The sequence below is a fragment of the Mobula hypostoma genome, chromosome 23, assembly GCF_963921235.1.
Source record: "Mobula hypostoma chromosome 23, sMobHyp1.1, whole genome shotgun sequence".
In the NCBI taxonomy this organism is placed as follows: Eukaryota; Metazoa; Chordata; class Chondrichthyes; order Myliobatiformes; family Myliobatidae; genus Mobula; species Mobula hypostoma.
This window is the reverse complement of record NC_086119.1, coordinates 43,815,283-43,938,170: the sequence shown is the minus strand read 5'-3', so window position 1 is coordinate 43,938,170 and position 122,888 is coordinate 43,815,283. Positions and strand designations below refer to the sequence as shown.

Here is a 122,888-nt window from a genome sequence, read left to right as displayed (position 1 = left end):
TGTGAGGCTGCTTAACAAGCTGTGAGCCCATGTATTACAGGAAAGATTCTAACATGGATAAAGTAATGGCTGTTGGCAAGAGGCAAAGAGTGGGAACAAAGGAAGCCTTTTCTGCTGGCCGCTGATGACTAGTGGTGTTCCATAGGGGTCTGTGTAGGGACCAGTTCTTTTTACATTATATGTTGATGATTTGGATGATGGAATTGATGGCTTTGTCGCAAGGTTTGCAGACGATATGAAGACAGGTGGAGAGGCAGGTAGTTTTGAGGAAGTAGAGAAGCTACAGAACGACTTAGACAGATCAGGTAAAGTAATGGCAGTGTCGGGAACTGTATGGTCATGCACTTTGATAGAGGAAATGAAAGGTTTGACTGTTTGCTAAATGGAGAGAAAATACCAAAAACTGAGGCACAAGGGGACTCGGGAGTCTTTGTGCAGGATTCCCTAAATGTTAATTTGCAGGTTGAATCAGTGGTGAGGAAGGCAAATGCAAAGTTAGCATTCATTTCAAGAAGACTAGAATATAAAGGCAAAGATGTAATGTTGTAAAGCACTGGTGAGGGCTCACTTGGAGAACGGTGAGCAGTTTTGGGCCCCTTATCTTTGAAAGGATGTGTTGAAACTGGAGAGCGTTCAAAATGATTCCAGGATTGAATGGCTTGTCATAGGAGGAGCGTTTGATGGCTCTGGGCCTGTATTCAGTAAAATTCAGAAGAATGAGGGGCGACCCCATTGAAACCTGTCGAATGATGACAGGCCTTGAGAGAATGGATTGGAGAGGTTGTTTCCTATGGTGGAATAGTCCAAGACCAGAGGACACAGCCTCAGAATAGAGGAGCACCCTTTCAGAATGGAGATGAGAAGAAATTTCTTTAGCCAGATCATGGTAAATCTGTGGAGTTCTTTTCCATAGGCAGCTGTGGAGGCCAAATCTTTATGTACATTTAAAGCAGAGCTTGAAAGACTTTTGATTGGTCAGGGCATGAAGCGATACAGGGAAAAAGCAGGAGATTGGGGCTGAGAGGAAAATTGGATCAGCCACGATGACTCGATGACAGAGCAGACTCAATGGTCAAATGGTATAATTCTGCTCCTATATCTATGGTCTTATGTGTGGCCCATATAAAACAAAGATATTGCTAATACTCTGATCTGAACTTTGGTAGATGACTACTTTAACTTAAGGCTGAACAAGTAATGTTTAAAAATATATTCAGTTTCCAGTGTTGTATCTTAAGATTTTTATATCTTGCCTTCCTTAATTGTCTTTGCTGTAATTAAAATAGTAATAGGTATTCCTTCAAAATCCCTAATGGCACCATTCTCTTAAGATTCGCGAGTGGAACTTGTGGAGACTTCAAACTCAGTATAGGGAAATTATATCGGTACTCAAACGTGACTGGGCAGTTTGTGCTCTGAGCTGTTTCAAACAAAAAAAAATCAACTTTCGCCAGAAGAAAATAATATCAATTGTTTTATTTAAAAACTAGTAAAGATACAGTCAGCTTTATCCAGTATGAGGATTTATGGATCTAATGTTATAAACTGGAAAGAAAGTACTTAATTCCACAAACTCTTAATTATTATATTTTACAAAAGGGACTTAAAACATTTCAAAAACTATGAACAGTAACATTTTATAATTCAGATTAGAGGTTGCAAATCTTTCTAATGTTCTGTGGTGCCAGGAAATACCAGCTATGAGTTAGCATTGAGTCATATATGTACATTCAAGCCTAAATGAAGTCAGTAGATTTAAGATCCAATGACTGATTAAGAAGGTGCACAGGAATCAAGCAAATTGCACTTATTTCTATTACATTAAACTATTCTTTTGAAAATCAACATGGTTATTTTTTAGTGCATTCAAAAGTTCTCCAGTGTATCATCAGCTGTAAAAACCTATCAACACGTGGAATAATTCGAAGACTCACTTCAATTTCTCATAGAAGTAAATGTACTTTTGATTTTTTTAAAAATACCCAGCTTCCTGGACCATAGTCTTAAAAAATGATACAGAAATCAACTGCATATGACATGCCAACTACAGACTACCACTCAGGTGAAAAGCAAGTATCTGCTGTTTGTCTTGTTCCCAACATGCAGTAACAAATTGATGACAATCTAGTGATTTAAAAATAGATGAATGGCTGACCAACCCCACAGTTGACTTCCTCTGGTTCAAGTTCTCATGATATGGAGCACAGACATCAGTGGAAAGATTTCAATGTTTTGGGGTTTCTCCGAACTGGGAATGCTAATGCATCACCTGCCACTACAACAGTGGCCTAAAACCATCTTAGTCTGGAAAACCTGCCACATTCATTTCACCTAAGCAAGGCACTCATGATTATGAAAGTGCATAATGGAGATCCTGTGGGCTCTGTCATGCAAATGGGTCTTTACGTTTATAAAGGAGGTCAGCCAGGGGTGTTAAAGCAGTTGAGTCGAGAGCTAACAAGGGCATTGGTATAGTTCATCAGAAGCTGAGCAGAGGCAGAAACACCTCCCAGAGACATTATGGTGGTGGAAACAAGCAGTCTTTGTGTTAATGTAAATACATGCTTCTGCTCAACACGGGGTCAGATATGATACCAAGGTTGTTAAAGATGGTTCAGCCTTAGGCTTTAATAGAGCAAGGTATTAAATCAATTGCTAAGAAATGGAATTGTGATGGGACAGGTCAATGGGTTTGATATCTCCAAAAATTATCCAGAGGGCATTTTGGATATTGGACAAGTAGTCTAGTGACTACTAGTGACAAGTTGTAATTTCACATTTGGAAGCGGACACTGCATTTTTGGATTACAGAGTAATTCAGCACAGGAGTATGCCTTTCAGGCATCACATCCATGCTGACTATTGCATCCATCCACATTCATCTTTATCTACATCAGATTATCCCTTAGCCTTTCTGTATCTGGGGAATAAAAAGCAATTGCTGTCCAGTCTTATAACTGAAATACTCCAGGGGTGAATCTCCCCTGCATTCTCTCCAGCACCTTCACATCCTACCTGTACTGTGGTGACCAGAACTGAAGATAGGAATCCAGGTTTGGCCATTAAATGTGTTGGCATGTGGAATCAGGGTTTGATTCCACGACAGTGGGATTATGTAGATGTGAAACAGGAAGGGGCTAAGTATAGGCCCTTTGGATGCATCAGAAATGACAGTGAGGGTGTGGGAAGAGAAACCATTGCCAATGACGACCAGAAATCCATTTTACAGCTAAACTTCACAAACATATTTCTTGCTAACTCAGAAGATCTGAGACTAAATTTAAAAGAAAGGTATCATGAGCTTAATGCTGTCTCTCATACAATAAGACATCTTATAAAATTAGGCAGCATCAGTCATAACATTAAAGCAGTTGCCATGAGATTGGAATGGTGGTGGTTCATATTTGATTGACGCACCTTGCTCCATGTGGTAATAAATTCAAACACGACAGAGCGTGATAGGTGCTGTGTCATTACTTTTGTCAACGCAGCAAAGGTCAAAAATTGGATAAATCTTTCCTTGAAAGACTGTATCAAATACATAGAGCAAACTCAGCTCGTCTGGATTGTCCACGTTATAGAATGAAAGTCGCCCTCCCTCATAATCAAGAAACACACCGATCTTCTGAGGCCTCACTAAGATTGAAAGCTGGATTTTGGGGTTCTGGTATGCCTCATAAATCTTCCCTTCCTTCACTCCAATCATCCAGACACCATTCTCTGGAGTCTTGTTCAACTTCCCTTTGCGTCCTGTGGTACCTTTGATAACGCCAAGGCGCCATCTCATCTTGTCATTGACAATCACTTGCCAGTAGTGCTTGCCTGAGGAAAAACCTTTGTTGGCAAGAATGCAGGTGTTGTAGTCGAATCGTTCCTGCACCAACGACAAACGCTTGAGGTATGTTCCACATTCTACCCTGGTACTACCATTGGTTATGATCAACAGCGGGTGCGCGGTGCTAGAATCTAATTTTAGTTCCTCTGGTTCTGAAAGAAACCAAACAAACAATTGCATTGAGTATTCAGGAAGCTGTAGGGAGGAAAGCTTACTGTATGAGTCACCAGAAAGATCCGAGGTTTGATCGAATTAAGAGCCGAGCCGAATTGGAAAGGTTGAGTACTGGCCGTATCGAGGCGGTGGAACCCAAGTTTGTGGGTGAGGAACGACCTGAAGTCTGGACGATTTAAACCCTGGGCCAGATTGAAATGGTCGAGGTGTCAGTGCTGCTCCACGGAATTCGTACGTCTCTGCGCTGTACTGAGGCTGTGGCCTGCAACTAGTGGACTTCTGAATCGGCTGCAGTGATGCCGTGATATTGTGAACTTCTGTTCTGAATGCTGTGTGCTTGCTTTTAATCAGCAGGCCAGGCAGCATCTATGGAAAAGATTCAACAGGCAATGTTTCAGAACTTCACCAGTCGACTGTTTACTCTTTTCCTGATGAGTTCCTCCAGCATTTTGTGTCTGTTGCTTTGGACTTACAACTTCTGCAGATATTCTCTTGTTTGTGATTGCTTTTATTGTTTGCATGTTTTGTTTTTTTTTCTCTCGCTCCCTCTGCACACTGAGTGTTTGGACGGTCTTCTTTTGTTTTGAATGGGTTCTATTGGGATTCATTGTTTTGTGGCTGTCTGTGAGGAGACAAATCTCAAGGTTGTGTAAAGTATACATACTTTAATAATAAAATGTACATTGAACTTTGAATAATAAATTCTGAGTTAAAGTTCTAAAGGATTACTTTGATGACAAATATTTCTCCGCCTGTTGGGGCTATTGCAAATCATAGCACTGAGGTGCTGCAACAAGCCTGTTTTGTCTTTCTCTTTGGTTCATTTCGGTGATACGGCTGATGTTAGCAAGGCTATTATTTTCATTCCTATTGTTACATGAGAAAGTAGTGTTAGCCCCAGCAGAATGAAGAGACAGCAAGATACATCTCAGTTTGAGTGGTGTGTGACTTAAAGGGGAACCTGCTAAGTGGTGATGGACCTATATACTGAATAGCTCGGGTTTGGGCTCATGAAAGAAACCTTGCTGAGGGGTTGCAATGACTCCTGTGCACCTTACACACTTCAGGCACAGTATGCTAAAGTTACAGGTAAAGATGGAGTTATGATCAAATCAATAGCTTTGGCTTGGATGATGTAGAGGTTCCTGGATGCAAGAAGAAACAGTTAATACTCAGGTTAATGTGCTCAGCCATTGAAAAATAAATTCCAAGTCAGTACCCCTTACAAACACAAAGTGCACCTTTACGTAAAGTGGACCAACGGAAGTCTTTCGCCAGTACTCCTGGACAGACTGGTGTCAATGCCCCCAGCAATACTAATTCAGTTCATGATCTAAGCTGGGAATAAATTTTAACCTAAATACTTTCTACATAAATCTTGTTGCCAACACCATCTTTCATCGGGATCCAATTTGCTGACAAGGCCAATTTTCAAACCCACCTGGTAAAATCCGCTTCTGCAGTCTTTTCCAAACTGTAAGTTTGATGTCATCATGCCTAAAGCCAGGCTTGAAGGAGATGGTACTGAAGGTTTTGTCTGACTCTGGCTGTGGTGTCTGTTGGCATCTAGAAAGAGAGTACATATATAAAATACCCGAATCATGGAAACCACAGTCACTAAACTGACCATAGCTAATTGATGCAGTGTATCTACTGTCAATGGGCTTTGATGCCTCTACGATTAAAGGGGAAATACTTTCTGGCTTGCAACCCTAAACAGAATAGAGGGATCTTGTCAGCTTTCTGAAAATCTCTCCTTTTCTTCTCAGTGCTTTCCAAAATGCTTCTGGAATTACTCGGTCATAGTAGTGGGCTCGAAGCTTATATAAATCAAAATCTACCGTTACATTGTGAAATTAAGTGGCATTATTTATAAGAACACAAGATAAAATTTCTTATTTTAGACTGTGTTCTAGATATTTCAAACTTTCACTCCTTAAATATTTTAGCAAAAAGATTCTTAGAGTTCCACTGGTCTTTCTATTTGTTGAGCCACAGGTAGGACTGCCCAGCTGATCAAAATCAACCACTTACTATTTAATTGCTGCCTGTTTATCGCTGGATGTTGTGAAAACGTTCACACTTCCTATGCGGAGCAGAACTTGATGGGTTAAATGGCCTAATTCTGTCCCTATATCTTATGATATACAAAAATGTGAAGCTACTTGCATACAATTTTTGGGAAGGTTTAGGCACTATGATTTAAACTGGATTCCTGAGCTATCAAACTAGCAAACTTGTCAATAAAGTGACAAGTGTGTTTGGGTGGTCTTTGCACAATTCACAATGGGCCTGCTCAAAACAAGAAAAAAACTCCAATCCCTCACTTAGATGAATCTATTGACAGTGAAAATGGGAAAAAAATACACTATTGGTAGAACTGAAGGTGAGGTAATGGATGAAATGCACATTTTTGGAGAAAATTGTGCTGTTGCATCAGCATCCTTTGTGTTGTTTTACTTCACTTTGGAAAGGCAGAGCTATTTGATTCTGATAGCCAGTTCTGATGAAGGGTCTCGGTCTGAAACGCCATCTGTACTCTTTTCCATAGATACTGCCTGGCCTGCTGAGTTCCTCCAGCATTTTGTATGTGTTGCTTGGTAGGATCTCAGATGGAGACGAGAAGGTGTACAGGAGCGAGATGTACCACTAGTTGGCTGGTGTCACAGCAGCAACCTTGCGCTCATCAACAGTAAGACCAAAGAGCTGTTTGTGGATTTCAGAAAGGGTAAAACAAGAGCATATGAACCAATCTTCACAGAGGGATCCAAAGTGGAGAGAGTGAACAATTTCAAGTTCCTGGTGTCATGATTTCTGAGGATCTAACCTGGCCCCAACATATCGATACAGCTATAAAGAAGGCAAGACAGTGGCTATTTTTCATTGAGTTTGGGGAGATTTGGTTTGTCATCTAAAACACTCGAAAACTTCTACAGATGTACAGTGGAGAGCATTCTGACAGGCTGCATCACCGTCTCGTATTGAGGTGGGGGGGAGGGGCTACTGTACAGAATTGAAAGGAGCTACAGAAAGTTGTAAAATTAGTCAGCTCCATCTTGAGTACTAGCCATAATATCCAAGACATCTTCAAGGAGCGGTCCCTCAATGAGGCAGCGTCCATTATTAAGCACCCCTATCAACCAGGACACGCTGTCTTCTCATTGTTACCATCAGGAAGGAGGTACAGAAGCCTGAAGGCACACACTCGGCGATTCAGGAACAGCTTCTTCCCCTCTGCCAAACAATTCCTAGACGGACATTGAACCTGTGAACACTACCTCACTTAAAAAAATTATTTCTGTTTTTGCACTATTTTTAGTTTAACTATTTAATATATATACACTTACTGTAATTGATTTACTTTTTTTCCTATATTTATCATGTATTGCATTGTACTGCTGCCGCTAAGTTAACAGATTTCACGACATATGACGGTGATACTAAACCTGATTCTGATTCTGAACTTCACTGCCAACTCAATGTCCAAATTTACCATTGTATCTTTTCTTCTGATAATGTCAAAATGACTCAGTCATTTTGTGTGGAAGTGGAAACAATCGATGGAGTCATGAGCAATGTCACTACTCTGGGAATAGTAACTGCTATTTCCTGTGTAAATATCACAATCATCTATTTGCTAATGCAGTACAATTATTTGTGTGAAATACTATTGTTCCTGGCATTGTTGAAGTCTATTACTAACACCCATTGTGCAATGGGAATTGACATTTCTAAACACTGAGGCTGTGATAAGAATCATTTGCAGTTTGACAAATTGGAATCATATTTAATAGAAAGGGACTTGTCTAATCAATGCAGAACTCAACACCAACATGCACCACCTTTTGTTTAAACTCAAATAAATTCTTGCAATCTTTAAACCTGCTTTGATGCTCTTCCCTATCTAGAGGTCACCTCTCTTAAACTGGTACCTGATCTCAGTAGTTTCCCTTATCAATATTTACTGAGCTCCATAAAGTACCCACTTCAATCTTAACTATCAAAGATGTTGATAAGTTAGTGCACTGGGATGAAGCAAGTTTAACCCAGTCAAGAAAATAAGAAAGCACCACTATTAAAGGAGTTATACACTGAAAATAAGGAAATATATTTTATTTGATGCCTGTTTCATCAATAGAATTTGAAATTCTTCAGAATTGATTACTGTACTCGGAATCAGAGCGGAAGATGTGTTTGGTGGTGGAGGACCAGGGTGATAAGTAGGCTCAATGAGTTAAATGGACAGTACCTAGTCTATGTATCTTTTAAAGTAAGGAATTACATACAAAAAGTTTTGATAACCAAGTGATTAGTAACTTCATGATTTAAGGAACCATTAGCTTCAGTAGTCAATTGTAGGTCTCAATACTGCAGGTTTGATGGTCACTCTGGATAACTGTACGCAGGATCAACACAAAGGGGGCAATGAGGCAGTACACAAAGCAGTCCTCACCCTCTCGAAACATTTGCATCTGATACTTAATGTGATTGAAGTCTCACATTAGCATTCTAGTCACCCACTCAGAGCAGAGATGGGTGAGTGATGTACTTAAATAAAGGACTTTCTTGCCCCAGTGATCTCCTTTCCTGATCTCCTTGACCCTAACCCACCTCCCTCCACAGTTTCCTCTTCAACCTAAATACTCCTTTTCCTCCCAGTTTTCCAGTTAGTGAAGCTGTTGATACTACAGGGCCAAAGAGCTGCTGGTATCCCAACTTCCAGACTTGGTCTCCAGCAAAGAACAAATGCAGCCATCCTTTGATAGTGCCCTTAAACCAATGCAGTGCCATAGCTCCTTTGTTAGTCGTTCCAGAGGGGTTGTTACAAACAACTCCCATTCTGCCCTCACCCAGTAGCCACACTTTCCTCCAGGGATCACTGTTGAATAGAAGGATGAATCTTTACTCATTTTTATTTTTGCATGTCCTGAATTCTGATCACTCTGGGATAGGAATCACTCCTGGTCTGTAAAGTTTAGTGCTTCCCTAGTTTCAGACTCCTGCTTCTGAACTTTTCAGGAGATTTGGCAGACTGGAGGAAATCCATACATGCCCACTGCAGGACAGCATTATTAACCTTGTTCCATCAGCACTGAATAAAGCAACAGAGAAATTGGAAATTGTACTTACCTTGAGGCAATCGAATTGTAGTCCTGCAGAATGTTGAGAAAATAAGATGAAAAGATTTTAAGAAATAAATTAGAAAGGGTAACATTAACCATTAACTTCCAATGATATTTGATATTATCACATTTCCGCATTCCCTGGACTTACCAAGAAAGCAGAGGAGTGACCTGCTATCAGTGATTGTCAATATTGTTGACCAGCAGGTTCCAGCTGACCCAGCAGGTTCCAGCTGACCCCTATCTTACACAACTATGTACTTGATTCCATTTTTCAGGGGAAGAGGCCCTGGGCTTAACTCCAGATTCCCTATAGTGATGGGTGTGCAATAGTAAAGCTACTTCTGTGTAAGATTAAATGTGTTCCATCTTTCCACAATTGGATGTCAATTCTTCAATGTTCAGAGCCTGTCTTCTCATGTTACATAGATGAAAACTTATCTAAGCATACTGCTCTTAAGAAGGTAGAAGGAGATTGATTCTTGTCAATTCTGAATTAATAGGTCATTTTTATAAATTTTTGCTTCAAGGCAAAAAATCCCTGAGGTGTAAGTATTAACACATATTACATTTGGCTAAATCTGCCAAGATCACATCAACTGTGCAGTGACCCTTGACCCTCTGATATCCTGTGAAGGTCTTCTTTCTACTTGATTCATCAGTACTATATATGTTGCAGTTATTTGACAAATGGCATGATTTGTTGGTTATTGATTACCATGTTCTTATATTGCCTTTCATTTTATTGAGGTGCAATCAATATTTCAGTGCTATAATAATAACCCAGATTGTCTCCTATTCCAATAAAGCTGATGCTATTGTGGAATTGACAAACTGACAAAAGTGCACTCTAAAATTATAATCTGCATAATGTTGAACTCTTCATCAAATTTTTGAGTTGCTGGAATCTTTGCTGAATCATCAAAATTAAATTCATTTAATAAAATATGGCTCTTCAGCAGTCAGAAAGCAGAAAGTGAGCCCACTAAGATCAGCAATAACAGGTACTTCAATTTAATAAGATATTTGTTGTTCATTACAAATGGTCAGCACGAATTTTGAAAAATGTGAGAAATAGTAAAACTACAACAACGATTAGCAGTCAGAAAGTGAATTAGAATTGACAGATTATCTAGCTGCATCCCCAATACATTATAGTTTCTACATTTAACACCTTTCCATTTTCTTAAAAGATCAGCTTTAATTTTTCACATGGATATTGAAACATCAAAAGGTACAGTGAAATGCATAAATTGCATCAATAACCAACACACTTTGAATATTTGCTGGGGGCAACCTGCGACTGTTACCAGGCTTGCAGAGCCCAGAACTTACTAACCCTAATGTGTAAGTTCCTTTCCACGCCTTGTTTGGTGCATCAGGGGGCAACCTTGCTGTTTCTTTAGTGTTTGTCTGTTTTTACGAGGCTGAGTTGCTAGCTTGACGGTCAACCCAGCACGGATGGAAAACGTGCAAGGAGCCGGCCGGATCTGAACTTGGGACCTTTTGTTCCAAGGTCCAGGTACCGATACCACTACACCACCAGCACTACCCTAACTTGTATGTCTTTTGAATGAGGGAGGAAACTTTAGCACCTGGAGGAATCCCATGCAGTCATGGGGAGAAGGTACCAACTCCTTGCCAACAGTGGTAGAAATTGAACACCAATCGCTGATCGCTGGTGCTGAAATAGCATTATGCCAACCACAATGTTACCGTCTAGACATATATTAACATTCTTTCCTATTTCTTCTGACGATTATCCATATGATTCAATCTGGGGCAGCACAGTAGCATAGTGGTTAACACAATGCTTTACAGTGCCAGTGACCTGGGTTCAATTCCCGCAGCTGCCTATAAGGAGTTTGTACGTTTCCCCTCTGTGACCGCGTGGGTTACCTCTGGGTGCTCCAGTTTCCTCCCACATTCCAAAGGTGTACCAGTTAGTAGGTTGATTGGGCATTGTAAATTGTCCCGTGATTAGGCTAGGGTTAAATTGGGGGATTGCTGGGCAGCACGGCTCAGAGGCCTATTTCGCGCTGTATCTCAATAAATAAATAAATTATAAATCAAGCTTGAATGCACAAAGGTAATTCTACTTACCCGTATGAAATCTAAGTGATTTTCATTGCCCAATTTTTTCAATGAAACCTCAACTTCCTTCAACTGCTTTAGTATTTTGGACGTCTCTTCCAATTGTTCATCAATTGTCTCAACGGCTGTGGTGCACTTTAGCTGAATGGACTGAATGAAGCTGGCCTCTTCCTCATCAACAAAACTTCTAAGTTCCTGGAACTCTTTCTGAATCACCAATTTGCAGACATCAGATTCATTCTAGTGGAGCACACACAAAAAGCGGGATAAAACTCTCTTGAGGAAAAATTGAATAAATACTTCAGAGAAAGCATAGAGCAAGAAGATTAGCAAGCAGAGCAGCAGGCTTAAAGGGAATAAACTGAACAACAATTAATAAATTATGGTTTCCCTGAAAGGAATGCTCCCTGCCGTTAGCGTGGAAAGCTGGTAAAGTAGGCGATGCAAGTTACATTAGTTTTGTCAAAGGAAGTTGCATTTTCCATGTGAATAATCAATCTGGATAGGGTCAAGGAGCACAATACACCTTCGTTAGAGCATGGAAAAAAATTGTCTGTTTCTCTGGGCAGTCCCCAGAACAAAGACCTTGTCCTGTCCTGCAAAAAGTGACTGGAGTTCACCTGCTGTTTGTAAAGTGATCAACACCATCATCACCAAAAGTTGTCTATGAGATATAATACAGATTTTACAAATGCACGATTAATAGTGAAAATGTTAAATCTACTAGTGGAATCTCACATCTTCCAAAGTGAGTTACAAAACTGGTTAATAGCAAAATTGCTCCCTGGTGGGAAGAACTCCTAGGGGTCTTAAAACAGGGGGGAAAAATTATTTCTTCATATTTCCCATCTCCACGACTTCAACCATGAGATTCCATATTGCAGCAAAGAGTTCAGGCTTCTATGACCCATGGTAGCATTTACAATATCGACCTACTAACTCAGATGATTCGAGAAAACTCTCCTAATATCTTACGTGTTTTGTAAGTGGCACAACATTTTTTTATATAAAAGATATAAAGATATAAAAGCAAAATGGAAGAAAATGTAATGCATTACATATTCTGTATTGTGTCATTCCTTCAATAAAAATAATTTTTTTTTAGAATGGCAGAACATTTTAAAATAGTATAAACAGATTAAGTATTTGTTCTGTTATTCTGCTTTATTACATTTATATATGTGTAGTTATGGTAGATTTATCATGAATAGTATTGTCACGGATTCAGCAGTACAGCAGATTCAGCCGTGAATATGCACGTGTCAGCTAATTATTTCATTGTGATAGTATTTAACTCCATTCATTCCGTCATAGTATTTGTCAAGACTTGGACACAGCAACACTTCATTGCCTGCTTGCATTCGGCCTTGTCTGAGAAATTGGACTGTTGAGTCAACTAACTCTGAACACTAGTGGTATTCATTTTGTTCTTAGTTGATCTTTTCAATCATAGTGTAGGCTTCGCTTTCCTTTTGAGAGTTTTAGTTAACAGCCCTGTTTGGCCTAGCATTTATTGTTTTCTTTTCCCTTTAACACTGTTTGCATTAAAGTCTGTGAACTATCGATCTGCTTCAGTGTCCCTCACTCCACACCTGGGCCATATCCGCAGGGGTGACAAGTAAAGTCTTAAACCTGTTATTTTTTGGAAAGAACAGAAAAACAAAGGCAAATTATGCAACACCCGAGTAAGTTGGTGAACAATGTGGCGCACATCTTTCCTTCGCAGAATACACGATGCTACAGTGATCACAGAAAGACTGTGTCTACCTATGGACACTCTTCCATCTAATAAAGATAAATAGAGCCATATAGCACAGATAGAGCACAGGAAGAGTCCCAACTGTCCACACCTATCTACACCAATTCCATTTCTCAGCACTCAACTCATTGTCTATGGCATGTAATTTTAAATGCTCATCCAAATACACTGTAAGTGTTGCAAATTACATGCACCTGTATTCAAAAAGTAGTAATTTTTGTCACTGATAGTTGGCAAAAAGTAAGCAGTAAGACAATTCTGAACTGTTTTGCTCACTTTGATTTCAAGCATTCAGGCTTGGAGATGCCAGAAGTAGCTGGTAGTAAAGATGAAACAATTCTTCAACAAGTTGGAACTATGAAGAATTTGAAGATATCGACAATCATCTTGAATATTACAATGAAAATGAAAATTTGGAGGATGTAATTGTATAAAGACAGTCCACTTTCTGCACTAGGTGCCTGCACTGATTTTGTTCATTTATAGTCAATCAAAAGAACACGGCAGGTACACTTGATGAATTCCTGCATCAATAACTATTAGGAACTACAGTTTTATAGTTTTAGTAGCATTGTTAGTGTTCTAATTTGTTCTATGTTTCATTTAAATGCATAACTTATTACTCAGTTAAATAGTCGTTAGATTTTTTATATGTTTTTAACTATTTCCATGAAACTTTGGCTAATTGGTGCAGTCGCTTAATTGGGCCAAAATATCCTAGTCCCAAAGTGTCCTAATTAACCAGAATCCACTGTATCTCCACAATCTACATCTCTCATAACATTGTATGCCAGCCATACATACATGTGAACTACTGTGACAACTGTTGCCACCAAGAGAGTTTTAGAAGAACGCCTTTCAGAACATGCTGTGTGGTAGGGATCGACACTGCCAAGAAAACTGATGATAAAGTTCTCTTATAAAGAATTGTTGGATTTTATATCAAAGAAGAACAATAAAAAATTATCTTTTCAAAAAGAAAGCATGCAGGAAACATCATAAACCACCCCAGGAGTTATTAGACTCACCATAATACGGGCTCTGTTGTGTTTTAATTTGTTTATGTGTCTCTCCATGTTGTTCTTTTGCATCTGAGCTTCTGTTATAAGCAAAGCAAGTTGTTCCTGTGAAGAAAAACAACACCAAAAGGCTAAGGTTTCTTCTCAAGACATAAATCTTACCCAAATCAGTTTTCCTACCTTCCTTCATCATACTTACTCATAAGTTAATATTTTCCATTTCGACAGCACAAAGGTACATTTTATTATCAAATATGTATGCAGAATACAACTCTGAGATTTGCCTTCTCCAGATAGCCATAAAATACAGTAACCATAGAAGTAAATGAAAGAAAGACATCAAAAACTCGCAAACGCCAAACCCCCGCCAACCCCTCCCTCACACAAAAACTAACATATTCCCCCACATGGAAAACAACAAGAACATCAAACCCCAAACCCCAGCTGCCAATTGGCAACAAGAAAGAATGAGCAAGAAAGAGGCCAATATGAACTACAGTCCAATCCATAAATCTCAGACTTTCAATAACAACTCCGAGAGCATTGGGGGGGGGGGGTGGCTCAAATTAGCGGCATCTCCAAGGGAAGCTGATGGTTGTGGGAAGAGAAAACGGGAGCAGTGCATTGATGAGGTCTGTGTGGCTCCAAATGGTAGGTTCGGGGAGCAAAGCAAGACAGATCCATAACTGGCTCAATGGTATGAAGCCAAGATTAATGGTTGATGGAAGGTGTGTGACTGGAAAGGGATGGATAGTGGAGTTCCACAGGGTTATTACTCGGTTTCTTTCTTTTTGCAATAAAGATTAATAATTCACGGTAACACTAAACTGTTTATGCACGTAATTGAGGAGGAAAGCTTTCAACTGTAGGAAGGTATGGGCAGAAATGTGGAAAGTGGAACGTAATCCAGAAAACGTAAGACATTGCATTTGGAAGGTGCAGCAAGAGTAAGTACGCATAGTGCAAGGTAGGATATAAAGTGGAGCAGAAGGGAAATGGGCTTTTGACTCACAAGATGGTTAAAAAGGCATATGGGATGCTTTCCTTTCCTTACCTGAGACATAGAATATAAAGCAAATATGTTATACTGTAACTCTATACCAGATGAGTTGTCCCACAGTTTGAATACTACCCTGATCATCTGTTTACAGGAAATGCGATTGTATTTGAGAAAAGTACAGAGAAGACCTTTAAGGATGATTCTGGGATGGGAAAACTACCTACGAGGAAAGATTGGTTAACTTTGGGATATTTACTTTGGAATGGAGGAGGCTTCATCTGAGGTGAATTCATTTATGAGGGGTTAAACAGAGGGCTTATTTTCTTTAGCAGAGGGATCAAAAACCAGGAGGTAGAGATTTAAAATAATTGGTAGAAGACAAAGAGAAGAAATGATGAAAAAAAGTTTTTCACCTTGAGAGTGCTGAGGGTCTGAAACCCACTACTGAAAAATGAAAAGGCAGAATCACTTATCACATTTTAAAAAGTACTTTGATGTGCACTGCCAGGATATGAACAGTGTTCAGAGGAGGGGTTAAGCTAGTTGGCTCTTCATCAGGGTGAACAGTTGCTTTCATTTGTTGTAACTTTTCTATGATTCCATTCAGAAATGCTTTATTAACAAAACTAGTGGGATCACATGACATGATTAGTCTATGTCTAAAGACACATCAGGATCCAGAACACTGCAACTCATTGCACACACACAGAATACTGGAGGAACTCAGCAGGCCAGGCAGCATCTATGGAAAAGAGTAAACAGTCGATGTTTACTCTGAGGGCCTGAGACCCTTCTTCGGGACCGGGGGGGGGGGGGAGAAGATCCATGAATTAAAAGGTGGGGGGAGGAGAAATAGGCTATCTGAATGGTGATGGGTGAGGCCAGGTGGGTGGGAAAGGTCAAGGGCTGGAGAAGAAAGAATCTGATAGGTGAGGAGAGTGGACAATAGGAGAAAGGGAAGGAGGAGGGGACTCAGGAAGTAATAGGCAGGTGAGAAGCAGTAAAAGATCAGAGTGGGGAATAAAGGGAGGGGAAACCTTGTGCCAAGATGAGGTCACACTCAGAGTGGAGGAACAACGCCTTATATTCTATCTCCAATCTGATGGTATGAATATCGATTTCTCCTTCTGGTGAACCAAATTCCTCAGCCCCGCTCCCCCATTCCCCACTCTAGTTCCTCCAGCATTGTGTGTGTGTTGCTTTGGGTTTCCAGCACCTGCAGATTTTCTTGTGACTGCAACTCATTGCTTTATGCCTTGTTCACAGTATCTCATGTGCCAATCGTGTATTTTGCTTGACATTAGAAATGGTCTTATGCAGCTCAAGTGGCAACAGTGTTTTGCAAAACTGGGTAATCCTTCTAGACCACAGTTTTGCACATCTGTTTGGTCACACTGTCATCGGATGGGGACAAACAAATAAAGGAGACTGCTTCTCCATTCACAAAGGTCTTTACATCAGTGCAGTTCCTCTACATTCACACCCCAGAACCACTGATAACTAAAAATTGATCAATCTCTTTCTTGACTGTAGTGAGTGATCGAGCTTTGACAGCCCCCGTGGATAGAAAATTCCAAAGGTTCACATCTCTGGGTGAAGAAATTTCTTCTCATTTCCATCTCACATGCTTATTCTGAGGCCGTAATTTGACCAATGATTCAGAACATCAAAGTTGCCCGAACAGTCATGGGTGAATGCTTTTCATCTACTGAGCCCATCGGATTGACACTCCAAGTACTATTTTTAATTCTTTTCATGTAAATTTATAACAAATCTGATTTTTGTCAGTTGAGTAGAATCTGTTAGTACTGTTATACTCCAGACTTCGGAATCCCATTGTGGCCCTTCATTAGTCAAGGCTAAGCATTTATTTTTCTATTTATCGAGATTCAGCCTGGAATAGGCCCTTCTGGCCCTTTGATCTGCGCCGCCCAGCAATTCCTCAACTTCATCCTAGCCTAACCATGGGACAATTTACAACGACCAATTAACCTACCTACCAGTACGTCTTTACTCAGTGGAAGGAAACCGGGGTACCTGGAGGACTCCCACATGGTCACAGTGGGAACGTATGTACTCACTACAGGCAGTGGAAGGAATTGAGCCTGAGTCGCGGGCACTGTAAAGTGTTGTGCGAACCACTATGCAGTGGCACCTTCTCAATTCACATCTTGGTTGACCATGGATGTGCCCTAGCTGTCTCTATGATACGCAAGCCAGGCCAGTACGATATGGAGAGCAAACTGTTACCAAACAGCTGATGAATCCAAAGGAATGGCAGAGTTGGCATCAGCAGCGTCACAGGAGTTTCCAGTCAGCGTTGAACTCAATGTAGGACTGCCATAGGGACTCCAGCTCTGGATTTTTCCTCGGGGTTTACTCCGGAAGCCTTCCCCCTGAGTGGGTAGAGCTGCAAGGCAGCGGAGGTTTGAGATCAGAGTTTTCCTTCTCCTACGTGAGCTGCCAACCATGCAGGACGAGCCCCATCTGCCCAAAACAACAGGTTCTTAGGTGCCAGTAAACGGCCTTTGCCCCTTCTCCTGTCAGTAGAAGCAGTTCAACCAGGCTGAGCAGCTAAGCCACACGTGGCCAAGAGCTGGACTTGTTTGTTTGTGGCAGTGTGAGACTGGGAACATTTAAAAGGTAGTGGGAGCTTATCCCCACTACCACCCCTCAGCTAAAACAACCTTAAGGAACCTGGAATCCCATTAACAACTCAGAGATCTATCACCTTGATAGAAAAGATCCCTCTTCTACAGATCTGCGGGTATTTGGATACAGGAGGATATTTGGATTTGCACCAGAATTAGCATTGTCCCTTCGATCTATCCTTTCCCTTATCTAACCTTTCTTCTCAAATATTATTCTGTTTCCTTTTAACTGATGGTGCAGCTTGTCTCAGAAGCAGTTCATGTTCAAATCGTTGTGTGGAAAAATTAACTTTTACTTTCATGCTTTGCACTTTAACTGATAGTCCTGCAGGAAACCTGTGCATTGATTTAAATACCGCTAACCGTTTCAGGCCCACTGAAATCCAAAGGCTGCTGGCTGTACAAAAATGACTTAAATGAGATGGAGACAACAGAGAGACTGCAGATGCTAGAAGTCTCGAGCAACGCACACAAATGCTGAGGACCTCCCAGCAGATCAGGCAGCATCTATGGAGGGAAATGGGCAGTCAGCATTTCAGGTGAAGAGCCTTCATCAGGACTGGAGTGAATTAGGGACTAATTGATTGACATACGACATACGTTATATGACATGAATTTACTGAAATAGTAAATGTTAATATTAACATGTTAACACAATTCAGTACAAGCAATGTCTAATGTTAAGTAAAGCTTTTAAGTGCTTTCATGTTGTGCCTTTGTTCAAACGAATGGTCATCTGCTGAACGCTAGCAGAAGGAATATTGCTGATACCAAGGGAGAAGTCACAATTAATGTGCGATATGATATCAGTTTTACATTACCGCTTCATTGAACTGAAACTATCCACATCAGGGTGTGTGCTTCTGATGGAAATGATGCTAGAAAACTCACCAATTTTAGAAAGGGTTAGGGTTTAGCACACTGATATCGCACTCCACACTCAGTCACACTGCAAATCCCCTTCCCCACCCCATCCACCAGTGGAGGAAAGACAAAAGGAAAACTTTGACCTGCAGTCTGGATTCATACATCAGTATTGACTTGCAGAGTAGAAATTGATAAGTTAGCAAGGCAGCAAGAATGCCTGTTTTTTTTTGTAAATTCCAGAGAAAGAATAATCCACAACCAGATAAACATCTCTGGCAGTAATGCTAGGGATCGAATTTAGGCTGTGTGTGAAGTACAATTAACCTCTATTGAGTTTAAATAAATTGAAGTAAAACGAGTATAAAAATTTGCAAGTTTGCTTGTTTTACAAATTCATAGAAATGCCAAGCCAAATTTAACACTTAATTCGCATTAACCTGTGACAGTGTAAAACTCTATTAATGACTATAGTACAGAGAAGCTGGGTGAGGAACAAAGAACCCCTCCAATCACATTACTAGACATTCAGCAGACACAGACAGAATCAGTGCTCTACACTGCCATGTATTTAATATTTGAGTAATCTTGTTTTATATATATAGTTTGATTAAACATTCTTGTTCATTTAAATAATTAATTACAGGTTATATGTAAAAATTTATGAATTGCATATGTCATCACGCTACCACGTGATATGAACATGCCTCGCTTAAAGTAAACACAAAGTTAGACTTACCTTTTGGACTCCTGTGTCTTCCTTTGAAGTAGTTTAATGTTTTGAAGTTACAAAACATAATATACATACTATTATTTACTACACTGATTATATAGCTAATCTGTGCTATTAAAATAATTTTGCTTTTCAACAGCAGATTTAAAAACATCTACAACTCCTTTCTTCTTTTGTTTTAGAACTGTAAGATCGTAGCCTAGGGCCTCTAATCCACATACTTATTCTGTCTTATTGTGGTTACGCAATCATAAATTACTTCCTGTATTGTTCCAGTTATTTTGTCCCTTCTACATATAATGTGTAATTTGATAATTTGATTCATCTCCACTGGTCACAATTAATAAATGTCAGTCATTTTCCTTAAGGTCAACAAGTCAAACTGTATCACTATAGCTCCTCTGGTCATCCATGCGACTGGATTCTACTAAAGGCAACTGCATAGACTCCCGAAGTTGATCTTTCAAGGCAAATTCTTCTTGACATCTAACAATCTTATTCCTAATCAAACAGTAATATGACATAATATGACATAACATAGAAGAAAGCCATTTGTTTAATCTGCCTCTGCTTGGTCTTGTAATATGATTTGTTTTTGTAATTCTTTTGGGCAGCTCATATTACAAAATAAAATGTATTTCTTTGATACATGCTTATTAATTCAAATGCCTTCATTGTATACCAACTGTATCAAAACCCTTCATGATTTCAAACGTTGCTATTAACTCTTCCTGCAACCTTATTTGTTCCAAGCAAATGAGTTCATTGGCCCTGATATAAAGTCTTGATTCTGTATGTATTTATAGTTCTCAGAAACAGACACATTATTGCATCTGATGTCTATCTAATGGTTTGTAAAATTTCCATGCTTTTGTATTCAAACATTAATGTATTAAAGTAAAATAATCAACTGTTATTTTAACAACTTTGCTAATATCTCCAGCTAATGTCAAAGACTTGTGTACAATCATCCCAATGTCTGTCATTTCAATATAGTCTTTAAAATTGTATCAGTTATTTCATTTTGTCTCATTCCATTCTTTCATTGAAAATGCATGAGCTTTTTATTGGAGGAGATGGTACATAATTGCAGTTTATTGTGGGTCACATCTCTATTTAATCATTATTTGCTGGTTATTAAAAATAATAAATTTAATCAGAAATGTGATACCTTACTTCATTGCAGAGTCACCTCATTTTATAGACAAGTTAATATTATTGCAGTCGTGTCTAGCCCAACAGACAGTTGAACTTAATTGCAGTGTTATCTAGTCCTATACCCGAACAAAATTAATTGATTAAGTTATGTAACTTTATTGTAGTGTTACTTAATCTTGTACACAATCTAATTTGATTGCAGTGGTCTGGGTGAGTGATCATGTACTGTCCTAGACCCACTACCACAGTCACATATCCTTCTGACCATATACTCACCTAGACCCACTACCACAGTCACATATCCTTCAGACCATATACTCACCCAGACCCGCTACCACAGCCACATATCCTTCAGACCATATACTCACCTAGACCCACTACCACAGTCACATATCCTTCAGACCATATACTCACCCAGACCCACTACCACAGCCACATATCCTTCAGACCATATACTCACCCAGACCCACTACCAGTCACATATCCTTCAGACCATATACTCACCCAGACCCACTACCACAGTCACATATCCTTCAGACCATATACTCACCCAGACCCACTACCAGTCATATATCCTTCTGACCATATACTCACCTAGACCCACTACCAGTCACATATCCTTCAGACCATATACTCACCCAGACCCACTACCACAGTCACATATCCTTCAGACCATATACTCACCCAGACCCGCTACTAGTCACATATCCTTCTGACATGTACTCACCCAGACCCACTACCACATATCCTTCTTTTCCACCTAGCCTCTTTCCCCTCCCCCTTCCTTCTCAAGTCCTGAAGAAGGGTCTTAGCTTGAAACTTCAACTATCTATTCATTTCTATTGCTGCTGCCTGGCCTGCTGAGTTCCTCCAGCATTTCCTGCGTGTGTTGCTTTGGATTTCCAGCATCTGCTGACTTGCTTGTGCTATCAGTCTGATTTATTATCCCTCTCAACCCCATTCTCCTACCTCCTCCCTGTAACCTTTGACACCCTTAGTAATCAAGAATCTATCAACCTCTACTTTATATATCCCTAATTACTTGACCCCCACAGCCATTTGTGGCAATGAATTCACCGTCGTCTAGCTGAAGAAATTCCTCCTCATCTCTGTTCTAAAGGGACCCCCTGAATCTGAAGCTGTGCCTAGGCTCCCCCACTATAAGAAAAATCTTCTCCACGTCCACTCTATGCAGGCCTTTCAATATTTGTTAGATTTCAATTATTCTTCTAAATGCTGGCGAGTACAGGCCCAGAGTCCATCAAACGATCCTCATACGTTTCTTCTTTCACTCTTGGGATCACTCTCATGAACCTCCTCTAGACCCTCTCCAATGCCAGCACACAGTTTACTAGATAAGGAGCCCAAAACTGCTCCAAGTGTGGTCTGACCAATGCCTTTTTAAGCCTCAGCATTACATCCTGACTTTTATATTCCAGTCCTCTCAAAAAGACAATGCATTTGCCTTTCCCACTACTGACCCAACCTGCGATATTTTTAAATACTCAGTTCTCACGTTGATCATAACCCAACGCTCCGTCCACACTGCTGAGTGCTGTGAGGAAAAGTAGGAACTGTTTCGGCAGCTCAGTGCTGTAGATGTACTCACTTCAAAGGGCTTTGGAGCCTGTTGCACCCCCCCCCCCAGCCTTACCCCCACAAACGGCAACAAAGGGGCTCTGCTTAATCTGCTGGTAGTCACAGTCAACATACAGAAAAGTAAAGCATTGATTATTACCTTCATCCTCCCATACACACTGGAGAGGGGGGTTAATTTATGTTGCTTGTGTTGTCCTATGATTCCGCAGAGCCCACATATTATCTGCTGGTCATTTTCGCAGTAGAGGCTCAGGGGGTTATGGTGATCCCTGCAGTTTTCCTGATTACCGCTGGATCCACTTATTACTGTCAAGGTGTCAATAACACGTGCCAGTGAGACGTTTGGGGAAGAGCTGCTGCAGTCCACTGTCTTCCGACACACGGGGCAAGTAAAGTAGTTGTCCAGGTTTGAGGAAAGAGAGAGGACACAGTTCTTGCAGTAGCTATGACCGCACTGGAGCATCAAGGGCTGCTTGAAGACCTCCAGACAAATAGGGCACAACAGCTGGTCCTCCAAGCACTGGAAATTCTGCTTTGCTGCCATGTTTTAAACTACAAACGTATCTCCCTCAGTTGTCCCAAGCTCTGCCTCTTATCATTGTTTTGAGTACTTTCAGCAAGGTGGAGGAAGGTATCGCTGAGTACGGAAATCATATGATCTTGTTTTTTTTTAAAAGTGGGTGACGACATTTTATTTACCATAGATTATTTTAGAATTAGCTCAGTATTTGGCATTTCACTATGTACCTTTGAGATGTCAAATTTTCATCAAACTTTTTACATTTCCCTTCAGAAAGTAGGTTTTATATTCCCTTTATATTTATATTGGTCGTTATATTTTCCTTCTGTTGTCTCAAAGTTCAAAGTAAATTTATTATCAAAGCATGTATCTGTCAGCATGAGGAGCAAGGAAAGATGGCACCAGTGGATTTTGCAGACCCAGGCAACTTCCTCCAGTTCGTCCATGATACAGCTTATTTTTCTTCTCTTATGTCTTCCTTTTCTTTTCGAGGAGGTTGTGGTTCTGTCAGAGTCTGTCTTCTTCGCAAGCGGTGGATTTTCAGACAACTGTGCAGCCTAGTACTTCGCTATCTCGAGGAACGGTCTGGAAGACGCGCCCTCGGGGCTGGGAGGTCAGAGGTCAGGGAGCAGCCCCATGGACGGCCCGGTTCCTTGCCATTTTCGCCGACTGAAGTGTCATGGGAGACTGCAACATCGAAACTGGAACAGCGAGGCAGCAGGCAGTGTGTTTGCTAATTGCTGGCTGCTGTTGGAGGAAGGCCGCAGCACTCGAGCGATCCCTCTCGCTTTCTCTTTTTTTTGATGGAAAGTGCGAGAGAACCTGTCAGTCCTTGTGACAGAGGGCTTGGAGAAGCGAGGTGGAAGTTTGTAACATCAGAATAGCGAGGTGCTGGTCTCCGCTCTAGTTGTTGCAGGAGTGACCTCTCTCTGCCTGTCTGAAGTATCAAAGTGCTGGGTTATAGACTGTAGTTTTGATGGACTCCAGATCGAGGTCTCCATGGGGGGGCTTTTGCTATTGCTTGCATAGTGGGGGGCGGGTGAAGGGTTTAGTACTTCTGCTGGCATGAGTGGAGGGGGATGTGGAGGTAGATACTTTCACTACTGCTTGTGTGAAGGGAGGGGGAAGGAGGACTTCTGGGTCCCTGTGTTTCCTGGATGGCTGTGAAGAGTATGAATTTCAGGTTGTATACTGTATACATTCTCGGATATTAAAGGAACCTTAAAAGAACCTATGATTCATTTTCTCATGGGAATTCACAGTAGACACAAAGAAGTACAATAGAATCAATTAAAAACTAACACAAAGATGGACAAACAACCAATGTGCAAAAGAAGACAAAATGTGCGAATACAAAAAAAGTGTAATAATAAATAAGTGATAAATAATATTGAGAACGAGTTGTAGAGTCCTTGAAAGTGAGTCAATAGGTTGTGGCATTCGTTCAGTGCTGAGCTGAGTGAAGTTGTCCACACTGGTTCAGGGGCCTGATAGTTGAAGGGGTAATAACTGTTCCTGAACCTGGTGGTGTGGGACATAAGGCCTCTATACCTCCTTCCCAACGGCAGCAGTGAGATAGCCAGGGTCCTTGATGATGATGCTGCTGCTTCCTTGTGGCAGCATTTCTTGTAGATATGCTCGTTGGCTTCTCTCGAGTATAATTACAGTGGCAACTCTCTGGTATTTCACTTGTGAATTTTGGGTCTGCATTAGATATAACTTCGACCAGCGAAACTGCTATAAAGGGACAAAGCACTATCTGTAAACTTTATTTACCCATACCACCAACATTGACTTAAATTTTACTGTTACAGTCATTTGACCCTGCTAAGACCTGCTGTTCCATGCCAAGCCCATTCTAGAAGCCTAAACTGGCACTTCAGTGGTGAAAGCACAGAACTTCTTAGGTTATGTATCCAAGGCAAGATATAGAAGAACCCAGGGCACTATTTGAAGAAAAGCATGTGAGTTCATCTTTCCACCACGTCTCTCTGCCCAAACCTATCTCTCATCCAATATCAAACGAGAAATTCTGAGGGTGCTGGAAATCCAAGCAATACCCACATAATGCTGGAGGAACTCAGCAGGCCAGGCAGCATCTATGGAAAAGAGTACAGTTGATGTTTCAGACCGAGACCCTTCAGCACGACTCCATCACCCCCCCATCAACTTTTTAAATCTACTCCTCATCTTTTTCTCTCCAGTCCTGCTGAAGGATCTCGGCAGAATTTCTTTTCCATAGACGCTGCCTGGCTTGCTGAGTTCCTCCAGCATTTTGTGGGTGTTGCTGTCATCCAATATCTAAAGGTTAACTGCCTGGTAATTCTGAATCATCCTAAATAGGTGAGCCGGAAATATTTCATTGGTCCTTCATTTAAAACTACACTTGTGTTGTTTGAGATACCTTTCCCAGGCTGAGTTGGGACATTCCCAGCCACCAGTCCCAATGGCCTAGTGGATGTGCTGCGGCGGGAGGGAGGAGCTGGAGCCCAGCATTTGATGGGGGTTGGGTGACAGCAACAAAAAAAGTAGGATTTGTGTAAAAGTTCGGAGGAGGAATTATTGAAGGGAAGGAAAGTAAAAGCTGGTGTTGGGGATGGAGTACTGGAAAAGACCAGCCCTTGCAAGCAGGAACAGAGTGAGGGATCGACACCTTAAGAGGTTGGGATGGATGGAGCAGGAGGAGAGAGATCAGCATCCTGATGGGATCATGGAGAGAAATTTGCACAACGTTGGGTTGGGGAGGGATACGTGGCACGAAATGGCAAAAGGTGGTGGGAGGGATAGTGAAATCAAGGCAGGGAGATAAGCACAGCCTTAAAGAGGCTGGGGAGGAAGAGATACATTTAGAGGAGAGATGGCACTTGCTGTGTGGAATCAGGGGAGACGCCATGTGAAGCCACGTTGTCCCAGGATTACCCAACAAGTAGTCCCCCTGGATTTATTCCATCTGGATTAGAGGGTGAGTACTATAAAGAGAGACTGGACAAATTTGGATTGTTTTCTCTGGAGCGGCGGAGCCTGAAGGGAGACCTGATAGAAGTTTATAAGTATATGAGAGGTATAGATAGAGCCCACAGCATATATCTTCTTCCCAGAGTCAAAATGTCCAATACTAGGGGGCATGCATTTACTGTAGGTGAGAGGGGGTAAGGTCTTTTATATAGAGAATACAGTGTGCCTGGAATGTGGTGGTGCTGGTGGCAAATTATGATTGAGGTGTTTAAAAGAATCTTAGACAGGTACAAAAATGTGCAGAGAATGGAGTGATGTGGACCTTGTGTAGGCAGAAGAAGATAGTTTAGTTAAACATTTAATTATTGGTTTAATTAGTTTGGCACAACAACATGGGCATATCAACTATCATGCTTATGTACCTGGGCATATCAACTATCATGCTTATGTACCTGGGCATATTTTAGAAATGACTCAAAATTACCCAGTAACAATTGTCATTGTAATTCACTGCACAAAAAAAGATCACTCTTCAATTGTATTTTGCTGAAAAAAAACATAAGCCATTTAATTTACATTGATTAATTTATGTTTGTAGCTCAGGTCCTGCAGTAAGGAGCAAAGTATAGCCGTTTGCCATTAACGTTAAGTAAAGGAGCCAACTAAGACAGCTGCAGCAATAACTTCCCCTGTTTGTGTGAGACCTTGGCCTCGATACCTGCTTGTGCAATTGGATCCTCGATTTCTTCACTTGCTGACCCCAGTCAGTTTGGATTGGCAACACCTCACGATCTCCATTAGCACTGTTGCACAACAAGACTGTGTGCTTAACCCCCTGCTCTACTCTACACTTATGTCTGGGTGGCCAAGCACAGCACCAACGCCATATTCAAGTTTGCTAACAACGCCAATGTTGTTGGCTGGATCAAAGGTGGTGACGAATCAGCATACAGGAGGGAGATTGAAAATCTGGCAACTCATTGTCAGCAAGATCAAGGAGCTGATTGTTAACTTCAGAAGGAGGAAACCAGGGGTCCATGAGCCAGTCCTCATCGGAGGATCAGGGTTGAAGAGAATCAGCAACTCTAAATTCCTTTCAAAGGATCTGTCCTGGGTCCAGAATGTAAGTGCAATTACAAAGAAAGCACAGCAGCACCTCTACTTTCTTAAAAGTTTCTGAAGATTTGCATGACATTTAAAGCTTTGACAAACTTCTATAGATGTGTGGTGGAGAGTATATTGACTGGCTGCATCACAACCTGGTATGGAAATACCAATGGCCTTGAACAGGAAATCCTACAAAAAGTAGTGGATACAGCCCAGTCCATCCCCAACATTGAGCACATCTGGGTCGCAGGAAAGCACTTTCCTTTACCAAGGATCCCCAGCATCCAGGCCATGCTCTTTTCTTGTTACTGCCATCAGAAAGAAGGCATAGGAGCCTCAGGACTCACACCACCAAGTTTTGAAGCAGTTTTTATCCCCCAACCATCAGGCACTTGAACCAGAAGGGATAACTTCATACAACTTCCACTTGCCCCATCACTAAACTGTTCCCACAACCTATGGACACTTTCAAGGACATTTCACCTCATGTTCTCGATATTTATTGCTTATTTTTGTTTTTGTATTAACACAGTTTGCTGTCTTTTGCATATTGGTTGCTTATCCGTCCTGTTGGGTGTGATCTTTCATTGATTCTATTGTGTCTCTTGGATTTACTGTGTATGCCTGCAAGAAAATGAATCTCAGGGTTGTATATGGTGACATATGTGTATTTTGAATGGGCTGCCGGTGGTGGTGGTGGTGGATACGATAGGGTTTTTTGAGAGACTCCTGGATAGGTTACATGGAGCTTAGAAAAATAGAGGGCTATGGGTAATCCGCGGTAATTTCTAAGGTAAGGACATGTTCGGCACAGTTTTATGGGCCGAAGGGCCTGTATTGTGCTGTAGGTTTTCTATGTTTCTATGTTTTTGAAGCATCGCTCCTTGAAGATGTCCTGGATGCTACAGAGGCTCGTGCCCATGATGGAGCTGACTGAGTTCACAACTCTCTGCAATTTATTTCGATCCTCTGCCGTCGACAACCCACCCTCCCCCCGCCCATACCAGATAGTGATGTAGCCAGTTAGAATACTCTCTGCAGTATATCTGCAGAAATTTGTGTCTTTGGTGCCATACCAAATCACCTCCAACTCCTAAAGAAATATAGCAGCTATCATGGCTTCTTTGTAATTGCATCAATATGCTGGATCCAGGTTAGACACCCAGGAACTTGAAATTGCTCACTCTTTTCATCAGAACATGCCTAAGTATGACACAGGTTTGCTGCATCCAGCCAAGTGCAGCTGTGAGGTATCGATATTGTACATCACCAACAAATACCCCCACTTCTGACTTGTTGGTGGAGTCGAAGTTATACGGCATGGTAACAGGCTCTTCAGCCCAACTTGACCATGGTGACCATGTTGCCTCACTGAGCTGGACCTATTTTCCCATGTTTGGCACATATCCTTCTAACTCTTGTGTATCCACGTAGCTGTCCAAATGTCCTTGAAATGTAGTAACCGTCACTGACCTCATCACATTCTCTGCCAGCTTGTTCCATACCTAGACTGCCCTTTGTGTGAAAATGTTGTTCTTCAGGTCCTTTTCAAATCTTTCACCTTCACCTAGTTTTAGAGTCCTTTACCCTGGGGAAGAGACTGTGGCTATGCCCTTCACTATTTTAAAACTCCGATAAGGTTACCACTTTGCCTTCTACCTTTCAGAGAAAAAAAAAGTCCTAGCCTATCCAGCCTCACCTTATCACTCAAACTCGCCAGTCCTGGTAACAGCTTTGTAAATCTTTTTTTGTACCCTCTCTAGTTTAGTGACTTGGGGGGTGGGGGGAGAAGGGTGGTTGACAGTGTTTCTTTAAACGGGTTCCAGGGTTTTCTGTTTTGTGGCTGTCTGTGGGGAAGACGAATCTCAGGATTGAATACTGCATACATACTTGAATAATAAATGTGTTTTGAATAATTTGATTTCTTCCTACAGCAGGGCAACCAGAACTGTATGCAATATTCCAAATTGGTCTTACCAACGCCTTGTAGACCAGTAACATGATGTTGGAACTCCCACCCTTATTTAAAACTTAAACAAAGGAGCCTTTAATCAAGTATAAAGTTCTTACCCACTACACTCCTGAAAGCGGCATATAATTTCTATTCTAAATTAGAAGTGTGCAATCACAAAAAAAATTTCTACTATTTGTATTAATATAGTACCTGTGACATGGTATTAAATATCCCAATATATCCAGAAATAGAAGCAGGAGGCCATTTGGCCCTTTGTGCCTCTTCTGCCATTCAGTAAGATCATAGCTGATCAGAATTTTTTCCCTACACTAACCTCAGAATCTTTTATTCTCTTAAAATTCAAAAATATTCAATTTCTACAGAATGCATGTTCTGTACTTTTATTTTCTTTGTAACGTACGAACTATGTGAAAACATATTGTACCTTTGTTATTGTCTGATCAATTTCCTTGTGTTCTTTATCCAGTGTTTTCTTTCCTTTTATTTTTCCAGCAGATTTTGGCACCACAGAAACAATCAATCCCATCGATGCCAGCGGCTGCCATGTCTAACGGCTCAGACTTGTCTGATCCAATGACCAAGTGTTAAGAGGATTGAATTCCACCACATACTTAAACCCGTGACACGTACCGACATTCATGTTGCCGTTGTACAAGAACACACTTGGATTATTGTGTAATTTTGGTTACCCTGTTATAGGAGAATACATCATTAAACTAGAAAGAGTGTGGAGATTTACAAGTTTGCTGCCTGGACTTTAAGGGACTGGGTTATAGCAAGAGGTTGGGTAGGCAGGACTTTATCCCTGGAAGGTAGGAGATTAAAGGGTGACATTATAGAGGGGTATAAAATCATGAGGGGCATTGTGAGGTTGAATGCTCACGATCTTTTTCCTTGGAAAAAGGAACTAAACATGACTGGGTAGGTTGGCACGGTAACAGCGACCTGGGTTCAATTCCCACCACTGTCTGTAAGGAGTTTGTATGTTCTCCCTGTTTCCTCTGGGTGCTCCAGTTTCCTCCCACAGTTCAAAGGTGAACTGTTTGGTCATTGTAAAATGTCCCTTGATTAGGTGGGGAGCTGAGCGGAGCAGCTCGAAGGGCTGGAAGGACCTATTCCACGCTGTCTCTCAATAAATAAATAAAAATATTGGTCTAGTGAGAGGAGGAAGATTAAAGTGAGGGGAAGAGGTGGTGACAAGAGCTCAATGCAGGGAAAGGAATAGGTTACAAGGAAACAGGATTGTGGACCTCAGAGGGATAATTCTGGATGGAAGGGAGATAAGGGGAGGGGCAGGGGTGGAAAGAGTTTGAGGGACGGGAAGGGAAGTTGGATTGGGGAATGTCAGTGGAGAATGATGGAGGAAAGATCAGGTAAGGAGATACAAAAGAACACACAATCAGAACTTCTCATCTAACACCTTAGAATTCCTCAGATGAGCTGCTGCCTGATCTGATGAGCATTTCTGGCATTTTGTGTCTTTAGTTCAGAATTCCAGAATCTGTTTTCTGCTGAAACTGCATTGCTTCATGGACATCCAGTGGAAGGCAGAGTGAGAAACAATTCCAATTGAATTTTGAGATGGAATGAATGCACATCAGCTCTGGCAGGGTTCGCAGGCCATTACTTCCTACAAAGTGAAACCTAGTGTTATTAATGGCTGTGATGCTTCACTCCCAGATGAGCTCAACACCTTTTACGCAGGCTTTGAAAGGGACAGTAAAACTATACCTGTATGAATCTCTGCAGCATCTGGTGACCTATGATCTCTGTCTCAGAGGCTGACAATGAGAACATCTTTCATGAGGATGAATCTTCTATACCTGTTCGGGTCTAGATCTATCTTGGGTCCCTGACATTGATGCAATTACAAAGAAGGCATGAAGAAGAAGAAGAAGAAAGCCCTTAACTCTGAGCGGAGTCATTGGGACGCCGTCGTGACAGCGTTTTTTTAAAGCATTCTTTCTTGTTTTTATGAGGCCAAGTTGCTAGCTCAACGCTCAACCCAGCACAGATAGAAAGCGCGCAAGGGAGCTGCCTGGATTTGAACTCTGGAGTCTTCGCTCTGAAGTCCGGTGCTGATGCCACTACGCTACCAGCCGGCCAAAGAAGGCATGACCAGCATCTATATTTCATGAGGAGTTTGAGAAGACTTGTTATGTCGCCAAAGACTCCCACAAATTTCTACAGATATACCATGGAGAATATTCTAATTGATTGCATCACCATCTAGTACGGAGGGGCCACTGCACAGGATCAGAAAAAGCTGCAGAAAATTGTAAACTCAGCCAGCTCCATCATGGGCACTAGCCTCCCCAGCACTGAAGACACCTTCTAAAGGTGATGCCTCAAAAAGGTGGCATCCATCATTAAGGACCCCATCACCCAGGAAATGCCCTTTTCTCATTACTACCATCAGGGTTCAGGAGCCTGAAGGCACACACTCAACATATCAGGAGCAGCTCTCTTTCTCTCCACCAGTAGATTTCTGAATAAACAATGAACCCATGAACACTATGTTTTTCCATCTCTTTTTGTACTAATTTAACTTAATTTTTCTCACTGTATATATTGCAACTTAGTTATTATTTATTGCAATGTACTGTTGCTGCAAAACAACAAATTTCACGACAAACGCCAGTGATACTACACCTGGTCACACCTGTGCCAGATTGATTCCTGGGATGGCGGGACTTTCATATGAAGAAAGCCTGGATGAATTGGGCTTGTACTCGTCAGAATTTATAAGATTGAGGGGGGATCTGATTGAAACGTATAAAATCCTAAAGGGATTGGACAGGCTAGATGCAGGAAGATTGTTCCCGATGTTGGGGAAGTCCACAATGAGGGGTCACAGTTTGAGGATAAAGGGGAAGCCTTTTAGGACCGAGATTAGGAAAAACTTCTTCACACAGAGAGTGGTGAATCTGTGGAATTCTCTGCCACAGGAAACTGTTGAGACCAGTTCATTGGCTATATTTAAGAGGGAGTTAGATATGGCCCTTGTGGCTACGGGGGTCAGGGGGTATGGAGGGAAGGCTGGGGCGGGGTTCTGAGTTGGATGATCAGCCATGATCATAATAAATGGCGGTGCAGGCTCGAAGGGCCGAATGGCCTACTCCTGCACCTATTTTCTATGTTTCTATGATTCTGAACTCAAGCGTCAATCACAATGCCCAGATACAGGCAATATGTTTTAGAAACAGTAGGAGGGAACGAAGTACTGTACAGTATTTCTATTTCCGTAGTATCCAAAGCACCTGCAGGGAAGGCGGCGGGCCCATCATTACGGACCCCCATCACCCAGGGTATGCCCTCTTCTCATTGCTACCATCAGGCGGGAGGTACAGAAGCCTGAAGGCCCACACTCAGTGATTCAGGAACAGCTTCTTCCCCTCCGCCATCACATTCCTGACCCATAAACACTGCCTCACTACTATTTTAAATTTATTTTATGTACATATACTTACAGTTATTCATTCATTTATTTTTCTATATTTTATCATACTTTGCATTGAACTACGTTGCTAAGTTAACAAATTCACGACATATTCCCGGTGATATTAAACCAGCTTCTGAAAAGAACGGACACCAACGCGGCGACTGCCGGCGACAGGAATGACCCCGCTCAGGCTGGTGACGTCACCTCTGTTACCATGGAGCGGGAGGGGCGGGAAGCAGGGCCGTAAACCGACCCGTCGTAAAGTGACCCCCAGGCTGTGTCGTGCGGCGGGACCACGTGGATTGGATCCATGGCGCTGTATGGGAAGGCGGCCGCTGTCTTGCAGCAGGCCGGGGAGCAGCGTGGCTCTGTCAAATCCCTGGTGTATAACAGTGGGTATGAGGTAAGATGAGCCACGGTGTATAGTATCGGGGGTGAGGGAGGCAGCTGCCTGACAGCGGGCATGAGGGAAGGGGAGGCTGGTGTCTCACAGTGGGCATCAGGTGAGAGAGGGTGTAAGTCTCACAGGGGCATGAGGTGAGGGAGGGTACAGGTGTCTCAGTGAGCATGAGGTGAGGGAGGATGTAGGTCTCACAGTGGGCATGAGGTGAGGGAGGGTACAGGTGTCTCTGGGCATGAGGTGAGGGAGGGTGTAGATGTCACAGTGGGCATGAGGTGAGGGAGGGTGTAGGTGTCTCACAGTGGGCATGAGGTGAGGAAGGGTACAGGTGTCTCTGGGCATGAGGTGAGGGAGGGTGTAGGTGTCACAGTGGGCATGAGATGAGGGAGGGACACTTGTGTATAATGGTGGACATGTTGAAGGGGGATTGGGCATTGGGGAGTGTGTCGGGGGGGGGAGGTATTTGGCCAGTCGGTGAGGTAGCCTGCCAGGGCCAATTGTAATGTAGATGTGGATAATTAGTTTGTTTAGTTAAGGAATAAATGATGGGCAGAGCACCAAGTTCTGTTTGGTTATGCAATTAATTACTACCTTACTAGTAACTAAATACTAGTTACTAATTAATTGCCAGTTTAATTTAGTACAACATCACGAGCTGAAGGACCTGTTCTTACTTTCTACTGTTGTATGTGAAATAAAAACTGAAAATAGTGGGAATACTCAACAGGCAGCATCTGTGGAAAGTTCCCGCTTGATCCTATGCTTCACCTTCCTCTCCAATCAGATTCCACCATCCACAGCCCTTTGTCACCTCCCAGTTTCTGTCACTATCCCCACTTTCCCCTCCTCCAGTCGCCAATCAACCCTCCTCCACCTGGATCCACATTGCTTTTGCTCCATCTCTTTCCATCACACTTTATCCCCGCTGTCTCCACTCTACCTTTTCGGTCCGCATGAAGCAGATTGACCTACAATATTAACTGTCTGTTTCTTTCCATAGATAATGCCTGACCCATTGAGTTCCTCCAGTGTTTTGTGTTCTTCCCGACTCTGACACCTGCAGTTTCTTATGTCTCCATTTTGTGAAATAAGAAACAATTTATATTTCCACAGGTGCTGCTTCACTTGCTGAATATTTCCCATTTTTATACACAAGCGCGCACACGTGATTCTGGTTAATCGGGTAGCTGCTTATTTGAGACAACTCTTATAGAAAAAAACTTTATTTGGGACACTTTGCTGCTTGCCTGGGACAAGAGACTGTTGCCAAACAGTTTCTAACTAGCGAATGTTGAGTGCACTTGTGTGGACACTACACCGAGCTTAGAGCGAACAGGGTTTAAATAGCGTTAGTTGCATATATTTATGTTTTTTTTAAAACACTGACTTTTGTCACTGATTGTTGGTGAGAATTAAGCAGTATGACAATTCAGAACTGTTTTGCTCACCATGGTATCAACCATTCAGATGCCAGAAACAGCCGGAATGAAAATGAAATGATTGCACTACTTCTGCAAGTTAGGAACTATGAAAAGTTTGAAGATTTGGCAATCATCTTGATTATTACAATGAAAATTACAATTTGCAGGATGCAGTTATATGAAGGCGAACCTGAGTGTGTGTGCTGATTGACTGTAAATTAACACAATCAAAAGAGCACTGCAGCGTACATGGAATTCCTCTGATAACTATTAGTAACAAATAGTTTTATAGCTGTACTGTAATTTGTTCAGAATATCATTTAAATACTTGTTACTCAGTTATTCAGCACTTTTATGTTATGTAAAACTACAATCTTAATCATATTTTTGTGACATCTTATAGAACATTTTTGTTACTTTGAATTATCCCAAAAGACTACAGAAGAATTGCTCTGGAAGTTTAGAAAACACAGCATTGTCTGGATATTTAAAAGACTGGAGGCAGTAATGTAGTAATAACCAGAGGTTTATATTGTGATCCTGGCTGAGTAATAAATATAGATTGGGACATTTGGACTATTTGGAAGTGGTGTTATTTGCTGAAGGACAGATGTGCCCTTGGTTTAAAATATCTCCCAAAAGATGCTACCTTAGGCAGCAAAGATTGCTTAAATATTGCACGAATCTGCAATGAAACTCAACTCGTAGTCTTCTTCACCATTGGCATGTTTACTCCTGAGCTATAAGAGAAACTGCATGCTTAGTAATAAAGCAGGTTAAAGAGTCAGGAAGAATGTGTCAAGATAACATACACGACAATGGTTATTGTTAGATTGGAAGTTCTTGTTGAGGATCCATTTCAAGTTGGTATTCTCTCAGTATAAGAGAACCATAACTTGATGGGTGGACAGTTTACAGGAAGTGTATTGTCCTTGAGAGGTGTATGAGCTTCAGATAGTAATGTGAAAGATTAATTGTCAGGCTTTTATTTGCTTCATATGGAAGGGAACTAGCGAAAGCATCTCGAAAGAGCATATGGTGATGTAGATAGAAATGGTGAACATCCTCCTGCCATCTGGAAAAAGGCACTGAAGCATTCGGGCTCTGACGACCAGGCTATGTAACAGTTTCTTCCCCCAAGCCATCAGACTCCTCAATACCCAGAGCCTGGACTGACACCAACCTACTATACCCTCTACTTTGCTTATTGTCTTGTTTATTATCTATTATTATTTATTGTAGTACCTGCACTGTTTTGTGCACTTTATGCAGTCCCGGATAGGTCTGTAGTTGAGTGTAGTTCTTGTGTTTTTTTCTTATGTAGTTCAGTGTAGTTTTTGTATTGTTTCATGTAGCACCATGGTCATGGAAAACGTTCTCATTTTTACTATGTTCTATACCAGCAGTTATGGTTGAAATGACAATAAAAAGTGACTTGACTTGACTTGATATCCTGTGAAAACTCCTTTAAAAAGATGGCTTAGAGTGCTTGATAGAGGTTTGTAAACAAGACTAGGGTCATTAACCTGCCTTGAAATCTTTCAAGTCTTTCCCTCCATAGTCTTGGATACATGGGATGATTGTAACCTTAGGATCACCTTCCCAGCTATACTGTCAGGTGTCTAATTTCTTGGTTTATCCCAAGAACTTATTTCTTAAGTTTAATCCTTATCCAAGAACTATAATAATTGAATTCCTAGTTTTGAGCTCTGAAGATATGTTTACCATTCTCACAAAGCACAAAATGTGTTTCCGTGTAGCTGGTGTCCATGCCCACAGCGATACTGGGCTGGATGCAGCGCCTCGTAAAGAGGCTGAGTAAGCAAACCTGACAAGATAAAGTATGAATAAGTGGGAATGTTTGTACAGAAAGTGCCACATTAATGGTTTTTGCCTTTCAGAATATTAAACAGCTGTATGCGCTGGTGTGTGAAACACTGAGATACACCCCTGTGCTGGAGGAGATCATTAGCATGACAGACCTGTTGAAGAAGGAGAAAAAACTGCAGATCAATATTGCTAAGGTATGACTATTTATGTGAGTAGTAGATCAGAATTTTGACGATATCTTCTCCATGGATCTTCTATTATTTTACAGATTGTTCTACAGAGGGTTCTTGGGATTTCTCCTTTCCTATCCCATCTTCCTCTATTCCCACTCTGACCTTTTGCCTCTTCTCACCTGCCTATTACTCCCCCCCCCCCCAACCGGGTCCTCTCCTCTATCCCTTTCTCCTTTGGTCCATTCAGATTCATCTCCTATCAGATTCCATCTTCTCCAGTCCTTGACCTTTCCCACCCACCTGGCTCCACCTACCACCTTCCAGTTAGCCTCTTCCCCTCAACCCACCTTTTTATTTTGGCACTCCCCCTCCCCCCCACCCTTCCTTCTCAGCCCCGAAGGAGGGTCTTGGTCCGAAACACCGACTTCCGTAGATGCGGCCTGACCTGCAGAGTTCCTCCTGCACTTTGTGTATGTTCTTCGGATCCAAGTTCATAGCTCCCTGCAAGTGGCCACGCAACTATATAGACTGATAAAGAAGGTGTATAACGTGCTAGCCTTCATTGGTTTGGATATTGTAAGGAAGTCACATTTTGCATCTGTGGTTAGGATGCACTTGGAGTATCGTGTGCAATTCTGGTCACCCCCTTACAGGATGTTTGTAAGGGTTTTGGAGGGTATGAGCTATAAAGAGATGTTGGACAACCATGGGTTATTTTCTCTGGAGTGGCAAGTGTACAGGCAATGGAACAGGGAAGTAATAGGATGGGAGTGAATAGAATGGGAATGGAACGGAGAGAGAGCAGGGAATCAGAAGGGCAGTGAGCCCATGAGTTCAAGGAGGGGCAAGTGATTCTCCTGATGACTTAAGTGGCTGTAGGATATTGTGTGCAGCTTGCATATTCGCTAGTATCTGACAGATTTATGATGTAGGTTTAGAATCAAACTCCAGTGTTCTTAAGGGAACGTGATTAGTTGTTAATACTAGATGGATGTCACAGGGGGCAAGAGAACTTGAACTGTATTAGTGCTTGCATCAGTAGCCAAAAGGAAAGGAATTGGAAGAGGGGGTTTGTCAGATTGGATATTGATGTTCATGAGATTTGATTCTAAAACTAAAATATGCAAGTGTTTGGAATCTAGAGACTGTTCATGTGAAATCTGCACAATTAGCTACCTCAGAACAATCACTTTGACTTTTTTAAACATTAGGTGCTTGTGTATGATCTCCTCTTTGGGAAGGGTCTGAAGTGTGGCGGGAGCTGGAAGGTATTGATTATGAAACATCGTTCGCAGCTAAAATCAGCACTGGCCAGATTAAAGGTAAAAAGAAAAGTTTACCGCGATGAGGACCTCATTGAATCAAAACCTTCTGATGCAAAAGGTATGGGTCCTTCTGACACAGTGGAGTGCACTTATTCTTTGTTACTGTATTTCCAGATTATTCATAGAATCTTTACCTATCAATTTTATAAAGTGTATTCTTTAACTAGAAACATTAGCTACATGTACTCAGCTGCAGTTTAACTGACTAACAGATTAGATGTGTTGATTGAAGGAAAGTTGATTGCATTGAACTGCTGCTGCTAAGTTGACAAATTTCACATCACATGCCGGTGATAATAAACCTGATTCTGATTTTGAATTGTTAGCCATGATATTGAGAAAAGTTCTTTAAATGGTGCCATGAAATTGCTAATGTTAACAACAATAGGCAGGCAGTGTTTATGTCAAAGAAAATGCTTCACATTCCCTGTGATAATTTTATTCCCAGTGCCAAAAAAAATTAGCTCAAATCCTTAACTTACTGACTCTTAATTAGCTGGTCTGATTGAAATGCTCCAAAACACCAAAGCAGAGGTAAGAGCTCCTAAGATCTGTAATTCTTGAGTTAAGGCCTCTTACAGCTTTGGCTAGTTTTCATTGTGAAAACATTGGCCCCTTACCATTACTTTCTCTGAGCCTAACCTGTTCAATTCCCCTCCTTGCTGCAACCTTTATATAGTATTTTTCATCTAGCAAACATTTTCAGGGCACCATACAAGAGGTTCAAAAATTTGCTGAGCTGATAAGGTTCTGCTGAGACAAAAAATCGAAGGTTGGTGAAGGTAGTGGGCCTGAAGGGAAGGTCAGAGAAGGAAAGGAAGGTGGGGGGGGGGACATTGCAGAAGTTAGATGCTTGCCAGCTGAAGGCATGGCTGCCAGTGGCTGGGTTGGGTTTGGAAGACCTGAGATGCCTGAATAGAGGGCAGGAGGAAATTGGAGGTAAACAACGTAACTAAAAGGGTGTTTGCCGCAAGGCCTGTGAGAATGGGGTAAGGCCACGGTGTCGGTTAAGTTGGAGAAAGCAGAGCTGAGGTGATGTTCACTGAGAATAAAGTGAGCGTGCTGGAATAGTTGCGTCGGGAGATTATAGCAGCAGATGTATCGAGGCAGAGTGGACTTAAGCTAAAGAGTGAAATTTTGGAAGTGAAGTCCAAAGAACAACTTGGGTTCAAAATGAGATGAAGATCTTGAAGTCTGATTCAGTTTCATATGGTTTCCAGCAAGTCAGAAGCATCCTACCAACCAGAAGTAAATTTGTACAGAGCAGTGTAATTAGAGCTAGAACTTTTGGCTAATTATTTCTAGCTCTGTTACTCTATCTTACATATCTGTGTGTGTAGCTGGGAGGCTAACTCAGCAAAGTTTAGGAATCAGAATATCTATGTGGATGTTGGTAGCATTGTTAGTTCTGTGGTCATCACACTCTGAACATACGCCATTATATTTAATCACATGTGTTACCTATGTTAGCATCTAAAGCAGCCTTCCCAATCTTTTTTATGTTGTGGACTAATACCATTAAGCAAGGGATCCAAGGAGCCCAGGTTGCGAACCCCTGATTGAGTTCAAGGACAAATCAGATTGCCAGTGGTTATGGTTTTGCTTCCTTGAGATGGCTGGATAAATCACATTTAATCTGTGGTTTTACCAGCAGTTTGTAGAAACGCCTGTACCTACTTCCTTCCTCGTCACGTCTCCGCTGCATGGTTTTTGTTAGCATTGGCTGCTGTGATATCCCTAGCCTTGCCTCTCTTCCCAGATTGTCAACTGCCTCGTTACGTCCGAGTGAATTTGCTGAAAACCAACGTGGAGGATGTAATTGACTACTTCAAACGCGAGGATTATGCTTATCTCGGGCAGGCAACTGAGTAGGTTTGATCTTTTTCTTCAATAGCCAGCACAAATTAATTTCAGAAGTGGTTATACAAGACCAGTCTGGTCCATTGTCCCTAAGCCTCTGGGCTGTCGAAGGGAAGGTAGAGAAATTAGCATTGCTATTCACACTTACCAACCGGATGCTGTCGTTTAATCACTGTTCTCTTTGGTTGATTGATGCTCTCACTTAAGTTGATGTGGTAAGTGTGGTTTACTGATAGCCCTGATTTTTGTCATATACAATATAGAAACATAGAAAATAGGTGCAGGAGTAGGCCATTCGGCCCTTCGAGCCTGCACCGCCATTTATTATGATCATGGCTGATCATCCAACTCAGAACCCAGCCTTCCCTCCATACCCCGTGACCCCTGTAGCCACAAGGGCCATATCTAACTTCCTTTTAAACATAGCTAATGAACTGGCCTCAACAGTTTGCTGTGGCAGAGAATTCCACAGATTCACCACTCTCTGTGTGAAGAAGTTTTTCCTAACCTCGGTCCTAAAAGGCTTCCCCTCTATCCTCAAACTGTGACCCCTCGTTCTAGACCTCCCCAACATCGGGAACAATCTTCCCGCATCTAGCCTGTCCAATCCCTTTAGGATCTTATACGTTTCAATCAGATCCCCCCTCAATCTTCTAAATTCCAACGAGTACAAGCCCAGTTCATCCAGTCTTTCTTCATATGAAAGACCTGCCATCCCAGGAATCAATCTGGTGAACCTTCTTTTACTCCCTCTATGGCAAGGATGTCTTTCCTCAGATTAGGGGACCAAAACTGCACACAATACTCCAGGTGTGGTCTCACCAAGGCCTTGTACAACTGCAGTAGTACCTCCCTGCTCCTGTACTCGAATCCTCTCGCTATAAATGCCAGCATACCGTTCGCCTTTTTCACCGCCTGCTGTACCTGCATGCCCACTTTCAATGACTGGTGTATAATGACACCCAGGTCTCGTTGCACCTCCCCTTTTCCTAATCGGCCACCATTCAGATAATAATCTGTTTTCCTATTTTTGCCACCAAAGTGGATAACTTCACATTTATCCACATTAAATTGCATCTGCCATGAGTTTGCCCACTCACCCAACCTATCCAAGTCACCCTGCATCCTCTTAGCATCCTCCTCACTGCTAACACTGCCACCCAGCTTCGTGTCATCCGCAAACTTGGAGATGCTGCATTTAATTCCCTCATCCAAGTCATTAATATATATTGTAAACAACTGGGGTCCCAGCACTGAGCCTTGCGGTACCCCACTAGTCACCGCCTGCCATTCTGAAAAGGTCCCGTTTATTCCCACTCTTTGCTTCCTGTCTGCTAACCAATTCTCCACCCACACCAATACCTTACCCCCAATACCATGTGCTTTAAGTTTGCACACTAATCTCCTGTGTGGGACCTTGTCAAAAGCCTTTTGAAAATCCAAATATACCACATCCACTGGTTCTCCCCTATCCACTCTACTAGTTACATCCTCAAAAAATTCTATGAGATTCGTCAGACATGATTTTCCTTTCACAAATCCATGCTGACTTTGTCCGATCATTTCACCGCTTTCCAAATGTGCTGTTATCACATCCTTGATAACTGACTCCAGCAGTTTCCCCACCACCGACGTTAGGCTAACCGGCCTATAATTCCCCGGTTTCTCTCTCCCTCCTTTTTTAAAAAGTGGGGTTACATTAGCCACCCTCCAATCCTCAGGAACTAGTCCAGAATCTAACGAGTTTTGAAAAATTATCACTAATGCATCCACTATTTCTTGGGCCACTTCCTTAAGCACTCTGGGATGCAGACCATCTGGCCCTGGGGATTTATCTGCCTTCAATCCCTTCAATTTACCTAACACCACTTCCCTACTAACATGTATTTCGCTCAGTTCCTCCATCTCACTGGACCCTCTGTCCCTTACTATTTCTGGAAGATTATTTATGTCCTCCTTAGTGAAGACAGAACCAAAGTAATTATTCAATTGGTCTGCCATGTCCTTGCTCCCCATAATCAATTCACCTGTTTCTGTTTGCAGGGGACCTACATTTGTCTTTATCAGTCTTTTCCTTTTTACATATCTATAAAAGCTTTTACAGTCCGTTTTTATGTTCTCTGCCAGTTTTCTCTCATAATCTTTTTTCCCCTTCCTAATTAAGCCCTTTGTCCTCCTCTGCTGAACTCTGAATTTCTCCCAGTCCTCAGGTGAGCCACTTTCTCTGGCTAATTTGTATGCTACTTCTTTGGAATTGATACTATCCCTAATTTCTCTTGTCAGCCATGGGTGCACTACCTTCCTTGATTTATTCTTTTGCCAAACTGGGATGAACAATTGTTGTAGTTCATCCATGCAACCTTTAAATGCCTGCCATTGCATATCCACCGTCAATCCTTGAAGTGTCATTTGCCAGTCTATCTTAGCTAATTCATGTCTCATACCTTCAAAGTTACCCCTCTTTAAGTTCAGAACCTTTGTTTCTGAATTAACTACGTCACTCTCCATGTTAATGAAGAATTCCACCATATTATGGTCACTCTTACCCAAGGGGCCTCTCACGACAAGATCGCTAATTAACCCTTCCTCATTGCTCAAAACCCAGTCCAGAATAGCCTGCTCTCTAGTCGGTTCCTCGACATGTTGGTTCAAAAAACCATCCCGCATACATTCCAAGAAATCCTCTTCCTCAGCACCTTTACCAATTTGGTTCACCCAGTCTACATGTAGATTGAACATGTACATGTACATGTACATGTGATATAAAACATAATTGAAAAATGATGTAGACAGTCAGGCAGCATCTGTGGAAAGATTCTCAGGTCCAAAACGCTTTCGCTGAATTGGAAAAGCAAGAAAGCAAATGACTGTTCAGTTGCACCAAAGGTGGATGGGTGGGACAAAGGAATATCTGTGATGAGGTGCGACCAAATGGGATAATGTGGCAGCTGGAAACCAATTCTGCTTTACGCGTGTTGCTAACAGCAGAGCTGTAGTACATGTCTAAGCGGCCTGGCCGTACTAACAAAGAGAAGCTGGAAAATTTCCTAAAGAGTGCAGAATATCCAGGCAGAAGATAAGTTGTTGTTCCTCAGTCTTGTATTGGACGTTGTCATAGAGTAATTTGCCTATCTGACTTAGTTCTATTTGCCTGCATTTGGCCCATATCCCTCCACACCTTTCCTATCCATGTGCCCTGTAAATTCCTTTGAACATTGCAGTTGTTACCATCTCTACCACTGGCAGGCCATTCCATGTCCCACCTCCCTCTGGGGAAGAATTGCCCCTCGCGTCTCTAAAATTTCCTCCCTCACCTTAAATCTATGTCCTCTAGTTTCAGACTCCAAAACTATACAGCAAACCAGAGAAAGGTGGGTCAGAGTAGATGTTGAATGACGAATTAAAGTAAGTCCAGATCATTCCTGTGGACTGAACTCAGTGGCTCAGCAAAGGTGGTCAGCTAGTCTGCAATTGGTTTCACGGATGTAGAGGGGACCGCATTTCAAGCATTGAATGCCATCCGCCAAATTAGGAAAGAAACGTGACTTCATCTGGAAAGATGGCTTGGTCCCTGGATCACAGTTTTACAATTTAAGTGTATAGATGTGAAGTGCTGAAAGCCACGTCTCCCTGTGATTAGAATCGTTGGGTTTGGATGCTTGTGTGCCTCAATGATCAGTGGAGAGCTATGTTGGCTGGAGATGGTGCTTTATGCTTTGGCTTTTGTTAGGGTTGTCTGTGCCAAAAGGATCAAAGGGTAGAGGACCACCTGTCTTCCAGGTTCGGGGGTTCAGCTCAGGGCTAACAACCCTGACTGTAATACAAAATAGTTAGAGAAACGGCAGTGAAAAGTCCTTTACGTCTGAGTGTGACGGTATTCCTGAGTCTCCACCTGGTACTTGCACGACTAACAGGGAAAACCGAGAGAAAGCTACCGACATGATGAGGGAACCCCTGGAAATCGCCAGAGATGGCGGATCTTCAGTGTGCCCAAACCGCCAGCAGTGTAACAGGCAGAAAGAGAGAAAGGAGGGCCATTTATTGAGAAGTTGGCTTCCCTGTGGCTTTCTCCAGTGTGTTACATAGTTGCATGTGTTGGTACATCAGTACAAGTTACATTTATGACTACACCCATTAACACAATTTGTTAAGATTATTCTGTGTGTCTCATCTGTTGCTTTAGATTGGACTTTCCACCAAGTCAATTTAGAATAATTTGTAAACTGAAGGGACTTCCTAATGCCCAGTTGGGAAGTTATCTGGTCAAAATGTCAGAGTTTATTTGGACAGGATCCAGGTTTTATTCATTAACTTTTTCTTTTCTGAATAATCAAATCTGTAACTTTGCCAGTTGGTAAATTGGCTTATTAGTGTTGCATGTACTGAGGCAGAGTGATAAACCTATCTTTGCATGCTGTTTTATACAGATCAGTTCATTATGATAGCACATAGAGTGAATACAAGGTGGCAGTGCAGCTAGATAATAATGTGTAAGGTCGTAACGAGGGAGTTTGTCAGGTTAAGACTCCATTTTATTGTACCAGGGAACCATTCAATTGTCTTACAGCAGGGAATGGAAGCTGTCCTTGTACACGTTGGTACGTGCTTGTAGACTTTTGTATATTGTTGCCAAATTAATGGATCTTCATTCACCCGGTTCTTGTCCAGTGACCTCACATTTGAGCTCTTTTTCCCACAGTGCAGCAGATCTGAAAAATCTCACTCATAGACAATTCATCTCTGACCCTCATCTCCCTGAATTACTCGTTTTCCACCCGAAGACTGATCTTCACGAACACTTTTTGTACACAGCTGGACATATCATTCTGCAAGATAAGGTAAGCCAACTTACATTTTATCCTCTTGCTCGTGGTATCCTGAAACACATGGAGATGTGTATTTATTACTTAATTAGACCCTTTCCAATTTGACTGAAAGGGCCAAATAAATCTTTTTAATGGCATGTAGCAAGATGACAAAATCTACAGTTCTGCTTGAATCGTTTTGGGGATGAAGTGGTATTTATCAATGTTCTTTTGGGAGATTAATTGAAAGGCCATTTTCTGGCACATTGTTCTTAGTTTGAAAGGTGTGAATTTGACAAATTAACAGGTTTATTCTTTCTATATATGTTTCACTAATATGTTTGACACTGACAGGTGTTTATTTAGAGAATTGAACTATTCCTCTGTTAGACGGAGGGACTATTTCTCCCATGTCTGGGGTGCATTCTACTTTAGATTCTGTGGGTCATTTTGTATGTAAAGAACTTGGGGTTTGGATGACGTCAGAGAGTGGATGGTGTCAGACAGTGAAGAGTGTTTGGTGGTTTGAAGGGGAAAAAAAAGCTTCACAACTTGACTTAGATGGAAACTCCACAGAGGTTTCCTGCGTATTCAGTTCTCAGTGGGTATTGGTTCTTCATAGCCTGGTATGTGGTGTAGAAGGTTGCTGAATATTTCCAATTTTTTCTCTTTAGATTTCCAGGATATGTAGTGTATTAGTTTTGTTTTATTTCTAGATTAGTCAAAAATAAGTGAATTGTCCAGGCATTGCTTATGCTGCTAAAGCTAGGATCCTGTGAAGGGCTGTTCTAAATCAACAGCCAATTTATGCCATGGCTCTGTGTACTCCCACATTCTATCCTTCTCCAGCTCTCAACAAATCGCTTGCTGTGGTGTGGGTCTTGCATGCTGACTGAATTACTCATTGCAGCCAGATCACTTGCCTTTGTACCCCTTTTTATCTGCAGGCCAGTTGTCTCCCGGCCCATCTCTTGAACCCTCCAGTGGGTTCTCATGTAATCGATGCTTGTGCAGCTCCTGGTAACAAGACCAGCCATCTTGCCGCTATTCTTTGCAACAAAGGGTAAGTCTGGGCTTTAACTGCAGTATACTTTTAAAAAAACACGATCTAAGGACCCTGTGAAACTCAAACAAAATGTCAAACTTTACAAATGCAACCACCAAGTTTCTGTTGGGGCTGAAGTTGTTCTTGCACAATGGTCAAGAAACTAGCTGGCGGCTTTGCCATACGTTTTCTGTAATTGTCACTTTACTGTCTTTTTCAAGTTATTAGGGTAGATGGTGGGAAACAAATGTCAGGCAATGTGAGAGTTTTGTTGAGATAAACTTTATCTGATAGAGGAATTGTAGCTATTATTGGGGTCAAAGATGGTTTTAAATGTTTTGGGGCAATTATAGGTGACATGGGATTTTTTAAAATTTAGTTGAGGGACCTGACTCTCGTTGGTCACATTGTCTTTGGTTGACTGAAACTGAGTGGTTTGCTTGGACCTTGGAGATGTCAACCTGGAGCAGACGCAGTAAGGCTGATTACATTTCCTTTCCTAGATGGCTTGCTGCTCCTGCAAAAGGCCAATTAAAAGTTCACCTGATTAGTAAACTTAGCCATCAGGAGCATTTAAGAATTTATTAAAGGAGTACCAAGAAATGGATAAGGAGAAAGGAAAGATTAGAGGAACATGAGACCAGCTTGTAACCATTTCCATGAAATGCATAAGGAGGCAACTATTAGCAAAAGTTATTGTAGGTTCCTTACGGACTGAGACAGAAGAAACTTACGTTGGGTAGAAGGAAGTAGCACCCAGATTACATATGCTTGGTGGCTCTCTTCATGGAAGATAACTTAGAAAATTTAGCATGGAAATAATAGACCAATACATCCAGCGTGAACAACAAACAAAGAAAAAAATGAGTTTTTTAAAAAAAATATTAGAGAAATTAATGGGATTGAAAGCTGATTAAATCTTCAGGATTTGATGTTCTTCATCCAAAAATTTGAAGAGATTGTTATGGAGACTGCAAATGCAGAGTTTAACATCTTCCAAATGTCCACAGATTCAAGAATAGTTTGCACAGATTGGACAGTACCACCATTTAAGGAAGGTGAAAGAGAGAAAATGGAGAATTTCAGGTCAGTTAGCATGACATCAGTGTCAGAAAAAAAATCTGGAAGAGCCAAGTCATGTAGAGTCCTGAGTTTTTCTCAAAGGGAAGATGTGTTTGACACTTTTTTTGAGTTTGTAACTACTAGATAGATAGATACTTTGTTGATCCCAAAGTGTCACAGTAGCATTACAAGTGCACAGATATATATATTAGAAAAGAAGTAGAATGAATAAAAAATAACTTACTACAGTCTCACAGGAGAAATTCATCACTTCCCAGCTATAGGTTGACTCATTATAGAGCCTGATAGCCGAGGGTAAGAATGACCTCATAAAGGAGAATCGGGAAATGTGGTACACTTGCACCTTCAGAAAGCTTTCATTGAGGTGCCAGTTGTGAAATTGTTAAAATTAGAGTACCTGGGCTGGTTAATATTGAAACACAATGACAATGGACAGGTCCAGTAAATAGTTCAATGTTTATTTAATATTTCATTTAATATCAGAGAATGTCAGGATCAGATTTATCATCACCAGCATGTATGGTGAAATTTGTTAACTTAGCAACAGTACAATGCAATACATAATATAGAAGAAGAAAAATAATAATGAATTGTAATGTAGGTATATTGAATAGATTAAAAATTGTGCAAAAACAAATAATACATATTTTAAAAAGTGAGATAGTGTTCACAGGTTTAATGTCCATTTTGGAATCGGATGGCAGAGGGGAAGAAGCTGTTCCTGAATCGCTGAGTGTGTGCCTTCAGGCTTCTGTACCTCCTACCTGATGGTAATATGGTGAGGAACAGTGGTAACACCTGGACAAGCCAGCGAGCACTGTGAGGGTCATGTTTTTTGACTTCTCCAGTGCGTTCAATACCATCTACCCTGCTCTGCTGGGGGAGAAGCTGACAGCAATGCAGCTGGATGCTTTCCTGGTGTCATGGATTCTTGATTACCTGACTGGCAGACCATAGTATATGTGCTTGCAACAGTGTGTGACTGACAGAGTGATCAGCAGCACTGGGGCTCCACAGAGGACTGTCTTGTCTCCCTTTCTCTTCACCATTTACACCTCGGACTTCAACTACTGTACAGAGTCTTGTCATCTTCAGAAGTTTTCTGGTGACTCTGCCATAGTTGGATGCATCAGCAAGAGAGATGAGGCTGAGTACAGGGCTACGGTAGGAAACTTTGTCACATGGTGTGAGCGGAATTATCTGCAGCTTAATGTGAAAAAGACTAAGGAGCTGGTGGGAGAGCTAAGGTACCGGTGACCCCTGTTTCCATCCAGGGGGTCAGTGTGGACATGGTGGAGGATTACACATACCTGGGGATACAAATTGACAATAAACTGGACTGGTCAAAGAACACTGAGGCTGACTACAAGAAGGGTCAGAGCCGTTTCTATTTCCTGAGGAGACTGAGGTCCTTTAACATGTGGTGGACAATGCTGAGGATGTTCTACGAGTCTGCGGTGGCCAGTGCTATCATGTTTGCTGTTGTGTGCAGGGGCAGCAGGCTGAGGGTAGCAGACACCAACAGAATCAACAAACTCATTTGTAAGGCCAGTGATGTTGTGGGGATGGAACTGGACTCTCTGACGGTGGTGTCTGAAAAGAGGATGCTGTCCAAGTTGCATGCCATCTTGGTCAATGTCTCCCATCCACTACATAATGTACTGGGTGGGCACAGGAGTACACTCATTCCACCGAGATGCAACACAGAGCGTCATAGGAAGTCATTCCTGCCTGTGGCCATCAAACTTTACAACTCCTCCCTTGGACGGTCAGACACCCTGAGCCAATAGGCTGGTCCTGGACTTATTTCATAATTTACAGGCATAATTTACATATTACTATTAAACTATTTATGGTTTTATTACTATTTATTATTTATGGTGCAACTGTAACGAAAACCAATTTCCCCCGGGATCAATAAAGTATGACTATGACTATAAAAAGGCATGCCCTTAGTGCTGGAGGTTCTTAATAATGGACGCTGCCTTTCTGAGACACTGCTCCTTGAAGATGTCCTGTACTTTGTAGGCTAGTACCCAAGATGGAGCTGACTAAATTTACAACTTTCTGCAACTTCTTTTGGTCCTGTGCAGTAGCCCCCCCCCTCCCACCACCCATACCAAACAGTGATGCAGCCTGTTAGAATGCTCTTCATGGTACATCTATAGAAATTTTTGAATGTTTTTGCTGACATACCAAATTGCTCCAAACTCCCAATGAAGTATAGTCACTGTCTTGCCTTCTTTATAGTTGCATCAACATGTTGGGACCAGGTTAGATCCTCAGAGATCTTGACACCCAGGAACTTGAAACTGCTCACTCTCTCTATGATCCCTCTGAGGATTGGTATGTGTTCCGTTGTCTTACCCTTCCTGAAGTCCACAATCAGCTCTTTCGTTTCACTGATGTTGAGTGTAAGGTTGTTGCTGCGACACCACTCCACTAGGTGGCGTATCATGCTCCTGTACGCCCTCTTGTCTCCATCTGAGATTCTCCCAACAACGGCTGTATCATCAACAAATTTATAGATGGCATAGCTCCACAGTCATGGATATAGAGAGAGTGGGATTAAAGAGAATCGCAAGGCATTCTATACATACATCAAGGACAAGTCGATAACTAGGGAGAGGGTAAGGCCGCTTAAAGGGGGGAAACATTTGCTTGAATGTGGAGGATGCAGGTGAGGTCATAAATGAGTACTTTCCATGAGTATTTTTCGAGAAGAGTTATGGGGGGCTGGACAAACGGGTTATTTTCTCGAGCAGTGGAGGCTGAGGAGAGATCTGATAGAGGTTTATAAGATTATGAGAGACATAGATATAGAGTAGACAGGGAGTACCTTTTTCCCAGGGTTGAAATGTCTAATACAAGGTGGCGTACATTTAAGGTGAGAGGAGGTAGGTTCAAAGGAGACGTGAGGGGCAAGTTTTCTTTACACAGCAGTGAGCACTTGGAGTGCTCTACCTTGGGTGGTGTCAGCTACATTAGGGATTTTTAACAGATGTTCAGCTAGGTACATGAATGTGAAGGATATGGACATTTGTAGACAGAGGGGTTAGTTTGGTTGGATATTTCATTATTTAATTGGTTTGACACGGCATTGTGAGCTTAAGGGCCTGTTCCTGTGCTGTACTATGTTCTATCTGTAATTTTGTATATCTGTATGAAATCCCCCCTCATTATTCTCTAACACTCCGGGGAATAAACTCCTAATCCATTCACCCTTTCCCTGTATATGCCTCAGGTCCTTCAGTACTGGCAAAATCCATGTAAAATTTCTCTTCACTCTTTGAATCTTCATAATATTTTTCTTGCGGGTAGATGATCAGAACTACACACAATACTCAGAATTGAGCCTTATCACATCTTGTACAACTTCAACTTAACACCCCAACTCCTGTACTTCCTGTACTCAATATGTTGATTTATGAAGGCCAATATGCAAAAAGCTCTCTTTATGATCATGGGTATATACACCTGTAATACCACTTTCAAGGAATTATGTATCTGTATTCCCAGATTCCTCCATTCAGCTACACTGCAAGTCCTGCACTGTAAATCCTACCCTCATTTGTCCTTGCAAAGTGCAACCCTTGTCTGCATTAAATTCCATCTGCTATTCTTCAATCCATATTTTCAGCTGTTCCAATTCCTGCTGTAAGCTTTGATAGTCTTCCTTGCTGTCCACTATGTCCCCAATCTTGGTGTGATCTGCAAATTTGTTGATCCAGTTTACTACATCATTAATATCGTTGATAAAGATGACAAGTAGTATTGGACCCTGCAACGCACCAGTAGTCACAGGCCTCTGATCAGAGATAACCATCTACTACCATTCTCTAGCTTGTCCCATGAAGCCAATATCAAATCCAGTTTACTGCGTACCTCATCCTGAATGCCAAGCGACTGAACCTTCATGACCAAAGTAACACGTGGGGTCCTGTCAAAGACCTTGCTAAGGTCCACGGAGGCAACATCCACCTGCTGTTTCTTCATCAACTTTCCTGGTAACTTCCTCAAAAAATAACCTCTGAAATTGGTTAGACACGGCCTACCACACGCAAAGCCATGTTGACTATCCCTAATTAGGACCTGTCTATTCAAATACTTCTATATCCAGTCCCTTAGAATACTATCCAATAACTTACCACTAATGACATCAGGCTTACCTGCCTGTAATTTCCTGGCTGATTCTTAGAACTTTTCTTAAACATTGGAGCAACATTAGCTATCTTTCAATTGACTGGCACCTTACCTATGGCAAAGGGCAGTTTCTGCAGTAGCCTCCCACATGGTCTGAGGGGACACCTTGTCGGGCCCTGAGGATTTATCTACCCTATTTTGCCTCGAGACCAAGCACCTTCTCCTCGGTAATCCATATACTGAATGACTTCACTGCTGTTTTGCCTTAGTTCTACAGACTCTATGTCCATCTTCCGAGTAAATACTGAGTGGATCTACTCTTTCCCTTTAGCTCCTGATATACGTATAAAATGCTTTGGGGTTCTCCTTGGTCCTACTTACAAATGACATTTCCTGGTCCTTCTTTATTTTTGCTTAAATTCATTCTTTTTTAAGGAAACTCTTTGCATTTGATCTGGACACCAAGCGCTTGGCTACGATGGGCACCCTACTGTTGAGGGCTGGAGTTACATGCCATGAAATGGCCAACCAGGACTTCCTGCTTGTGGATTCCAGCAACTCCAAGTACCGGGATGTAAAGTATATTTTACTGGATCCTTCATGCAGTGGCTCTGGTGAGCAGTCTTTCTTTGACTACAGGTAGCTTTGAGACACAAAGGTTTATGGAGATTTGTATGTACAGTAAGTAAAACTGAAGGCAGGAAGAAAAGGTAAAATGTTGCTGTTTGTTTTTTTTATTTGAAGCTTTATTCAAGTACTAAACAATTTCCAGTTTTACTTACTGTACAAAGGGGTTTTACTTACTGTACAAAGGGAGATTTGGGCACAAATTTTTGAAGGGGTAAAGAGAACAGCTGTGCTATAGCTGAATGGGTGTCTCCTAATAAAATACACTCAAATAAGAAGTGCTAGTAGCCATGTCAGCTCCAGTCTGTAAAATCCCTTACACCACCTCTGTTTCCCGTGGTTTGAGTTGCTGTCAAGAGTATATGGGAATATGGGCTCAGCTAATTCTTCCCTGTTGGGTTGGTTCCTTCAGCAATTAAAAAGGAAGTATTGACATCTGAAATTGTTGCGGGAACTGAGCTCCACTGGGTGACATTCAAACCTTTTGACTGCGTTATTTGACGCACCTCGCCGGATGTTCTTTTTCCAAACCAGGAATTGTAAACCGCTTAAACCAGTTCACAGATGATGAGGATTCGTCGTCCGCACAGCGCCTGCAAGCGTTGGCGGCTTTCCAGTACAGAGCACTCAGTCACGCATTGAGCTTTCCAAGTGTGGAGAGAGTCATTTACTCAACTTGTTCAGTCCATCGTGAGGAGAATGAAGACGTTATGGAGAAGATACTGCAGCGTTATGCAAACTGTTTCAGGTAATAACTTCATGAGGAGTCTGTCCGTAATCTTTACCCCTGTCTCAGATGGTCTAATTTGACCCATTTTCTGAAGTGAACGGAAGTTAAATGAATTTTCAGACATGGTCTAATCAGCCTGAAGTAATATTGTGCATCTTGGATAGCTGTGGCTGGGGAAGGAGGTTGAGGAATTCACTCAAACTTTACCCCATTGATGACGTCAGTAGGTTCACTCCCAGTTATGCTTTCCTTATTGCTGTGTTGGCTCAGCAGTTAGTGCTACTCTCTCACAGCTCCAAGGAGCTTGGTTTGATCCAGCCTTGTGTTCTTTGCCTGGAATAGCAGTTTTGAGGTTGGAAGCCTTCAAGTGCATCGACCAAGTGGTCGTCCTTTGTGTGAATGTAGGAATATTGTCCGGCCGTGCAAATAGAGAAGTGACCACAAGCAAGTGTGAATGGGTCCAAACTAGAACCTGCAAAACACACACTGAACAGAAGTCAAGATTGAGAACGCTGGTATTTTTTCCCTCCAGTCTTCAGGAGTAACAAGGTAAGTCCATAAGATATAGGAGCTGAATTCGGCCATTTGGCCCATCAGCTCTGCTCCACCATTCCATCATGGTTGACTTATTATCCCTCTCAACTCTATTCTCCTATCTTCCCTCTGTCACCCTGACTAACCAAGAACCTAAACCAATAAACTTGTTACTCAAGTCCTTAAAAACTCTGCTGAAATCACATTGGCTACTCCAGGAGCTATGAATTGACTCCTCTAGACTGGAAGATTAGGTACACACCCTCACAAAGACCTATTTGTTGGCAGGTTCATTGGCTACTGTCAGTTGCCCCAAGAGTATGTTGGTTTGCTACAGAAATTGAAAGAATCTGGTTTGCACAGAGATTACTAGGAAATAATTGTGTTAATAAGATTGATAGGAATTTTGTAAACTGGGATAGATGGGATGCCTTAATCCCCCTTCGCCCCTCCGCTGACAGAAGTAGGAAAGTTCAGAACCAAACACAAATTCCTTGAGTCCAGGATGAATTCAACGGCGAGTTCTGTTTTCTGCAAGGACAGATGGACGTCACTCAAGTAACTTTTGACTCGATGTATTAATCCAGCACATTTGTCATCTTTTTCATTGGATTGTCTCAGTATTTCTTAGCTGCATCTACTCTTCCAGTCTAGAGGAATCAATTCATGATTAGCCGTGTTACTCCTGAAGTGGAACGGGGGAAAAAAATCATTGGTATTTTCAATACTGACTTCCGTTGGGACCCCTGTTCTAGTTTGGACCCTGTCATACTTACTTGTGGTCACTTCTATACTTGCATGGTCTAGATTCACATACAAAGGGTGACCACTTGGTTGAAGCACTTGAAGGCTCCAACTCGTACTGTTATTTCCTCACTAGGAGAATAATTTGGGGTCTAACAGTGTCATTCTGAGTGCAGTCTAATGGGAACGTGCACTGCTTTTGTTAAATTGGGACATTTGAGCTAAGAGCGTCTGTTTCTGTTCCATGCAGACTAGTTAATTTGATGCCTTCGTGGCCATGTCGTGGTCTGGATACATTCCCAGAAGGTCCCAGATGTCTTCGGGCCACGCCGGGCGACACCCTGACAAATGGCTTCTTTGTTGCTATGTTGGAAAAGCACAATGGGCAAAATGAGAAGGAACAAAACAGAGAGAGGTAATACAAATGTAATTACATAATGAGCATATCCTTGGAACCAAACTCTAATAACCATCTTAATGAGGTAAATCCTTGGAACTGATGTCAGAAAAATGAATGCATGGTTCTTTAGTAGCACAAAATTAAATGTATTCATTTCTCCAAAGCAAGTGAATGGATTATCTTTATTCAGAAATATTATTTTTATTGTGTCCTTTATTGTACATTGATTTTGTGTGTATGTGCACACGTGGCTGTTCACTTTGTTGCTTCATATGAAGGTCAAAACAAATTTATAAATCCCTTTGTATATTAAATTATACAGTTATAAACTTCATTGTTATTGGTGCTGCCACAAGGCGCACTGGAAAGCCTAGGCTAGAGATACTGTGCCTTTTTTAATACTGTGATGCAGCAGTAGCTGCAGGGATCCTACCAGTTAAAATTCTGACTTCAGCTCTTGATGTTTTGCCAGTTTTCTTTAAGACATTTAGTGGGACTTATTGGTAAAATTAAAATACGCAATATTAGTTAAAGACAGAATAGTGATTAATAGATACAGAAACTGCCGGAAATACAGGGGCCAGGTAGCTTCTATGTTGAGAGAGAAACAGTTCACAATTCTGGTTAATGACTTTAGGATGAAAGGTCTCAACCTGAAACAAGAACTGTTTCTCCCTCTGTGACCTTTGAGTCCACCAACTTGATTTTATTTTCTGGCATTTACAATGAATGTTCTTCATCGGGTGATTGTAAAACAGTCTTTCCCTAAGTGTCAATGTGACCGTTTCTTCTTTACTTGCAGTAACAACTTTGAAGGTGGCACAATAGAGACCTGTTGAGAAACCTGAGAGCGGGAACAGATTAGTAGATTGGGTAGATGAAACAAATAATTTCTGCCAGTAATGTTAGGTGATGTATATTGGGATGCATAATAACAGTAAAGAGCTTGAATCTCAAAAGGAGAAGAGGTTTTAGAGATGGGAATTTTTAGAAACTCAATTGAATTGAAGGTTTGAGTAGCCAATGGCTGGTTTATTTGAATCAGTGGGCTCAGAAGTAATGTTATTTACTTTGCCATGGTGTATAGTGCCACTGCAGTAAGCACAACACTATTTCTGCTGGGCATCGGAGTTGGAATTCAATCCTAGCATCCTGTAAGGAGTCTCTACCTTTGCCGTTGAATGTGTGGGTTTTCCCTGGGTGCTGTGGTTTCCTCCCACAATCCAGAGACGTACTGGATAGGTTACTTGGACATTGTAAACGGTCTTGCGATGAAGTTGGGGTTGTCCGGGTGGTGTTATTTAAAGGGCTGTAAGGACTTATTCTGTACTGTATCTCTAAATAAATCTTATCTTTCTAGCTTTGCTGAGGAGTGTGTACCACTTGCAGCATCTAGCCTTACTTCTGTGAAGGTGCTGGAAGGAAATCCTGCAGCTTGCTCACCAACAGCTCGACGCAAAAAAAAGAAATTGAAGAAAGTCAAATCAATTGTATGAGGACAAGGTAGACTGAAGATGGTGCAGCCCAGGACAATAAAACAGAATACTGCAAGAATTCAATGAGTCAAGAATCATCTGTGGAGGAATAAGGTGCAAGCCAACAATTTGGGTCAAGACCTAAATCAGCACTGGGGTGGGGGGGAATGGGGAAGGAATAAAGATTGCCAGCATATAGCAGTATGAAGTGGATTTGGACAGAGCATGATCAGTGATTATGTGAATGTAGATAGGGGATGGATGAACAAACAATATTAAATGGAAAGAAGAGTGTGTAAGTGAGGGAGGAGACACCAGGAGATGTGGGTTATCCCCTCTGTCAGTGTTTTCTGCCCTCAATCTGTTCAAGACCTGCCTGTAAAGGTAACGCTTGAGCCTGTAACTGGAACACGTGCAATAAAGGATACTGTTTTTTGTTTTGTATATGGTCAAATAAATTGATGTATTTCACATGATTTTAATATGAAATGTGGGTGATTGAGCGAAAAAGGAGGTACCTCTTGTCTATTCTAATACTAGCTTACATACAGTAGTTTTTCATTGGTACCTGTTATGTTCATCCAGCCTATTGCTGTAAATGTACCTTTATTACCTTGATTTTACTTAAAACTATTACGGGGTGAATTTTGTCTCACTGCTTCTGGAATGCCATGTGTTTTACAAAACAGCTGAACTATGGCCTAATCTTTTTGAGAAAAACTACTGGGCAATTGAGTTATCAGTTTAGAGAAAATAAAGACCATTGAGTAAGGTAAGTGTAAATAAGACATTTGAATTACTTTATTAGAACTATAAAAATGGCATATTGTCTTTGTGACAGGTTCAATTCAAGGCTCCCCAACAGAGCTAAGACTGCAATAGGTGAAATAATTCATGTTTATTTTTGTAATATGCCATAAGTGGCAAAGTGTGAGTGTAACCAGTGTAAGAATGAAGTGCTTCAGCAAAAGTCTTCATAATCACAGCTTTTTATTTAAAACTATCTCAATTTAATGACATAAGCAAAAAAATCAGATCTCTGCACACTTGCAGTCAGCTCTACACCTGCACATTCACTCACTAGTTCTATCAAGCTGAAGTTGCAATGATAGAAATCTACAATATTTTTAAAGCACACTAACATTTCCACATCCACTCATTCTATGAGTTACTCATCAACATTCATCACTTGCATGTATTTTACCATTCAAAGTCACCAGAGACCACACACAACATTAGGATTAAAGCATTTCTTGCTGCATATTCAGTCTTCATCTACATAGGTAGTTACTTCAAGTGCCCTTTTGGGTCAAAACTTTATATTTAAACATGAGATTTGCCTTGTTATTACATAAATGACAAGCCCAGGCATTTGATAAGTTATCAAATGACATGGTGTCAAACTGAAGTGTAAATAATTTGTTGTAATGAATTAAATGACACACCATTCCCCAACCACCCAAGTGTGTTTGGACAGATGTGGGATACAAATTATCTGGTTAACTTTCAAATAATTTACAAGTTGTTTTGTAAAATAAAACTAATTCTGATACCACTTGTTTCAACTGGCCATTAAATCACAAAACATACAGGTATGGTTTCCTTCCTCTCCAAAAAAGACACTTAGCTGTCAAAGTGCTCCATTGAGTGGCCTGGTAGAGGCAAACATAATTCAATGTTTGAAGAACAAGGAAATCAAGATATATTCCAGTAATTTGTATGTTTTAAGTTTAGCATAATTTAAGACAACTGTGGGCACAAATTTAGTGAAGCATATTTATTGGACGAAACTCCAATTAATAAATGACCCTTCTGGAATAAGAGGTCTTTAAGCAACTGGTGTCACAACAGATGCTTATAACTATGGTGATGTGGAATGGGGGTTTCTATACATTAAGACCGTCCTAAGGAATATTTATTAAAAAGTAATTTGGCATCATAGACTGTGCAATTTACATGCTGCTACCCACAAGCTTCTTACACAATCACAAGTGGACAAATCGTGTGTAAATGCTCTTCACTCTTTCTTCTCCCCCCCAACCCCCCCCCATAAGAAAAACAGCATTTGAGTCTGGGCTACCCCCAAGACCCCAGCTGTCGACATGTTTTCCAAATGGAGAGTAGCACTAGGGGAAAGCAGGAAGTTCCAGGTTTATCTGCTTGTTAAGAGGAATATGGGGGAAAAAAAGAACACATTAAAAACAATAGGTTTCCAATATTTGATGGACTACCTCCTTTTAATCAATTTTGGTTAGATTGTTTTGCATATGTTTTCAGGAGACCCCCACCCCATATTGCATACCTGCATTCAGCTGTGCAAATATAAATTTCACTGCAGCCTTTCAGGAATATTGCATGCTAACAGCAGGACAAAAATCACATCACCATTACAGCATCATAATGCTGCAGTAATTCTCCATTTCTGATCCACTATATAAAATCATTCACTTTGGAAAGAAAGGTCATTGGTATCCCGTGGGTGTCCTAAAGACAACATGGATGCGACTTCTTGATTCTCTATAGGAGATTCTTGGGTACAAAGTAGTGCCAAGCCATTTTGAATTGTGATTTTCAAGTGCAAGCACAGTATTTTTGTTTCATTGTTAAAGCACTAAACCTTAATATCAGTGCTTTTTGTTGCTACTGGAATTGAAGTCAGTCCAACAAATAGCACTCCATCAAAAATCCAGAAAAACAAGATTGTAAACTTGATTCTAACTTATTTTTGGGCCCTTCCAGGCTATTTGATCTGCATTAATTTCAATGACAAAAAAAGGCGTTTGAATTCTGTTAACTGAACAGTTGCATTGATTTATCAATTCACTTAAAGAGAAGCCCACAAGACAGTTTGCTGCAAGCCTCATACCCCAGGAATACTGACCATTTGTAAAGGCATTTAACTGAATTATGTGATCTTGACCATTCAAAACTACTTCTGCATTGCAGAATTCCCAAATCATAAAAGCCTTTTAATATTCGCAAATGAACAGGTCCAAATCTGTGAATGACACTGCAAGGGGTGTTTCTGAGCACTCAGCTATGTGAACTAAAACAAAAGATTAAAATCCCTGATTTAAGTAATCTGGAAAATGCAAAGTCAGAAGTGAGATGGTGGTGACCATCTTAAATTAACCAAATTACTCCCTGTGATACTCAAAAGTTAAAATGCGTTGCCAAGCATCATTGATGAATCTTGCTGTGGCAAAGGATTAGTGGCTCAATATTTTGTTCAAAGACCAGTCGGTGCAAAAGCATCAAGTTAAAAGGGTGAAATGGGAATGCATGAAGTTTCATAAATCAAAACTCTCCAGTGAACTTCATTTACTAGTCCCATGTGATCCATGTCATTTTTGGAAATTATATGCTGCCAAGTGCCAAAGTTGTCAGTAGTATCTTTCACTTAATATTTATTCAGCAGCAATAAAATGTATTTACACATTTCTGATTTTAGATGTTAATTTGAAAAACATCTTTCTAACAGCAGGAAAGGGGGAAAGAAATCCCAAATACCATGTTTTTAGGAGTATATGATGCCCCCAGAAAACTGAGGTATCAGTGTTTTTAAACTCTTGAATTCACAGTTCTTAAAGTAAAAATAAACTGGATGTATGAAGAGAGAGGCTTCTGAAGTTATATTTAACACTGCACTATGTGTAACAAGATGAAGTATCATGTCACAATAAAATAATGCCTAGAAATTGACCTTAATTTCTTCTTTCTCCTTGGCTTTCTTTCCCAAAGACTGCCTGGAGATGATGCTGTCTTGCCCAGTGTCACTAGTATGTTGCATCACATGTTCCAGATATTGGTCAGCAGTTAGTTTAAAGTGACCACAGCTGAGTGCAATCTATTCACCTGTACCGAACATGCACATTAGAAAGGGCAAGTGAAAATAATTAGGGATCAACTTGGATCACTTTTCTTCCCTGGGCCTTATTCACAACTACCCCCGTCTCAGAGCAGTTAAAAAGGGAATGCCAGGCAATGGACTGGAGATGTGATTTTCACAGCTGAACACTGAACCAACAATGCATGAGTACAGAATGATTTTGTAAACAATGTCCTAACAACTTCCTTTAACTTGCTACTAAATGCACTAACTGAGGAGTTTTAAACTGAAAATATTTAGTGATCTGTGCTAAATAACTTCCAATATGGTACTATATATGGAAGGGAGTGGAGTCAACAAATACATTGACCTCATGATGGAGTACATTTCTAATGAGAAAATCTGAGCAGAAAGTGCAAAGCAATGGAGCAAGTTGCATCTCAAAAACAAGTTTATAAAAAATATATTACTATTTTGTTTTGTAAAGGAGCAGTTTGACTTTGTTTAAAATAGACGTTCATTTCAGAGTGCACCACTGGAGATTTCATTATCATAGACCTTTCATTGTACCAGTAACTGAACAAAATCAGTAACTTGATAAACTCAGCATTTGTTGCATTTCCACCACCAGACTTTTGACAATTAAAAGAAAACAACCAAAAAAAATGTTTTTTTCAATATTAAAAGGTTCTTCATCTTCCATTTCAAACACAAGCCTGATCAAATTGCTACTTGGCAATTTGGCCTCACACCTAAAAGAGCTGTGTTTACTCAATTTCCAGTAGATATCAATGAATAGTGATCAGAAACAGAATGTATGGCTAATTTACCTTCTATACTTAAGCATTCATACAACCAACCCAACTGTGTTCGGCTAACTCAGCAGAGTCACATCTTTTGTTCATCCTATTCCAAAGAGTAAAACTAATTGATCTTTCTCATTTTCGTTTTAACTACCATGCAGTAAAGGCTTAATTTGCTACAGCCTGGCAATATGATCAGATAGTATCCTTGTTTCAGATCAGTCATTCTGGCAAAATTAAACCTGGAAATAGATCTGCTATGAACTTCACAGTTGATTCTCGAATCCTATCAGTATTAAGCAAACTCTTATTAGCTGTCAAGAAAATGTAAAAGTAAGTTTTTAAAATGACATCCAAATTTTATATTGTTTTGGCCCAAATACAGGCATGGGTACATCAGCCTATGTGCAACTTCTAGCAAGAAAAAATACAGTATCCCAACTGCTTTTCCACACACCATTGGTTTGCTTCCAAAACTTACTCACACCAACTTCATAGTTCATATTTAAAAAACAATTTGTACATACAATTGCTTATCAGAAGTATCATACTATTTAACCAGTGTAGCATTAAGTCTCAATGAACCAAGCTTGAAGGAACGTAGAAGGCAGTTTTTGCTTAAATATAAAAATAAAATTTACTTTCTTTTTTTTTAAACAATTTTATCTAAATTTAGAAGTTGCCAATCACCCGCACACATTCATACTCAGACGTAACAAAATGGCAGCCATTATACTGAATGAGGAGGATTCCTTTAATCTGTCTGATCACTTGGACCAGCAGAGTTATCTTAAAACCACACCAATGAAACTATTACAAACATTCTCCGAAAATGAATTTACAAATCGTTAGATTGTAGTGTATTCTAATGGAGTAATATATGCAATCACTGATTGGGTGCTGTAAGAGGGGTCATATCAACTTCATTCCTTCTACAACCACCACCTCCTAAACCCTTTCATCATTTATCCTCCATCTACTGTTGCCCTTGATTTCATAAATTATTTGCACTTCCAGAAAATAAGACAGCCTTCGCTATAGGAAGGTGACTTATTCCATCCATGATGTGGGCTAACATTTGTCTCAAAAAACTGCCCAAAACAAGGCCTTCCTGGATGCTTGCCTGTGGAACCATGAAGAATACTACCTGAAATATGAGAAATACCAGAAGTGGGGGTTGGAGGTGGAGTGGGAGAAAGCAGGTCAGACAAACACTTTCTTAGGAAAATTAACAGAGGGTGCTATAGAATCCAATTCCCTCACCACATGGAAACAGCAACTTCTCAGTTCAAAGTTACAAGTTTACATCAAATGAACACTCTGTTGCATATTCCCTAGTTACCCCTTCCTCTGCCTTGAACCAAATGCTAAAAACTTTTCAGCTCACATATGGACATCGATCTGCAGAGAGGATGCGACAGATCTCATAGTGGTAACCAGTACCACTCTGTCTCAATTTTCTTCCTTCAGTTTGGTCAAATATCCTCAAAAAACAGGATCCATTTATGGAATACAGGGCATGGAGAAGTAGCATCTTTTGAAAGCCAGTCCATCCTGAAATTTTATCACCAAAACTTGGGAGCCTCAAAGGTCTCTATTACTTTAAGTGGCAAGTTGTCCAACACAAAAATTCCTAATAAGCCATGTTCATCTGTAATAAGATTTATTAAAAACATTGTTTTCAAAAAAGATCCCAAAAAAAAGATTTAATAACCTAGCTTAAACTGGGCCTACAACCTGCAGAACAATCTCTAGAGTGGACTTCAAAGCTCCATTCATACCAGACAACGTGGCAAAAGCAAACAATGTTTCTTTCACTTTTTCTACACGTATTCCACCAGTCAAGGAAAACACTATCGAACATAACTATAAACCCAGCTTGGTTATTTTCTTCTAATGCAATAGTAAAGATTACTCAAAAAGTTTGGTGAATCACTTTTTTAAAAAAGCATTGAAAATTTAATTTGTTTTTAATTAAAATTAAAATAGGCACATTTCAGAGCTGCACCCAAAATAAGATGCAAATATTGAGTCGAGGTTAAAATATACACAGTATACATGTATAATTCTCAACAATGCCAGCCAAAGTTTTGGTATAAGCTGAAGTAATTTGTACTTTTTCTTTAAGCATTATAGCACCATACTTTTGAAATCTGCTTTAAGAATCCTACATTGTACATGGGAACCACCTCCCAAACTAGCATGACTGCCATTTCTCCAGAAAACACTGCTTAATGTGTCACTCAGTTATAGTAGCAAAACACTATCACAGATTAGCAAGAGTCAGATTAACATATATCCAATGAACCAGCCAGATCCGGCATTACTAACATGCCGCCACACATACATTGACATTTTTCCTCCAAACTCGATTCACTGAGCAAAAACATGAGATATACAAGCAAACACTGATAACAATTACTGTATGTAAAAAAAAATTTGACCATTTTGGGAAGGGGGGGGTTGCGGAGGAGGAAGGATGAAAGTAGTACAGAAGGGAATGCAATTTGGTTTGTTTCCCCTTACATAACCAAATCACAGATTTAAGAATTCATTCGCAGGAAGGAAAATAGAGGTAGGTAGCATAGCAAAAGATACTGAGAAGAAACTCAAACAGGCATAACATTTCTTATCCTAAAAGAAAAATGGTGGCTTTAGCAAGGTTTAGAATTCTTTGTCAGAAATATATTAAAGCAATCAAGGAAAAGAGGGGAAAAAAGAATGAAGAGAAAGAAGTTAACATCAGCCTCCAGTTCAGTTTGATTTGGGCACTAAGACACCACAGAAAACTGCGCTGTTACTGGGAATTGTGCCCTTAAATGTTCGTTTCCCCCAAAAGAAAGAAGAGTGCAGCAATATGTACAATAAAAAGGGTCAATCAAGAAAGGTTTTCAAATTGCATCTTACAGCAACCTTTAAAAGTAGAAAGTTTCAAGTAGTAAAGCTATGTCTGTTGCTTACTGTGTCACCAATTACTGCTGTACCCTGAACCAAACTCAGATCACCATTCCGTAACGGCAGGTTTTGAAGAAAGCATACAAACTTAAGACGAGGACTTTGCTGTTGTCTAATGAGCTTCTCACATTGTTGCACAGAAGCCTTTTTTTCAGCAGCCTTAAGCCTTTTATTCTGACAGTTCAAGCCCAGAAAAGAAAAGACCTAAATTTAAACAGAATTTTTCTCAAGTATATATTCCCATCTTTTGAGGTCAGTTGCCTGCACATCCATGACTGGCAATGTTTAGGGTACAAAAGTAAAAAAGTGGTAATTGTTTCAGAATAGTCAACATGTTCCTTTGCACTATTCACATTCCCAAGTGTCTATCTCTTCCGTATATGTTGTCGCCTAGCCTGTAATCTCTGTCTCCCTCCAGTAGATCGAGATCCAGCTCCTATAGAAAAGGACACTGTTCCTGCTGGGAAAGACAGAATTGAAGTTGAACTGTTAATAACATGAAAATTCTCTCTCCTTACACATTTACCTACAAAATAACTGTGTCTACGGTAAAAATTAGTACATGGGAATTGGTTTAAGTACAGACTTCAAACATTCCTAGATACTACCTGGTCCCGCTGGCAAGAACATTTTTATTCATTATACAAGATGGCTTAACACAATGCAATTAGGAAACTCAAACAAGAGCATAGAGCTAGAGGTAATTCAGCAACAAATGATTAAACCAAGCACATTTTTTTGGCCACAAGCCCCTATGTAAGCATATCTGACAAATTGATCATTTCCATTTTACTTTAGCTGGCAAATGGATTAGAATTTTTGACCCACAGGGAAAATTAAAATAGAATAATGCATTGAGATTTTAAATTCCACGCAACTAAGCATGGATATGTGCCACACAATCTACACAAGCTCTTCTGAGAAAACCACAAGCAAAGACAGATCCTCTCATCTAAATGTTGTAGAGGTTTTCAGAATGATCACTTATAACATGTAATTTCTTTTCTGAAAACAAATCTGGCACAAGGTTTTCTGAATGGCAAGAATAAGCTCCTAGTTTTTTTTATGACAGCAACATTTTACCTATGAATTGCCACAGCATATCAAATTCAGATAACAGTCACTGCCATGTAAAAGCCTTGCAGATTTATTTTATTTGTCTGTTAAAGGCCAACAGCAGCACCAGAACTCCAAATGATACCTGCCTGGTTTATCCTCTCTTTTCCCCCCTTAAGACCGTGGGGTTTAGACTCTTAGCATACTGATTCATTAATGAGCACCATGTTAATATAAGATACCATTATCTTCTGACTGTTTAAATCTCACTGTTCCTAAATTTATCCTATGTGAAGAATGTGCTCCTTGAATAAGAAGCAACTTTTCAAGGACTTTTGTTTCATCAGGCTTTGATTTCTAAAGGAATAAAGCAGCATTGTAGATAGGTATCAAAAATTGAGGTTAATATAGATTTATATACACACACAAATATACATATACACACATGCGCATACACAAATATACACACACACACAGCACACCAAGAAGAAACCCACACACTCCGAGAACATATGAACCCCCTACAGACAGCACTGGAACTGAACTTTGAACTCCAGAATACCCCAAACTGTAATAGCATTGCAGTAACTGCTAAACCACGCTCTTTGTTCTACTGTGAATGCCTACAAGACAACAAATCTAAGGGCTTCATATAGTAATATACAGTACTGTGCAAAAGTATCAGGCACATATTGCTGCGGTGCCCAAGACATTTACATAGTACTGCATTTGTCAACATGGAGCAGAGACCGAGTTTGTAAACCTGGCAGGAGCAATGAATGTTGGGAATGAAGAAGATGGAGTACTGCAGGAGCGGTATTGGCCATGTGGCAGAGTAGGAGTGTGGCACAGATGAAGACACACTCAGCCCTGAGATACCAGACAAGGTCATTTGATTCCAAACAATTGGTTTATTGATTACAGAATGTCTCTCTGCTGCTTCCCATTCCCTCCCTCTTTACCCAACCACGATTTCCCTGTCTGTGCCCTTCCCACTCAGTCTGTAATAGAGAGCCATTTAAGAAACAAGTTTATCATTGTGACGGGATCCTGAATTATCCCTATGAACTGTGCTTTAAATGAGAGCAAGAGAGACAGAGAGTGAGGGAGAGAGAGAGACAGAGACAGAGAGAATGAGAGTGAGAGTGAGAGAGTGAGACAGAGAGACACAAGTTCCTACAGAGACAGAAGGGAGGAGCTACTTGATGGACAGCTGGTGTTCAGCACAACAGTATTTAAACCAGCGCAATTGCATGGTTCACAGGACACGCAGATGCACAAAGGTGTGGTGAAGTTACCACTATCCTGTTCCAAAGTGTTTTCCATTTCTGCTAGTTCTTTAACCCATCACGGGGCACGTGACAAAATTGAGGGCTCGTCCGGCATTTGAACAAATTGGTTGGGGGCTTGTTTGAATTGATTGGGGAAAATCCCTTTTGATTTGCTTGTGTGGAATGTCAGCAGAAATGGAGTTTGAGTTTAATAAGTTTGCGGCAGAACCAACCCCTGAGGCACTGGATGATGCTAAAAGGGATGTGCTATTGGCAATTGCTCAAAAGTTAAGACTGAAGGTGACCACTAAAATGGGGAAAGCTCAGATACAGACAATAATAGCCCAGGAAAAGTTTGAAGAGGAGGTGTTAGAGTTATTCGCTGAAGGTAAGGTACTTACTGAGGCTGAGGTTCAGCTTCAGTTGGCAAAATTAAAGATAGAGCACGAATTGAAACTAAAACAGCTTGAGGCTCAGGAAGCAGAAAAGCAGAGGGTTCATGAGGCAAGAGAGGCAGAAAAACAAAGAGAAGAGGTAGAAAGACAGAGAGAGTTCGAGAGGGAGATGCGGCAGCTGAGAGGTTTAGTGTTGGACCCTGATGATTTTTTACAGCTTGAAAGGACTTGTGTTGATTGAAGAATTTAAAAGTCGTGTTCCCTGTGATGTAAGAGCATACCTAGATGAAGAGGATGCCACCACCCTGCGGGGGTCTGCTATGATAGCAGAATAAGTTGTTTTAATCCACGAGGTTGAGTTTACTCCAGATGAGAGTTTGCCAGAAAGTAGCTGGGAGGTTCGGGGTGACCTTGAATTTGAAACTAGGACAAGTGATGAAAGCCCAGAAGAGGCAGCTGTCCTGATTGCCTGTGTTCAGGTTGTTGAAGTACCTGTGGATTCACAGGGTACTGAACCTTGTGTTGAAACTCAGTTAAGGTCTGAGGTGTCTGACTCGGTTGGGAAGGAATGCAGTTCAATTTGTGTCAGATGGTCTTGGTTCAGTGAATAAGGGGTTAACCTTGGTGCCAGTGGAAATTGAGGATTGAGGGAAGTGTTGTTTCTAGACTTTTGAATAAAGTACTTGTGAAGGTTGGAGTGGTTTCGCGACCTTTGACCCTCCTTTCAGGACAGGGGCCTACTAAAGATGTATGTGGCACTCTGCTGAATTTTGTTTTAACATGTGGATGTAAGCACCTTCAAGGTTATGTTGTTCACGATTGTGATGTGGAGAAGGACTGTTTTGGTTTTGAGAGGCCGTCTAAAGAAGTTACAATGGAGACAAATCGGGATAAAGGTTGTAAGAATAAAATAAATGGATTGTTTGGCATTTTTCACAATATACACAAGGTTTTTGTAAGTCTGGTGATAGTACACAGTTTAGTAAACACTGGGGGGAGGTTGACACCTATCCAGGGTAATGTGTATTCAGCAGTTCAGCTAAAAAGCAAGGCTGCTGCTAACGAGATACTGATGCTTATCCCACATACGCAGTTACTCGAAGCGTGTTCAGAAAGTCTGCTGAGGCCCATGATAGCAAAACCAGGGGTTTAAATCATGATGATTTATCAGAGACTTTTCTACCTTGCCTATTCCAGCAGGACTCAGAGAGTAGTAAAGCTGAGGAGAGCAAGGTGCATGAAAAAGATTTGTCCTTAACGAGAAAGGAATTTATAGAGGAACAAAATAAAGATTCTGAAATTGCTGTGTTAAAGGAGACAGCTCTCACAGAAGAGGAGGTTCAGAGAGAGTCAGTAGGATGCTACCTAAAAGATGAGGTGTTAATGAGGAAGTGGAGACCCACTATGGTGCCTGCAAGTGAGGATTGGGCTATTGAACATCAGGTAGTGGTTCCAAAAGTTTACAGGGTTGAAATTTTAAACCTAGCCCACAAGATGCCTTTAGGTGGACATTATGGAGTGAGAAAGACAGTGAACAGGATTATGAAGTAATTCCACTAGCCTAATTTAATAAAGGATGTTGTGAATTTTTGCAGGACTTGCCACTCCTGCCAGGTTGAGGGGAAACCTAATCAGGTTATTCCAATAGCACCACTTAAACTGATACCTGCTTTTGGTGAAACTTTTTCTAGGGTCATAGTGGATTGTGTTGGCTCATTGCCAAAGACTGCAGCTGGTCATTAGTATGTGCTAACTGTTATGTGTGCTGCATCTAGGTTCCCTGAAGCAGTGCCTCTCGGAAACAACCAGGCCAGATTATGGTAAAAGCACTCAATAAGTTTTTCACACTGGCAGGTCAGCCCAAAGAAATTCAATCTGACCAGGGTAGTAACTTTACTTCGAGAACATTCCAGCAAATAGTTTCTGAGCTGGGGGCTAAACAAATCGTGTCATCTGCCTACCACCCAGAGTCTCAAGGGGCTTTGGAGCGGTTTCATTCCACTTTAAAGACCATGATTAAAACCTACTGTCAGGAGAATGACACGGACTGGGATGAAGGGATACATTTACTACTTTTTGCAGTGAGAGACACCATTCAAGAATCCCTGGGGTTGAGTCCATTTGAGCTCATTTTCGGCCATAGGCCCAAAGGACCTTTGACCTTGCTCAGAGAGCAGTGGTCTAACCTAAAAGTGTGTGTCAGTGTGTTAGATTATGTTCTGAAATTCTGGGAAAGACGTAACAAGGCTTGTGACCTTGCAAAACAGAATTTGCAAAATTCCCAAATTAAAATGAAACATTGGTATGATAGAAGAGCGAATGGACAGGTGTTTGAGGTTGGAGATAAAGTTCTGCTTCTGTTCCCCCTGGTGACCAACCCCCTCCAAGCGCAATTTCATGGGCCAGATGAAATAATTAAGGAAACTGATTCTTTGAATTATGTTATTAAAACTCCTGACAGAAGGAAGGCTACCCAATTAGTGCACGTAAATATGGTGAAGCCTTATTATGACTCTGACATGGTACAAGTACTGTTAGGAAAACAAATGGAGTCATGAAGGCTGGTACCGAGATACCAGATAGTTTTAATGTACTCAGTGTAGTCCCCATAAAGCTCAGAAACACTATTGTTTAGAAAAATATTACTAACAAGGTCTATCAGTTGGAGCCTGCACCCCAAAAACAATTGTAAAAATTAACTAGCAAGCATAAAGATTTATTTCCTGACATTCCAAAATGGTGTACAGCAGCAGTGCATGACGTCACTGTAAATTCAGCCCAGCTGATCAAAGAGCATCCTTACAAAATGAATTTAGAGGGAAGTAAAATGGTTGAACAAGAAATTGGAAACAAGAAAGAACAAGGAAAGAGAGTGGATGACTGTATTGATAAAGTGGGAAAGGTTAAGTACCTTACAAAGATTGAGCTGTTAAAAGGATACTGGGGTGTTCCTTTAACAGAGAAGGCTAGAGAAATATCTACATTTGTGACAACATCTGGACTGTATGAAAAATGCTCCAGGGACATTTCAAAGAATGATCAATTCTGTGACTAGAGGATTAGAAAACACGGGCTTATATTGATGATTTGGTTGTATGGAATGACACGTGGGAAGAGCATATTGCGGCTGTAGAAAAACTGTTTGAAAGGTTGTCGAAGGCCAATCTTACTGTGAACCTCGCTAAAAGTGAGTTTGGTCATGCCACAGTTACATATCTGGGCTATGTAGTAGGCCAGGGCCAACTGGCTCCTGTATAGGCCAAGGTTCAAGCTATTGCTGAGATTCCTGTTCCAACGGGCAAGAAAGGTTTTTGGGAATGGTTGGGTATTATCGAAAGTTTTGTAAGAACTTTGCAGATATCGTTCTCCCCCTAACGAAACTCCTAGGGAAGAGTGAAAGATTCGTATGGAATGACCTTTGCCAGGAGGCATCTGAACGGCTGAAAACCATCCTGTGCTGAAAGCACCTGATTTTTCAAAACCATTCTCTACAGCAACAGATGCTAGTGACGAAGCTGCTGGGGCAGTACTGTGAACAGATGGGTGATGATGACATTGAACACCCAGTAGCTTATATCTTAAAGAAATTTAATGTGCACCAGAAAAATTATTCCACTGTTGAAAAGGAGTTGCTATCACTTATTCTGGCTTTACAACATTTTGAAGTCTATGTTTGTCCTGCCCAGAAACCACTTGTGGTTTACACGGACCATAATCTGTTAGTGTTTCCAACTAAGATGAAGGATAAGAATAGAAGGTTATTAAACTGGAGTCTGATATTGCAAGAATATGACCTGAAAATAAAACATGTGAAAGGTACTGACAACATTATAGCTGACTGTTTCTCCAGATGTTCAGTTAGAAATTGTTCTGTTATCTGATGATTATACATGTATTGCTTTAAACTTTGTAATATACAGTTAAACTAAAAATGTTGCCTACGTCAAAATTTTTTGTAAAGGGAAGGGGGTGTGACGAGATCCTGAATTATCCCTATGAACTGTGCCTTTAGAAGGGGGAGGAGGGGGAGAGAAAGCGACAGAGATGTCCAACACAGACTGTGCGTGTGTGTGAGTGTGCGAGCGAGAGAGAGAGAGAGAAGACGAACGAGAACGAACTGCTCACAGTTTGTTTACACGCTTGCAAGGACACTGCCAGCTTCTAAGTTCCTACAGAGAGAGAAGGGAGGAGTTACTTGATGGACAGCTGGTGTTCAGCACAACAGTATTTAAACCAGTGTAATTGCTTGTTTCACAGGACATGCAGGTGCACAAAGGTGCAGTTACCACTATCCTGTTCAGGTGCCCACGAGTGTGGGACTGAGGATCGATTCTGAGGGATCGATCTGTGATTATTACTGCGTGAAACAGCGACCTTGTGGAGTCTACTAGTGTGTCTAACTAATGTGCCGGTTGGTAGACTATCACTCGAAGACGGTGCTCTTAAGTTGGTTACGCTTGGCTAACTTGGAAGTTTTGGAGGACAGCGGGAAGATCGACGGCATCCATCAGCTCACCTGAAGAACTAAACACCTCTCTCTCTCCATCACTACTCAACTCAATAACGAACTGAACTTTACTCATCACCATATATATATAAAATCATTGTTAACCTGTTTGATGTATCTGAATTTATATTACTGGATTGCGTAGTTACTAATAAATACCATTAGTTAATAGCAATACCACACTCCAAAGTGTTTTCCATTTCTGCTGGTTCTGTAACCCATCACGGGGCACATGACAAATGTAATACACAAAATTACTACAGTACTGTGCAAGTCTTAGGCACCCTAAAGATATATAGATATTTATATCTAAGACTTGCACAATACTGTATACATACTTTGATTATAAATTTCTGATTTTTTTCGAATTTTGTAATTCATCATCATAATTTTATGCCTTCGTACCAAACTGCTGCCACAAAATAATTTTTACATCATGACAACAATAAATCTAATTCTGATCTTTTGCAGAACTAGAAACAGTTAGTAATTATCATCCATAACCTCAAAATTAATTGAAGTGTTTGCAATCCCCATAATTTAGAGTATTCCTGGAAATACTCAAAGGTGAAACTATTCCTTTCATTTTATTGTTGTTAAATAACCATCTACAAAGCTCGATTGTGCAGAGAAAAGGTTATTATATTTACTTTAGCTGATGAACACCACCATAGCATTCTCCAAGGTATTAAAAAAGTAATGATGGGCCCGCTAAACAAGCAGAAAATGAGATTCAGTCAAACCACACAGGCCAGATACATTCAGAATCTGATTTCTGTGCTTTAAATTTAATCTTCACTGTTGCTTAATGCTAATCATTTGACGAATGCTTAATCTTGCGTGCTGGCTCAGCCAGCTAATCCAGCAGACTAATCCTATTAGCTCTTGCGGGGTCTGTTTCCTCAGAAAGCCACCAGAAATACACCTTGTGGGGACGAGGTAAATAGAATATCAGTGCTTACACACAAAATGGTGGATTTTCTTACCAAATGCTGGTGCTGCTGCTGCTGTGCCTGTTGCTGGACTACCAAAGTTTGCTGCTGGAGTATTAGTGGCCCCAAAGGAAAAGTTTGCACTTGGAGTACCCTGTCCAAATCCAGGTGCAGTTGTTCCTGGAACAACAACAAAAATGGGTTCAGTGGTTAAACACCCATTTGTGCAGAAATGGTAGCTAGTACTAAAATACCTTGGATTTTGTGAAAGAATTTGCAAAATTGCAGTTGTAAATTTCCAATTTTACAGTCCCACTAAATCCTGCTGTATCCTCCTGTGGTTTATCCCCTTCTTCAAATCATTTGAAGTAACACTTTCCTGTTGATTTCATGAATCACTTGTCAAAAATTCTGACCATCCCCCCTTGCAATGGGCAATTCCAAAAATTCATAACCAGTAACAAAATTCCTCATTGTAGACCGAAAAGACACACCTATTTGCAACTGAAGAGTGAAATTTTTAACTTGAGAGAAGACAAAATATATACAGCAAATGGAAGTATATTGGACAGTCAATTCACAGCTTTTTGTAAGTAGCACCAGAGATCAATAATATGGTTTTAAAGGTAGACAAAATACTTTTTAATTGCACTAACAATCTGCTGGAGGAAGTCAGCAGGTCAGCAGCATCTGTGGGAGGTAAGGAATTGTCAACACTTACAGTCAAAACCCAGTATCAGAAAATATTTTCCTTTATTTGTTGAGACATACAAAATTCAGGGAGTTTACACAAACATAAATAACACTTCAAAAAGTGATGCTTCAGAAAGACGACATCCATCATTAAGGACCCTCATCATCCAGGGCATGCCCTGCTTTCATTGCTACCATCAGGATGAAGATACAGGAACCTGAAGACACACACAATGTTTCAGATTTAATCTCTTTTTTCTCTCTTTATGAACTACCTATTTACTGCAATTTATTGTTTCTCATGTATTGCAATGCACTGCTGCTGCAAAACAACCAATCTCATGGCACATGCCAGTGACATTAAACCCGATTCTGAGTTCAGCCATAGCTTGAATACTGGGCTGCAGGGCAACCACAAGTAATGTACAAAGATAGCAGACATAGTCACAGACAACTACCGACAGTCAGGACCGCTGGTTACTGACTGGAGGATATCAAAAAATGGAAAGAGAAAGCTCAGCTGGCTGATAAGAGAGCCCAGAGAAAACAGTGAAAGAAATTTTCTACCTTTATAACCCACTCCATCAGCGACATACACAGAGACAGAACACAGACCATTATCTGAGAGGCAAGGAAATTAGTCTTTCCCAGTTTCCATTCTCACATTGTTAATCTGAGGTCAACAGTTCAGTAATTAATACACTCTATATTAACAAATTCCTTGGTGCAAAGCCTTAACTGTAGAAGACTGTTGCATTAAGGTAGATCGCTGTTACTTAGCATTTCAAACCTGACATTCAATTTGATCATAGTTAATCTGCAATCTGCACTTTTACATTTAATGATGCCCCATTTTTCTCAAAAAATTGAATTACTATAATATCCCATCATCCAAAATGAACAACTAATCTGATGTCTTGCTATTTGTGGTACATTCCAGGCGATTACCTACCAGTGACTCTGAAAGGCCTGGCTATTTTGTTTGCCATACTCCCTAGAGCTAAATACTGTAAACAGTATCACTGCTTTCAGTTCTCTTTAATATCTTGAAAACTTAAATTAAATCAGTTATAACCTTTCTGAATTCCAGGGATTACAACTTTAGTTTCCATAATCTTTCCTCATAATTCACTGTAGTGATGATATAATGGCTACTACAGGAACATAGATATAGTTTTAAGTATTAATTAAATTGTAGGATGCAGGTACTGCCCCTCCCCGATTCCCTTTAAGTGCTGGTGAGCTTTCTTCTTTAACCACTTCAGTCTATTTGGTGTATGCTATCCAGAATGTAATTTGACAAGGAGTTCCAAGGTCTAAAGTCAATGTAGAATAAATAATGCATTTTTAAGTCATGGTGACATGAAGAGAAATATTCAAATGGTAGCATTTTATTAAGCATGTTATTGTTAACATTGCTCTTGGATGAAGTTTCGGGAATGCTCATCGCAATTATTCATTTTCATTTATTTAGCAATACAGCCACACTCCAGCAACCCCTGACAAACTCCATTAAATCTGACCTAATCATAGGACAATTTACAATGACCATTTTACCTACCTGGTACATTTTTGGGCTATGTGACAAAACCGGAGGACCCGGAGAAAACTCACGCATTCCATGGGGAAAATACACAGAGACTTCTTACAGAACGGTGTCAGAACTGAACTCCAACACCCTAAGCTGTAACAGTGCTGCACTAACTGCTATGCTATTGTTAGCCTCGATGAGTAGTAAATGCAGTGTTTTTTCAAAAAAAAAGAAAATTTTGTACAGTGTAGCCAGGATGCACTTACAGTGGAGGGAGGAAGTTGCTGACATGATGACTGAAGGGCTTATCACATAATGCCAGACAAACTCCGCATAAGGAGAAGAATGAACAGTCGGCGTTTCTGACCAGGACCCTTCATCAGGACTCATCTCATCCTTCATCAAGACATAGTTTGCTTTGTTCTGGTCTTAAGCACCTTGTATTTTGATAAATTTGCATTTACCCAGGCTATTACATTCCTGATAGGCTTTGTAGATGATGGGTGGTTTTGGGAAGTCCCAGTGTGATATCCGGTGAACGGTGAGGACATACACTCAGTAGCCACTTTATTAGGTACACCTATACCCCTGCTCGTTAATGCAACTATTTAATCAGCCAATCATGTCAGCAACTCAATGAATAAAAGCATACAGACGTGGTCAAGAGGTTCAGTTGTTTAAATCAAGTATGAGAATGGGGAAGAAATGTGATCCAAGTGACTTTGTCCTTGGAATGATTACAGTGCCAGACAAGGTTTGAGTATCTCGGCAACTGCTGATCTCCTGGAACTTTCTTTTTTTTTTAATTTTATTTTTATTTGGATGAGGTAGTCACAAGTAATACACATTTTTTAAAAAATCATTTCCATTTTTTATGTGAGTAAATCTATATTAATTTGTACATTCACAAGTACACATTGAGATAATATGGAAAATAATTAGGCACTCAAATAGATGTTAATTCCACTCTATTAAACTAAATAATGATAATAGTTGTTATAAAAAATATTAATAATAGGGGTTGCATACTAATTTCCATATATCTCTTCAGGTCCATTTCTTTCTGGTCCAAAATTTCCCCAGATCTTTTCTTTACTTGTGTTAATTCCACATTTTCCAAAAAAAAAGAACAGTAAACATTTGAGCCAAGGGTGCTTACGTTAACACTATTACTATGTTGGTGAGACAAACAGTATAAACCACTCGGAGAGTCATCTAAAGTCTGCTTGCTCTGGGGTTATAAATTCAATCCATTTATTCCAAATTTGAATTCCAAATTCAATCCATTTATTCCTTTTGAATTCTCAGACAGTAGGTCATCTTTTCCATTTTAAATATTTCCAAAATGATTTCATGCCAATCTTCTAATGTAGGTGATGTTGGATTTAACCAGTTTCTGGTGATTGATTTCTTACTTGCTGCTAAAAGGGCCTGCAGCAGCTTTATATCTTTCTTCTGTTCTCAAAGTTCAGAGGTATCTGAGTCTTAAATACCTTAACTAATGTTCTGTGAATACCTTCCCAATATAAACTTAATTTAGGGCAATCCCAAAAAATATGGAAATGATTTGCCTCCTTGGAGGCACACCTTCTCCAACACGCCACGTTTGTGTCTTTATATTTTTCCTGGTATGGGGTCTTGAAGTATCTTATAATATTTTCCCAACAATGTTCTCTCCAAATCAAAGAGTTAGTCGAAGACCACTAGAAGCTGCATATTTTCCCCCAAGCCTCCTCTGAAAGTACCAACCCCACTTCTTTCTCCCACTTCTCTTTAACATACAATGCGTTTTCATTTTTGGCATGAGAGGGGGCATTATATAATCGAGAAATTGATTTACTTGGTATTGAACTGTAAGCCGAATTCAGAATCTTGAAAAATTCTAATTCTACTGTTGATAAGTCTGTATATCTAACAACTCTGGTTAACATGATGTTCTACTTGAAGGTACCTAAAAAAGTCATTGTGTTCTAGGCCATGTTTGTCCTGCAGGGATTGAAAACTTTGTAATACACTTTTATGTGTGAATGAGAGGTAGGTTGTAAGACCTTTCTTTATCCACAGTTCAAATCTTTTATCTCCTCTGCTGGGAAGAAATTCGGTATCATAAGCATACCATCTGAAAAGTTTCAACATTGATTCCACATGAATTAATCACCTTCTGCCATACTTTTAAAGTGAGATTTATCCAGCTGTTTTTAAAACTTTTCCTATTGGGCCATCTATTCTTTGTCTGCTATTGAGGTCTGTAGGGGAAATTTGTCAATCAATCCAAATTCTATTTCCTTCCATCTAGCCTTATATTCCCTATTGCACCAATATAACAGAGGGGTTATCTGTGACGCATAAAAATAATTTTTCGAACAAGGAAGTGCCAGACCCCCTCCTTCCTTTCCTAAATATAAGGTGTTAAATCGGATTCTAGGTTTCTTTCCTTGCCAGATAAAGCGGGAAATCCATTTGTCCCATTCCTTGAATTGATTATTATCCACCTCCACAGGTAAAGTCCGGAAAAGGTAAAGTAACCGAGGGAGAATATTCATTTTTATGGTATTTATCCTTGAATTTAACTTAAAAAACTGGTAAGATTCCACCTTATGTATATCTGCTTTTATCTCAGAAATTAATGGCCCATAATTTACCTGTGACAATGTTGAAAGATCTTTTGGCAGGGTTATTCCTAAATATTTTAATGATTTAGCTTCCCACTTAAGATCATATGTATCCTGCAGTTTTTTGGATGCTGTATAATTTAAGGACAAAACCTGCATTTTCTTTACATTAACTTTATAACCTGGTATTTTCCCGAACTCACCCAACAGTGTAAACAATCCTATAAATGATTTTTCTGGTTCACTCAAATAGACTAAAACGTCATCCGCGAATAGCGCCACCTTCTGTTCAATCCCTGCCACCTTGATACCTTTTACAATTTCGCTCTGTCTTATTAGTTGGGCAAGAGGTTCAATATATAGTGCAAAAAGGAGAGGGGAAATTGGGCATCCCTGTCTAGTTTTTCCCTCTAAAATAAAAGAGTCAGAGAGGTCCCCATTTATCTTAATTCAAGCTGTAGGGCTGTCATATAAAGTCTGGATTACTTTAATAAACTTTTCTTGAAAGCCAAATCTTCCTAACACTCTGTATAGGAATACCCAACTAACAGAATCAAATGCTTTCTCAGCGTCTAATCCCGCTACCATTGTCTCTGTCTTAATTCTTAATAACCTGTTCTAGCATGTGTAAAGTTTTCTTTATGTCGTCCTGAGTTTGCCTTTGCTGAATGAATCCAGTCTGGTCTAAGTGGATGAGATCAGGTAGAAGCTTTTCCAGTCTACGAGTTAATATAGATGTAAATAATTTGTAGTCCAAATTAAGAACACTGATTGGCCGGTAATTACCACATTCTAGTTTATCTTTACCCGCCTTAGGAATAACTGAGATAATCGCCTCTCTCCAGGAAGGTGGAATTTCTCCTCTCTGTAAGATCCGATTAAAGGTGTTAAGCAATAATGGGACTAACTGTGACTTCAGCGGTTTGTACCACTCTGAGGTAAACCCATCAGAGACTGGAGACTTTCCGGCCTTTAATCTAGAGATGGCCGCATTCAGTTCTTTGGCAGTTACTGGTTCTAATAGGCAATCATTTTGTAAATCTGTGAGCTTAGGTAGATCTAAAGAATTCAGGAAAGTGTCTATATACAGCTTATTGGAGGCCCGGGGTTGGTAGTACAGCTCTCAATAATATGTTTCAAAAGTCTCTTGAATTTTCCCTATTGTATTCTCCACAAGCTTTGTTTTTGGATTCATTATTTTATGAAGTGTATTGTCTGCTTGTTGTTTACGTAACTTATATGCTAATAATCCAGCTGATTAACTTTCTACTTCATAATTCTTTTGTCTCAGGTAAAAAAAGTTTCTTTGAGTTTTCAATGTGTATATATCATCAATTTGACTTTGCACTTCCTTAATTTCCTGTTTTAACTTAGAACTAATTTTGTTGCTATCTACAACTTAAAGTTGTTTTAGTTTTCCTTGAAGGTCTGCTAATTTTTGTGCATAGAATTTTTTCATGTGAGTTGTAATGGAAATAATTTTCCCTCTCAGTACAGCTTTCAATATATCCCATAAGATCACTGGTGATGCGTCTCCCATGTCATTATGGTCTAAGTATTCTTTGATTTCTCCCTTACTTTTGGGTTATTGAGTATATGTGAATTTAACCTCCATAGTGTTTTCCTCATTTTCCTTTCCAGAATTAGAGACATAGAGACTGGACTATGGTCCGACAGATCAATTGTTGCAATATTACACTCTTATTCTGAATCTATCTATGTTAAATATAAAAAAAAGTTTATCCTTGAATAAGCTGAATGAGGGAAAGAATAATACGTATAGTCTTTACTAGTGGGGTGCAATTCCCTCCACACATCTATTATTCCCAGCTCCTCCATCAATGAATTTACTTTCCTAGTCAGAGGTTTATTCTGAACAACTGTTCTTGAAGAATCTAATGCAGGGTTTAACCTAATATTAAAATCCCCTCCTCAGATTACTACCCCTTGAGAGCTGACCATTAGGTCAAAAATGTGTCTATAGAATGACCATTCACAACCTGGTGGAGCATAAACATTCAACAATGTTATTTCAGTACCTTCTATTCTTCCTGTAATTTTTACAAATCGTCCATCCTTGTCTTTAGTCTCTGAAATATGCTTATGATTAAGAGCACTTGATACTAAGGTAGCTATTCCTCTTTAGTAGCCCAATTTATATGATGAATAAAATACATGCTTAAAACCCATTCTTTTTAATTTTGCATGTTCGGATTGGCTCGTGCGTTTCCTAAAGGAAAGCTATTTGTGCCCTCTGTTTTTTCAATTTAAACATAATCTTATTTCTCTTAACTGGATTCAAAACCCCATTTACATTACAGGAAATTATTTTTACCAGTTCAATTTGCATTTTTCTGTAATAGAAAAAAAAACACTCCTTTTCTAAACCAACAGTAAGCAACCCCTTCTCAATATTAAACCAGAACATAAAACCAAACCCTAGGCATTTTTGAACATAGAACATTTGAAAAATGTTCCCGACTTCCAACAGTGAGGCCTGAGCACCGACCCGCCTCAGTTCAGAGGGATAACTCCTAACTCCAGTCTGTGTTAGAGGGCCCTCCGCAGTGTGAACAGCCATAGAGAATTCTCTCCTTTTTGTGTCTCAACCATATTGTTATCATTCAAGTTATTCCATCCAGATTATTTTCAATTATCAGCTTTGATTTTACCTTTAAGTACGATTTACTCTTTTCAGATATTTCTCAATTATTCTACACTCTCTGCATGTTCACGTCTGAATACTTGCAGCTTTTCCTTATAGTTTGACACTCTGGTTCGAGTGGCGTGTCCTCGCCGCACTGGCTGCCATGTCCACCGCCGAATCTTCTCCAGTAACGACTCCGGTTGGGTGATAACTTCTATGGGTAGTCCCCGAACTAACATCATTGCCTATTCCACTGTAGCGTAGGTTTTTGTCCCTTTGTCGTATAAGACTCTTAGCCAAGCTGGCTACAGGGTCTGAAATCTGATGTTGTTTTCCTTCAGGACCCTCCGTGTTTCCGCGTATTCCTTCCCTCTGGCAAGGATCCCTGGTGCATAATCATGGTCTAAACTGATTTTACAGTTGTTCCACATAAAGCCTTTCTTTTGCCATGCCAGTTTAAACACTTCTTCCTTCGTTCTGTAACTGAGAAATCTGACTAGAATCCATCTGGGCTGGGCGCCTGTTGAGGGGTGTGGTGCCAACTCGCGGTGGGCCCTTTCTATCTGTAGGTCTTTTGTGTCTGGTATTTCAAGGTTCTCTCTAAGCAGCTTCTCCATGAAGGGAATCACCAATTCGGGTTTACCTTCAGCTCCTTCGGGGACTCCAAAGATCCTCACATTTTCCCTTCTTGGTCTATCAGCTTCCACTGGAGCTGCTCTTGCAGCTTCAGCATTTCTCCTATCACTTCCTCTGCGTTTTGCAGCCTCTCCTCCCTCCCTACAATCCTTGCTTCGGCTTCATCTAACTTCAGATTAGTTTTTCCTATTTCTCCTTTAATATCTTCCAGCTGTTTGTTGATATCTTGTTGGAAATCACGAATCTCTCCAAGAATCGAAGTCAGATTCCCCGATTCTTCCACATCATCTCTGTCCTTGCTGGCTGTGGGGGAGCTCAGCCCCTCTTCTTGCTGCGTCTTTTTATATTTATCAGCCTTCTGAGCAGACTTTTTATTCTTGTACTTAGACTCCACCCTTGCCCTTTTTATTGATTATAGTTATACAATACTAAATATTTGTCCAATTTCGACTTTGGGGCAGTTTACGTTCCTTTTTGTTGAGAGACCTTTTCCTACGCTGCCATTATCTTGGTGACCCGCAAGTCCTCCCGATCTCCTGGAACTTTCATGCACAACAGCCTCTAGAGTTTACAGAGAATGGTGCGATAAACAAAAAAAAAACATCCAGTGTGCAACATTTACCACACTTTTCCTGAATATCATGTTAATCCCACTACATGCAGGCACGGAATAGTTGTTTGGAGTTGAAATAAGTACCATAAATTCCGATGTACAAGTCTAGAATCTGGCCTTAAATTTTGGTCCTAAAATTAGGGGGTCGGCTTATACAGAGGGTGCCAACTTTGGAAAAATGAATACACGTAAGACAGGTCGTATTTATTGGCTGTTTTTGAGTCAAATACAAAAGAAAATACAAACGCTTATGAAATCTACACAAACGATCTACAAAACACATTCCGTTTTTCAATTTACTTGTACACACTGTTGTTGTCAAACGTTCATTCCACTGTTGACACATGAATTCTTTGAATGGTTTGTTTAAACTCACATCTAACAGCTGGAGCACGGATGTCAAAACACCGGGGATGACTGCAATGTCTGCACTTTCAGCTTTCAATACTGCTTTTGTCTCACCTGATAAGTGCGCTTTGAACATGTCCCAGACAAGTAGTGACTTTTCCTTCCTGAAACCTTCGGGATGTGGACGCCACACCTCTTTAACCCACTTCATCCATCCAGCCGCGTTCTTGAACGTAAACACCAACACCCCGCGGGAATTTTTCTTTCTTTGGGAATGTTTTCCTCTTAAAAAATCACCATCGGTGGTAGTTTGGTCCCATCAGCCACACACGTTAACGCGACAGTAAAATGTTGCTTCTCGTGTCCAGTTGTTTTGACAAGGACTGTTTCCTCCCCCTTCTGATTGACAGTGCGGTTGCCAGCAAAATCAAAGAACATTGGTGTCTCGTCCACGTTACCAATCAGTGAGAGCGGGTAAGAATGTGCCTTTCGATGTTCTCGAGGTCGCTCGGCAACTTCTGAGCAATCTTTGTTTTTTGTCTCAACACAAGGTCACGTCTCTTCATAAATCGGGTACACCAACTTCGCGTAGCTTTGAAATTTTCGCTGACCTCACTGTGTTTTTCGGCCCATTTCAACGCTTGAACTCGAATCATTTCTCTGGTAACCATGTATCCAGACGATTGCTGGTAATTCACCCACTCTAAAACTTTTTCTTCCAGTTCTGGCCACTGGCATATTTTCCCATGGTTTGTACATTTTGTCTTTGGCATTTCCCTCAGTGTGTCCTCTGTCTTTCTCCACTCTCTCACCTGTTTCTCGTTTACACTAAACTTCTTGGCAGCTGCAGGTTTATTTGTTCTTTTAGCAAAATCAACAACCTTCAGCTTGAAGCCAGCATCATATCGCATTCGTTTTAATCTTTTTTACATGGTGGGCGCAAACTCAGTACTGAGTACACGTACTGGTCCCACCACCCCGTCTTATGTTTTAACCAGATTACGATGGGCACTAAATGGTTTCACGGAGGTTACATTTCAGAGGATTCTTTACCATTGGGAACCTAATCCAAAATTTCCCTCCCTGATTTATTTATTAAGAATTCGCTTATAACACTCTATAATGTATAGGCACAAGGAAATCTGCAGATGCTGGAAATTCAAGCAACACACACAAAAAATGTTGGTGAACGCAGCAGGCCAGGCAGCATCCATAGGAAGAGGTACAGTCGACATTTTGGGCCGGGGCCCTTCGTCAGGACTCAACGTCAGGTCCCTGCCCGAAACGTCGACTGTACCTCTTCCTATAGATGCTGCCTGGCCTGCTGCGTTCACCAGCATTTTCTATAATGTGTAGGCCTATTTCCTTAGCAGGTACTGGTTCACAAAATTTCCAGGTTCCGGATGTGGCAAAGCTGAGTACCGGCATGTGAGATCTTATGATCTTTTTCTGATTAAATCAAAAACCTCTACAAAAGGGGTCGGTTTATACAAAGGTAACATGAAAAAGTCACTTTTTTAACCTTGAAAATAGGGTGGGGGTGGTGGTTTGGCTTATACAGCGGAACTTACGGTATTCCAATCTTACACCATTTCCCTGCCTGCCTCACTATATAATTTTACTATCCAAGAAGCTGAAAATGGAATGGAACCCTATAAGTCAGCCTTCCCATTTCTTACACGTGATGCATTTAGAAGAAATTGACTAACAATTCTCTCAAGGAAATCTAAATACAACAATGTACTACTGTGGATAATATTTTGCCATATATTAATATCCAAAATGATAATTATAAAGGAAATATTATATTATTGTCATATGTTCAACTAATCCTGCCACTTGGATTAGTGCACAGCTGTAAAGATGAAGCTGCAACCTGTGTTAAGAGAAAAGCAACTGCCGAGGCAGTAGCTAAAATGATTAGCAACTGCTATTTTGACAGAAAAACGTTTATGCCATATTTACTAAGCAACTTGCTTTGCTGCAGCGAGGAGCAGAGGTGTTAGAAAAACGTCAAAATGATCTTCCAAAGCATATTGATTTTTGCTTGCACGCCTCCCATGGCTAGAAAGCAACTAATCATGAGCAGCCAAAGCTTATAGAACACTGCAGTATTGCGTGAACTTACCAGTCTCAAAATTCAAACTGGGAGTTCCAAAGTTGAACCCTAATGAAACAAAACGGTGACTGTCACAAGCAACAATGTACTTCGGTTAAAATGAAAAGTTCACTTACATTTCATCATATTCACAGCTTTTGAGGAAGACTCAATTATCTAAACAAAATTTTAATAGCTCAGTCATAATTTTCTATAATGGAGTTGGATTATAATAAAATAGAAAATATTAGAGTGCAATCTTACAGCTAACTATGAAGTGATCTGGCCTTTAAGAGGAACAAGTAAAGTTGGCTTGGTGTGGCTGTTTTGTGTGCAAATGTGATTATGACTATTCCAGACATTTATAGAGTCAGTCAGTACAGAAGTTGGTACCCATCTACTGGGCCATGCCTTTCTACACTAGTCCCATTTCTATGCACTTAGTTCATAATCTACCTTTGGACGAAAAAAACTTCTATTTTAGTCCATCCTCTCACACTCCCCCCCCCACCCCCACCCACCCCAGCATCTTCCTCCTCACCTTCAACCTATACCCTCTGGTCTGAAGATACCCCTGCCATGTGGTAACATTTTATACTATTTATTTATACACTATTATGTGCATCACGATTTTTAATAACTTTTATCATGTCTCCCATGAACCACTTTTACTCCAATAAAAACAAACCCAGCCTATATCCTCATAGCAGAAATGCTCCGTCCCCAGACAGCACCCCAGTGAATCTCTTTTACACCCTCCTTAATGTGCCAAGAGTTGTTTGGGTCATTCAGTTGATTTTGACTTAATGTAATTCCCCTGCCCAATTCACATAGACTTGGCAAAAGCAGTGGACAAAGCGAGACAAACGAAGCAGATGGTAGCATAGTGGTCAGCGCAATGCTTTACAGAGTTCAATTCCCGCTGCTGCCTGTAAAGAGTTTGCACATTCTCCCCGTGACTGTGTGGGTTTCCACTCACAGTACACAGATGCACCAGTTGGCAAGTTCATTGGTCATTGTAAAATGTCCATTGATTCTGCTAAGGTTAAATCAGGGGATTGCTGGGCAGCATGGTTGTAAGGGCTGGAAGAGCTCTGTATCTCAACAAACAAAATAAAAGCAAAAATTTCATTGGTATTCAGTGATCTTTGGAGATGCTGTGTGCTAACATTTATTGAGAGCTGAACTGACTGTAAAGCTATTAGAAATCTCACCCCTCTCTATTCAGTTTATGCATGAAGAGTTAGGTCAATGATACAAATGTACTGAATTGGAGTTGGCAACCTGCCTAACAACCTATCAGAAATCTTTGAGGAAATAACAGGCAGGAAAGACCAGCAGAGTTGTTTGTTTGTACTTTCACAAGGCTTCTGACAACGTGCTGCAAATGAGGCAGCTAAACAAAAAAAACCAGCGGTACTGTAGGAAAGGTACTAGCATGGATAGAGGATTGGCTGACTGGCAGGAGGCAAAGAGTGAGCCACTTCTGGTCGGCTGCCGCTGACCAGTGTTCACTGTTGGTACTGCTTCCTTTCACGTTACAAGTCAATGATTTGGATGATGGAATTGTGAGTTTGCAGACAATAGGAAGATAGGTGGAGGGGCAAGTCGTATTGAGGTAGCAAGGAATCTACATAAGGACTTAGACAGATTGGGACAATGGGCAAAGTGGCAGATGGAATATAGTGTAGTGAAGTGTATGGTCATGGACTTTGCAGGAGGGAATAAAGGCATAGATTATTTTCCCAAGGAGCGAGAAAATTCAAAAATCAAAGGAGCAAAGGTACTTAGAAGTCTTTAGACAGTTTAACTGGCATAACTACAGGATAACTTGCAAATTGAATCAGTGATAACGAAGGCAAATGCAATGTTTGCATTCATCGCAAAAGGACTAGAATATAAGAGCAAGGATGCAATACTGACGCTTTATAAGGCAATCGTCAGATCACACTTGGAATATTGTGGCAACACACATCAAAGTTGCTGGTGAACGCAGCAGGCCAGGCAGCATCTCTAGGAAGAGGTACAGTCGACGTTTCGGGCCGAGACCCTTCGTCAGGACTAACTGAAGGAAGAGTTAGTAAGAGATTTGAAAGTGGGAGGGGAAGGGGGAGATCCAAAATGATAGGAGAAGACAGGAGGGGGAGGGATGGAGCCAAGAGCTGGACAGGTGATTGGCAAAGGGGATATGAGAGGATCATGGGACAGGAGGCCCAAGGGGAAAGACAAGAGGGGGGGAACCCAGAGGATGGGCAAGGGGTATAGTCAGAGGGACAGAGGGAGAAAAAGGAGAGAAAGAGAAAGAGTATGTGTATATAAATAACGGATGGGGTATGAGGGGGAGGTGGGGCATTAGCGGAAGTTTGAGAAGTCAATGTTCATGCCATCAGGTTGGAGGCTACCCAGATGGAATATAAGGTGTTGTTCCTCCAACCTGAGTGTGGCTTCACCTTTACAGTAGAGGAGGCCGTGGATAGACATATCAGAATGGGAATGGAATGTGGAATTAAAATGTGTGGCCACTGGGAGATCCTACTTTCTCTGGCGGACAGAGCGTAGGTGTTCAGCAAAACGATCTCCCAGCCTGCATCGGGTCTCGACAATATATAGAAGGCCACATCGGGAGCACCGGACACAGTATATCACCCCAGCCGACTCACAGGTGAAGTGTCACCTCACCTGGAAGGACTGTCTGGGGCCCCGAATGGTGGTAAGGGAGGAAGTGTAAGGGCATGTGTAGCATTTGTTCCGCTTACAAGGATAAGTGCCAGGAGGGAGATCAGTGGGGAGGGATGGGGGGGACGAATGGACAAGGGAGTCGCGTAGGGAGCGATCCCTGCAGAAAGCGGGGGGGGGGGCGGGGAGGGAAAGATGTACTTGGTGGTGGGATCCCGTTGGAGGTGGCGGAAGTTACGGAGAATAATCTGTTGGACCCAGAGGCTGGTGGGGTGATAGGTGAGGACCAGGGGAACCCTATTCCTAGTGGGGTGACGGGCGGATGGAGTGAGAGCAGATGTGTGTGAAATGGGGGAGATGCGTTTGAGAGCAGAGTTGATGGTGGAGGAACAAAAGCCCCTTTCTTTAAAAAAGGAAGACATCTCCCTCGTCCTAGAATGAAAAGCCTCATCCTGAGAGCAGATGCGGCGGAGATGGAGGAATTGCAAGAAGGGGATGGCATTTTTGCAAGAGACAGGGTGGGAAGAGGAACAATCCAGATAGCTGTGAGAGTCAGTAGGCTTATAGCAGACATCAGTAGATAAGCTGTCTCCAGAGATAGAGACAGAAAGATCTAGAAAGGGGAGGGAGGTGTCAGAAATGGACCAGGTAAACTTGAGGGCAGGGTGAAAGTTGGAGGCAAAGTTAATGAAGTCAACGAGCTCAGCATGCATGCAGGAAGCAGCGCCAATGCAGTCATCGATGTAGTGAAGGAAAAGTGGGGGACAGATACAGACTAGGTGTGGAACATAGACTGTTCCACAAAGCCAACAAAAAGACAGGCATAGCTAGGATCGTGCCCATAGCTACTCCTTTAGTTTGGAGGAAGTGGGAGGAGCCAAAGGAGAAATTATTAAGAGTAAGGACTATTGTGGAATATTGTGACCAGTTTTGGGCCCTTTATCTGAGGATATGCTGGTATTGGAGATGGTCCACAGGAGGCTCATGAGAATGATATCAGGAACGAAAAGCATGAGTGCTTGCTAGCTCTGGGCTTGTACTCACTGGAGTTTAGAAGACTGGGGGGTGGGGGCAGAATCTCATTTAAACCTATTGAATATTGAAAGGCTTAGATAAAGAGGATGTGGAGAGGATATTTCCTATAGTGAGGGAGTCTATGAACAGAGAGTATAACAACAGAATAGAAGAATATCTTCTTAGAACAGAGATGAGATGGAATTTCTTTAGCCAGAAGGTGATGAATCTGTGGAATTCACAGACTGCTGTGGAGACCAAGTCATTGATATATTTAAAGCAGAGGTTGATAGCTTCTTGATTAGTAAGGACGTCAAAGATTACGGGCAAGAAGTAGGAAGATGGGGTTGAGAGGGACACTAAATCAGCCATGATGGAAGGAGAAGCAGACTCAATGGGTAGGCCAATTGGCCTAATTCTGCTGTGGAAGCAGAAGTCAGAGTCTCAAGTTAACAGGCAGTTTCCAGCTCTGATAAAAGATTATATATCTGAATATTCACGATTTCTGTCCAAAGTAGCTGCCCAAACTGAACATTTGTATTTTTAAAAATTCAGATTTACAGCATCTGCAATATTTTGCTTTAAATGAGAGGATTTAAATTGACTTAAAGATTCTAGATTGGAAATCATCTGATCCCTTAGTGCTTTATTTTCTCTTATTTTGCTTATATTTTCTTTGGACATGTAAACATTCCCAATTCAATATTAATCTCTATGGGATGACTAACACGCTAGCCTTCTTGTCCACTGTAATTTTATACAGAGCATTCCAATTGGACGCATAATGGCCAGTACATTTTAGCCCAATTAAGCAGCTGCCCAATCGGCTGAAGTTTCATGGAAACAGTTAAAAAGGTATAAAAAAAGACAAACTACCATTTAACCGAGTAGCAAATTATGTATTTAAATGAAATACAGAGCAAATTAGACCATTAATACCACAATACTATAAAACTGTGCATTAATTCCAAATAGTTTTCGTTGGAATTCATCCAGTGTATGCTGCAACACTCTTTTAATTGACAGAACATTAACAAAATCAGCATAGACACCTAGTGCAGACAATGGACTGCCTTCATAAAATGCTATCAATCGTCATCTTCACTGTAACATTTAAAATGACTGTCGTTACCTTCAAATTCTTTGAAGTTCCTAACTTGTTGAAGTGAGATAGTTTGATTTTCACTCCTGGCCATTTCTAGCATCACCAATACTTGAATCTGCGGTGAGCAAGGCAGCTCCTAACTGTCTTACTGTTTATTTGCCAAATATCAGTGACAAAAAGCACTGCACCTTGAACACAAACATCTGATACTATTTAAAAACTGCTTGCACTGTGTCTAACAGCCACACAAAGAGCAGTGACTGACATTAGCTAGAAACTGTTCTGCAACAATCTGCTGACCCAATTGAGTGGCATAGGGTCCCAAATAAGTGAACAGAATCCCAACTATTTTTTTTATTAGCTTTTGTCCTTAAACAGTTATGCCAAATAAGCAGCTGCCCTGATTCACTGATAGCCCAATTAACTGGAATCCACTGTACATTATTTTGAGCATCTTTGTTTTCATTTGTAATATCTCCACATTAACAGCTTTCCAAGAAAACCACACTGCTCCAGATGAACCTTCTTATAACTATAGTGTGATGCTATTGACACGCTTTGAAATTTCATTTCCATCATCCTAAAATCAGAACAAAACAATAGAGGAGATCATTCAACCTGGGTATAGATCTTCAAATCAGCTATTCAATTAGTCCTAATTCTGCTATTTCCCCACATTTGGCAATTTTCAAGTATTTAACAAATGTATTGGATTAAAATTGTTCATTTAAGACTGCTGTGATTGAATGTAAATTTAAAGATTTTTGGCTTCAATTACACTGGAAAGCTTTACAGTATCTCTCTCTGAAACTTGAGAGACTGGACTTCCCAAGGATGTCTCCCATTCTAAAAAGGGTCAACAATGTGTTGCCATAATTCAACATTGGCATTTCCCTCACTAATAAAATCATACTGTTCCTTCATCCCTAAAAGGCTGGCTGAATTTTCTAGTTCTGTTGTAGGAAAGAGGTAACAATGTGACAGTGGAGTCTGGGTACAGTCCTCCAGTCACCAGATATCAGGATATTGGATGGAGTCTTCATCCATCTTAAGTTTAACTGTGTACAAATTCAGCTCAATTACCAGAATACTATTACTAGAGATTGAGATTGAATAACGACAAAACCACAAGGACTATCATTCCTGTTATGACAAAATGTTCTCCTGCAATCTTTTTTTTTAAACAAAAGTTATCACAAAATTCTGCAATCTATATGAAAATCTTTGAACTGGTAAAATTGTCAAATTCAAATCTAGAATTGACAATATTGAACTAAATACAAGTGATGACCTACTACACACTTTACTTATACAGAGCACAAAATCTCAAGACACCAGTGCCTAACCTGAGATTTAAATTGAGGCTGCAACAGGGACCATAATTAATCAAAACACTTATTGGTAAAGGGGCTTCCGTAACAACCGCTGGGTTTTCAACTGAAACTTACAAAAGTACAGTAGCATTGAAGAAACTCCTGTTAAATCACTGACAAATTATTTGCATTTAGAGAGGATGGGGAAAAATAAACTATTTGCTCCTAACATTTTCACTTAGCTTTTCCAAGGAGAATTCAGAGAAACTAATAATGGCAAGGTAACAATAATAGAAAGTCTACTTGACAAAATCAGTCTGTAGGCTAAAAAAAATGTTTCAGGAGGTCGTCTTATACAAAAAGGTAAACATCGTAGATTTCTTGTAGACAAGAATTCCAATAGCTTTTCTTTAAACCCAAGTCTTAATTTCTGAATCTTTACTTTATATGCTGTAAGTAAAACGCCTCACATAAAGCAACAGAACTCTTCAAAACAAATGAGAAAGTAACCCAGAAAGACCAAGAAAAGGCTGATATTTTTAGGTTAATAGAAACTAAATTTAGAAAGACCCTTTCACAGGTGGAAGCCCTATTACAATCTGGAACAGTACTGTATAAAAAGGAGTGTTCAACCTCCTAATGAACAATGCCAATAGTTATCTAGGTTGCAGCACTTCAGCTGCTTGTTCAAGTTGTACTTCCGATTTCAAATTTCATCCACCTTTCAGAAAACCAGCTCGGGGCTCCTAATACCTTTAAAGACTTCACACAATTTTCCTCTAGTCTTTCAATTAATTACTTTAAATTTATGATCCAGAGTTACTGACACAGAGAAACAGGTACTTCTATTTATTCTGCAAGACCTCTAAACTTGACGTACCTGATTACATCCTCCTGACAGAGGCAATTTCTTTCCATAACTTAAGATTTTCCAATCCTGGCAATATTTCAAAATGCCTTATCGTGATATATATCATGATAAAAACATGGTATTTAACATAGGAAAAATTGTATACACCATGCATAAAGCCTTTCAATTATAACTTTAAAAAAAAACTTTCTGCCACAAGCAAATCTTCAGTCCAACTTGCCAGCTTCTTCAAACCTTGGGTTTCCGCTCTCCCGATCAAACACTGATCAAGAAAATTCATTTTGAACACATTATAATTGTTAGGACCATTTCCAATCTTCCCACCACTACTAATATGCTCAGTGGCCATAATTACTTGGTCTAGCCCGTTCACCTTTAGCAATTGCACCAAATAAGCAGTCTCTCAAATTCTTTGCACAACACATGAATCTACATAGAATTGCAAGATTGCTAGAAATTTCATATCTGCTTCCTTATTGATTTTTAGAACCTGCCATACACATTCTCTGAGCTTCGTGATTTAGAATTAGAGGACCCCTAGAAGTGTTGTCGAGAAATACAACACAGAAAAACAGGCACCGAGTCTATGCTGACCATCAGCTACCCATTTGCACATTACGTAATTCCCAATTTTTTCCCCCACATTCTCATCAGATCTCCCCCCCCCGCACCAAATTCCACCACTCATCTACACAAGAGGAGAAAGTTATGGTGGCCAGCTGACCAACCATCCTGCCCAACAACCAATATTTTGCTCTACTGTATTTAGCTTCAAGAATGAATGCCCTCTTTTGTGAAGGCAGACACAAAATATTCATTTTGAACAGGAATGCTTAAATGCCTGAATTTACAAGCCATTTCCCAGTTAGAACAGAAAACTGAATTAAGAGAGTTCAGAGAAAATTAAAATTGTTGTTGGCACACCAATGCAAGGACAGAGGCTTCAAACTGTATTCTATCATTCTTTTGGCAGGATGTATAAAATTCTACCCTGGTTATGAGACTCAAAGAAACAGTGAAACAGGACTTGACCCTAGGGATGAGGCCTGTTTCAGCATTACCTTAATGGAGTTTCCTACAAGCTCTTCCAATAAAAAGAGGCAGCATTAAGCTAGATGAATTGTGGGCAAGGCATGTACCAAACCAAACTGCACAGCACAAGATCTTGGCAGCAGCAAAGGCCTAAAGAGTCATATTATGTCTCCTGTGACTGTAGCACTTAATGAAATGATAGTGAATGTGAAGGAGAGAAAAAAAATCCCTCAAGGTGACATACACTCAATGGCCACTTTATTAGGTACACCTGTTCGTTAATGCAAATATCTAATCAGGCAATCATGTAGCAGCAACTCAATGTATACAGACACAGTCGGCCCTCCATATCCGCAAGTTCCGTATCCACGGATTCAACCAACCGTGGATTGAAAATATTCAAAAAAAAATTCCAGAAAGTTCCAAAAAGCAAAACTTGAATTTGCCGCGCGCCGAGCACTACACTGAATCCACGTGAATGAAGTGATATGTAGGAATACCCTGCTGTAGCCTCCCGCCATTTCACAGATCCTCAGTTTCTCTCTAGCACTCGTTGTTTGAGCATTGCCTGCCTTGCATCTCGTTCGTTCGCTACTTGCATTGTGAGCGAGAGGAAGGAGTTTAAGACCAGTAAGGGATGGCTGGCTGGCTATGTAAAGTGTTATAGCCTCAAGAACTTAAAGATCACGGGAGAATCGGCATCGGCTGATGCTGAGGCAGCATCAGTGTTCCCAGAAGAGTTGTGTCTGTACTGAACATGTACAGACTTTTTTTTCTTGTCATTATTCCCTAAACAATACAGTATAACAACTATTTACATTGTACTAGGTATTATAAGTAATATAGGGATGATTTAAAGTATACGGGAGGATGTGCCTAGGTTTTATCTAAGGGACTTGAGCATCCGCGGATTCTGGTATCCACGGGGGGTCCTGGAACCAATCCCCCGCAGATACCAAGGGACAACTGTATGGTCAAGAGGTTCAGTTGCCGTTCAGACCAATCATCAGAATAGGGAAGAAACGTGATGTCAGTGACTATGATCGTGAAGGGATTGTTGGTGCCAGATGGGGTGGCTTGAGTATCTCAGAAATTGCTGAGATTTTCGCGCACAACACCCTCCAGAGAAGGGGCTCCCAACCCTTTTAGTGCCACGGACTAATACCATTAAGCAAGGGGTCCATGGACCCCAGGTTGGGAACCCCTGGAGACTTTACAGACAATGGCTCGAAAATCAAAAAAGCATCCTATGAGCTGCAATTCTGTGGATGAAAATGCTTTGTTAATGAGGTCAGAAGAGAATGGCTAGTGTGGTTCAAGCTGACAGAAAGGCAACAATGACTCAAATAACCACGTGCTACAACAGTGATGTGCGGAAGAGCATCTCTGAATGCACAACACATCAAACCTTGAAGTGGATGGACTATAGCAGAAGACTACAATGGGTTCTACTCCTGTTCTAAATAAAGCAGCCACTGAGTGTATGCATGTTTTTTCTAACAAGAGCAAACTCTCATCAGGAGGACAAGGCAGCAATAATTGTTCAAACAATCATGCAGGCCATTGTATACTTATCAGCTCTTCAAATGGGCCCTGCCAGTTCGGACAAGCACAGACCTTAATGTCAGGTGGGCTTCAAGGGCCCAGACACAACATCTTTAAACAAAACCTCCACAGTGCTTCTCCAGATCAACAAAGCTGATGGTGACACCACTGCTCCTTTTCAGTTGTGGCTGAGTGCCTCAACAGGTTGTTTGTTTAAATGAAGAAACAGACTTCTTATTAGCTGTAGTATGACAAACATCTTTTCAGATGCAAGCAATTCAGTACAAGATTTTTGGCAATAGTATGCTAACCTCATCTGGATCACCAGAAGGTAGACTATCAGATATATATACCTTATTTAACTTCCATCTGGGCGAGTACTACCAACCTTTCCCACACACCTCACTGCTGATGTCATCAGTAAACATTCCTCTCAACCTCTTAATTAACTGGCTAACTTCCACCCCTTAAACTCTAAATTACCCAAATCCTTTTGGGAATCATCTGTCCAAACATACACTCTTTGACCTCACTTTACGACTACATCACATCACCCACCTTTCCACCTGCAAGCCCACTTTTCACCCCGCACACCCCCATCACTCCACCAACTCCTCATCCTCTTAATCAAGAAATCACACCACCTCTTCATTCGCAATCCAAAACACACAGTCCTACCTAACATCCACTTCACTAAAGGTGAACTTGCAGGTCGACTGTGGTGAGACAGGCAAATGCAATGTTAGCATTCATTCTAAGAGGACTAGAGTATAAAAGTGAGGATGTAATGTTGCAAGTTATAAAGCACTGGCGAAAGGCCTTGATAGAGTGGCTGCGGAGAGAATGTTTCCTATGGTGGGAGAGTACAAGATCAGAGGGCACAGCCTCAGAGTAGAGGGGTGTCCTTTTAGAATGGAATTTCTTTAGCAAGAGAGTGGTGAATCTGTGGAATTCAGATAGTTGTGAAGGCCAAGTCCATGTCTATTTTAGGCAGAGGTTGATAGATTCTTGATTGGTCAGGACATGAAGGGATACTGGGAGAAAGCAGGAGATTGAGGCTGAGAGAAAAACTGGATCAGCCATAATAAAATGGCAGAGCAGACTCAATGGGCCAAATGGCCTAACTCTACTTCTGTATCTTATAGTCTTAAGGTCATCATGCATTGGTGAGGGCCTCAGCACTCTCAACCCCAAGCAACTGACAGGAGTTTCATTCTAACCCCCACTCCACTCCTGATCTTAATATTTGCGCCAATTTCCTTTTCTACAATACCATAACCCTCTCTTGAACACATCCATGCCAAATCACCCCAATGATCATAAAGCTCCATCCTCACCTTATTCCTTCTGCTCTGAATGGCAGTACCAGTTCTTTTCCACTTGCAAACCCCTAAGATTTGGTGCCCAGGGCCTACCTCTGATCTTCTTTCTTTCCAATTGTAACAGATCTGAGGAAATTCTGTAGTAGCTTAGGCCTCATTCCTTGTTGAATACCAAGGCTACCAATTGAGCTGAAGTAGGGGAAGCAAATGGCAAAAGTCAGCCTACAGCTGTGGGTAGCACAGCAGCCTAGCGGTGAATGTAAACCTTTTTTCTGCACCAGCAATCACTGATTGGGGGTTGAACTCCCACTGCTGTCTGTAAGCAGTTTTTACGTTCACCCTGTGACTGTGTGGGCTTCCTTTAGGTTTTCCTCCTACATTCCAAAGATGGACAAGTTAGGGTCAATAAGTTGTTATGCTGCTGCCAGGAGCACGGCAACACTTATGGGCTGCTTCGAGCACAAGTCTCAGACTGAATTGGTCGCTGACATAAAAACAATGCATTTCACTGTGTTTCCATGCACGTGACAAATAAAGCAAATCTTTATTTTCTTTCTTTCAGTTTCAAGGTCTCTAGTTTATGGAAACACCCCTCAAGAGGGATTATTACACCCGTGCAAAATAACTCACTATTAACGTGGCAGAAGGATAGGTGTGAAGGTACACTCACCTCCAAAAGTAGACTTATTTTCAACTGTATTTGCAGCTCCAAAGTTGAACTGTGGATTACTCTGGTTCTGTGTCCCTTGGTTAGTCAATGAGGACCCAAACATATTTTGAGATGATGACGACGTCGGGGTAGAAGTAGCAAACGGAACGGAAGGGTTTGAAGCACAAAATCCACTCAAGAAGCCAGCTGTAGCTATAGTTGGATTTGATGCTGCAACGTTGAAACCACTGGTTGTTTTGGCTGGCTGGCTTGAGGAACCAAAACCTTGTGTGGAGCCAAATATTGAACCAGTTGTACTACTACCTGAACTCTTTGTAGCGCTGAACATTGGAGCAGCAGTGGAAGTGGTGGTTGTACCGAATGAAAAACCTACTGTGCCTCCACCAAAAATGGATTGCTTAGAAGTTGATCCAAATGAAGTCTGAGCTGTAACAGCCCCAAATGGTGGCTGGCTTGGAGTTGCAAATGCAGACTGTGAGGTGGTGCTCTGAAATGCTGCTTTTGTGGGTGTAGCTCCGAAGTTGAAGGGAGCACCAGAACTACCAAAGGCAGGGGCTTTACTTGGCGCTTGCTGAGTTGCTGTGGCATTAGCTCCAAACAATGACTGACTGCTTGTGCCTCCAAAGTTAAGCTGAGCTGTCAGGGCCCCAAAAGGTGGTGCACTTGTGGTATTACCAAATAGGGATGTCTTTCCTGAGTTTCCAAACGCAAGTGGGAGTGGAGCACTTGAAGTGGTTGATGTGGTTGAAGGTGTTGACACCGAAGGAGTAAAATTCCCAAATATATTCGAAGTAGCTGCAGTGCTTGTTGATGCCTGGCTTGTAACTGCATTTGGCTGACCAAAGACAGGAATGGACAAGCTGGCTGATGTTGCAGTGGCATCTGCAGAGGTCTTTCCAAACTGGAACACAGTGCTTGGTGCAGCAGTAGTAGTAGTTGTTGTTGTTGGGTTTGAACCAAACTGAAATTGCTGCTGGCTTGATAGGTTGTTGCTTAAAGTAGAAGCTACATTCGGATTTGAAGAAACAGTTTCATTTAATCCAAAACTAACTGTAGCTTTTGAGCACTTCACTTCTGAATCAATGCTTGAACTTGTTATTGCAGTGGTGGCCCCAAATTGGAACAGAGGCGAATTTGATTTTGTAGAAGTTGTGGGAGGAGGAGCTTCTTTAAACACTGCTTGAACTGACTGACCAAAATTAAAAGGTGCAGCTGTAGTGGTGGCAGTAGTTGTCTCTGTCACTGAGTTTCCAAACACTGGCTTGAATGGAGTGATCGAGGAGGCAGAGCTCAATGGTACAGGTGCTACCAAGCTTACAGGTGTACTAAGTGGCATTCCTGAACTCAACGTTGCTGGTGTAACGGTGCTCTGCTGTGTCATTGGCGGACCAAATACTGGTTTAAACTCGGGTACACTGACAGATGAAGAAACCGTGGTGCTAATCTCTGTTGGGATTGCAGTCACTGTGCTCGACAGGGTAAAACTTGTGCTTGGAGTTGAAGAATGGCCAGTACATGCAGTCACACTCACTTCAGGCCCTTTGCTAAGTTTAGTTTCTTGTGCACTAACCAGAACAGAAACCTGGCATGAATTGGTGGTGGTGGTGATAGCTTTGGGAGCAGGGTTATTGACTGGTGTTAAAGATGATGGGATAATGGAGGAACTTGTGAATTTCAAAACGTCAGCTGCCTTAAATCCTGGAATATCAGCTGTCACTGTTACGGCAGAAGTTGTTGGAGCAGGAATTGGAGATGAAAGCGATAATTCATTCTTGGAAGATTTTGTGGAAGCTTCTGAAGCTTTAACCATGTTACTCGTATTCACTCCATTAACGGAATCTGCTAAAGAAGAAAATTTGATTACTCCATACAAAGTCAGAGGATATCAAAAAATTCAAAACTACAAACAAAAAAAATGCTTTGCAATCTTTCATTCTCAATGTGCACTATTGCTAGATTTAAAGACCTGGTTCCATGTCAGTTACAAGTATTGATCCAATTGGTTTTCCACCCAAGATCAGTGATATTTAAAAGGTTTCTAGTTCAAATTTCAACTTTTTCTGAAATGCAGATTTTATAGCAAATTTGTATCAAAGACAAATGATTTGCAGTAATAGCAAATTGATCATTTTGAGCATCCTAAAATTAACTTGAATACATGAGGTCTTTAAGACTGTGAACCATCAAAATTGAAGTTGAAAGCAGTAATTGTTATTCACCTCAACGATGAACTCAATATCCAGCCCTCCACCACCAATGCACCAAGTGACATTTAAAACAGATTCCAACATTATCAAATAATAGAGGGTACCTTACAACATTATTTCTTTTCAAAATCTGTTTCCAACACTACTTCACAAAAACTCACTTAGATTCTGCTAGCTTAATTCCATTTATACTATCGTCACTGGGAACTATTTCACCCAAATTAGCCAATCAAAACCCTTCATGATTTTGAACACATTTCAAATATCATTTACCCCCTCTCTGCAATGAAAATGCAATTCGATTTTCTCCTCTCTCCACACAATGCATATTTACCCATTACTACTAGAATTCTTGTAAATCTTGTTGGGACACCTTCCAAGGCATTGACCTTCAGATATACTGCAGACAACATTCCAGATGAGCTCTAATTATGGTTTCACAAAAATCTGGCATCCTTTCCAAATTGTTGTATTCTTAGATGCAACTTTTTTTAAAAAAAGAACCAAGGACTACGTATGCCTCCTTAATAGACTTTTCAAAGTATTAAGGGCACACATACCAACGTCTCTGCTCTCATGCACCTATTTTAACATTGATTACTGTCTGCGAACTTCAATCTGTCCCTTCAATCCCGCATTTACAATCACATTAAGAGTATTTTGCAAGATAGGAAGAGTAAATTAACTATTTTGAAGGCAATTTCTTTTAATCCCCACAAGGACCAGAAGTTGTTTTGATCAACATGGAAAAGAATCCCATTTTGAGAGAGTAAATAAACTTGCAATGACATGTCATTAAGTCATGACTGGATCCAAGCTAGCAAGCAGAAAAACATAATTAGGAAAAACACCTCAAATAAACGAGATTCTTTAACAGAGAGTGAAAACAAGGCTCAATAAATATAGGAGGAAGATGTTACAAGATTGCTCAGATGACGGCTATACATAGTGATAATTGATTTAGATGGTGAGATTAGAATTTTTCCCATATATAACAACCAATGACAGCTTCAAGATCAGCTCTGGTTTATTACAGTCAAATGCACAAAGAGGTTTGCCATATCACCAATGCCAAGTTAGAGACACTTTTATGCCACATGCCTATTAGAAATGTGCATGACTATACAAACTCATTCTACTTTGCAACCTAGCACACAAGAAACAAACAGTATTACCTGCACATTCATGAGCTTAGCTAAATAATTCTGGAGAGAAGATAAAAATCTCTACTCACAACTGGCTCAATATATCTGATGTATCCTGGACTACTCTGTTGGTATTTAAATTTTCAATGCTAACCCTTAACTTTGACTGAAGGCAAAGTAGCTTTGACCAGTTAGCACATGCCCATTAGTACACACCTGAAGTGGGAAAGTTGGTGTGGCCCTGCATCATCTTCAAACTGTCCAGCAAGGGGTTTGAGACTACGGCAGAAATGGAAGTGGAAATGGGAGTTGAGTTGGCAGAGCTTTCCACTGCTGGGGTAGTAAATGTTGACACTGAGGGCACTGTCATCGCAGGCTCCAATGGCTTTGAAGGCTCTGTTAATACCAAAAAGCAGTCTTAGTAACATTTTTAAAAGTTTATGAATTTTATTGTGTGACAAAGGAAATGCTACACAGTTAGATTTATTTTAAAGGATGGTGGTTGTACTGTTTCTGCATCAAAATTATTAGTTATATTCAATTATAGGAAATATTAACTTTAAAAGTATTTTGAGCCCCGAGGCTATCTCATTATCCACAGATAGAAAGGCCTTTGCTTTTCGCAAACAGGCTTATCCAGAAAATGACTGGCTGAGCTGCTATCCTCCATTCAACTTTACCTCAGGATGCACAAAGTAACTTTAAATGAGTAATTTAGATATTTGCAAGTTTTATCGTTAAGAGATCTGAAAATGTGAGTAAAGCCAAATTATAATACTTTTGATAAAAATCTAAAACTGAGGTATTTCACTTAGCAAAACAGCTGAAACCACAGAGAATTTCACAAACAACCACTAATGGTTGTTTCTTATGCAAGTAGTGACACATAGCATATCTTGATCATAACACGAAAATTAGGAAGAACTAAATCACAGGATAATATATTTGAACAATTTACTTACCTTACTGTACAAAACATATAAAGATGCTCTTCGCCAGTAATATATTGCCTTACCTTCTTTCTCCTGCAACACCTTTTTAATCCTGTCAAGACGTGCTTTCTTTTCAGAGTCCATGTCTTCTGCAGTAATTGTGTACCCAATTTCTATCGGAGGATGCTGAAGCAAAGTTTCAATTAGCAGGATAATCTTGCATTAATTTACTTTCTCAACAATTTGAAAGAAAACCAATTTACGTACATGACATAAAAATTATGCCAAAACTCTTTCATTCGAAGCCGGCACTTGAATGCCATCTTATAATCCCAGTTGAAAACATTATGATATCAGAGAACTATGGGTTCATTGCCTAGTCCTAGACTGCAGCAAATAAATTACACTGATATTCCTGGGTTGTACAGAGGGATAGTTCTGGTATTCTATATGTTGAAGAGATATTACTACAGCAGGTAAATCCACTAAACTGAATGCAAATTATCCAACAACACACACAGTTTAAATGGAAAAGAAAGTTCTCCCAATATTTATCCCACAACCACTAGTCATCTGCCTCATTTGTTCATTAATGGACTTGCTTTCTCAAAATTTGCTACAACATTAATGCAAAAAATTTAAAAGTAATTCTGTGTATAGTTAAAAGTAGCAGAGTAGACTGTAACCTAGAAATTTGGGCTAAGAATCCAGACCATGAGTTCAAATCTCATGTCTTCAGAATAATTTCCATTCAAATTAAATAATCACAAGTTTAAGAAATATAGCAGTAAATAATGTACTGTTTCTTCAGTGACATTTACACTGTATTCCTTAGTACATTATGTCAATTTAACAGCAAACTACATTATTGTCTGCTTCACTCATGTTTTTAAGGGAATTAAATGTAGAGATTAAGTAAATATGAACCGTACTCTCAAACTTGTGAGAGGTAATCATCCAGAAATGCACAAAAACTCCTCTAGGATTTTACTGGTTTAATGCAGTTATTTTTATAGGTTCGAGTCTAGAATCAGGGAGGCAGTGTTTCAAAATACTGTTAATCATTCAAAAGCAGTGCAAAGAAGAAATTTTCTCCACGTGAGCGAGCAAATTTTTGGAGTTCTTTTGTTATGAGGGCGGTTGATGCTCAGCCTCTAAATACATTCAAAATAATAGAACAATAGTTGTTTTATATAAAGGAAATTGAGGCCACTACAGAGATAAAAGCTTTAGAACGATCTTGCTAAATAGTGGAAGCATATAGGGGGCAAGTGGCCTAAACCTGCATCTATCCCATCTGTCTGCTCAAAAGGTCTACCTGAATCCAAGAACACCAAATGCAAGAACCACCTGCAGGTTTCTCTCACAAGCCTCAACATGAAAATCTATCATTCCTACATCATTTACGAGATCCCATCAGGTAACTAATTGCTCAGCCTTAAAGGGGGTGTGTTTCACCCAAAAGATTGCACAGGTTTAAGCTGGTAGCTCACCACCATATTTTAAGGGCAATTGAAGATGGCAAAAAAATGGTGGCAGTATTAATGACACCTATATCCCCGAAGAAAATAAATAAAACTCCAAAGTGCCTGGAGAACAATTATTCCTCATAAATAAATATAATTAATATATTATATAACCTTTTAAGACATTTAACTGTGACATTTATTTGCAGAAATACACAAACTACACAGATAACTAGATTTTGAAGGAATAGGAGCAGAAAATTTAACCTTCTACTAACCAGCTGTTCAGAAAACAATACTGAACCTACAAGGGTAATGCAAAATATCATACATTGTATTTCCCTATTCTCTGTAATATATTTAGGGAACTACTCTTGAAGTTGAGTAATTACATTTTAGAAGAACAATATACCTTGCCTGTTTGAAGCAATGATGAGATAAAGTTGGAGTTATGTTGATATTTTAAAAAACATTCTTAATTTATCTGTAAATGTTTCTATAAATATTGAGCAAGTATTTGTTACAATTTATAACTACAATCATAATCTCACTCAACATCAACACATGCTCTTTTCAGCTGCTCATGATAAATAACTAAAAAGCAGAAATGATAATGCACTTGTTATTTCTAATTGCAGCTGACTGAAATAACTACATGCAAGTCAACTCCAGCACCACACCTGCTCAAAATATTTTTGGTTCTAAAAAATGTTTTATCTCACTTAACTCCAATTAGCACAAGAAATGCGCAGTACGATACTCTACCATTGTAAGTTGATCTCCCTTCCGTTTTGGCAGAAGAGGAATCTTCCGTTTTCGCTTCACATCACCTTCCAAGGGAGAAGAATCTACTGTTGAAGGTGAACATTTTGACGACGGAGTTACTGTTTCTAAAAGAAAAGAAGTTTTACTGCAATAAAAGCATAATCCAGAATCTGACTGCAACATTTTCTATATATTGTTACTGAAGTACTCCAGGAGAAAAGCAACAGTACTTTACAAACCCAAGCCACACTTAGCACCACCTACCAATCACAATCAAAAAGATAAATTTGACTGGAAAATTAAGCTTGTGGCTCTATTTAGTTGGATAACAGAAAACCAAATCCATTTCTCCAGGGTAGTACTGCCGTTACTAATAGAAGTCTTATTTTGATAGACTACAGCTGTTTTTATGCAGGCTTTAAAACAAAGCAACAAAAGTTTAAAATGGACTCTGGGGGATATGCCAAAGCCTCCCTTGTAATCAGAGGCCCCGAAAAGGGACAGATAAAACGACTTTAAAAAAAATATGAGCAGCAGAACTTTTGGCAGCCTTTGGTGGCACATCGAATCACTGGCACTTCCGCGGATAAAGATGTTTCTTTCTTTTACTCTACATAAATTTTGATCCATTTACTGAAAACGATGGTGGAACACAATAACTTACTGTGGGGAAAGAAATCAGTAAAAGAGAGAAGATAAAAGACACAGCCAAGGACACACTCTCATATTTCCAATTTGAGCACATATAATAAACACTACTGAAAATTTGATTAGCTTTTCCTTTGATTTGTATTTCTGTTATTGCTTCCTGGAACTGAACCTTCTTTTAGTTATTCCTGTATTCCAGATCCAAAACGATAGTCAAAGTAACAAAGTCCTTTCGTTGCATATCTAATTATTGCAATATGATTCATAGAATTGACAAGCCATTTATTTATGTTAAATATTTGTCTATATTTAATTAAATCACATCTGCCAATTAACACCTTTTAGTTCACTCTACAATCCCTGGAGAATTTTTTTAAATCCCATTGTCCTGGCAATTGACCCATTGTCAGCAGCAAACAGGGCAAATTTGCATTCAGTTTCTGGCATTTAGTCACTGCTGTCGTTACAGTGCTACTTTCAGCAGAGCTCAGACGTATTCAAAAATCAGTGCTTGTCCATGATGTGAATCCCTTAAACGTTTCTCTCCCCCCCAAGTATTTTCAACCACTGCTCAATTCCTTTTCGATGCAAACCCCGTCTTTGTTTCTTAACCTAACTGTTAGATGTAACTCAACCTCTCTCTCAGTTGAGATAGCATTACTTGAGTCTTGCTACTGAACTCTCATTTCAACAAGATTCTGCATAAATGACCCTCAGGTTTACTTTTAATTCATCATTTCTTACAGAAATGTAAACTGGCTATGTGCAGTTGCCACAATGGCACATTCATCCATTCCTCATGGTATATCCCACGAGTCTGAAGACACATGGTCAATACTTCTAACCAACTTTGCTATTCCTCCTAGCACTTCCTTTCCTACCCTTGATTTTTCCTTGGTGTTCAGACTTTGCCACAGCAACTATGCTTTTACTTATATATATCCTGTCACTCCAATCAATCTGTTCACATGAGATGTGTATCCTTACCAATAAATTGCTATCCAATTAGTTTATTCAAGACAATTCATGATCACTTAGATCCAGCCTTCAAGTCAAGGTTACATCGCATCCATGAAGAGATGGAAGAAGCTTGCTCGGACACTGGAGGGAGTTTCTACAAGTTACAGAGAGCAAATGGAGCCAGCCAGAAAGTCTAATGGGAAGTGAAAGCAATGAGGTTAATCCACTTCAAAAAGTGGTTTGTGGTTTCCACACCAACTTTTCAAGTGAATAAACCCATTCACCTCCAGATTTGAGGATTAATACATGGACTGTCCATAGATATAGACATCAAGTTTAGATCCATGGTTTAACTAACAGAAAAGCGGTAAATAAAAATGTATTGTCAAGTTTACCAAAGAAACTGGAAAATTCTTAACTTTATCCTTTTACGTGATGTGGGGCTGACTAGCATCTCTGCATAAAAGATACTGAGCTTGGAACAGACTCAATCGTTCTGGTAAAGGATTTAGATCCAGTTGCATGGGATTGACAATATTTCTTAGTCAAAATGGTGTTCAGCTTGAAGGCAAGCTTTCCTGATGAAGTCTGTGATAATGAAAGCTGCCGATAGAGTAGCCTAGGTGATTAACTGCAATGTGTTTTGTAGACGACATCTCTTGCAACCACACTGTACCAGTGGAGTTGGTGACTGCTCAGTGGTTACACTCATTCAGCTAAGTGGAGTTTCTGCACTTTACCTCAGAGATAGTGGAAAGGCTTTTGGAAGCTTGATGTCAAGCCTAGCCCAGCCTCTGCAGTCTCAAATTTGGCAGTCAAAAGCCAATCCAAATCCAAGCCAACCTTTCCAGTAAACCTAATCCAGCCTCTATCATTAACAATGTAAATTTCAGGTGAAGCTGAAAACAATAACATTTTACTGAACTAACAAACTTCTTTTCTTCAGAATAGTTTAAAGCAAAACGGGAAACTGAAAGCCACTGTGCTGATTATATAGAGTTTGCATGACTAATTATATTAAAATGTTGCATTATAAAAGTTTTAGAAAGGTTTTATACATGGTTAATTAGTTGCATTCCAATATTTCAATCAAGATTTTTTGCTGACGACCTTCCCTTGACATATACTGAAACTCACAATAAATTGCAATACATAGAAGTGTTTATATCTTAAAATGGTACTCCACTTCTTTCTTACCTTCTTCAATAGACTGGTCTTTTTCTGGCCTGTCCACTCGAACTGGGGTAGAGGCATTTGATCTCTGTACTTCTTCCTCCCTGTGGATAAACATTCTACTTTTAAAGCAATATCCTCATGCAAGCAAAATACGCTTAATTGTTCTACCGTGTAAGTCTGTTGTTTAAAAGGGTGCCTACACCTACTCTCTTGTTTCATACTTAATTATTTTTTCTTAATTTCTGCGAATATATTACGAGCAGAATATATGAATGAACCTGAAATTTGCCCGCACACATACCCATTTGGAAGTTTGGCATCTGGGAACATTGGTTAATTATTTTTTTGCAGGAATAGTGCTAGAATTTCTCTCCCGAGAGAGAGCAATATAGATTGACACGATTGAGATTAACCAGGTCAGCAAAGAATCAACCCTGTGACACACGCAAAATGCTGGAGGAACTCAGCAGGCCAGGTAGCATCTATGGAATAGAGTACAGTCAACGTTTTGGGCCGGGACCCTTCATCAGGACCATTGACTCTTCCCCATAGATGCTGCCTGGTTTGCTGAGTTTCTCCAACATTTTGTGTGTGTAGCTTAGATTTCCAGCAATCTGCAGATTTTTTTCTTGTTTGTGAATCAACCCCGTGATCTGCTTTATAGCAGATTTACATGATACACTCATTGACTGAAAAGAAGAAAACTTACTAAAACATGCTTGACGGACTTTAAAAGGATAACAGAAGAGTTTATTATCATTATGACATTGACTAGCAGACAAATGCTCGAATCTCACTCTGGTCAGATATCAAACTTTGAAACATCTATAAACTTGATATCCTATGGAATAACAACAAAATGCTAGAAACAACCTGTCACGTAGTAACTTGTTCAAAAAAAAATTAATGTTTTAGGTCAATGACCTTTCATCAGGATAGGACCTGATGTCAATGACAGGAGACATTAACTCTTGTTTCGCACTCCTGAGATGCAATTCAGTTTTCCAGCATTTTTCTGGTTTTATTTCAGAATTCCCACATTTGCTAACTTTTCAACTATAACAAAATCATAAAATTGTACAAAAAAAAATCAAGCGCATAACTATCAGGTAATTTGACTTGCACATAACTCATCATGGTTAAGTTACAGCTAATATTGCAAAGATTATGACATCAAGACCCAGCACTACAGTCTCAGGTGATTAATTATGAATAATAACGATACCCTGGCTCTGACCACAAGTTAACGAAAACTAATTTTTTTTACATTCAGTTCAGTTATACAGCTTCAGAAAGTGCAAGACACATGACCAGCACTTTAAAGTCACGTGAGTAACAGAATTTTATCCAGAAAGAATCCACAAAGCACAACCCAAAAAATTAAGTTAATAAAACCTTAAGGAATTTGTCCATATAAAAAACCTAAATAAACAAAATTTTCCCAACTTGCATTTCTTGACGCATATGCAGGTGACAACTTCACAAGTAAAAATAACAAGGACCATTTTCTAAGAAAGGCAGCTTCCTCCTCCCTTCACCACCTCAATACATTGCAACATAGGGCAATGGATTCATCTGTATAATGCAGATTCTCAGTTATGTTAATTTGCAGTACTCATCAACAGTGAAGATTGCAGAGGTGTGTCTGCATCACTAATTAGGTTTCAGTGAATACTTATTTTAAACTTGCACTCTTACCTTATTTTTTTGCCTGATCTTTCAGGAGTTTCAGATCGTGAGGAAGCAGGGCTGGAGAGTGGGGTTGTATTGCGTGCAGAGAGAATGTTTCTCAAGCCCTACAAGATAAACAGAAATTTAATCTGAGTACCTTTGCAAAGATTTTAAAACTTACTTTTGAAAGTGCACGAATTTGTATCCCAATTTACAAAAAGTACAAACTCCTATTCTGCTAACAGAATAAAGAAAGAATATTTGACCATAGTTGTTAAGTGCTTGTGTTGGTAAACATGAGGAAAGGGGATGAATCAATGGGAAAGAGAAAGGGAATTATTTTAAATTCCTGAAAGGAATTACTGTGTGCTTAAACAAAGAAAATTCCTGTGGGAAGACAGGTTTTGTGGTAAGGCAAGAATTCTTACAATCAACAAACCACTTTTGAGGTGCGTTCAAGAATGTTAATTAGCTTTCAAGAACTGATGTCTCAATAAAATATTGATAAAGATTCTATTTTCTTCTACCTTCGAGTAAGATCAGCTTGTAAAGCCTACGGCGTTCCCTGGGGGTCAGATTTAAAGGACCATCCCATTTTAAGTTGGATACAGAGTGCTCCAAGACAGATAGTGTCATATATCTAAGATAAATTAAACTTCCGGAATTATATGCCCACATTGGGAATGAAAGCTTGGGATAGGGACATATCTGAATAGGGACAAGACTCAGACTGGGATGCGATTTGGGATAATGCTGCCGGTGCTTCGAAAAACCCAAATCATCGGTATATACACTTGAAATTTTGTCATAGAGCATATTAACACCAAGAATTAGACATCAAATGGGACTGGTTCTGGACCCATATTGCTCATTTTTCCCCCATGGAGCCATTGGCTCTTTTATACATGTTGTATGGGAATGTCCAGGGGTTTTTGGTTTGTGGGGGAAGGTTATCAGTACTCTTACAGAACTAACAGGGGTACAATTACCAATGGACCCCGCTGTACATCTTCTAAATGATGACTCCCACCTTTCCCTTATGGAAAAAACACGCAAAACCTGGCTGGTAGGCCTGACTGCAGCTAAGAAGGTTGTAGTCCAGCGTTGGAAACCTCCCCATGATATTTCAAATACTCACTGGCTTCAGAGCTTTTTGAATATTTCTTACCTGGAACTTTCATCAAGAGTAAATGATGCACGACCAAACGCAATCTTAATGTGGACAAATTTGATATCTAACTTAAAAGATCTTTTGTTAAAATAGGAATGCTTTGTCTGTGTATGTACTACTATTCAGTTGATTGGTGGAGGGGAGAAGGATGGGGGGGAGAGAGGAGTGGAGGGGGGATGGTGATGAAGGTTGGGGAGTGGCTGGGTTAAACAGTCAAAATGTAATTGGCAACTGGTTGTATTGAAAGTAATTTGTTGGTGTTGCAATAAAAAATTATTAATAAAAAAAGAATGCTAATTAGCCAACAGGTAATTACTCAGATACATCTTCCACAACAATATATGATGCTACTTTGGTTTTGGTAGTTTCATCTGAAAGACAAATGGTGACTCACAAATCAAGAAAGCCCCTTCTTATAGTGTCAAGCAACACTTTGCACCCCCCCCCACCCCTCCAAGATCCTTCCCTTTAGCCTGATTCATGACATATACTCAGTGACTGCTTCATTGGGTACACCTGCTCACTAATGCAAATATCTAATCAGCCAATCATGTGACAGCAACTCAGTACAAGAAAGAATGCAGACATGGTCAAGGGGCTCAGTTGCTGTTCAGACCAATCAACAGAACGGGGAAGAAATGTGATCTCAGGGACTATGATCGTGGAATGATTGTTCATGGCAGGCTTGAGTATCTCAGAAACTATCTCCTTGGATTTTCACTCACAGTTCTAGAGTTTACAGAGAATGGTGTGAAGTACAAAAGAAAAATAGTGAGTTGCAGTTCTGTGGGTGGAAATGCCTTGTTAATACAAGAGGTCAAAGGAGAATGGCCAGATTGGTACAAACTGACAGGAAGGTGAGAGTAATTCAAATAACCACACATTACAATGGTACGAAAAAGAGCATCTTTGAATGCTTAACACATTAAACATTGAAGTAGATGGGCTACAGCAGTCGACGACCATTAACATATACTTTGTGTAGTTGCTGATAATGTAGCAGTTCCTGCTGTTTCACTAAAGTGGCAGGCTTTAATTTATATAGGCGAGCATACACAAACCAGTCATTCAGTTTCAAAGTCATTTTTCAACTTGGCCATTAATGACAGACACAATAGAAATGAAAGCACCAGTCTCAGTAATATACAGTACATTCCACTAAACCTACAACTCCTCTGTAGAGATCGTTAAGAGAACCAAATTTCTTGGTGTTCACCTGGCGGAGAATCTCACCTGGTCCCTCAAAACCAACTCCATAGCAAAGAAAGTCCAGCAGCATCTCTACTTTCTGTAAAGGCTGAGAAAAGTCCATCTCCCACCCCCCATCCTTACCACATTCTACAGAGGTTGTATTGAGAGCATCCTGAGCAGCTGCATCACTGTCTGGTTCGGAAATTGCACCATCTCGGATCGCAAGACCCTGCAGCGGATAGTGAGGTCAGCTGAGAAGATCATTGGGGTCTCCCTTCCCGCCATCACAGACATTTACACCACACACTGCATCCGTAAAGCAAACAGCATTATGAAGGACCCCACGCACCCCTCATACAAACTCTTCTCCCTCCTGCCATCTGGCAAAAGGCACTGAAGCATTCGGGCTCTCACGACCAGACTATGTAACAGTTTCTTCCCCCAAGCCTGGTCAAGGGGTTGATTCCTCAATACTCAAGAGCCTGGACTGACACCAACCTACTGTTGCCCTCTACTGTGCCTATTGTCTTGTTTATTATTTATTGTAATGCCTGCACTGTTCTGTGCACTTTATGCAGTCCTGGGTAGGTCTGTAGTCTAATGTAGTTTTTGTGTTGTTTTACGTAGTTCAGTGTAATTTTTGTATTGTTTCAAGTAGCACCATGGTCCTGAAAAACGCTGTCTCGTTTTTACTGTGTACTGTACCAGCAGTTATGGTCGAAAAGAATTCTACATAGTATCACTGCAACTACAAATTAATGCAAATACATACCAATGATACAGGGATATATTAAAATCCAGGCAAAGTTTACATTTCAGTATATCAAATAAACAGGCAAAAATATCAACACTGATGCCCTTGAAACTGCATGACTATTGTGCCTTTCAAATAGCCCAGCAAAACATTCACTTTAAAGGAAATTAAGGATGCATAATAAATATTAGTCTTTCAGAAACACCCACATTCTATCAACCATTTAAAAATACACCAACCTGGATTTGTCCTCGGGTGGAACTGTAAGAACTGAAAATGGGATTGCGAACAGAACTGTGCTTCCTGCCAACACATATGCTATTCAGTGAACTAATGGACGATGTCCGTGACCGTTTGGAAATGGGGTCATCAGAGCACTGGGAATTGGTGCCTCTCTTTAGTGTTCCAGGTCTGGAGAACAAAAAGTGAAATTTAAAAAATCCTAAGCACACTTCTCTTTTCAGCTCTCACTGTCTTTTTTATTTAATTTAAAAATTTGTGAGCTTTCATTTCAGTATATCCAACATAGAATGCTAAAATACATTACTTCCACTGTTGACAAATTTTGTTAAGCTTTCAATGCCCTGCCCTGTCTATGAAAATACTGGATTTTGCTGTGCATAGTTCCAGTCAGTGAGGGAATTCCAGTTTGTTCTTGTTTAAGCAACACATATAAAAGTTGCTGGTGAACGCAGCAGGCCAGGCAGCATCTCTAGGAAGAGGTACAGTTGACATTTCCGGCCGAGACGCTTCATCAGGACGAACTGAAAGAAGAGCTCGTAAGAGATTTGAAAGTGGGAGGGGGAGGGGGAGATCCAAATTTCACTTTCAAATCTCTTACGAGCTCTTCTTTCAGTTAGCCCTGACAAAGGGTCTCGGCCTGAAACGTCAGCTGTACCTCTTCCTAGAGATGCTGCCTGGCCTGCTGCGTTCACCAGCAACTTTTATGTGTGTTGCTTGAAATTCCAGCATCTGCAGATTTCCTCGTGTTTGCGTTCTTCTTGTTTAAGCCTAGATGGATTGTTTGTGAATAATCAGAATTAGGGAAGCTATTTTAGCGTCTCAGCTGCTACATGAAATCCCTGACAGATCAATACATTGAACCTCATTGAACACTGTTACCTTGCTGAAAGCAGCCCAGAACATTTAATACCTGGGGTATCTTACTCAACTGTAAAAATGTTCTCATTTTAAAATGCCACTTAAGAATGAAAGATCACCATTTGATTAGGTGTTATCTTACAAAATTCTCAAGAATTAAAGATAATTTGGAAGAAATTTACATTTTCTACAAATCAATATATTTGAATACAACTCCAATTTAATTCCAAAATAGAAACTAAATGATTTTCTTACAGATGAAGAAAAAACAAGGTCTCTCAACAAATCCATGTCAACAAAGAGGATTCTGGTTAATTGACCCCATCAGTTAATTGGGGCAGCCACTATTTGGGACAATTCTTGAAGACCAAAATCTAATCAAGAAAAAAGCCAGCATTCCTTTTGTTTATTAGGACACTATGCCGCTTACTTGGGGCAGCAGCCCATTGCTGAACAATTTCTAATTAGCATCAGTTGTGTGCACTTGCACTTAAAAAGCAGCGATTTTTGTCACTGATAGCTGCCGACAAATAAACAGTTCAGATGCCGGAGACAGCTGGGAGGGATAATGAAATTATTTCACTACTTCAACAAATTAGGAACAAAGAATTTGAATTTATTTTGAATGTTACAATGCAAATGAAGTTTGGAGGTTGAGGTTGTCGACTGCATTGTTTGAAGGCAGTCCATTATCTACTCCAGGTGTCTGCACTGATTTTATTAATTTACAGTCAATCAAAACAAAGCGGTATCCTGTCATTAACTATTAGGAACTAATACACTGTTTTAGAGTGGTGTAGTAATATTGGTAGTGTTCTAGTTTGTTCGGGATCTCAATTAAACTCGCAATTTGTTAGTTAAACAGTAGTTCGTCTTTTTATACCTTTTTATTTCTTAGAAACTCTGGTTAATTGAGGCAGCGCTTTACTGGGCCAAAATGTACTGGTTCTGATGTGTCCCAATTAACTGGAATCCACTGTATACCAAAAAAAAATCACTTTTCAAAACAGCATAGTACATTGAGAAGTTATCAAACTTTCCATAAAATCACTTTAGCCATTTACCTTAATGTGGGCAAGTTCTAGTCATTGGACTTCAAACTTGTTAATACACAATAACAGTCAGAACAGATTTTCCCTCAATCTCTCCAAAAACCCATCAGAGGAGGTTTGAGCAATGCAACTGAATAAAAACAATGGGATATGGAAGAGATACATGACAATACTCTAAGATTCAGTGCTGTGAATTCACGATGATGCCCCAAATCTAAACAACCCTCTTGCACTCTCAGATCATGAAAACCATCTATATTAGCTTAAGAAATGCTTTGTATTAGTATCATTGGTTTGAGGTGTTTAATTAGGATGGCAATCAGGTATGAAGAAAATGCTATGAAGTTTGACTGCCTGACCAATCAAAACAAAAAACATTAAAAGACTTACTTCAAAGTCATTCAAAACAGCTTAGAAAATTGTATTATAATTAACAAGAAACACAAGTGTACTCCAGCTATTTCAAATGTTGTGCAGGCGAGTTCACAATCACAGCCTCTGTTATTTGAATCAAAGATGGATCTGGTGTCAAAAGCCAATGGAACAACTGTTCTGAGCACAGCAAAAGAAAGACTGACGTTGAATCATCCATGTTACTTCAATGTCAAAGCTTTTTGACATTTGTGACTTCATAAAAAGTTACACGAATAGAACAAATTATTTTATATTCAGATTAATACAGTTTAATATTAAAGGAAAACAAAAGCCACACACAAATATCCCCAACTATTTTGAAATTTCATGCAAAGATGAAAAGGGTCAAATTGAAATTATTTGGCCCAGTTTATTCATATCTAGCTCTGCCTGTTTACCCAAAATGGACTTACTTTGGAACCAGTGAAGCTGGAGCTCCATTGGCCAATAAGGGTTCAAATGCAGAATGACCACTTCCACTACTGTCATGGCGCCTGGAAGCAAACCATAAACAGAAAGCAACAAGTTAGACTAACAAGATATGATTGGAACTTAAAGATGCCAAAAAGATGATTCAGCCATAAGTTAAAACTAAAATCTAATTTTGTTAAACATATCAGATTAACCTCCAAAACTGAAACACTATAGTATCAATAGGCAACTTAAACCAGGACCACTGTTTAGCTAAATTATAAGATGCCTACCTGCAACAATTTCACCTGAAACTGAAGACAATGCGATCACCTGAAAATTGGGTACTGAGGTGGGGTTGGGTGGAAAGCAATACCACAGGATTGGAAAGTTATGATGGGAGTATTGGGAGACACAGATTAACAACAGAAACAAAGTGGACAAATCCAATACAAACAACAAAAGGGAAACATTTTAAAGAATGACAAAGCTTGCAGCAACGTAATGCAAAGGAAGAGATGATGGAATGCAGATTATTATAAAAATATGAAGAATTACATACTGAAAGAACAAGATACTCTTCAAGTTTTTTAAGAACATGTATATGCACACATCACTAAAGGTGACAGCTAAATATTTAAGAGTGTAGAAATGAATTTTGTTCACAGGAATGCAAGACACAAGAATGAGACAAATCATTTGAAGATGTCATGGGCCCCAGTTACACCATTGCTATCTGTATGTCAGTGACATGGCAAACTCCCAAGTAAAAGAAAAAAGTTGGTCCATCAGATTTCAGGAAGTTTTGTTTGAGTTTCTCACAGAATTAGCAAGTTTATTTACAAAAGATAGAATTTAAAAACAACTTTCATACACCATTTTTGTTTTCTCCACTCAGTTATTAATATCTTACTTCAAAACAATACCAAACAGCACAAGATAATTGTTTTAGACAGGATGGTTAGAAAATACTGTCACACGATTTCAGGAGCCATCCGGTTTTGTTTCTGCAATGTCATTTGTTGATTTAAACTTAATTCTTTTTAATCAAAGCTTAATTCAAAGAACAGACATCCCAAGGGTAATCTTTAGTCAAAAATTGCAGCGACCATCAGGGACTTTTTAAGATCATTAAGTAATATTTGGGTAAATTTAAATCAATTATCAACTTACGGAAGTATTTCCAGTCATCTCATATCCTATCAAGCTGACATGCCTGCCAAGATGTTTATATTTTTAAGGGGTTGGGACAGTAGAAAGCTGTCAAGAACCAGCATGGGTATGTGAAAAACTGAAAATTACGAAGACTACAGTTCTAGATTTGATCCATTACTTTCACAGATGAAAAATGCTACTTCTTTCTCTCCCCTCATCTATCTTCCTCTCATGCCTCAAGGATTCCTGGCAGAACTCCAAAACCCCTTTTCCATGACCCCATTTGCAACTCAAACTAACCTACTACATACCTGCGTTTATTCTCATGTTCAGAGATCAAAGATCTTTCAGTATCATCTTCCACCATTCTCTTCCGACTTTCCTTTAGAGCATTAAGCACAGTGGCTTTTGAGCAGGGATCAACCAATGGAGACGAAGCAGGGGACATCATTTGGTCTAATCTGGGAAATTAAAGTACATGTCCACTATTACCAAAGTGGAAAGTACAAACTGAACCATTTTATACTCTTTACATATCATGTGTCAGGTATATTTCATGATCAAATCAGAACTTGTATATCTGAAAGAAACAAAAGGGGTCAAATGTTATACATAGAAGGTAAAAGACAAATCACGGTGCAACGTGTAGCCCTTCATCAGAATTTAAGAATGAAGCCACTCCACGTTGTGACTTGATTAGCCTATTGACGAACAATCCTCCAACCATTGTTCACCAAGTTAATACTATTATGTCCACTGGTGGAAGAATTCATGATTTGTAGGTGAATAAAAGAAAAAGCAAAACTTAAAAAAAAAATCTGACTTTTTACTGCTACCTGGTCAAATTTCCTACTTCGACAAAACACACATCTTAGCTGCTGCAGCTGCCTCCAAGTAGTTTAGTCTCATCCATTTTTGGAACTTCAACACCTTTAATACCAAGATTTGACTGCCCCTCTTCTACAACGAATAATAATAGTATGAAAGATTATACTTGATCCCATGTTAGTTTTTAACTCTTCCACAGCTTCAAAAAAAGACTTAAGTTACAGCTTTTTATTTTCCTTCATTGCTATACCAATAAAATAAATTTCTTATATGCGAAGAAAACTCATGGTAGCACTATTTTTCCCTATGTACTGTACACAGCAATCCATTAAGAACACCTATTATATGAGAAGGCCGGAACAAGAGAGGAATTTATTTACACTTTTTCTGAACATAGCCCATGCTACAGTTTCATTTCAGGCCAATGAAATTTTACCTGAACCTGCCCATTCTTGCTGTGTCTGAAGAAAATGTGCAACTCAGATAACAGAATGGCCAAATCTGGCACTGTTGGTGGAGCAATTTGCAATAAGTTAAACACCCTGCTTTAACATATATTTGCTTAAATGCAACAGCTTCTAAAACTATGATACCAATATCCTTCCTGGTTTCTTAACAGCAGATTTATTCCATGAGTTACAAAAACCTCTACCTTCAATCCTTTGCTGAAATGGAGGATCTGTTTAGAGGAAGAAGATAGCTGGTATGTTACCTCTCCACAAGTAGAAATGGGTGGAGGAGCAGGGTGCTATTGGGAAGATTTCCTACACTTGACTACTCAATGGCTGCTGCTGCAAAGTCCATACAATGAAGACCAATAACAGCGATCTTGGCCACAATACAGTCACATTCACAAGCTGAAATGCAACTCCCAAAGCTAGCCAGATATAAAATTGCCCCCCAGGGTACTATGTACCTCAGCATGCATATAATTAATATATTAAAAAACTGTAGACATCTATTAATATTACTCCTGGAGTCAGATTATTTAAATTAAGATGCAACTCTGTATTGTAGCTCATTACATATAGTGAAAACATGCACAAGTTCAGCACTTAGCAATTCAGCAAAACAAGTTCATCACTTAAATACATTTTTTTTAAAGCATGTCGTACCAGACATTCAGCCGTTCTTGTCTGGCACGTGGTGTCAGGATTAACCGGGTCACGTTATGAACGTCCCCGACTCAACCCTTGTATTTTTTATGAGGCCGAGCGGCTAGCTCAACACTCAACCCGCCACGGATGGAAAGCGTGCTCGGGAGTGGCCTGACCCAGATTCGAACTCGGGAACCTTCGCTCCGGAGTCCAGCGCTGATCTCACTGCGCCACCAGCCGGCCTACTTACATACATAAGAGAGCATCATTGCTCGTTTTTTTTTTTTGGTGGGACAATACTGACTTCAGAAAACCTTCGCTTCACAGGACAACAAATTGTGATAGTTAAAGTTTAGATTTTAGAGAAAGCCGACTCTCTCATCGGCATTACAGGGCTACAAAGTAAAGAGCCACCAGGACTGTCACAAAGGATACTGAGTGAGCCCCCAGATAGCAATAGTTCAAGAGGTGACCCGTGAACCAGTGCTGCTGGGACACAAGCCAGGGCCGAATCAACCTTGGCTGGGTCACCTGGGCGAGTGTCTCTGAAGCTGAAGTACACAAAACACCTGCTGGCCCCAGGTTACATCTATGAACACGTGTCCCAGCGCATCCTGGGATGCATCTCAGCATCATCATAGTTAAATCTTGGATTTTTTTTAAAAAGATTGTTCTTTCTGCTCAATGTTTTTTGTCAACTTTGCTGTTAAAGCCAAAATCTAAAATTTCAGAGGTGCATCAGCTACAGTTGCAAAACAAAGTTTGTGAAGCCTTTGCAATTACCTGGTCTTCTGCATTATTTACTCATAGTGTGGTCTGATCTTCATCTAAATCACAATAATAGACAAACAATTTGCCTAAAGTAATAACATTTGTACTACTTCTCGTCAATACTGAGTACACTATTTAAACCATCAGTCTAGATTGTAAAAAAAGTACGTGAACATCTGGGGTAATGCCTTCCACAAAAGCTATTTGGAGTCAGGTGTTCCAACCAATGACATGAGATTGAAGGTATAGATTGTAGAGGTACCCTGCCCTATAAAAAAGGCACAAAGTCAGGTTACTGACAGAGCCTGCTCTTCTCAAGAAAAATCTGTTTATGTACACCATGCATTAATCAAAACAACTTTCAGATGACCTTAGAAGAGCTGTAGAGATGCATGAAGCTGGAAAGGGCTACAGAAATATTTCTAAAGATCTGAGTGTTCATCAGTCCACATAGCAAGAGAAATTGTTTACAAATGGAGGAACTTCAGTGCTGTTGCTACTCTTAACTAGGAATGGGCATCCTGCAAAGATCAAACCATGATGTTCAATGCTGAAGGAGGAGAAAAAGAACCCAAGGGCAACAGCAAAAACACTTGCAGAAATCTCTAGAACTTGCTAAAGTCTCTGTTCATGTGTCTGCTATAAGAAAGACACTGAAAAAGAACGATGTTTATGGAAGGATGCCATGGAGAAAATTTCTGCTCTCAAAAAGAATCGTTGCACATCTAAGTTTGTGTAAAAAAAAAACAGCTGGACACTTCACAATGCTTCTGGGACAATGTTCTGAGGACAGATGAGACAAAAGTTGAACTTTTTGGCAGAAATGCACATCGCTATGTTTGGAGGCAAAAGGGCACGGCACACCAACACCAAAACCTCATCCCAACTGTGAAGCATGATGGAAGGAGCATCGTGGTTTGGGCTGATTTGCTGCCTCAGGGCTTGGACAACTTACAGTGGTTAAGGGAACAACAAATTCAAAATTGCATCAAGACATTTTATAGTAAATTGTCAGGATATCGGTCCATCACCTGATACAACAAAACACTGATCTGAAACACGAGTAAATCAACAGAATTGTTTCAAAAGGAGAAAATTTGTGTTTTGGAATGGCTAAGTCACAGTCCATACCTTAACCCCAATTGAGATGCTGTGGCATGACCTGAAGAGGGCTTTTCATGCAAGGTGTCCCAGAAATATTGATGAACTGAAAGAATTTTGTATGGAGGAATACTCTAAAATTCCTCCTCACCATTTTGCAAGTCTGATCACCAGCTACAGGAAATGTTTGGTGAAGGTTACTGCTGCTAAAGGAGGTTCTACCAGTTTTTAAATTCAAGTGTTCATATACTTTCTCCATCCTAAACTGTGAATGATTAAACAATGTGTTCAATAAAGACATTAAAAGTACAATTGTTTGTGTTATTAGTTTAAGCAGATTGGGTTTGTCTATTATTGAGACTTAGCTGAAGATCAGGCCACATTTTATGAGTAATTAATGCAGAAAACCAGGTAATTGCAAAGGGTTCACAAACTTCTTCTTGCAACTGTATTAATATACAAACAGCATCAGATCTGATTGATCAACACCAAGTTGAAACTCTGGTCATTTTTCTCCCTACAGACCTTGTGTGTTCTGAAAGCATCTTAATTTTTAACTTCTGATTTGCTTTTACAGAAACAAGGTAGCACAACCACAAATTGAGAAAAATATGGAAGTACAATCAAAGAAAGAAAATTTAAAACTGACATGCCAAATTACTGAAGAAAAATGGGCAAAGTTATTACTCAAATTCAGTATCAAGCTTATTGTCATCCGACTATACAAACAAAGAAAACAACATTCCTCCGGACCACAGTGCACCCACAAACCACACATCAAACACAGTACATAAAGCAAACTAAGTTAATAAAATATAACTCATGTGGTGCACAGCACAGGTAAACAGTAAACAGCTTGTTGTCCTAGTAATGCTAGTGATGAGACCTTAGCAGTGACAGGGAATGCAGAAGTCTCACAGACTGAGGGAAGAAGCTGTTACCCAGTCTGACAGACCTAGTTCTGATTCTGTACCTCCTACCTGACAGTAGTGGATCAAAGATATTGTGGGATGGGTGGGAGGGATCCTCAATGTTTGGACCCTTCGTTTGCGGGGGGGGGGGGAGGGTTGGATTGGAGACTCCAATGATCCTCTTGGCGGTTTTTACCGCCCTCTGCAGGGTCTTGCAGTACAATGTCTTCCAATGATGCAGCCAGACAGGGCAATCTCCAATGGTTCTCCTGTAGAAAGTTGTTAGAATGAGAGTGGGAGCCTTGAACGCCTCAGTCTCCTAGGAAAGTGTAAACACTGCTGTGCCTTCTTCATGAGTGAGCTGGTGTTGGGGGTCCAGGTTAGATTAATCTATTATGTGCATACCAATAAACTTTTTGATCTTTAGTCTCTCCATGGCAGACAACAACCCCAAATTTGTTAGTTTGTCATGTTTCAAACAATCAGAATAATGATAAATTCAAGATTCTGTTTCACAGAAAATGAATAAGAGTTAAAAAGCAAAAAAAAAAAAATCAGTTAACTTTAGAACTACTATCAGGATGTTGCTAACTTTACAATACGTAGTTTCTATGACTAAATTTCAACATATGAACAAGCTTTGTAAACCATATTTGGACTGCAATTTCACTCAAGGTACTCAATGGAAGAGATTGTAAAGAAAAATGCTATATACACATTAATGAAAAAATGTGCTATTAAATGTGCTACTAAATAGTTACCACTTTCGCATCACTTTAGAAATGTAACCAACTAGCAATGTTTTACACCAAAAATCAAACCAGTCAATTTTGTACGATTCATGCATTAACAGCTTAATTTTTGCACCCATTCATATCATTCTAAGAAACCAGGCAAATCCATAGAAATTTTTGATCATGAAAAATAGTTGTCAGGATTACTTACAGAGGTGAAGGAATTATACTTGCATCAGGGCGTGCAATTTTAATAGTCACTGGGCTATGTACCATGATAGAGTTTCGAGAGGACAAAACATTTTTCTTTTGGTAGCCATCCCATCGGACAGTTGGAAGTGTTCCAGGTATTGAGTACTGGGGCTGATGAATAGGATACCGACGGCGAGGGGTCACTGTAAATTTGTTTATCATGCCTTGATGTTCCCTAGAGACAAAGTAATTCAGATGCAAAGGTTAAACTCTAATATGCAGTGATCTGCACAGCCTTTTAAATATTTGCTGTCCAAAAAGTACAAAAAAAATCACAGAACCATACACTCTTCATTGGAGTTAAAATTTATACTGTTCAATATTTGTTTTGTATACCCCACAATATTTCCCTCCCAAATGCAATAATTACCACATTGATATTTCTGGAAGTTTTATGTGGAAACTTGCTGTGTACAAATTAGCTGCTGCATTTCCACATTTACTGCACCTCAGTAATAGTTCATACTTTTCAGCCTTTTTTTAAAAAAATACAATGTGAGGTTTGGTAAACCTACAGAAATGCAAGCCCTTCTTTATTCTTAAACCTAACATTCACTCAAAGGAATAGAAACTACAGTAGCAAACAGTTTAAGCCTTAAGATGTTCACTTAAAATGATCAAGCTGAATGATATACTGGAGACTGTATTTTTCTGGCATATATACACTGGAAAGTGGGAAAATTAGCTGGCTGTCAAACCAGAGATACAAGAAACGGCTGATGCCGGGATCATAAACAAAACGCAGCATCTGGAGCAACACAATGGTTGAAGCACCATTCGCAGAGTCCAAGGGATTGTCTACTTTAGAGTTGAGATGGAATATCAGGAATGAAGCTTGAATTGAGATAGCCAGTATAAAGAAATGAAGGGGACTAGTGAAGACTGGAGCTGGCAAGCAATAGGTGGATCCAGATAGAGGAGATACTGAAAGAGACTGGGTGATGATTGAAGACCAGAAAAAAGTTACAGTTTATGTAAAAAGGAAGGTGATGAGAGGAACTAGGTAACATGGGGGGGGGGGGGTAGAGAAACACCTGACAGAAAGGAACAGAGGAACCCAAGTGAGTGCTTGGGTAACAAGCAATGAAATGATGAGGAAGGGGAAATAAGCTAGGAAACAGGGAGCCTGTGGAGCAGCACTGGTTAAGAAGTGAGTGTGAGAGAGGATCTTGGTGCAGAACGGGAAGGCAACATTCCGGGAGTGGGGGAACACCTGAAAAATTCAGGCCATTGGATTGTGAACAGAATATGATATTTCTCTCATTTTCATTTAGCCTCACTCTGGCATTGGAGGCCAGGAATAGATTGGTGAGAAAACAGTCATACCATTATGTGCCCTGTCATAACATGGGCAGTCTTGGTCTATTGACTGGGACTGATCTTTGCAGCTTCTACAGAAGTGGTTTTCCATTGCCACTCTAGGCAGTGTCTTTACAAGACAGGTGACCTCCGCCATTATCACTGCTCGTCAGAGACTGTCTGCCTGGAGTCAGTGGTTGCGATATGTACCAGCTCATACGACCATCCAGCCCCTGCTCCCATGGCTTCACATAACTGATTTGCGGGGGGGACGTGCTAAACAGGTGCTACACCTGCTCAAGAGTGACCTACAGGCCAGGCTAGCAGACGGAAGGAGCAGCCTTGCACCTCCTTTGGTAGAGACACATCACCATCCTGTCACTCGGAGGAAATGTGTAGGAGTGTTCAAATGGATTGCAACTTGAAGCTCAGCATAGCCACTGCACAAAGAACAAATGACTAGCAAACCAATCACCCAGTCGCACTTGGTCTTGCCAACATAGAGGAGGACTCACTGAAAGCATTCGTTAGACGGGATACAATTTCATTCCAAGCACTGGAAGGCAGATTGTAAAAAGATGCTGCACACATCAGTAAAATAATAATAAGATTCACTATTTTTTTAATACAACAGTTAAGATAGAAAGGTAACCAAAACATTGTTTCTCACCAAAAATCATAAACAAGCCATATTGCATTTTACTCTGTTCTGAGAAGTCTTTTGCATTTGTTACTCTCACATGATTCACGTATCATCTCGCAGCTCCACGCTTCAATACCCCCCCCCCGCCACCTCTTGATATTGATCATCTCCCCCTTACACACCCCCAGTCCTGATACAGGGAATTGAACTGAATGTCAACTATCCCTTGGCTTCCTCATATTTTGCCTGTCCTTCAGCAGCTTGCTTTGTACTTTAGTTTTGAAATGAAACTGCCATGAGATTCTTCACTATACTCAAGCTGGTTTCAAAACAACTTGAGCTGTCACTGGCACAATAACATGAAGCAAGCAGTACAGTGAATTTTCCTTCACTTACAATGAGATTTCTTTCATTAAACATATTACCCTGGTTTCATGAACTACCAACATATTAAGCTGAACTTTCACATCAAATAAATTATGACTCAAAAAGGCAGAAACTCAATAGTGGTGCTTTATGCCTTCAGTAATTGCTTTGCCTAATATTGATGCAAAAGTGTTCCGACAGCTGTGAATAGGTTAACAGCTTCATTCCTTTTATGTTCTTATAATTACATCTGTTATCAGTTCCATGTGCCTCCACTAAAACATGCAGGTGTGCAACTAAAATGCTAAACCTCATACCCTTGGTGAAACTATGTATATAAAAAAAAAACAAATTCTTCCCAATCAATATGTTAAAATTTCAAAGCATAACCTTTACGCTATCACTCAGATTCAATGCAATGAAGCACAAAGCTGCAGTCATGATCCATTTGTAGAGCACAATCAACATCTGCACCAGATTTACATATATAACCAAAACAGTAAAAATTATCTGCTTTATATAATATTATCACCACAATACTTATCTGTAGTAGGTAATTGCTCTTATCTCAAATAATTCAGATCAGAATGGAACTGCAGCCAATAAACAAAGAACAACAAAGAAAAGCCGTAGCCCTAATAATCTATTGAGGAATGAGAACAAAACTGATTCCCACTGCATGTGAAACTGAGAGTTTGTTGCTGATGTGGATTACTAAAGATAATAGTAATACTGTATTTAAGATTAAGCCAGAGGTGCAAGACAAAGGAATAAATGATTGCATTGATGATGTCAAGGTGAGAAAACTTTTGTGGAAATACAAGCTTCAGTGTAGTCCAATTGAGTTGAACAGCCTGAACCTGTGCAAAACATTCCGTATAACAGGTAGAAAGAGATTAATGCAAATGCTAATATTCCTAATAACTGTTCAAGAAGTCATAAATCAGGATTCATTTTCAAATAGTGATGTGGTTTAACTTTCTGAAGCAGACTCAATTCAGTTTGCTGCTTCTAGCTGTAACACTGCTTTTTAAATATCTCAGTCCAAGTACAGAATATAACTTTGTGACTGAAGATTAATTAAAATTCTACTTTCCCCATCCCCCTACAAAGGCACACATTTCCAATTCTGTTATTGAAGTATGTAGCAAACCTGTTGAATACAACAAACACTAAAGTAATTTCATGTGATGATTATGCATCTCAACTTTTGTTTTAATAGCCAGGATTTTTGCAGCTTTGATGCTCTGGATAAGTGTCAAAGGTTTGGGATCCTTGCAAGCTAAGACATACAGAAACATTCATAGCTCTTGACATGCTCGGCAGGTAGCAAAGCCAAGTACATCACCTATCTGTCAGGTAATTTTAGACCTCCCATGAGATAATTAGGTAGATAGATTTGTGATCATACTTACAGCTCCCAATTAGTCCCCCATGCAGAAGAGGATGTCATCTCTAATCCATTAGATCTTATTGCAACAAATGAGGAAAAGAACCCCACTAAATACAGTCCCAGCCCTGACATAATCTGATACATCATTTCCATCTCATCTAGTACTGCTGCATCCTTTCCATCAGTGGAGAACAGACTACACACAGGATTGTATGTGGGATCAAACTTTGAACAAACTTCTACAATGCTTTCATTTTGGTCCTATGAACCTTGATTACTTTTAATGGGTCACATTGTTAATAAAATGGGTTAACTTTACTTCTATAATCTAAATATTGCATAAACATTGAAGTAGCATCAAAATAATCTCCCTTGGAAAATACAAATTTCAGAAGTACTTCAAAAGGACTTAGAAACAATTATAAATCTAGTCTGGCATCCAGTGGCAAGAAAGGGTACCATCTCATCAATGATGTTGTCAAACAGAAAATCCTTCACTCTGCATTGCCAGTGAAGAATTCAATAGTACTGTTGTGAAGAGTAAGGGAGTTTAATGTTCAAACACCACCAAAATACATTTTGAAACGATGACCATTCATCAGGAATGAAAGCTCATTGACATAAAAACATTAGCTATTTCTCAGTCTGCCTGACACGTCAAAAGTATTTCCAATGTTTTCTATTCTTATTTTCAGCATAACTTTCTGTTCTTGGATTTTCCAAATACAGTCATCTGACCTTCATGCCAATATTTACAAAGCTAAGAACGTACATTTCCTATCAAAAGTACCGTGTTGGTTGTAAACTATTTGGAATGTCCCAAATTCAAGCCAGATCCGATCAAAACCTTTCTCTAATAAAGTGGCAAATGAAAAAGGAAGTTTTCGTCAGGATTTTTTCAATATCAATAAAAAATCTGAACGTCCCACAAGATAGTGCAGCAACACTTTGAATGTTGCTGAAACAATTTGACAAAGTTTAAAAATGAAACACGAGCTTTCGCTCTTTCAGGTATGATTCTCGTAGCTAATTTTTTTCAAGTTTTAATTCACATTCGCTTTTTAAATTTGCATTTAATCTGGTAAAACGTTTCCAAATTACGTTTGAAATGAAGGCTGCACGTTGGTACTGATTTAATTAAGATTCATAATCAATTAATGTCCATGGAAGCATGCAAGAGCAACAAGAGAGAGTTTGAACTTATCTAGGTCCTTTCTCTCCAACTCTTACCCGAAAGACAATCTCCTGGTGGGGGACTGGATGGGATTCGGCCGACCGTAGCGACTTTTCAGTTCTCTACTGCAGAGCGGGGCCCGCGCCGTGCTTTCGTTCGACAGGTAGCTGCCCATCATGAGGCCGGCCGGACTCCGTTCACTCGCACACGCTGTCAGCAGCGGCTCCCGCTCCTCGTAGTTCACCTCCCACTTCCAGTTGTTGCCCGGGGCCCTGCTGGGATTCCGCAGCCCCTGCTGACACCTGCCTCTGGCACTCCGATCTCTTCCCTTCCACTGCCTTCTCCCTCCGATTAATCTGTCGTACACCACCTCGGCCCAGCGCGTCCCGAGGAGAAATGCTTTAATCCGACTCGGGTGGAAGAGCGGCCCGGCTGCGGGGCCTACGCTTGGCAGGGATGAGTAATAAACCCACGCGGATGCCGCAGCCAGCAGGCCTAAAAGGTACCAGCCCAGTACGTAGAAGGAAAGCAGTAAAGCAAAGCCCAGCCCCACCACCCACGTTATCAAAGACCGCTTGTGTGCGGGAGACATGACGGCGGCTTTAATCCTGTCTCATTCTCCGCCATTCTCCTCTCGCCTTGTCCGCCATTACCGGACACTTTACACAGCAGACATGCGCGCCATTACCCGGCACCCACTGCCGGCGGAAGTCTCCACCCCCTTCCTTCCATCGCCTGGCAACGGGTGCTGTCGTCATTCGCGCGCGCTTATGACCGCGGGACGCGCATTGCCCCGGTACCCCGGGGGGTGAAAATGGCCGCCTTTGCGTTGGGGGTGAGGCGGCGCGGTAACGCGGTGGTTGGCACAACGCTGTCGTCGTGGCTATCCCTCGATGCTGGCCCTCGTTCTCTTGATCTACTTATGGGCTCTCAAGTGGCTTATGAGTCCAGTCTTGGCTCTGAAAGTCTTTCCGCTTTCAGGGCCGGTAGTACCAGATGGCAGATCGGGCTTTGGTTGTTGCT

The 122,888-nt window shown here is 40.3% G+C and overlaps 3 protein-coding genes across 5 annotated transcripts; 1 reads left to right on the top strand and 2 right to left on the bottom strand.

The window, feature by feature from the left end:
* Nucleotides 1-1,510: 1,510 nt before the first annotated feature.
* On the bottom strand, nt 1,511-22,553 carry LOC134336653 (E3 ubiquitin-protein ligase TRIM50-like). Its single transcript, XM_063030993.1, has 6 exons — nt 22,149-22,553; nt 14,014-14,109; nt 11,236-11,466; nt 9,140-9,162; nt 5,451-5,575; nt 1,511-3,987 (listed from the first exon to the last, which is right to left on the bottom strand). The coding sequence occupies exons 1-6, from the start codon at nt 22,551-22,553 to the stop codon at nt 3,440-3,442; spliced, it is 1,428 nt and encodes a 475-aa protein (XP_062887063.1). The 3' UTR covers nt 1,511-3,439.
* A 9,747-nt stretch (nt 22,554-32,300) lies between these two features.
* nsun5 (NOP2/Sun RNA methyltransferase 5) lies at nt 32,301-56,639 on the top strand. The gene is made up of 10 exons (XM_063031282.1): nt 32,301-32,411; nt 35,731-35,853; nt 37,044-37,215; nt 38,917-39,025; nt 43,717-43,855; nt 44,770-44,885; nt 50,529-50,707; nt 51,255-51,468; nt 52,979-53,143; nt 54,489-56,639. The coding sequence occupies exons 1-10, from the start codon at nt 32,319-32,321 to the stop codon at nt 54,622-54,624; spliced, it is 1,446 nt and encodes a 481-aa protein (XP_062887352.1). The 5' UTR covers nt 32,301-32,318; the 3' UTR covers nt 54,625-56,639.
* Nucleotides 56,640-56,675: 36 nt separating this feature from the next.
* On the bottom strand, nt 56,676-122,550 carry pom121 (POM121 transmembrane nucleoporin). 3 transcript variants are annotated; one of them, XM_063031280.1, is made up of 14 exons: nt 121,922-122,550; nt 116,950-117,165; nt 111,608-111,757; nt 110,144-110,224; nt 107,403-107,574; nt 104,075-104,172; nt 102,398-102,477; nt 99,593-99,717; nt 97,445-97,547; nt 96,646-96,825; nt 93,078-94,919; nt 81,560-81,598; nt 70,406-70,531; nt 56,676-62,647 (listed from the first exon to the last, which is right to left on the bottom strand). In XM_063031280.1, exons 1-14 carry the CDS (start codon nt 122,455-122,457, stop codon nt 62,556-62,558), a joined length of 3,840 nt encoding a protein of 1,279 aa, XP_062887350.1. In that variant the 5' UTR covers nt 122,458-122,550; the 3' UTR covers nt 56,676-62,555. The 3 variants fall into 3 exon arrangements, with proteins under 3 accessions (XP_062887350.1, XP_062887349.1, XP_062887351.1); XM_063031279.1 differs by having other exon boundaries at nt 56,677-62,650; XM_063031281.1 differs by lacking the exon at nt 81,560-81,598 and having other exon boundaries at nt 56,678-62,650.
* Between the last annotated feature and the right edge of the window lie 338 nt (nt 122,551-122,888).

What these genes read in the sequence shown, in the direction of transcription:
- LOC134336653 (XM_063030993.1), bottom strand. Translation starts at nt 22,553, where the DNA reads ATGGCAGCAAAGCAGAATTTCCAGTGCTTGGAGGACCAGCTGTTGTGC. An exon ending in TACAATTCGATTGCCTCAAG is followed by an intron (nt 5,576 to 9,139) that starts GTAAGTACAATT and finishes CTCTCTTTCTAG; the next exon opens with ATGCCAACAGACACCACAGC. An exon ending in GCAGAAGCGGATTTTACCAG is followed by an intron (nt 3,988 to 5,450) that starts GTGGGTTTGAAA and finishes GGTTTCTTTCAG; the next exon opens with AACCAGAGGAACTAAAATTA.
- nsun5 (XM_063031282.1), top strand. Translation starts at nt 32,319, where the DNA reads ATGGCGCTGTATGGGAAGGCGGCCGCTGTCTTGCAGCAGGCCGGGGAG. An exon ending in TGCAGATCAATATTGCTAAG is followed by an intron (nt 35,854 to 37,043) that starts GTATGACTATTT and finishes TTTAAACATTAG; the next exon opens with GTGCTTGTGTATGATCTCCT. An exon ending in TCCTTCATGCAGTGGCTCTG is followed by an intron (nt 50,708 to 51,254) that starts GTGAGCAGTCTT and finishes TTTCCAAACCAG; the next exon opens with GAATTGTAAACCGCTTAAAC.
- pom121 (XM_063031279.1), bottom strand. Translation starts at nt 122,457, where the DNA reads ATGTCTCCCGCACACAAGCGGTCTTTGATAACGTGGGTGGTGGGGCTG. An exon ending in ACCAGGAGATTGTCTTTCGG is followed by an intron (nt 117,166 to 121,921) that starts GTAAGAGTTGGA and finishes CTTTGTCTCTAG; the next exon opens with GGAACATCAAGGCATGATAA. An exon ending in GAACATGAGAATAAACGCAG is followed by an intron (nt 110,225 to 111,607) that starts GTATGTAGTAGG and finishes GTTTGCTTCCAG; the next exon opens with GCGCCATGACAGTAGTGGAA.